We start from the raw sequence: 144,179 nt of genomic DNA, 5'->3' as shown, positions 1-144,179 counted from the left end.
GGAGAAGAGTGGAGAAATAGCTCCAGAAAGAATGAAGAGAAGGAGCCAAAGCAAAAACAACACCTAATTGTGGATGTGGCTGGTGATGAAAGTAAAGTCCGGTGCTGTAAAGAATAATATTGCATAGGAACTTGAAATGTTAGGTCCACGATTCAAGACAAATTGGAAGTGGTCAAACAAGAGATGACAAGTGTGAACACCAACATTTTAGGAATCAGTGAACCAAAACGGACCAGAATGGGTGAATTTGATCCAGATGACCATTATATCTACTACTGTGGGCAAGAATCCTCAGAAAAAATGGAGTAGCTCTCATAGTCAACAAAAGAGTCTGAAATGTAGTATTTGGGTGCAATCTCAGGAATGACAGAATGATCTCTGTTGTTTCCAAGGCAAACCATTCAATATCACAGTAATCCAATTTTATGCCCCAACCACTAATGCCAAAGAAGCTGAAGCTGAACGGTTCTATGATGACCTACAAGACCTTCTAGAACTAACACCAAAAAAAGATGTCCTTTTCATTATAGGCGCCTGGAATGCAAAAGTAGGAAGTCAAGAGATACCTGCAGTAACAGGCAAATTTGGCCTTGGAGTACAGAATGAAGCAGGGCAAAGGCTGACAGAGTTTTGTCAAGAGAACCCACTGGTCATAGCAAACACCCTCTTCCAACAACACAAGAGATGACTCTATACATGGACATCACCAGATGGTCAATACCAAAATCAAATGGATTATATACTTTGCAGCTGAAGATGGAGAAGTTCTATACAGTCAGCAAAAACAAGACTGGGAGTTGACTGTGGATCAGAACATGAGCTCCTTATTGCCAAATTCAGACTTAAATGGAAGAAATTAGGGAAAACCACTAGATCATTCAAGTATGACCTAAATCAAATCCCTTATGATTATATAGTGGAAGTGACAAATAGATTCAAGGGATTCGATCTGTAAGATAGAGTGCCCGAAGAAGTATGGATGGAGGCTCATAACACTGAACAGGAGGTGGTCATCAAAACCATCCTCAAGAAGAAGAAATGCAAAAAGGCAAAATGGTTGTCTGAGGAGGCCTTACAAATAGCTGTGAAGAGAAGAGATGTGAAAGGAAAGGTATATCCATCTGAATGCACAGTTCCAAATAATAGCAAAGAGAAATAAGAAAGTCTTCCTCAGTGATTCATGCAAAGAAATAGAGGAAAACAATAGAATGGGAAAGACTAGAAATCTTTTCAAGAGAATTAGAGATACCATGGGAAAATTTCATGCAAAGACAGGCACAATAAAGGACAGAAACAGCATAGACTTAACAGAAGCAGAAGATATTAAGAAGAGATGGCAAGAATACACAGAAGAACTATATAATAAAGCTCTTAATGACCCAGATAACTACAATGTTGTGATCATTCACCTAGAGCTAGACATCCTGGAGTGCAAAGTCAAGTGGGCCTTAGGAAACATCACTATGAACAAAGCTAGTGGAGGTGATGGAATTCCAGCTGACCTCTTTCAAATCCTAAAAGATGATGCTGTGAAAGTGCTGCACTCAATATGCCAGCAAATTTGGAAAACTCAGCAGTGGCCACAGGACTGGAAAAGGTCAGTTTCCGTTCCAATCTCAAAGAAAGGCAATGCCAAAGAATGTTCTAACTACCTCACCATTGCACTCATCTCACGTGCTAGAAAAGTAATGCTCAAAATTCTCCAAGACAGGTTTCAATAGTATGTGAACCATGAACTTCCAGATGTACAAGCTATGTTTAGAAAAGGTAGAGGAACCAGAGATCAAATTGGCAACATCCATTGGATCATTGGATGAAATGATCCAAAAAAGAAAAAGCAAGAGAGTTCCAGAAAAACATCTACTTCTGCTTCATTGACTACACTAAAGCCTTTGACTGTGTGGATCACAACAAACAGTAGAAAATTCTTAAAGAGAAGGGAACACCAGACCACCTGACCTGCCTCCTGAGAAATCTGTATGCAGGTTAAGAAGCAAAAGTTAGAACCGGACATGGAACAGTGGACAGGTTCTAAATTCGGAAAGGAGTATATCAAGGCTGTATATTGTCACCTTGCTTTTTTAACTTATATGTAGAGTACATCATGTGAAATGCTGGACTGGATGAAGCAAGGTGGAATCAAGATTGCAAGGAGAAATATCAATAACTTCAGATATGCAGATGATACCATCCTTATGGCAGAAAGTGAAGAGGAACTAAAGAGCCTCTTGATGTAAGTTAAAGAGGAGAGTGAAAAAGCTGGTTTACAACTCAACATTCAAAAAACTAAGATCATGGAATCCATTCCCATCACTTCATGGCAAACAGATGGGAAAACAATGGAAACAGTGACAGATTTTATTTTCTTGGGCTCTAAAACCACTGCCGATGGTGACTACAGCCTTGAAATGAAAAGACACTTACTCCTGGGAAGAAAAGCTAGACAGCATACTAAAAAGCAGAGACATTGCTTTACTGACAAAGGTCTGTCTATTCAAAGATATGGTTTTTCCAGTAGTCATGTATGAACGTGAGATTTGGACTATTAGGAAAGCTGAGCACCAAAAAATTGATGCTTTTGAACCATGGTGTTGGAGATGACTCTTGAGAGTCCTTTGGACTGCAAGGATATCAAACCAGTCAATCCTACAAGAAATCAGTCCTGAATATTCATTGGAAGGACTGATGCTGAAGCTGAAGCTCCAATACTTTGGCCACCTGATGTGAAGAACTGACTCATTGGGAAAGACAGGAAGAGAAGGGGACAACAGAGGATGAGAGATGGTTGGATGGCATCACTAACTCAATGAACATGAGTTTGAGCAAGCTCTGGGAGTTGGTGATGGACAGGGAAGCCTGGCATGCTGCAGTCCATGGGGTCACAAAGATTTGGATATGACTGAGCACCTGATCTGAACTGAATGAGAAACAGGGCTCCCCTCATAGCTCAGTTGGTAAAGAATTCGCCTGCAATGCAGTAGTATGCCTGAAATGCAGCAGACCTGGGTTCAATTCCTGCGTTTGGAAGATAACCTGGATAAGAAAATGGCAACCCACTCCAGTATTCTTGCCTGGGAAATCCCATGGACAGAGGAGCCTGGTGGACTACAGTCCATGGGGTCGCAAGTGTTGGACACAACTTAGCAACTAAGCCAACGAGAACCTACTGTACAGCACAGGCAACTTTACTCAGTGCTCTGTGGTGACCTAAATGGGAAGGAAATAGAAACAAAAGAGGAGGTATTTAATGTATTCGTATCGTTGATTCACTTTGCTGTCCAGCAGAAACTAACACAAAGCTGTGAAGCAACTATACTCCAATAAAAATTAAATAAAAAAAGAGTCTGCCAACTAAGGTTGTTTGAACCATGAACTAGCCATCATTTGAGAAATGAGAGACTGAACCAACTAATTCCTTCATGTTTCCAATTTGTGTGAAGTAGTGTCTTTCTAGAGTCGACAACATCTCTGGGAATATATGGACACATGCTGCACACATTAACCTTTGTATTGGAGTCTCCTACAAGAGAACTGGGCCATTGGTAAGAAGAACGTGTTAATGGCTTAACTTTGGAAATCTATACTGCATCTTTGAATATGAAGATCAGACTTGGAGATCTGGAGGGCCCTAGGGTTACAGGCCTCCCAAAGTCAAGTCTGGGATTTGATTTTTACCTTCTTTCCAAGCAAAGAAGTAAGTCTGTCTCTGTTTCATAGAATCTGGCTGAAGATACAAGTCTCCTGAGTCTGAGACAAAGGACTTTATTACTCTGGTCCCATCGTCGTGTTGGGCTTCATGCTTAGTCACATCTGATTCTTTGTGACCTCATGGATTGTAGCTTGCCAGGCTCCTCTGTCCATGGGATTCTCCCAGGAAGAATACTGGAGTGGGCTGCCATTTCCTCCTTCAGAGGATCTTCCCAACCCAGGAATTGAACCGGCAGCTCCTGCATCTCCTGCATTGCAGGTGGATTCTTTACCAGGGAGCCATTGGGGAAGCCCCACTCTGGCCCCATACTTATACTAGAAAATTACTTGCTGTTGATCTGAAATTAAAATTTAACTGGGGAGATTTACGTGGTAGTTCAGTGGTTAAGTCTGTGCTTCCAGGTTTGATCCCTGGTCAAGGAACTAACATCCTGTCTACTTTGTGGCATGGTCAAATTAAATTAAAAAAAATAAAAACCTTGTCTCCAAAAAAATTAAAAATAAGCCTTCCTTTAAAAAAAAATAAAATTTGACTGGGCATCCTGTATTTTTATTTGCTATATCTGGCCCATCCAGGCACAACATATTGCATGGACATCAGCATATTTGTGTTGGTTGGTGCTCAAAGCCTTGCCTCCTTGGCACACCCAGCAAGGCACTCAGGAATGTGATAGCTCCCTGGGGACAGTGGTGGCAGCACTGGCAGGTGGCTACTGGGGACTCCCACCCAGAGGTGTCTTTAGCAGTGTCAGGGGGAGACTGACCCAAGCCCGCAGCATTTCCCCCTGCAGCAGTGGCCATACCTCCAGTGGCTCAGCCCTTAGCATGGGCTTGGGGTTTCCAGGCCAGCTCTCTTATGTTTGAGTGATGATTTTCTATTTCTCTAGTTCTCCTAGCCTCCTTTACACACCCTATTCCTTTTGCCATCCCAGCCTTTATAACATGTTTTAAATCCATTCCCTGCATTTCATTCCTCATTGAATTTTTTAGGGTGATGCTCATTTTTGTGGCTGGACAGTGACAGCTGGACAGATATAGCTCTGGTATTATTCAGTTCAGTTCAGTTGCTCAGTCGTGTCTGACCCTTTGCAACCCCATGAATCGCAGCATGCCAGGCCTCCCTGTCCATCACCAACTTCTGGAGTCCATCCAAACCCATGTCCAATGAGTTGGTGATGCCATCCAACCATCTCATCCTCTGTCATCCCCTTTTCCTCCTGCCCTCAATCTTTCCCAGCATCAGGGTCTTTACAAATGACTCAGCTTCGCATCAGGTGGCCAAAGGATTGGAATTTCAGCCTCGACATCAGTCCTTCCAATGAACACCCAAGACTGATCTCCTTTCAGATGGACTGGTTGGATCTCCTTGCAGTCTAAGGGACTCTCAAGAGTCTTCTCCAACACCACATTTCAAAAGCATCAATTCTTTGATGCTCAGCTTTCTTTATAGTCCAATTCTCACATCCATACATGAACACTGGAAAAACCATAGCCTTGACTAGATGGACCTTAGTTGATAAAGTAATGTCTCTGCTTTTTAATATGCTGTCTAGGTTGGTCATAAGTTTCCTTCCAAGGAATGAGCGTCTTTTAATTTCATGGCTGCAATCACCATCTGCAGTGATTTTGGAGCCCAGAAAAGTAAAGTCAGCCACTGTTTCCCCACCTATTTGCTGTGAAGTGATGGCACTGGATTCCATGATCTACTTTTCTAAATGTTGAGCTTTAATTCAACTTTTTCACTTTGCTCTTTCACTTTTATCAAGAGGCTCTTTAGTTCCTCTTCACTTTCTGCCATAAGGGTGGTGTCATCTGCATATCTGAGGTTTTGATATTTCTCCCAGCAATCTTGATTCCAGCTTCATCCAGTCCAGCATTTCTCATGATGTACTCTGAATATGAGTTAAATAAGCAGGGTGACAATATACAGCCTTGATGTACTCCTTTTCCTATTTGGAACCAGTCTGTTGTTCCATGTCCAGTTCTAACTGTTGCTTCCTGACCTGCATACAGATTTCTCAAAAGGCAAGTAAGGTGGTCTGGTATTCCCAACTCTTGAAGAATTTTCCACAGTTTACTGTGATCCACACAGTCAAAGGCTTTGGCATAGTCAATAAAGCAGAAATAGATGTTTTTCTGGAACTGTCTTGCTTTTTCAATGATCCAGTGTATGTTGGCAATTTGATCTCTGGTTCCTCTGCCTTTTCTAAAACCAGCTTGAACATCTGGAAGTTCACGGTTCACGTATTGCTGAAGCCTGGCTTGGAGAATTTTAAGCATCACTTTACTAGTGTGTGAGATGAGTGCAATTGTGCGGTAGTTTGAGCATTCTTTGGCATTGCCTTTCTCAGGGATTGGAATGGAAACTGACCTTTTCCAGTCCTGTGGCCATTGCTGAGTTTTCCAAATTTGCTGACATATTGAGTGCAGCACTTTCACAGCATCATCTTTTAGGATTTGAAATAGCTCACCTGGAATTCCATCACCTCTACTAGCTTTGTTCATAATGATGCTTCCTAAGGCTCTCTTGACTTCACATTCCAGGATGTCTGGCTCTAGGTGAGTGACCACACCATCGTGATTATCTGGGTGGTGAAGTTCTTTTTTGTGCAGTTCTTCTCTGTATTCTTGCCACCTCTTCTTAATATCTTCTGCTTCTGTTAGGTCCCTACCATTTCTGTCCTTTTTTGAGCCCATCTTTGCATGAAATGTTCCCTTGGTATCTCTAATTTTCTTGAAGAGATCTCTAGTCTTTCCCATTCTATTGTTTTCCTGTATTTCTTTGCATTGATCACTGAGGAAGGCTTTTTTATCTTTCCTTGCTCTTCTTTGGAACTCTGCATTCAAATGGGAATATCTTTCCTTTTCTCCTTTGCTTTCACTTCCCTTCTTTTCACAGCTATTTGTAAGGCCTCCTCAGACAGGCATTTTGCTATTCTGCATTTCTTTTTCTTGGGGATGGTCTTGATTCCTGTCTCCTGTACAATGTCACAAACTTCTGTCCATAGTTCATCAGGCACTCTGTCTATCAGATCTAGTCCCTTAAATCTATTTCTCACTTCCACTGTATAATCATAGGGGATTTGATTTAGGTCATACTTGAATGATCTAATGGTTTTCTCCATTTTCTTCAATTTCAGTCTGAATTTGGCAATAAGAAGTTCATGATCTGTCTGGTGGTATATTCTTGATTAATAAGCCTGTGAGTGTAGCCTAGTGCTCATCACATAATGCATGAGTAAGAAATGCTTATTAAAATGAATTAGATTATCTCTGGAGATTCATAGACACAGACACAAGATACTATTATTAAAATAAATGGAAATCAAAGACACTGCTCAGGGGGGACTTCCCTGGTAGCTCAGCGGTAAAGAATACACCTGCCAATCCAGGAGACATGGATTCGATTCCCGGTTCGTAAAGATCCCACATGCCACAAAGCACCTAAAGCCCATGCACCACAGTTTCTGAAGCCCGAGAGCCTAGAGCCTATGCTCCACAACAAGAGAGGCCACCTCAATGAGAAGCCTGCACAGCACAATGAAGAGTAGCCCCGACTCACTGTAACTAGATAGAGAAAGCCTGAACAGCAATGAAGACCCAGCACAGCCATAATTTTTTTTTAAATTTGCAATGTTAAAAAAAAATTGCTTAAAAAAAATAGTAGGGGATGTTGCAGGAAAATTTGTTCATACTAAGTATAAAAAGCAAATGTTAGGTAAGGCATTATGTCCTATAGCTCAGGAGTGGAGGCAGTGGAACACAGATTTTGAATGGCAACAATTTATTTTTCAGTACATTTTCATTCATAGTATTAATCATGGTATCAAAGTGTTATTTTCTTCTATAAATCTCCCCACATGATAAAATGAAATACAGTACCATATTCCTGGGCTTCCCTTGTGGCTCAGCTGGTAAAGAATCCACCTGAAATGAGGGAGATATGGGTTCGATCCCTGGGCTGGGAAGATCCCCTGGAGAAGGGAAAGACTATCCACTCCAGCATTCTGACCTGGAGAATTTCATGGACTGTATGGGAATTGTATGGACTGTATAGGAATCAAATTCATAGGGGAAAACTAGTTTAGCACTGTGAGCATAAATGTAAACATAAATATTTGGCAGTCATTGATTTAACAATATTTATTATATGTTAGGTTCCAAATAGACTAAAGTGACCTTTCAGATATAATGTTGAGTCACTTCAGTTGTGTCCTATGGACTACTGTAGCCCTCCAGGCTCCTCTGTCCATGGGATTCTCCAGGCAAGAATACTGGAGTGGGTTGCCGTGCTTTTCTCCAAGGGATCTTCCTGACCCAGGGATCTAACCCACATCTCCTGCACCTCCTGCATTGCAGGCTGTTTATCACTGAGCCACCAGGGAAGCCCTTCAGATATAATACATCAACATAAATGTAATGATTCTCAAGGAAATCTTATAATACTCCTCTTGGAACCCATGCACTCCATTTCTTTCTGTCTCAAGCATTAATCGTCAGAACTAATTGCATGGGGAGTAGGCGTTGGGAGGATAAGAGGCCAACTGATATTTACTTTATGTGGTTTGTTAATAAACATCGCTCTATTTCATTAGTCCTGTTTCAGGAGCCACTAGAGGAAGGGCAACTCTCTCTAATTACAGGGAGGAGGTTCTGGAAAAACATCTCACTCCAACTGGAGTGAACCTGTAGGAAGATGTAGTGGTTCCAAGTTGCTGAGTCTGATTTCAGAGATCTGTGGTGCATCGTTTTATGTGTTCTACTTTATCAAGGACCTTGCAGCGTCCCTGTGTTGATTTCTCATAAACTCTGTCTGTACATGTGCTAAGTCACTTTAGTCGTGCAACCCCATGGACTTCAGCCTGCCAGGCTCCTCTGTCCATGGGATTCTCCAGGCATGAATATTGGAGTGGGTTGCCGTGCCCTCCTCCAGGGGATCTTCCTGACCCAGGGATTGAACCTGCATCTCCTACATCTGCTGCATTGGCAGGTGGTTTCTTTACCACTAGCACAGCCTGGGAAGCCCCTCAGGATGGTGATGAGACTGGTGACATCTTAAAACAAATAACTTTTTGAGGACTAGGAACTGTTCTAAACATTTGCAGACAGTATTTCATTTTACTTCTCCAATGATCTTGTGAGGCATATTACTCACCCAAACCCCAAGGCTTGAGAGATAAAGAAACTGGTCAGGCTCTCACAGCTACTAAATGCCTGTCAGAATGAAAATCTAAGTTTGCCCAACTCCAAAAGTTTATAAATCTCAACCTATTCCCCACTGAGTGACCATGTGATCATGGACTTGCAAAGCACTAGTGTTGGAAGTGTGATAGTGATCATCTAGTCTAGTGGTGAGATTTGCTTACATAATCAGACCTTAGAGTGTTTTTTTTTTTTTCTTCCTGATTGGAGACCAGGATTCAGGGCTTATCAGTGAAGACATTGCAGCACTTTAGTTTTATAAAGGTTAAGCTGGTGTGGCAGGGAGAGGCACTCACTTTTAAGAGATTTCTAGGACAAAATATCGGCACTTGAAAGGTCAAAGCTGGTGCCTGCTGGGAAGAACAGGACAGATTGATTTATGGGGGTTGGAATACAAAAGGTATATTAAGAATGACAATGAGGAATAAAATAATGTGACTTGCCTGACTGTATTCCACTGCTTCTTTGTGTGAGCCTGATGAGGGAGGACATAAGAGAATGTTCAAGTCACTTGGGGAGACTGTCATTTGCCAGAAGAAAAGAACATTTTAAAGCCAGAAAGGAAGTCGGGCATTCTTTGGTCAATATTCAAACTGGAGTCTCAGTTACTTTATTCATCTGGGCAACAGATATTTTTGAGCTGTTACTATGTGCTAGGAACTGACCTAAGCACAGAGATAGAACAGAAATTCCTTTAAAAAATTATTTATTTATTTGGCTGCACCAGGTCTTAATTGCAGCCTGTGGGATCTAGTTCCCTGACCAGGGATTGAATCCGGCCCCCCTGCATTGGGAGTGCAGAGTCTTAGCCACTGGACCACCAGGGCAGTCCCAGGAATTCTGACAGACATGGTCCCCACTGCATGGACCTCAGTCCAATCAGCGAGACAGATGTTGGTCAAATAATTACAAATTAGTCATACATTTATATAATTTAATAAGTGCTACCAAGAAGTGTGGGATGCTGTGAGAATGTACACAAAGAAGATCTGAGCTAGTCTCGGGGTCAGGGGAGGGGCTGGCGCTGTGGGTGCGTGTGGGCTCAGCCATGTCTGACTTTTGTGATCCTGTGGACTGTAGCCCTCCAGGTTCCTCTGTCCATGGGGTTTCCCAGCAAGAATGCTGGAATGGGTTGCCATTTCTTCCTCCAGGAGTTCTTCCCGACCCAGGGATTGAACCTGCATCTCCTTCATCTCCTTGCATTGGCAGACGGATCCTTTACCACTGAGCCACCTGGAAGGCCCAGTGCTGCCTGAGATGACCTCTGAAGGGTGGGCAGAAAGAGGCTGAGGGGAGGACGTTTCCTCACAGAGGCAGGAGAGAGCCGGCAAGTTCAAGGAGCTGTGAGGCAGAGAGTGTGGACAGCAGAGAGGAAGGGGAGGGGAGGCCTGTTAGCCAGGAGCTTGCTAAGGATTTTGACTTTATCCCAGAGGAATGAAAAGTCCTTGGAGGGTTTTAAGCAGGGAGTGACCTGGTTGATTTGGCATGAGACCAGAGAGGGATTTGGGCCAAATCCTTATTAGTAATGATTAGTTGTCACCTGCTGATTTTGCCACTCCCTCCCCCACTTTTTTTTTTTTTTTTCATATGTATATATATATCAAAGTGGCTTAGGAACTAGCAAGAATAGCTGTAAATAAAATAGCTGCTAGTTTTCTGGATCCTGACCGCCCTCTCATCGGAATCATCACCTCAACCCACACTGCTGGGTGACCAGAGCCTTTGCCTGGGGACCTCTAATGTGCTCAGTACTGTCCTTCTGGTGTGGGACTGGATGGAGGTGAGACCGGACACTCCTCTCTTTGGTGAATTCCTGTTGGTAGAGAGTTGTTTTCCCTGATGGTTCAGCAGTAAAGAATCTGAAGGAGACATAGGAGACATGGGTTTGGTCCCTGGGTCGGGAAGATCCTGTGGAAGAGGGCATGGCAACCCACTCCAGTATTCTTGCCTGGAGAATCCCATGGACAGAGGAGCCTGGTGGGCTGCAGTCCATGGGGTCACAAAGAGTCAGACATAACCAGGAACACAAGAACAGGAAGAGCAGGCACTTGTAGAGGAAGCTCTCGAAGAAGGCCTGGGTGATACTGGATACAAGGAAGCAATTTGAGGGCCAGAGCAGAGTCAGTCCGGGCCATAATTTCCTACAGGACATTTCCCTTATGCAGCAGGTGAGATCTTGCCCCAGGCAATATGGAGATGAGTTTAAAGTGGACATGACCTCGGAGGGTGTAGGCTTTTCAGATTGGAGATAGTTCGGCATTTATCATCTTTTTCTTAAGAATCAAGATAAAGTTTATTTTAAAACTATATTTACAAGATTACTAGAACGTTGCACATGAAGTGATTGTGGAGTGGGGATGAATACAAAAGTTTCTTCAATATGGAAATATCAAATTGATCAATTATAACTGTTTCTTGATACTCTTATTTTATTTTATTTATTTAAAAAAATTTTTTTATTGGAGTATAGTTGATTTACAGTATTGTGCTACTTTCTGCCATAGAGCAAAGTGAATCAGTTTTACATATACATATACCTATTTTGTTTTTTTCTTTTTTTAGGAATCCCAGGTGGCGCTAGTGGTAAAGAGTCCACCTGTCAATTCAGGAGACCCAGGAGACGCACAAGAGCACGTTCAACCCCTGCATTGGGAAGATCCCTGAAGTATGAAATGGCAACCCACTCCAGTATTCTTGCTTGGAAAACTCCATGGACAGAGGAGCCTCGTGGGCTACAGTCCACGGGATCACAAAGAGTCAGATACAACTGAACTTAAGCATACACACACACTCTTTTTTTAGATTCTTTCCCCATATAGCTCTTTACAGAGTATCGACTAGAGTTTCCTGTGCTATACAGTAAGTCATTATACAGTAAGTCATTACATAAGTTAGCTATTTCTTTTACAGTAGCATATATAAAATATATGTGTGTATATATCAATATATATACCAATCCTGATCTGGTATTTATCATGTTTGTCTCTTTATTAAAAAGTTATTTATTTTTTAACTTGATTTTTATTGGAGTGCAGTTGCTTAACAAAGTTGTGTCAGTTCTTCTGTGCAGCAAAGTAAATCAGTTATACATACATATATATGTCTCCATTCTTTCTTAGATTTCCTTCCCATTTAGATCACAGATCATGGAGTAGGGTTCCCTGTGCTATACAGTCAGTTCTCATTAGCTATCTATTTTATACACAATAGTTTATATATGTCCAATACATGGGAGATTGGAGCCCCAAATCTCCCAATTAGTCCCACTCCCTTCCCCCGCTTGGTAACGGTTAAGTTTGTTCTCTGCATCTGTGACTCTGTTTCTGCTTTGCCAGTGAGTTAATCTCTATGGTTTTTCTAGATTCCACATATAAGCGATACTATACAATGTTTGTTTTTCTCTTTCTGACTTGCTTCACTCTGTATGACACACTCTAGATCCATCTGCATCTCTGCAAATGGTCTTTATTCCTTCTTATCTCGTTCTTTAAACTGGCCGACGGTTCCTTAACGCGGCACCCCAGAAAGAAGAGATTTGCTGTTGTTCAGTCGCTCAGTTGTGTCTGACTCTTTGCGACCCCATGGACTGCAGCACGCCAAGGCTCCTCTGTCCTCCACTATCAGTTGGGTATTATTTAGTAAAGACATTTAAAGAAATAGATGTTTTTATTTCCAATAAGCTAATGATGTCTCTCCTAGGACTTGAACCCGGAGAGCAGCGTGGCTATCTACACAGGCATGAAATAGATGATAGACCCCGAGACCAGGCTTGGAGGCACTGCGGACAGAAACAGTGTATAGCTTAGACAATCTTAAGATGTGCTGTTTACTTAGGAATGTAACTGAAATGACAGCTAGCACTCACAGAGTGCCTCTTAATGTGTCAGGTTGCCTATGTGTCTAAGCCCTTTACATATATTAGCTCATTAATTCATTTAACCATCCTACTGTGTAGATGCATTTCTATTATATAGTTGAAGAAACTAAGGCACACAGTGGATACTTCACAGCTGGTAGGTAGCAGAGCTGGGATTTGAAATTTAATTAAAAAGGCAGGCACCACAGTGGAAAAGAGACAAAGGATATAAAAAGAAATGAAGATAAATGGATGGTTGATACATTTATGAAGTAAGATTGCACATTCCCAGGAATCAAATGTACTTACAAAGCAAGATGTCATTTTGGTCTATCAGATTGAAAAAGAATCAGATAGAAGGATAATACCAGAATGAGTGGTATGAGAGGATGAGGGCATCTGTGCTTTTGAACACTACTGGCAGATAGGTAAACTGACACATTTTTCTGGAGAGCAATCCAATTCAAAAGTGGGCAGAGGACCTGAGTAGACATTTTCCCAGGGATAACATGCAGTTGGTCAACAGATACATGAAAAGAGGCTCAACATTACTAATCATCAGGGAAACGCAAATCAAAACCACAGCTTTCAGAACGGCAATTATCAAAAGAGAAAGAAATAACAATGTTGGCAAGGATATGGAAACAGGAGATGATTATGCACTGTTAGTCTTAGTGTAAATTGATGCAGCCACTGTGGAGAACAGTGTGGAGTTTCCTGGAAAAAATTAAGAATAGAACTACCATATGATCCAGCAATCCCACTTCTTGGTATATGTCTGAAGGAAATGAAATCACTGTCACAAAGAGATATCTGCACACCCAGGTTTATCATAGCATTCTTCACAATGGTCAATATATGGAAACAATCTATATGTCTGCTGATAAATGAATAGATACATAGAATGTGATGTATAGAGACACTTATAAATCAATTGATATGTGAATTGATTTGTAATGGACTACTATTCAGCAATAAAAAGGGTTGCTGTTTAGTTGCTAGGTCATGTCTGACTCTGCAAACCCACAGACTGTTGCCCACCAGGCTCCTCTGTTCATGGAATTTCCCAGGCAAGAATACTGGAGTGGGTTACATTCCCTTCTCCAGGAGGTCTTCCTGACCCAGGAATTGAATCTGAGTTTCCTGCATTGCAAGTGAATTCTTTACCCCTGAGTTTCCTGCATTGCAAGTGAATTCTTTACCCCTGAGTCACCAAGGAAGCCCTTCATGCAGGGTAGTAGGCAGTGATTAAGACAGCAACTCTCCAATTACCAGCGAACTGGGGGCAAGGGTATTAACTCTGCTGCTGTTTTTGCAAGTAATTAAAAAGAGTGTTACTGAGTTGAATTCTAGGAGGAAAGTTTTCTGTGAGCAATATTTACTCTCTGGAGAATTTCAAGATCTGAGTCCTCAGGGAAGCTTCCTGCTGAAGAGCGGATGTGGCTGCAAGAGGGATAATCATTTTCAGGGCCTTGAAGCTGGTGTCCACATTTTATTGGTGCTGGGTCTCTCCTTGATTTCCTCATCAGAGAGTCAGGAAGTCAGATTGTATCAGCTCACTCATGGGATTATGAAATTAGTTTAAGGGCTGCCTAATATAGCTGTACATAGGAGAGTGTTAAACTGACGATGCTTGCTCAGGGAACTGGGAATCACTGTAGTTAAGCAACCCTATGTCCAGGGATGTGTGCGTGTGTGTGCTCAGTCATGTCCAACTCTCTGTGGCCCCATGGACTGTCCAGGATGCCCTGCCTCTAAATATTCTGCCTGAGTTTGAAAATTACATGTCCTAATGTTGGAATGGGAGAATCTTGTCAACCTTGGGTAGAGAATGTATTTTTGTAGCAAAGTCATGGTCATCATTTTGTCAAAAGCTTTACTATATGCAGTGGAGAATTTTAAAAGTAGTGTTCTAATTTAGGGAAGCATTTGAATATTTTGCATTACAGCAAGTTTCTCTTACTTCTTTGCCAAAAAGGTGGGGTTTTTTTTAGAGGCAGAGAAAACGCAGTTCTGGCACACAGCAACTGGGAAACTGTGAGCTGTGCTAGATCTTGCCCTGCCTTGGTTTCCTCATCTGTAAAGGGAGCTAAATATTTGCTCTAAGAGCTGGCTGTGGAGCAGGTTGGGCTGTGTTAAGGGTTACGTGTGTTAAGTACCTGTCACATAAGGATGTCTGAAGCCACATCATGACCCTCAGCGTTGTGGACCTTTTGCCCAGCCCAGGGCTCTAATCTTGGCACCATCTGTAGGGAGTCAGTCCTCTGCTTTGTTTCGGGTTTTCCTACTGCTCTGAATTGTCTTCTTTCTGGAGTTGAGGGTGCATTGCTTCCCTGACCTTTTCATGATTGGACAATTTGGAAAAAGCAAACAGGGCAGCCCCTCATAAAGCTCATTTGCCCAAAGGTGTAAGTTTTACCTTCCAGCTTGTAGCTTTTTTGAAAATTACTTTTTGTTGGAGTATAGTTGCTTTGCAATGTTGTGTTAGTTTCTGCTGTATCAACCACACATGTACACACATTCCCTCCTTTTCGGACTTCTTCCCATTTAGGTCACCACAAGCATTAGGTAGAGTATCCTGTGGTGTACAGCAGGTCCAGGTCCTCTGATTCCTTATCTATTTCATACAGTGTATCAGTACGCATGTGGGTCAACCCCAATCCCCTAATTCCTCTGACTCCTCCCCCTTTCCCCCTTGGTACAATGTTTTGTTTTCTAGTCTCAACAGAGGAATGGATAAAGAAGATGTGGTACATATTAATATATACAATGGAGTATCACTCAGTCACCTTGTAGCTTTTATTAGCAATAGAACTGACAATCCAGTTTCCAGAGGCATCGCGGCACATTGGTTAAGAGACTTGTCTCTGGAGTCAGAGTTGTTTCGTTGCTCAGTAGTGTCTGATTCTTTTGTGATCCATGGGCTGTAACCTGCAGAGTTCCTGGGTTCAAATTTCAGCTCTGCCACTTACTGGTATGTACCTTGTGCAAATCCTTAAAGCCTATTGCTGATGACCTTGAGGCTGGGAAAGATTGAGGGCAGGAAGAGAAGGGGATGACAGAGGATGAGATGGTTGGATGGCATCACCAACTCAACGGACATGAGTTTGAGCAAACTCCAGGAGATAGGGAAGGACGCAGGGAAGCCTGGTGTGCTGCAGTTCATGGGATACGACGTGGCGACTGAACAACAACAAACCCTGTTGGGTCTCAGTGTCTCTTCTATAAGAACGGAAAATAATAGAGCCTACTCCATAGGTTTATTGAGTACATCAGATGAGTTAGTATGTGAAAAACATTTGTAACAGTACCTGCCCCTAGTAAATAACAAACAAACGTTACCTAATGGCCAGTCCCCAGTCACAGTCAGCTGTTCAATCAGAATTTGCACAGGGAAGGCAGATAGTGGGCCCTGGGCCCCTCAGAGACCCCATTCCTGCTCTTCTACCAGTCCCCCACACCATCGCCATTGTCCTGGAGCCCTAGCCTCTCCTGGCCACCCACTTGCCCTGCCTGTGAGTCCTAGGAATCCTGCTTTAATACACATGTGTTACTTTTCTAGTTTTTAAATAGATTATTCTCTCTTCTGGAAAAGAAGGGCACAAACTGAAGTTTGAGTGTCTGTCTTCTCAATCATCAGTTACCACTACACCATCCTCCCAGGACGTGGATTCAAAGAAAGTCAGCACACCCGTCTCCTCCCCTCCCCATGCCCCGTCCCCGCCCCGAACCTGGCTGTCCTCATAAACTTCTGCTTGCTCTGGATTTCAACCTTCAGGAAACTGTTCTTGCACATATGAGCCCCTGCGTGGCAATTATCCTTGGTTAACTGGCCCTCTGTTGATCTTTAGTAGGCTTCTTTAAAAACTAAATTCTGGGGACTTCCCTGTCTAGTCCAGTGGTTAAGACTCTATGCTTCCAAGGCAGGGAGCACAGGTTTGAATTCCTGGTCAGGGAACTAAGATCCCACATGCCTGGAGGCATGCCCCCCCCCCCCCCCAAGAAAAACCAAACCACCCCCACTAAGTTCTTTACTGAGACACTTTGCTCCCCAAAGCTTTTTACTAGCTGATTCCCTCACTCCCTTGGGAAACCTTTATTGGTGGACTGCTATGTGCCAAGTCTATGAAAAGTTAAGATACCCACTGACCCAGAAGAATGTGTTGTTCAGTGGTGCTAAATTCTGCTCCTGGGGGCGTCTAAGGATCCTATAGGAGCTTCTCAGGGGCCATCAGGGAGAGATTGTGTGTATGCAGTGGGGTTGTCTAAGTGGTTGGGGTTTTACCCCACTCTCCAGGTGGCCCTTGTGGTAAGGACCTCCCTGCCATTGCAGGTGATGTAAGAGACATGGGTTCAATCCCTGGGTCGGGAAGATACCCTGGAGGAGGGCTTGGCAACCCACTCCAGTATTCTTGCCTGAGAAATCCCATGGACAGAGGTGGTCTACAGTCCACAGGGTCTCAAAGAGTCAGAGATAACTGAAGCAACTTAGGGCAGATGGACCATGTCACTCCAGAACCTCTCTGCTTTCCTTTATTCTTTCTGCATGTCAGCCTTCTGTGTAGGATTCTATCCACGGAGAGGACTGTGCTGTTTAAAAAAGAGTTTGAACACCATTGACCTAATTTTTTCCACTGAATTTATTCAGAATGGCTTTATATAGTGTCCGACCCTTCTTCTGGCTTGTGTTTGGCCAGTAAGTTGACAGAGTAATCTGGCCGAGGCATTGGCACTAGTTACACACAGGCATCAGACAAAGGGGACCTCAGCAGTTTTTCCCCAGCTGAAAAGCTCATCTCCCGAGTTCCAGGGAGACCTAGCAAGTCGAGACTAATTGTGGTCACAGGTGTATGACACAGAAAGGGGGATGAGAAGGAGGTACCACTTATAAATTGACTTCGAAGTCACTCTTCAAAAGGTTCCCAAAATATTTTAAACAGTGACAACATTGTTGAAATAAGTTTATGGCCCCTAAAAATGCTAGAGGCTCTAAAATAAGCTCTTGAAGTCTTTTTGTAGAACTCAAAATATCAAACTGGAACTTTCCAAAGGGCAGGCGGCTAGACTTTGCTTTCTTAACTTTGTGGGGTGTTTGTTAAGGCAGAACGTTACAGATCTAAGATAGCTGAGGATGACAACTGCTCAATTCCTAATGTGTAAAAATGCATCGAATGTAATCAATCAGAATATCCAGCTCATTCTGTTCTTATAAACATTTTTAAAGGATCCATATATTTGCATATGGCTTCCCAGGTGGCATGGTGGTAAACACTCTGCCTGCCAACGCAGGAGATGCAGGAGACTAGGTTTGATTCTTGGGTATGGAAGATCCCCCTAAGCAGGAAATAGCAACCCACTCCAGTATTCTTGCCTGAAAAATTCCATGGACGGAGGAGCCTGGGCGGGCTATCATCCATGGGGTTGCATAGAGTTGGGCATGACCGAGCGAGTGAGCACATGGGTAGAAGGTATACAGCTGCACGTAGGGCTCCCAGAAGATGCTTTAGAATGGAAATTTTATGGGGGCGCCTTTCCTCCCCCTGCTTTGTGTGTTAATGTATCACGAGATGATCCTGGCATACAACCAATGTTCAAGACATATGTGTTGAGTGGTAAAGGTGACTGCTTCTGGGGAGTAGGACCAGGAGTTGGTAGAACTATTACTTTTCAGCTTATACCCCAAATGGAGTTTACATGGGGATGATGGGAAGCATGTCTGCTCCTCTCCTTGTATTTTTGCCTACAGAAGAGGAAGAAACATCTGCCCTCATTCCACTGCTGTCCTTGGCCCTCATGACCACACGTCCCATACCGACCACACTGAGGAGGAATGTATAGTCTGGCTCATTACTCTCATATTCTTAGTGAGTAGGATTCCACTCTTTTTTCTCCACTTCCCATCCCCCATCTCATTATGATCTGGCCTCACTTCCACAAGTAAGCATGGTCATAATCATACTCTTCAGTTTCAGCTTTCCTATCAATGCCTCACTCACGAGGTTGGGTGGAAGTAGACATTGGAGTCTGATCCTTAAACCTGGACATTTTAGATTCAAGCTAGTCTGTGTAGGAAAACTTGAGTGGGAACAGAGTTCTCTTGGGGATTAACAAAAGTTGGACTTTGGAGACTTCCCAGGTGGTCCAGTGGTTAAGACTTCACCTTCCAATGTAAGGGATGCAGCTTCCATCCCTGGTGGGGGAGCTAAGATCCCAATGACTCGTGGTCAAAAATTCAAAGCTTGAAACAGAAGCAATATTGTAATAAAGTCAATAAAAGACTTTAAAAATGATCCATATAAAAAAATCTTAAAAAACAATGTACTTTTCCTCCCACTTTGGCTGTTATGTTTTTATGTACAGTTTCTGGACAGGAGACTGCCAGATGGTGTGTGGTGGCATTTAGGGATCTACTCTATGCATATATTGTCTTTGAGAAGAGTGTATGGATCAGAAGATAATAACAGAGTGAGAAAGAATAATGTTCTTTTGGTCAACCTACACAGCAGAATAATTATTTTTCAGAAATACTATTGAAAGCAACTTAAAAACAGAAGAGATCTAATAATTGATTGGCAGAATGATTCCGTATTAAGGGGCTCTTTTGTTAAGAAAACTAATTCATAGAGCCATTAAATACTTCAGTTAGGATAAAAAAGCAAAGAAGTAGAATTACCACTGAAAAACTGGTATCTGAAACAGACACTAACACTTTCAGTGTGGATGGGTGTGAGGGGTCAGTTGCTGTATTGTATCTAAAATTGGATTGCAATATTGTTGTGTATATTTCTGAAGAGTTGCTCTACCAGAAATTGGACAATGTTACTCTGAGATGGTTCCCGTTTTATGTCTACATGAAGCAGTATTAACAATTTCAAGGTGCTAAGTCGTTTCAGTTGTGTCTGACTCTGTGACCCTAAGGACTGTAGCCTGCCAGGCTCTTCTGTCCATGGAATTCTCCAGGCAAGAATACTGGAGTGGGTAACCATTCCCTCCTCGAGGGGATATTTCTAACCCAGGGATTGAACCTGTGTCTATTATGTCTCCTGCGCTAGCGCCACCTGGGAAGCCCACAATGACAATAGCAATAATAACTCACATCCACTGACTGTTTACTGTGAAATAAGCACAGAAATTATTTACATGTAATAAATCCTGTGAAAAAGATACTGTCTTTATCCCATTTTACACCTGAGGAAATGAACACTCAGGTAGGCTTAGGTCGTATGCTACTAAGGGGCAAAGTGGGGATCCTAGGTGTGCTAAACTTGGTTTCTATGGCCCCAGAGAGATGATAGTCAAAACCTCTCTCCCCAACATTATGTTCAATGACCTCATGTTGGGAACTTGATATTGGTCACTGTGGAAGAATTTACACCCCAAGAATTGGAAAGTGCTGTAAATTGTGTCTTTTCTTTGGTTTATTTTTTTACTCTGAGATGTGCTTGCTAAACACTTATGACACATCATTGTATAGGATTCTAACCAGGCAGTTTGATCCCAGAGCATTTTGGCAAAGATGAAAATTTTCATGCCAAATTATTGATAATAGTATTACACATATTCTTATTGTGTGAGCCACTTTTATTTGGGCATTCTGTTAATTCCAGCCAAATGAGTCCAAATCAATTCTTAGCACTTTCTTATAGCATTGTTATGAGAATTTTCTTGGGCTCCAAAATCACTGGGGACCATGACTGCAACTATGAAATTAAAAGACTTTTGCTCCTTAGAAGAAAAGCTATGACAAACCTAGACAGCATATTAAAAAGCAGACATCAATTTGCCAACAAAGGTCTGTATAGTCAAAGCTATGGTTTTTCCAGTAGTCAGGTACCAGTAGTAGATACGAGAACTGTATCATAAAGAAGGCTGAGAGCTGAAGAACTGATGCTTTTGAACTATGGTCCTGGCAAAGAATCTTGAGAGTCTCAGGGTCAGCAAGGAGATCAAACCAGTCAATCCTAAAGGAAATCAGTCCTGAATATTCACTGGAAGGACTGATGCTAAAACTGAAGCTCCAATACTTTGGCCACTTGATACGAAGAGCCAACTCATTGGAAAAGACCCTGATGCTGGGAAAGACTGAGGGCAACAGGAGAAGGCAGCAACAGGGGCTGAAATGGTTGGATAGCATCATCGACTCAATGGACATGAGTTTGAGCAAACTCCCGGAGACAGCGAAGGACAGGAAGCCTGCTGTGCTGCAGTCCATGGGGTCACAAAGAGTTGGACATGACTGAGCGACTGAATGACAAATGAGGATTAAATGAGGTGAAGCATTTGAACTCATTGGAACAATGCTTCCCATGGTAAATGTTAGCCATGGAAGAACGCCCAGCAGAAATATTGCACTGACATCATTGTGGTCATCAATTTAAAATTATTTCCCTACTTTCATAGGAACAAATGAATGGCAAAATTGACCATATCTCCTTTTTCTGTCTCTTCCAGAGTCTATGTCCTGGGACAAAAATGTAAGTGAATTAAGAAGAAAAGTCATCAGGATAATCCAGTGATGTGAAATTACAAACCAGTTTCACCACTTCCATGCTCCATGAAACAAAGCCTGAACAACTGCAAACTTTTGTGTCCTTTAGGACATCTTCTCACTCTGCCTCCGCCCTGCACCCCACACCCTCTGTGGGATTCCAGGAAGTGAAGCCTTGGTCATGCCAGTTGAAGCTGGATTGTGACCCGCAGAGCATCCCCAAAATGTGACCTCATTTGGCAAACCCCGAATCAGCATGTATAGGAGATATGGTACCATCATTTGACTTTGATGCTAAGGGCCTTGGGTAAAACTGATCTCTCATCACCAGGAAGACAATGCTCATCTCTGTGGGCAGCCAAATGCAACAGCCATGACAAAAACAGCCAGATGGGTAAATGAAAGAACAACTGATAATTGCTGAGTGCTAACTAAATGTCATGGCAACCCACTCCAGTGTTCTTGTCTGGAGAATCCCAGGGACGGAGGAGCCTGGTGGGCTGCCGTCTATGGGGTTGCACAGAGTCAGACACGACTGAAGTGATTTAGCAGCAGCAGCAGCAGCAGCAACTAAATGTCAGGTATTTTTCTAAGTATTTCTCCATGTATTGTTTTATTTTATTATCCTAGCGACCCTCTGTGTGATGTACAATAATTGTCCCCATTTTTCAGAAGAGGAAACTAAGATTTAGAGTTGTTGAGTGACTAACTTGAGATCGTACGGGTGGCAAGTGATTGAGGGAATTTGGAAACTCACCAGCCCATGAAAATGCTACTTAACATTTTAAGAGAAAATTGAAGTTTTTTTAAATCATTGGATTTGTTGATTCATAAACCTTTCACCAAAGAACAGTTAAAGTGTGCTCAGTCATGTCCGACTCTTTGCGACCACATGGAGCCCACCAGGCTCCTCTGTCCATGGAATTCTCCAGGCAAGAATACTGGAGTGGGTTGCCATTTCCTCCTCCAGGGGATCTCCCCAACCTGGGGATCAAACCCGAGTCTCTTTCTTGGCAGGTGGATTCTTTACCACTGAGCCACCTGGTGCCAAGCTGTAAGTGCTTATTCCCTGAAATACACCATTAGAATAAAAGATAACCTCTCCCTTACCTGGTCATTGTGATTGGCTGAAGGAGTAAGAATCTGTGTCTGACCCCCAGTAAAATGTTCACGATCCATTGAGATTTGACAGTTACCACTTGCCAATTGAAACTGGACATTGAAACATTTTTAGAGAAATGCACTTCATCTGAAATAATATTAAGAAAACACTAAATTAAAAAGTTCTTATCCCCAGTGATGACGTCATGTCACCAAGGTGTGCATGGAGGGAATGGAGCTAAAGGGTGGTCCTGGGGTTTCCCAGTTCTGTGTTCATGGTCAGACAAGAAGCACCATCAAAGGCCTCTCCTTGAACTGTGCTTCCCATGACCATCTCTGAGCACTAGCCCCTCATCCCTACAATCTATTGCCTTGGCTTTGGGTCATTTAACACACACGGTTCAAAAATGTTGGACACACTCCAACATTTTTGTGTGGCTGGCTTCAGTATCACCTTCCTCTTCCTCTAAACCTGATGATGCAGTTATAATTCAACTTTTACCTTGAATACTGACAACTCACATATCTTATATACGGTCTATCTTATATAGCTGACCAAAGGCATCAGCTCTCCTTCTTAAGAGTTAATACTGACTCCAACTGGGGTGAAATTCGCCTATTGTTTTCAATCTGCTGTCTTAACCAGAAACACTGTTAGATTATCTTGAAAGTTCTGTTTTGATTACAAAATTGAAGATTACTAATTACAATAAACTTCAAGTTTGTTATCCACTATAAATAAAGGGAAAAAGTCATACTGTCATGATTGTTTACTTTTCACAGCTGATCTGATTTTGCAAAATTTTATTTAACATGTTCCTGAGCATTGTTTCCCTATGATGAATAAAACTTTGGGGCTAATAAAAAAAAAGAATAACACACTCCAATTTTCAACAGATGTATTAACAATGACTTATGATTGAGGAAGTAGGGTACCACACATCTAAAGAAAGAGGTTTAAAATATTTTATTAGAGAATATACATTGATATTGAGCAACACAATTTAAATATTATGGCATCCATATTTAGCAGGACATTATAAATGCTTATAATTTGAAGTCACTTTATTCAACAAATAAATTCCTTTTGAACAGTGGGCTGCATGATTCATAAAGTCTATTTGTTTGATAATAATAATTTACTCATCTGCTTAGTAAATATATACATTTGTTTTCTTAAAAAAAAACATGATTGTTCACCACATCACATCATAAACAAATGGATCTATAAAAATGGCATGTAGAAAATTCAGAAACACTTAAACAGCACATTCCATGGACACTGAGTCCATTTAAAAAGAGTGAAAAGTTTTAGAAGCCATTGTAGCCAGCCTGGGGGTCATATATAGCATCCATACAAAATGCTGCAGTGAATTCAAGTATAACGATTCATACACACGAGCGTGTTTACCTGACAACAGAGAGAATTCTCCCTCCTATAGCACAGAGCAAAGATCGAACTCCCAGCATGATTCAAATGAACTTTGTTACAAGGAGGGAAAAGTTGGTAAGATCAACTCAATCGACAAAATACTAAGACATGGAGAAGATGGTTGTGTACATGAACAGTGCGTAGTGGGACTGTACTTTACAAGGATCTTATTTGCTGCAACAATAGTAAGGATTATAGGAAAACCACAGCAGCTAAAATCAGCCCATCAGCTCACATTTGCTTCCTTGGCAACGCGAAAATGCCGTCTTTATATTTTTAACAGATTGAATGAGGAGATAAGACATAAAAGCTGCAGTAAGCCAGGAATGTCCTGTGGTTCATGTTTAAATGGCATCAGCTTTATTTCCTAAAGTACAGTTTTATTTTCACAGACAGAATGAACCTCCAAATTTGTTTTCCTTAGTCCCAGAAAGTCAAGTCCCTCCTTATGGCTAGTTGATTGTAAAAAATGCAGCTCCAAGACCTTTTCTTTTTTGTCTCTCCCCCTGCCACCTCTGCTGCATTTGGTGCGTAATAAAATCCCAGGCACTCTTCAATTATAATATGCCCTGATATAACATACGATACTGACCCTTCAGTGATGGACCCTCCATGATGGACCTCCCACCCTCTGATAAGGACAATGGGAAGCCAGCTTCTGGGCACACAGCATTTTGGGAGGGGAGGGGATAGGAAAAATTCTTTCTTTGAAACTTATTGCACAACATTTTCTTGCTACAAACAATTCCTCAATTTTTAAACACATCAAAAACTTTTCAATTGTATCAACGAAGATTAGCTTGTTAAGACCTCCAAAGCATTTGGTTATTCTAATGGATTAGCTACTTCATGTTGGGGCAAATGTTTATTTGCATGATGAGACATAGAGTTTTTTTTTCTCTGTTTAGCCATCCCTTTGTAATGCTGTGCTAAGCCCTGAGACCAAAGATAACCAGAAGACTGAGAAACTAAGGCTTTCCAGCCAAGCCAAATACGGGAGGTCTGATAAGAAAACCCCTGGACTCATCAGTTACTGGCTCTTCCTCGGTTCTTCCTTGGCTGAAAAGAAAAGTGAGAAGAAAAGCCTGCAGAGGATGAGAGGATGAGAGGTGGTGAGGATTTGCAGAGCCAAGTGGCCACCATGATAAGCAAGGCTGACATCTACGTGCCCTGGTCCATTGGAGGAGGAGATAGCCTGGCCGGTGCATGAGGCTCACAGCCCCTGGGCCTTTGCGTCCCATCCTGGCTTGGAATAAGTCCTTCTGTTCCCAGTTCCATTTCATCCTCCAGGATCCCACTTAGACGTCACTATTTTTGAGAAGCTTAACTGTGAGGCTGAACTGGATGCCTTCAACCAAACTCCCACAGTACCATGTGAATGCGTGTGTACTAGTCCTTACCACGCTCTGCTCTCATTGACTTGCCTGGACTCTCTACAGACCACAGGTGCCTCAGTGAATGTGACAGAATGGATAGATGAGGGGCAGATCCATGTATGCAATGGGCAGCTTCCCTTGGTGGAAGGTGACTGTTTTACAGCATGGCTTCTACCTCTGTGGATATGCTTTCAATTGAAGGACACAAAAGGAACTTCAGTGTTTACTTTTTCAGAACACAATAGGGAGAGTTGTCTTAAGCTGATCCTTGAAACATTGAGCTATTTTTTTTTTTTTTTGGCTGCTCTGGGTCTTCATTGTAGCATGTGGGGGCTCCTCTCTTGGTGAGGTGCATGGCCTCAGGGGCCCAGTGGCTTGCAGGATCTTAGTTCCCCAACGAGGGATTGAAGCTGCATACCCTGCACTGAAAGGTGGATTCTTAACCACTGGACTACCAGGGAAGTCTCTGAGCTATTTTACCTCATACTAGTTTTCCTTTTTCTCTTTACATTATCATTTTCTAAATCACTGATGTCCCAGCATTAGCAACAGTGATATGCTAGATTTGTGCCTTAGTCAGACAAATGTTAAAGAAGGAGGTCCACATGGGCGGGAAGGCTTACAGGTTCCTGAGGTGCATTCAAAAGACAGTGGGTACCAGGAAAGGGGGTTGGGTTGGAGACCATCTCCCTTGCACCCCTGGCCTTCAATAGGTCGTGAGGATCACACTCATGAACCAGGAGCTGGCTTCATTTAATGGGTGTGTGTACATGCTCAGTTGCTAGGTCATGTTTGACTCTTTGTGATCCCATGGACTATCGCCCACGAAGCTCCTCTCTTCATGGGATTTCCCAGGCAAGAATACTGGAGAGGGTTGCCATTTCCTTCTCCAGGGGATCTTCATGACCCAGGGGATCCAACTCGAATTTCCTGTGGATTCTTTACCACTGAGCTCCGTAATGGGTGTGAAAAAAAAAGTGAAAGTGCTAGTTGCTTAGTTGTTTCTATTAGCACGCTAGGCTCCTCTGTCCATGGAATTTCCCAGACAAGAATAGTGGAGTGGGTTGCTACTCCCTTCTCCAGGTATCTTCCTAACACAGGGATCTCTGTGTTAGGTCTCTCACTTTGCAGGCAGATTCTTTACTGTTTGAGCCATGTCCCCTCAAAAAACAAGGCAGATCGATGTTTAATAAATTATATTAATAGTCTTAACATACTAGACATTCTGCGTCAACATGATCAAAATTTTATCCTTCTGCAGAGTACAGATTCTTACCCCTAACAAAGGTATTGATCTGTACTAGTTTGGGCTTTCGCAAACAGTTCTTTGTGAATGGATGTCCACACTTACTTCCCTTTGGGCAGCCCTGTCACATGCTGCTCCCTATGAGGTGGTGCTCTCAGTTTTCCATCCCCCAGCACTGAAAGGATGGAGAACTCTTCTTTTTGATTTGGGCCAACACCAATCCATTCACCCTTGCCACAACTCTACAGCTGCTTCAAAAACTCAGAATACCAAAATAGACACAGACTGTGTTTGTACAAAGCAGAGTTGGGCCAAGAACCTCATCCCTGAAAGTGACTTTTCCCCCTCCCTTTAAAACAACTTTGAGATTCTGAGTCACAAGAGACCATTTGGCAGGACGATGGTGGCGGGTCCTCCGCCAAGCACAGTCTTTTGATCGACTGATTGCTCTGGGCAAACTTAGCCGTGGTGAGGTGAGCTAGCGTGTGGACTTTCCTGTCACGCCTCTTGCCTGAAGGATCCCAGAGATCTTCAGGAGGGGTCCACAGAAATGGTGAGGCTCTCGCGAGCAGCACTTGAAATTAGATCTAAGACTATGACGTGGTGCTCCCATGCTGTGGGTTTTAATTCCGGCTGAAATCTAAACAGCTCATGGGTCATGACCGGAATTTGCTATTGCATCTTGTAAACACTGCTGACGGTTCCCCAGGCCAAGTGGTGTCCAGCCCTTTTTCCTGAGATGAATTTTAGCCCCAAGCTTTGCTTCAATCGCTCTGGTCAAAATTACTTCTCTTCCTCATAACGTTGATTGTATAAACACACACACATCTTATAGTGTCTGCATCCCGTACAGTGTCTTTCATAGCGCAATGATGCTAACAAAATACTTCCTATTTGCCAAATAAGTCATCAGTGTGAGAAAGGTTACAAACACCAGCCCTGATATTCTTGTTCTGGGCTGTCTATAATCTGAAAGTCGGCTGGAAAGCCTTAGAGTAGCCCAGTGAGTCTGACTTTTAAAAATTAAAACAAAATGTTCTGGTGGGTTTATTTCCAATCCAAGGAAAATAGCATCATGATGGGTTGGGGGAGGGGTGTGGAGAAATAACTGAAACTTGGAATTTGGTGCCGAGCACTCTAAATTTACAAGTGACAGCTTCCAGGCAATGGTAAAGCACCCATCTTGTGAATTCCTTTCTAGGGAAAGAATACTTGTGTCTTGAACTGGTGATGACCAACTTCTAGAAAGTATCAACTGAATTAGGATAAGGAGCAAAGGAAACAGGAAGACTTAGTCTGTCTTTTCCTGAACGTGGGGTTTTCAGTGCTTTAAGATACTCTGTGTGTGTGCGCATGCTCTGTTGTGTCCAGCTCTTTTGTGTGACCCCACGGACTGTAGCCTGCCAGGCTCTACCATCCATGGGATCTCCCAGGCAAGAATACTAGACTGAGTTGTCATTTCCTCCTCCAGTTAAGATACTGTAAAGGTGATCTAATTTATAATTATATCATTTATTTATAAAACATTTGGGAGGGAAATGAAGACAAGGACAGAGGGCTAGCAGTTATCAGGGGATATTGTGATTTCAAATGTTTTATCCTCATGTGAGATAATTTCACCTCCATCATTTCATTTGCTTATCCATTTCACAGGTGAGGAAGATGAGGCCAAGAGAGGTTGCATGATTTGTCCAAGATCCTCGTTAGGTATTAAGTTGAGGCTTGAAATGAAGCCCAGGTTTTGTGGCTCCCAGGCCCCTGCTTACTTAATCCACACGTTCCCCTCCTATGATGGGCCAAGGGCTCAGCAAACTGGGTGCCTACACAGGTGAGCTCCAGAGAAAGGTACAGAGGCGGCTCAGCTTTTTCCAGTCATTCTCTTTACCCTGAACTCCCTTATGACTACTGTTTTTATTCTTCTCATACTCATATCACTCTATTGGTTCTCTGTGAAAATGCTTTTTTGGTAATGTGACTGTAAAATTTTGTATTTTACCATATCAAAAATGGGCAGTGGGCTTAGCTCACTGCATCTCTCACATCAGAGATGCTCCAAAAATGTAATTTTTACTCTTTAAAGCTTTATCTCTACATACTCCATCACAGTGCCTTGTAGGCAGCAAACTCATTTCATTGTCTGCAACATCGGGTTAAGTAGGTGTGGTAACACTGGAAAATGGATTGCTTATGGCTTTATACCCCAGAGACAAAAATAGCTATTTTCCTCCTTCTACATCTGATGAAGAAAGCATGTGTTTTGACTCAGGCTTTACAAGCTGAAGCAAAATTTTTGTTGCAGAGTGGCAGCTCTTGTGTGCTGAAGTTTAGGGATCAAGGTTGCGTGTGATTGGAATAAGAAAGCAGAAGGTCAGGGGAGTTGCTGGAAGTAGAGACAAAAGCAAGAAGGGGACTCCACTTTTTTATTCAATGACTCCCTGATAGGTATTTAACTACATTAAGAAAGCGTGTAGAAAATTAGCAATAATTTGTTATTTAAATATTTACAATTCTTGTTTGTTTTGCTCAAGAATATTTTATACTTAAAAAAAAAGATCTATTTTTGGTTGCACTGGGTCTCGCTGTGTGGGCTTTTCTCTAGCTGCGGGGAGTGGGGGCCAGTCTCTAGTTGCGGTACTCGGGCTTCTCATTGCGGTGACTTCTCTTGTTGCAGAGTGTGGGCTCTATGTGCCCAGGCTTCAGTAGTTGTGGCACTTGAGCTCAGCAGTACTGACTTTCTGGCTCTAGAGCGCAGACTCATTAGTTGAGGTGCATGGGCTTAGTTGCTCTGCAGCATGTGGGATCTTCCTGGACCAGGAAGGGATCGAACCCATGGCCCCTGCATTGACTGGCAGATTCTCAGCCACTGGACCACCAGTGAAGCCCCTCAACAGCTTACTCTTTAATAGCCTTCCTACTTATCAGATTGAATTTGAATATCCTTATTTTTTATTAAATCTGCTCATTCATCTCCTCAAGTATCAATGCTTCCCATGTCCCAGCTCTTTTCAACAACTGTCACCTCTGCTATGACAGAGGGCCTGGGTGGGGAGGGCACTGGGGCTAAGATGCATTCATACTGATGCTCAGCTTTTGATTAATGTACCAAGGACCCTCCTACTCTTGAGATTTCCATTAACCAAGCTGCAGAGCTGAAATGTTTTCATTAGGAAGATAATGCTGGGTTTAGCAAAAGGCAAGAGGACCAGAGTGAGGAAGAAAGATAGCTTTTTCTTTCTATTGGATAAATCAATAAGCCATTGCCACACTCAATCAAAACTATTTTTGGATGGTTTTGGTTTAAATACACTTTAATGCTTTTGTAGGACCTGCCTTTTCATGGGATTTTATCCCTCCTATAATTTCTAGGTTGGCCTGAAGCTAGCAAACCACATTACTCTGGACAAAACGGTGTTCCCTTGTGCTAGATAGCATGGAACCAGAAACACTTCCAATATGAGGGTCTCTGGGGAGGAGGCAAGGGACCAGAAAACTGAAGTGGATGGTTCTTCACCCAGAAAGCGTGACAGCAGATGCTAAGCTGATTCTTCAAAATGAGAACAAAGGCTTGCACTTCTCAGCAAAATCCAGGCAGAAGAGAAGGCATCGCTCTTTGGCTGTCAGGAAAGCACCAGGCAGGTAATAAATTTGTCTACAATGACTTAAGTGGATTGATGAAACAGAAGTGGGATCAGATTTTCTGAAGAGAAGCAAGGGGACCAGACCAAGGTCCTCTAAGGCCACCGGTGCTCTAAGGGAACAGGCTGGGGGTTCCCAAGAGGCAGAAGCAGCAGCCTCTGAGATTGGACACTATATAGTCACTGAGGGTTTAGGCAGTGAGGGCGGGAGGTGGTCTTTGGGTTGGAATTAAAAGGCCTGTGAGGAGAGAATGACTGTATACATCCTCAGAGCCAATCAAATCAGTGTTTCTTGCTTTCCTCTACTCTTGTGAGACAAGAGAGGAAAGGCTATCTGAAGGCTGGTTGGCACCAGTTTTCCAAGCTAATCTTGATATAGGGCAGACGTCATTAAAATAGCATTAACTCAGCCACTGCTGGGAATGGGGGCCTATGGTAACCACAGTCTCCTACATGCGGCTTCTCAGTGACCCAACTCCCAGGACCAAAGCATTCTGCCTTTGGTTCATTTTCTATTTTTTGGCCACACTGCAGGGCTTGCAGGATCTTAGTTCCCTGACCAAGGATTGAACCTGAGCCCTTGGCAGTTAAAAGGCCAAGTCTTAACCACTGGACCACCAGGGAGTTCCCTGGCTTTGGTTCTTGATCCAATCCTGCTCTGTCTCACCCTTTCTCAGGGTCTAGAGTCTGTCCCATTCATTGATGGCTCTGAGGGTGATTCCGTGTTTGCATGTGGGTCTGGAAACAAACAGCCTGGGATTCCCCACTGCTGGGCTCTGCATTCTGATTACATTCCTGCTGCAAATTTTCAGAAGCCTTTTGTTATGAACTATTACCTGGACTTTCCTGGTGGATTATCTGGTGTTCCTCAGCACCTGTGGTCCTGGCCTCCCAGCTCCCAGCCCCTGCCTCTTACTAGTGCTTGGATTAGTGGTCCCTGGCTTCTCTATGCTTCCTTTCTCCTGGCCTGCTTAGGAGAGCCTGTCTTCAGAGATGACACCTAGGTGCTGAGGACTGCTGTACACACATGGAACTATATGACAGTTCCTGCTTTCCCAGAGTTTCCATCTAGCTGAGAACATGGAACCAATAAAGGTAGGGTGTAAAGCACATTTTACAGTGAAAAAGGAGTTATAGATTTTAAAAAGCAACGGAAAGATCACAATACCATGCACAAGTGTGTTTGTCACTCGGTCATGTCTGACTCTTTGGGACCCCATGGATTGTAGCCCATCAGGCTCCTCTGTCCATGGGATTCTCTGGGCAAGAATACTGGAGTGGGTTACCATTTCCTCCTCCAGGGGATCTTCCTGACCCAGGGATTGAACCTGGGTCTCCCACATTGTAGGCAGATTCTTTACCGTCTGAGCCACCAGGGAAGCCCCCGAAGTGCACAAGTAGTTGCCAAATACCTGTGATAGATAACTGCTGTAGGATCGTGGAGAGGGTCTTTGGGAAGGACTGCATTTGAACTTCTGATTTGGGAAAAGAATTATGGATACATTTTTATGTGAAGAAAGAAGACAGTGGGGAGGGAAGTGCTATGGGCTGGATTGTTTCCCCCCTAAATTTTGTATGCTGAAATCCTAATTCCTAGTACCCTAGAATGTGACTGTATTTGGAGGTATGGTCTTAAGAGATGTACCTTCAGTTAAATGAGGTCATTGGCATGGGCTCTGATCCAATAGGACTGGTGTCCTTCTAAGAGGAGGAAGCTAGGGCACAGACGTCCAGAGAGAAGGCTGTGTGCAGATACAAGGAGGAGCTGGCTACCTGTAAGTCAAGGAGAGAAGCTTCAGAAGAACCAACTCGGCCGACACTTTGATTTTGAACTTCCAGCCTCTAGACTTGGAGAGAGTAAATTTCTGCTGTTTAAGTCACTCAGTGTGTGGTCCTTTGTTATGACGGCCCTAGCAAATGGAGGGATTACAAATGCTAAGAGCTGCGTCAGCAAAAGCGGGCAGGAAGGAGAGGATCTTTTTCTTACAGTAAGAAGGCTCCTGGTGAATATGATGAAAGAAGAAAAAGAATCCGGGAACACAGTCCAGGAATGGGCGGGCTGGGGGGATAAAGATGGGGATAGGAGCATCAGGAATGAAGGAACACCTTGCATCCAGTTGAGTTCTACCTACAGTATCACTCCAGTATTCTTGCCTGGAGAATCCCTCGGACAGAGGAGCCTGGTGGGCTACCATCCAATGGGCTGCAAAGAGTCGGACACAACTGAAGTGACTTGGCACAGCATAGCATCCCTTCTGGGGGAATAACCACTGCCTCATGCTGACATGAAACCAAGTTTACTTTATGGCATTAATCAAGGCCCTGGAGACCCTAAGAGGGAAAGGAAAAGGGGAAGAAACAACAAAATCCAGAGACAAATGATGAAGAAGAGGAAGAGAAGGGGGCATTGTAGGGTCTGTAAAGACTTCTGAACATCAGAGAGGGGGATGCAGCAGCTGGTAAAAGAAGAGACACACGTCTGGGGAGGGGGGAGGGGCAGAGCAAATACCACTCCTGACTCTTTTCTGAGATGTGACTGCACATGGTGCTTGTAGCTTTCCTTTGGAACTAATAGTATAAGAAGACAAAGACAGCAATCCTGCCAGAGGGTAAGGGTCCTCCTTGGGGAGGCTTCCTCTGTGCTCTCAGACTGGGGGCCTCTCCTGCCCTGGACTCACGGGAAGGTGGTGGTCTGCCGTGGGAGAGATGCAGCAGCTGAGGGAAGCACCAGCTTGCCAGCACTGTACCCCATCGGAACTGGCACCCTCTGGAGTTAGGGCACCCACCCCAACATCATCATAGGTTTTACAAGAGGTGGAGGGTGGAATGATGCAGAGAGAGGAAGTGATGAGGAAGGACAGGGGAAGCAAAGAAGGGAGACGGTGAAGATAGACAGGGCTGGGAGGAGGGAGAGGAAGCTGCCAAGCGGGAGCAGTGTCTGCCCAGTCCTCCATTCTATGCCTGCCGCTGGCAGTGTTATTTACAACTGACAGGTCTCCAAGCTCCCAGGTCCTTCCCCATCGGGTCTGCCCCCCGCCGCATCCCATCCCTATCTCTGCTAAGTCTCATCTCTTAGTGCCATGCACACCCTGTCCTGGACCAAGGGAACTGCACACCTTGTTTCCAGCTGGGACTGTCTTTCTCCCCCCACTGCCTATCAGAGGGGATGGGGAGGAGACCCCTCCCACAAAGCCCCAGCTCAGAAAAATAGAGCTCTGTTATCCCAGGGGAGGGCTAAATATGTTTCCATAGTAACACCATTTTGAGTCCAGTTAGGTCATTTCAGACTTAAACAAAAAGGAAGAGAGGAAAAGGAGGAGGGGTAGGGGGGAGGGGAAGAGAAGGGGAGGTGGGGGGAGGAGAAGGAGGAGAGCTCCTGTTGGTAACTTGTTGTTCAGTCGTTCAGTCATGTCCCACTCTTTGAGACCCCATGGACTGCAGCATGCCAGGCTTCACTATCCATCACCAACTCCTGGAGCTTGCTCAAACTCATGTCCATTGAGTCAGTGATGCCATCCAGCCATCTCATCCTCTGTTGCCCCCTTCTGCTCTTGCCCTCAATCTTTCCCAGCATTAGGGTCTTTTCCAATGAGTCAGCTCTTCACATCAAGGGGCCAAAGTATTGGAGCTTCAGCTTCAGCATCAGTCCTTCCAATGAATATGCAGGGTCTATTTCCTTTAGGATTGACTGGTTTGACCTCCTTGCCTGTCCAGCACCTCCTCTGGACCCCAGGTCCTGGTGAGCTCCAGTAGTGGACCCCTAATTGCCTGGGTACTTGCGCTGTGGTCAGGAGGCCTCCCCATGGAGCCCGGTGAGGACCTCCCTACAGCAGCCTCCAGCAGTCCGGGAGGAACTTCACATTGGCCTTGGTCAAGTGGCTGTGGTTGGCTGTTGCTGCTCTCAGAGTCGGCCAGACTGTGCTGGGATATTTTTCCAATGAGGGGAAGAGCTAGAAAGACCCATGTGGATGGCTCTGGGCTTCTGCTGAACTGCTGGCTCTGCAGAATACAGCAGTAGGAGTGGAGATTGAAAATCACAATGACATACTGGAGTGTATCTTTTGGGTGGGCAGGTCATACTGGAGCAGGCTCCAGCCCTGAACATGAACGCTGTCACTTTACTTAACAATTCGTACAGTTTGGAGATGCTGATATAATCAAGTGTAGATGTGGTTATTGAACATTAAAAAAAAAAAAAAACCAACTTGCTGTTGAACAACCAAATCCAGTGCTTAGCATTGTTTGTACTACGCTGTAAACAAGTGATGGCAGAGATCAAGGATAGAAAACTATGGCCCATGTTATTTTGCTTTTCTTGGTACAGGCTGTGGACTAAGAATGGTTTGTACATGTTTAGAGAGTCTCCCTTCCCTACAAAAAATTTCAAACAAAAAAGAATGTGTGAGAGAGACAGTATGGCCCACAATGCCGAAATTATTTACTATCTAGCCATTTGCCGAAAATGTTGGCCAAACCCAGGTGTATATTAAATAGATTTTTATTTTTTGCTTTTGGTTCATCTGAGAACATCCTCCCCCACCCCCATTTATAACAATGCCTCTTGGAAAAATGCAACAGATGAGTTTGGAACACACCCAGATCACAAGCTGGGGACTGTCTGTGCCTTTCTGTATTTTTTTTTTTCTTCTTGTGCCAAATGCAGCGCCTGGTACAGGAGAAGAAGTGAACAACTTGCTCATGGTGATGATCAGGGTGTATACAACTCTCAGGCTCACAGGAAAATGAACATTCCCAAAACTCTCTCTGGGACTTTTGCGTTCCTGACGTCCTTAAGATGTCAGTCACTTCTGTCTTTGCCTGACAGGTGACCCCGTTGAGCAAGCCAAGAGCCCCTCCTGCCCAGCTTATTTCCTTAGCTCTGCTGCTGCCTATCTAGGGAGAATGAGCAGAATAACTTCTGCTTGTCTTTTAGCCGATTAGAGAAGCCTAGACAAATATGCACTCAGCCCCTAGAACAATCTCGATCGGCCCAGCCACCAGCAGAGATACAGCGGGAGAGAAGGTACAAACAGAGCTGAAAATACAGCTCAGAGGTGAGTAAGTGAAATGTGAATGTCAGGGTCTTGAGAAACGCAGTGGACCTTAGGGATATTGAAGGCATCTTGGAAAAAGAAGTCAGAGACTGGATTTGAAGATATTCAAAGAAATCCTTCAGCTTAACCTCATCCCTCCCTTTGGCTCTTCTTATGCTAATAAAGATTATTCCTTCTTTCTCTTCCTACCTCACGGGGTAGGACTTGAGATACGCAAATGTACTTCGGACTCGTATGAAATATATAAACAGAAGAAAATATTAAGTTTCTGTTGGGACGGTCTGTAGTTTCTTTTCTATCACATCAGAATGTGTGTGCATGCTGTGTCACTTCAATTGTATCCAAGTCTTTGTGACCCCATGGACCATAGCCCGCCAGATCCCTCTGTCCATGGAATTCTCCAGGCAAGAATACTGGAATGGGTTGCCATGCCCTTCTCCCTTCCGGACCCAGGGATCAAACCAGTGTCTCCTGCATTGCAGGCGGATTCTTTACTGCTGAGCCACTGCGGAAGTCCATCACATCAGAATGCAGTTACTGTTTTCAAGTTTTCTAATAGATCAGAGCCTTCATTTCTGCCCCCCCTCCACCAAATATAGTACAAATTTGTTCTCAGAATTTATACCTAATTAAATATGGACTCTTCATAGTTTCGCAATAATCATTTCTAGCTCATGACATGCCACGTTGACTATGCTATGAAGGGCAAGTAATGTAGTGACTCCTGAGCCACAGGTAGAGGAAAGACACTTGTTTTGTCTTTGGAAATGAATCAGCAACAGCTTTAGGGAAGTTTCTTGTTGAGCAGTTGCAGCAACGCATTACCGAACAGCTTTGAGCAATGTCCAAGGTAAGTCTTCCTCCTCCTCCAAAGCCCTCTTCCAATGCCATGACCTTCCTTCGAGGTAGAAGACTCAGTAGTTCATGCTGCAGTAGCCAAGACATGATCTTTTCCTGTACAGAGCAGACAAGATCCATCCACAGCCCCAGTGACACTGAGGTCTGGATAGGAGGGAAAGAGGTAATGCTGACAGGATTGCTGGCAAGATCCGGCATCCTCTGCTCAAATCTCAGCTTGCTCTTGACAGCCTGGCCCCATCACAGTCATCTGCACTCGCTCATCTTGCAGGGACTTGGAGGGCCAGAGGCCCCCACTGCTGCCCTTGCTTTTGGAAGATGATGGACCCCACAGCAGCCTGGGCTCAGCCCTGCTCCACAGCACAGTTTGCAGACAGGGAGCAGATGTCAACAGTGTTCCAACCGGAGCTCCACCAGAGCTGTGTGCAGCTAGCTTGATGGTTAAAAGTCCTAGTAGTGCAAAAAGAAATCAGAGTAACAAATGAGCACACCTTGGATGCCACCATATTTACCACTGCTGCCTTCTTTTTCAGTCTCCCTGGTTTTGCTTGCAGAGTTTACCTTCCATGCGCTTGGGCTTCCTTCTCCCTTCACTGACGAGCAGAGCTCTCTCCTTAATTAAGTGAACAAGTACTCATACACAGAGGCAGCGTCTCTTTTGGCAGGACAATCTGAGCAGAAACAGCCCCCAAAGCAAGTGAGAATGTTTGTCAAGCTGTGATTAAGTAGCCGTGATTAAAGAGTGAATAATTACCTGCCCAAGCAAAGGGTTCCTAACATGTTCTGACTCCCAGGCCATAATCATGAAACTTATGGGGCCAGAAGGTCTGTGTGATGATTCATTTTGCAGGGTGGGGGTAACCAAGATGCTCAGGACTTAAAAGTTTTCATTTGTGAAATCCAGAAGCAAGATGATGCCATCTAAGAAGTAGCTATAGTTACCAACTGAGTCTTCATTTTCAAAGATTGCCCAGGTCTCTGGATACTTGAAGACTAGCTTTCTGAACCATTTCCTCCTGGTGACAGACATGAAATTCACATGTTTGACATACTCTCTGGACTCTATAATTCCTGGTGAAGTATCTCTAATTCCTTCTCTCTCTCCAATTCAAAAAAATTATTTTTGGAGTACAGGTGAAAGAAAGTGATATTGTATTTATTTTTTATTTATTTTAAAAAAGGGCTATTCTTCCCTAAAGTGTGCTGATGAACTGTGGCTGGTCGTCAATAACTTCAACACACTGCACAATGAGTTTTGTATCCACAAATGTGTTTGCTGTTCTAAGCCAAGGAAGCCTCTTCTGCCTTCTCTTACATGTCCATCTTCACCCAGTTTGATATAATTTGTCCTTCAAGCAAAGCCTCAGTAACATTCCAGGTCACAATACCCTACAAAAGTGGTGCAGTTTGATAGTTAGAATTGTAGGTGCCAAATCCTTACAATTATGACCTGCTCTTGGGTTTGGCTAGGCTGGAAAATTGGCGGCATGTTTACTGAGATTAATTGGAAGCAAATCCCAAAGAAACAAAACATTCAAAAGTTTGAGTATAGTGGCTTCCCTGGTGGTTCAGTGGTAAAGAATCCATCTGCCAGTGCAGGAGACACAGATTCCATCTATGATCCAGGAAGATCTCCTGGAGGAGGAAATGGCAACTCACTCCAGTATTCTTGTCTGGGAAATCCCATGGACAAAGGAGCCTAGTAGGCTAGTCCATGGGGTCGCAAAGAGTCATATATGACGTAGCAACTGAACAATAACAATGACAAAAATGGTTTAGTGTCATCAGCATATCCAACTCCAGTTTGGGGGCTTTGACTTTTACTACTTAGGAGGCTGAGGTGTTGGTGGAAAACATGTAGACATTAGGGTTTGGAAGACCCAGGATCAAATCATGGTTCCTCCTTGGCCTTGGGTGAATCATTCATCACATTTAACTATCAAATTTCTTGGCTCTCAAGTAAGAACAGTAGAACTGCTATGACATTTAGAGACTATGGATGTGAAATGTTCTGCCAATGCTTGGCACATAGTAACACCTAAGAAGAAAACCTTAAGAAAATATTTATTTACCCAAATAACACTGTCCACTGTGGAGGGACCAATCCAAGCAGCTGGCAAGAGCATTAGAAGCCTTTTGGAGAGTGTTAGCAGACCCCAAGTGATTACAGGCAGAAGCAGTGTTGGCTGAGACCTCCCTTATGGGAGGTAAAATGAAGAAAGCGTAACAAGTAAACTTTTCTGAAATCCTTGCAAAGGTCTGGGGAAATTCCTGAATAAGGAGATTCAAGGTCTCTCTTAATGCATGCGATTTGAATTGCAGAAGAAACTCAAGTTTCACCTATCCCATAATGTCAAGTTGATTTTTTGCTGATGTTCAGACAATCCCAAAAGCAACTGCTTTTTATAACACATTAGAGAAGATATTTTGATCACTGTTACTCTGGGTACATTCTCCAAACTCCAAATAGAAGCAGTAAACATGTGAGTATAAATATGATGATCATTTGTTTAACTGTGACAATTTTAGAGAGTTTTTGGCATGCTCCAAGGTACAGAGATTTTTGTGGATGAGTAAAAAAATAACTCATGTATTGTTTATCCCGCTTTGACTAAGTCTTGGGTGACATTATCAATTTTTCATAAAACTGGTGTGTTTCTACCTAATGTCAAGGCATAGGAAAGGAAAAAAATGTTAAAGTTTGCCTCCCTGGAGGGCCTGGGGATGGAGAAGCTTGTAGCAGACAATTATTTATGGATAGTTTTACATGAATACAATTGTCATGGATTTTATCTGATGACTGGAAGGTTTTCAAATTGTTGTCTTTGATTAGAAGTGGCATTAAAGCGAGTTCTCTGGTGATCCTAAGCTTTTTAGTATTTAAAATTTAAATTTGTCTCTAGAGGTATTTAAAGACCAGCTCAAACATGGAGTCATATTCTGGTGAAGAAAAACTGTTACCCTTCTTTTCATGGGGTTGTTCTTCCTTTAAGGGTGAGCCTGGTATAAGTAGTTTTAAAAATTCAGATCCTAAAAGAAGTTATTCTCAACAATGAAACTGAAGCAAGGTTTATGTAGTCAAGTCTTTCTCGCGTGCCTCCATGCACAATATGACACCCACATCTGGAAGAGCCATCGCAAGATGTGCAAACAGACCAGAAGAGTCTAGAAATCCCCAAGCATCTACTGCCAGAGTCCAAGTTACAAGCAAAAGGCAGAGTGTCTAACTTCTAACTGGGCAACAATGAGGTACTTTCCAGAAAGGACTGAGAAAGCAGTAACATTCTATGTCAAAACACAACCAACAACCAAACTCCAACCAATGTGCAAACATAGCTTCCATGGTAGTATGCAAACAAATTAGCCTTTTAGAAGGATTTCAGGAAATTATCACTTTGCTGCAAGGAAAGAAGGAAAAGATGATGGTGCCACTACCTTTGCAGTGACGGTTAAATAATATCTGTAATAGGAAATTCCCTGGTGGTCCAGTGGTTAAGACTCTGCACACTCACTGCCAAGGATCTGAGTTCATCCCTGGTCAGGGAACTAAGATCTTGCAAGCCATGTGAGGTGGTGAAAATAAATAAATAAATAAATGAAAAATTAAAAATGGCAATAATCTGTTTTTAAATTCTTAGAGGGAATTATCCCAAATAGGGGAAATAGACCATAGAAATGGTTAGAAGTTATAGACCAGTGATTCTAGTCAAGCATTATTTCAAAAACATAAATCTTTTAAATTCCTATTGTGGAATGTGAAAATATTTTAGTTTTTACAGATAGTCACCATCTGTATCTTTGTAATATATTGAATTCTTGAGGTTTACCAAACTTTGATATACAGAAAGCAAAAAATCACTCCCCCCCCCCCCAAGTTCTTGTAAAAAGTGGGAATAGGTTCAATAAATGGGCGACTGGATCTTTTCTCAGCATAAATAGGCTTCTGTCAAAAACAATTTGCAAACTTCTGCTTTAGATGGGCTTAAAGTGACCAGAAAGCATCTTCCTACGTGTATCTTTCAGAGTTCAGGAAGGAGGTACTTGAATCATCAGGCTTATTCTGGCATGTCCCGTGTGCCCTGGGGACCATGGACCTCACTCATCATGTAGTAGTGAGGCAGCTGAGAAAGAACGGCAGTGGTGATATGCCATTCAAAATGTTATATGCCCTGGATTTTCATAATGGAATTCTGGAAAAAGTAAGTGATTTGCCAAGAAAAGCCTTTCTAGGCCTTGTTGAAAAGGCTGTAAGCCTCTGTCTTAGCTTGAAAGTAGCACCCAGCCCACCCCAAACTCTTGATCTTTAAATATGTTACACAAGAAGCCTTCCTCCACCTGATCTTGGAACCACTTAATGGAATTCTGTCCATAGAATTGTCAGTTGAAGAACTGACTCTCATCCTTACTGTCTTCCATTAGGAAAAGCCATCCTTTTCCCAACTGGTTCTTTCAACACCCTCTAGACCCAAGTGCAGACGACCATTAACATAATGAGTGTCCCTCACCCTCACCCTTAGGGAATTGGGAGCAGTATCCTGTCAAGCAGCAGCAAAAGGTAAATAAAATCTCACTGTCAAGTTTCACCCAAGCTGAGAAAGGGTGGACTGTAAAACTTGCTCTAAAAATAATGTGTCTGGATATTGGCCACCATCTTAAGGCTCTTCCTCTCCAGGCCTTCTCCCCATAAAAATCCAATGTGGCTTTCACAAGTTTAGCCTGGAAATAAAATCCCCTCACTCCATCAAGAAATAGCTCCAAACTTAGAGTGCATGCTCAAAATATTCATGATGAAATCATAATCCTATATTTATCATCTTTTGGATTGTGTATGAAATTCTGTTTCCCATGGTGTTTGTCGTTGAAAGGAGCAGGCATAGAAAGCAGGCTCAGAGAATGACCCAGAGAGCATTAGCCTCAAGGAAATGCTGTTTCCCATCATAGTGAGCTGGATGGCGGTATGACATCCTCCCTTTTCTCTAAGCCCTACCTCTGCCCCAGAGTCAGCTCTCCTCCCCAGCCCATTCCCAGATGGTCCCTGGTTTACTGGCTGTGTCTCAGCATCCACGGAACGTGAGCTGGCCTTCCAGAAGGAAGTGGAGAGCGGGTGCCTAGGATCACCCTCCCATCCTTCTGACCTTTCCTGTTCTTTAGACTTCCTCCCCATTTTCGCTGAGGGAGATGGTGTGGATCTTAATGGTCGGAATCTGATGATTCTCTCCACAACTGGGGGTTGAAGGCCCCAGACAACAGCACACTTGCAAAAAGCTTTTACTTCTCACCCGGGCAGTGGTGCAGGCTGATGGGTCTCTGGCCACCGCCATCCTGGCAGATCCGCGGGGTAGGGAAGAGAAAATTTTCCATTCACAGACCCCATCTGTCTTGGAGATCTTATAGAAGGTCTCTGAAGATCCCACTGGAATGCGAACCAGGTCCTTGTGCTGTCCCTCCAGGGCGTGGCTGGGTGCATGCAGCGTGTAGCCCAGGGTGTGTTTGGAGGACTGCTTTCGTCGCAGACACTGGAATCTCAAGACATTCTGAAAGGCCTTTTTAAACTCTTGACTGGAGCATGGGTATATAATGGGGTTGATGCAGCTGTTTAGGTAACCGAGCCAAAATGCTATTTTAAAAACGGTTTCTGAGGGCCTGAAATCAGGAAAGAAAGACCCTGGAAGAAAACACAAGAGATTTGTACACGTTATTTGCAAGTCAATGGACCTCTTGGCTAGGAAAATAAAGCAAATCCTCCAACAAACACCTTTATCGTATCTCGAAAAAGCTCCAAACGATTCCAAATGCATTTGAGTTTTCACATTTGACTGATCACATCCTTGATAATATCCTCAAAAGCCATTCACACTTGGTCCACATGAGCAATTCATTTACGGGCAAAGACCCAAAGGACAGGGCTGCACTGGTTCTTGTGATGCAATATCACTTGACGTCCACTAGGAAGCTTTAAATCGTGAAAACATGAGATGGAGGCTGAGTGTACATATGCAGATTGTTTTGCCTGAATTTAAAACTAAGTTGAAATTCATCCAAACATCCATATTTAAATAAGATCACCTGAAATGTCCTTTTGTTCTTTGATGTAGTATCATATGGGCTTCCCAGGTGGCGCTAGTGGTAAAGAACCTGTCTGCCAAAGCAGGAGACATAAGAGAGGAGGAAGGCACAGCAACCCAGTCCAATATTCTTTTTTTTTTCCATTTATTTTTATTATTTGGAGGCTAATTACTTTACAATATTGTAGTGGCAACCCAGTATTCTTGCATGTAGAATCCCGTGGACAGGGGAGCCTGGCGGACTACAGTCCATGGGGTCGCAAAGAGTCGGACATGAGTGAGCAATGGAGCACCCATGTAGAGCCCACATGTATACAAGTACAGCCTAAATATTAACAATACGAATCTTTTTCTCTCCTGAGTGTTGGAGTAGTATTTTCTAATGAGAATCTCAAATTTACAAACTACTGGCTTTGTCAATTTTGACCAGTGATTTATTTTTTCTCTGACGATGCCTTTTGACATTGCAGTATACTCACCTGCTCAAAATACTCCAGTAGCAGCCAAATGCTTCTTAAGAGTTTGACATGCAGGGTCTTGCCCAGTGCTAAACCTACTCTAGCTTTCTAACATTAATACTTCCGCTGTAAACAGACATACTAAAAAATTTTCTCCAAGTCATTGCCCATTTTTTTTGGCCCTCTCAAGTTGGGTCCAGAGGTCCAAAATGCCCTTTACTGTCCTCTTTACCTCCTCAAGTCATCCTTTAACTTATCCAGCAGGAATCAAGTTTCAGGTCTCTTTACGTCTTCCATAGTAACTATCTCATAGCTCCTGGAGGCAAAATAGCAAAATCAAATTATCTTAAAGTGGGAACAGTGTTAAAGTGTTAGTCGCTCAGTTGTATCCTACTGTTTGTGATCCCACAGATTGTAGCCCACCAGGCTCCTCTGTCCATGGAATTCTCCAGGCAGTAATACTGGAGTGGGCTGCCATTTCCTTCTCCAGGGTATCTTCCTGTTCCTGGGATTGAACCAGTGTCTCCTGCATTTCAGGCAGATTCTTTCCACCTGAGCCACCAGGGAAGCGCCATGCGAACAGTCTTAGAGGTTATTTTATTCAATTACTCAATTTCCAAATTAAAAAAAGAATGATTAAACTGGTCAACCACTTGTAAAAGAATGAAACTAGAACACTTTCTAACACCATACACCAAAATAAACTCAAAATGGATTAAAGATCTAAATGTAAGACCAGAAACTATAAAACTCCTAGAGGAGAACATAGGCAAAACACTCTCCGACATAAATCAAAGCAAGATCCTCTATGACCCACCTCCCAGAATATTGGAAATAAAAGCAAAACTAAACAAATGGGACCTAATGAAACTTAAAAGCTTTTGCACTACAAAGGAAACTATAAGTAAGGTGAAAAGACAACCCTCAGATTGGGAGAAAATAATAGCAAATGAAGCAACAGACAAAGGATTAATCTCAAAAATATACAAGCAACTCCTGAAGCTCAATTCCAGAAAAATAAATGACCCAATCAAAAAATGGGCCAAAGAACTAAACAGACATTTCTCCAAAGAAGACATACAGATGGCTAACAAACACATGAAAAGATGCTCAACATCACTCATTATTAGAGAAATGCAAATCAAAACCACAATGAGGTACCATTACACGCCAGTCAGGATGGCTGCTATCCAAAAGTCTACAAGCAATAAATGCTGGAGAGGGTGTGGAGAAAAGGGAACCCTCTTACACTGTTGGTGGGAATGCAAACTAGTACAGCCGCTATGGAAAACAGTGTGGAGATTTCTTAAAAAACTGGAAATAGAACTGCCATATGACCCAGCAATCCCACTTCTGGGCATACACACTGAGGAAACCAGATCTGAAAGAGACACATGCACCCCAATGTTCATCACAGCACTGTTTATAATAGCCAGGACATGGAAGCAACCTAGATGCCCATCAGCAGATGAATGGATAAGGAAGCTGTGGTACATATACACCATGGAATATTACTCAGCCATTAAAAAGAATTCATTTGAACCAGTCCTAATGAGATGGATGAAACTGGAGCCCATTATACAGAGTGAAGTAAGCCAGAAAGATAAAGAACATTACAGCATACTGACACATGTATATGGAATTTAGAAAGGTGATAATGATAACCCTATATGCAGAACAGAAAAAGAGACACAGAAATATAGAACAGACTTTTGAACTTTGTGGGAGAATGTGAGGGTGGGATATTTCAAAAGAACAGCATGTATGCTATCTATGGTGAAACAGATCACCAGCCCAGGTGGGATGCACGAGACAAGTGCTCCGGCCTGGTGCACTGGGAAGACCCAGAGGAATCGGGTGGAGAGGGAGGTGGGAGGGGGGATCGGGATTGGGAATACATGTAAATCCATGGCTGATTCATATCAATGTATGACAAAGCCCACTGGGAAAAAAAAATAACAATAATAAAAAATAATAATAATAATAAAAAAAAGAATGATTAAAGTCATTGTCACAAACTTAATAGCTATGCACTAATACAGTGATAGATAAAGAGATATAGAACTGCTAGCCCAGTGTTATTTATTTCCTGCACAATTTTTTTCTTTTGCCTCAGCCTTGTAAAGATCTTGATTTTATGTCTTTCTTTTTCTCTCTGCTCTAGAGACCCATCAGAGTCATGACAAATTGATGGATAGGCTTAAAAATCTATTCTGGCAAACAGTGCCCTGAAATTTAGCAGAGAATCTCATAAATATAAAGAAAGAGTAAAGTTAAATATTGCAGAACCAAAGAAGGCAAAATGGTACAATGATTGATGAGAGTATTTTTTGTCTCTGAAGCATATTCCCTGTCAGATTCAGTGTGTCTCAAAGAAATTAAAACACAAACAGGCACATACAGAGATGATGGTTGTTAAGTGGGAACGTATTATCTTTACCTCTAAAGCTTTTAACATTTTCCTATAGTTATAATACAATGTACTCACATTGAGTGTCTGGTTTGAGCCAGGCTCTGTACTAAACAGTCTACATAAATTTAATCATCATTAGTAACATCAAGAGTCATATGATTCCTACTGTATAGCCTAGGGAAGTCTACTTAATACTCTCTATGGGAAAACACCTATATGGGAAAAGAATTTACAGAAGAGTGGATCTACGTAAAACTGATTCACTTTGCTGTACATTTAAACTAACACACTATAAATCAACTATTAATGTATTCTAATAAAAAATAAGTTATATGATTCCTATCAACACCCCCATTTTACAAATTAAGAAAATGTGATTTAATGAGATTGAATAATTCAACTAAAGTCACACAGGCAGAAGGTCAGCTAGGATTTGAAATTGAGAAGTCTGACTTTGGGGTCTATGTTCCTTTATCACATCTGAAAATACATTAGAATAATGCATCTCTAGGGAATGAGGCTGATATATGGAGAATGATAAAGGGTACAGTTGGGGGAGTTAAACTAGAAAGATGGTTTCTCAAACTTAATCTGAGAGGTGAAAAAAGCAGCTAATATGAACATGAATGGTGATTCTTGTGAATATGGTCAGTTCCAGAAAAACCCATCTTAATTATGATGCCTATATGTTGGTCCATATTTCTTCCTAATAGCAACAATGACAAGATTAAGGGGACTCTCTTCTCAAGGCAGGCCTTGGGTTGAGCTTAATAAGGATATATGAGCAGGGCATGCCCCAAATTACCTTGCCTGGGAATTTCACTCTTCTGTAAATCAGCTAGAGAGGGGAGTGTGTGTCCCTTATTTGAAGAATTTAAATTAAGAGAAAAAGGAAAAAAAAAGTGAATTCTGAACGCTAATGCTAGTGAGATGATTTCAGATCCTTGGAGTTTCCCATAATTCCTTCAGGGACAGCTTTTGTATTCACAGAGTCCTGTTCTGCATTAAGACATCTCAACATTTCCTTTTAGTCCATTTCCTCCTATTCCTCTTCCCTCTTTTGAAGTTTCCTTACAGAGCCAAGCTACTCTGGCCTTCCTGTTGTGTCCACAGCTTCAGAGATAAATATCAGTCCTTTCCCTCAGGTGCCCTGCTCAAAATACCCATTTCCTGGTGGCAGCTGAGGCATAAGAGGAGAAAAGTGAAAGTGTAAACATGTTAGTTGCTTAGTCACGTCCAACTCTTTGCAACTCCATGGACCACAGTCTACCAGGCTCCTCTGTCCATGGAATTCTCCAGGCAAGGACACTAGAGTGGGTAGCCATTCCCTTCTCCAGCGCATCTTCCTGACCCAGGAACTGAACCTGGGTCTTCTGCATTGCAGGCTGATTCTTTACCATCTGAGCCACCAGGGAAACCCATAGGATGAGAAAGGAGATGATTAAAATGAATTTACACTTAGATTTTAAATACAGTCCTGTTTTAACCCTGCAGAAATACTGTCTTGCTAATTATAGCAAATCTCTTGATATTGGCTTTTAAGACAGTGAATGGGAGATTCTTCTGGATCAGAGGCTCTCCCATAAATGAACCACTTGGCTTATACCATCAGGTGTGTGACAGCACCTATATGTGTCTAAACCCTGCACGATGTGCCCATGCCCAATCTGACAATTCCACAAGGCAGCTCATGGGACCCATTTCTCCTCCCTGCAGTCTTTCATCCTCCCTTTCAGGTGATTCTGTTTTGGTAGCTTCCAACTGGGGTTTTAGAAAAGGCAGAGGAAGCAGATATCAAATTGCCAACATCTGCTGGATCATCAAAAAAGCAAGAGAGTTCCAGAAAAACATCTATTTCATTTATTGACTATGCCAAAGCCTTTGATTGTGTGGATCACAATAAACTGTGGAAAATTCTGAAAGAGATGCGAATACCAGACCACCTGACCTGCCTCTTGAGAAACCTGTATGCAGGTCAGGAAGCAACAGTTAGAACTGGACGTGGAACAACAGACTGGTTCCAAATAGGAAAAGGAGTATGTCAAGGCTGTATATTGTCACCCTGCTTATTTAACTTATATGCAGAAAACATCATGAGAAATGCTGGGCTGGAAGAAGCACAAGCTGGAATCAAGATCGCCGGGAGAAATATCAATAACCTCAGATATGCAGACGACATCACCCTTATGGCAGAAAGTGAAGAAAAACAAAAGAGCCTCTTGATAAAAGTGAAAGAGAAGAGTGAAAAAGTTGGCTTAAAGCTCAACATTCAGAAAACTAAGATCACGGCATCTGGTCCCATCACTTCAAGGCAAATAGGTGGGGAAACAGTGGAAACAGTGGCTGACTTTATTTTTTTGGGCTCCAAAATCACTGCAGATGGTGACTGCAGCCATGAAATTAAAAGACGCTTACTCCTTGGAAGGAAAGTTATGACCAACCTAGACAGCATACTAAAAAGCAGAGACATTACTTTGCCAAAAAAGGTCTGTCTAGTCAAGGCTATGGTTTCTCCAGTAGTCATGTATGGATGTGAGAGTTGGACTATAAAGAAAGCTGAGCACCGAAGAACTGATGCTTTTGAACTGTGGTGTTGGAGAAGACTCTTGAGAGTCCCTTGGACTTCAAGGAGATCCAACCAGTCCATCCTAAAGGAGATCAGTCCTGGGTGTTCATTGGAAGGACTGATGTTGAGGCTGAAATTCCAATACTTTGGTCACCTGATGTGAAGAGCTGACTCATTTGAAAAGACCCTGATGCTGGGAAAGGGTGAGGGTGGGAGAAGAAGGGGACGACAGAGGATGAGATGGTTGGATGGCATCACCGACTCAAGGGACATGAGCTTGGGTAGACTCCAGGAGTTGGTGGTGGATAGGGAGGCCTGGTGTGCTGCAGTTCATGGGGTCACAAAGAGTCAGACATGACTGAGCCACTGAACTGAACTGAACTGGGGTTTGGAGAAAGACTCCTAACTGTATTTCCTTCAAATGCTTCCCAAAAGTTAAAAGAAGAAAGTACAAGGCTTCTTTCCAAACTTCTTCATATTATTCACATCTTTTTAAAAAATTACACTTATTTATTTATTTGACTGTGTTGAGTCTTAGTTGTGGCACTCAGACTCTTCACTGCATCACGTGGGATCTTTTGTTGCACCCCATGGACTCTCTAGCTCTGGCACATGGGCTTAGTTGCTCCTAAGGCATGTGGGATCTTAGTTTCCCGACCAGGGATCCAACCTGAATCTCCTGTGTTGCTAGGCAGATTCTTAGCCATTGGACCACAAGGGAAGTCCCTTATTCACATCTTTAGATCTCTTTCTTCCCTTCATTTTTCCTCTCTAGGAAGAGAAGATTGAGCTGTCATCAGGCTTGGAAAACAGCCATTGCTTCGTGATCTCCTTCGGGGTGCTCTTATCTCAGGATCCCCTCCTCTGCTCAAAGCTTTCTGCTCAGGCATCATCTTTTCTGAATTCCTCACAATTTCTCTTCCCAACCTCACTTTCTTCTTGATGATGATGTTTTTTAGACCAGGAAGCTTGATCATGATTCTCTTTGTTGTCCACCCATCACGGCATGGAGCACCAGGGTTGAATCTGCCTGGTTTAAGTACAGATGTCTTTGGACCCAGTCACTAGGATGAAAACTCCCTTTAGTGGGAAGTGTCAGTTCTTCTTGCTCATAGAGCTCCAGGATTCAGCACACTGCTGGTGTTTCAAAGTTATGGTTTAGTTGTTAAACTGTGTCCAACTCTTTGCAACTCCATGAACTGTAGCCCACCAGGCTCCTCTGTCCATGGGATTCCCCAGGCAAGAACAATGGAGTGGGTTGCCATGGCTTTCTCCACTATCTGCTTTACCTTACTGCATTATCTGGTATCTAATACTCTAGTTTTTCTGACCATGCTCCACAGGAGGAGCCAGACATTTGAATTACCCATAAGGGCATGGGGTCTCCTATTTCTCTTGTCATCGTAGGTATGCTGGGCACTTCAACAATTTCTGTTCAGACTCTGCTGCAAGAAACACAAATAGCTTCCAGCTTAATTCCCAGAACTCCTCCCCCTGCAGGTCGGGTCATCCCTTGCATGTGAATTTGCTTCACTGAATTCCCGAAGTTTGGAAAATCCCCAAGCCTCTAGAGACTCTTCCATGCACTGAGTTTCCTCCATGATTAGGTCCTGCTGCAGAATTTCTGACTATTTTCGGGTCCCTCCAAACACTCTGATTGACTAAAACTTGGCCAGACTGAGACAGGAAGAGCCTGAGTTTATCCCCTCAGCACCATCTACATCTTCACCCTTGGAGATTCACTATCCTCCTTTCCATTGTCGAGGGCTCTAGATACCAAGGAGAAATTGAAACTGATGATTTCAAAAGATGCACTTAAGTCTCACTCGATGTATTCTCCATTGGAAGCATTTCACTTTTGGTTTCTGACCTGGGGCTCATCTGTAGGCTTATTGTGGAAGACACCAGGGCCCATCCCAGTGAAGGCTACACTATAGTCACATATTAGCTACAAAGTTACAGCAAAGTTTGCTCTCAATGGTCCGAATAGAAAGAAAACTATTTTCCTATCAATACTGGCCTCCTAAGTGTGTTTTATCCACCAGTGTTCCAGTTCTCTCTAAAATACAGGAGGATAAGAACGGAGTTCTCAGGAGAGGGTGGGATGAACTGAAAAAGTAGCACTGACATATATACACTATCAAGTGTAAGACGGATGGCTAGTGGGAAGCTGCTATATAGCACAGGGAACCCAGCCTGGTGCTCTGTGCTGACCTAGAAGGGGTGGGATGAGGGGGGCGGGGAGAGAGAGACAGGCTCAAGAAGGAGGTTTTTGTTCAGTTGCTCAGTCTCATCCCACTCTTTGTGACCCCATGGACTGCAGTACACCAGGCTTCCCTGTCCTTCACTATCTCCCGGAATTTGCTCAAACTCATGTCTGTTGAGTTGGTGATGCCATCCAACCATCTCACCCTCTGTAACCCCCTTTTCCTCTTGCCCTCAGTCTTTCCCAGCAACAGAGTCATTTCCAGTGAGTCGGCTCTTCACATCAGGTGGCCAAATGAAGCTTCAGTTTCAGCATCAGTCCTTCTAATGAATATTCATTGTTGACTTCCTTTAGCATTGACTGGTTTGAACTCTTTGCTGTCCAAGGAGGGAAGGTGTACATATATACATATGGCTAATTCACACTGTTGTACAGCAGGAACCAACACAACATTGTAAAGCAATTTCCCTCCAATTAAAAAAAAAAAACCCAGAAGTTCTCAAATTCCAACCCAGCACTGATAATTAGAAGGTGCCCCTTGAGTTCAGCTCCTGTAGAATCAGGGGGACTAAGTACAGAAACTGGAAGCCATGAGTCAGTCTTCTTGGTTCTAGCCTTCCAACTTCTACACTTAGTTTCACCTACCTGAAAACTTGACATCTTAATGACAACTTTGAGAGATATCAGGTTATAAAAAAACTTTAATTAGCTGGAGTCACAGAATGTTAGAATGTGAAGAGTGGCAGAAACTAGGAAACCTAGCAGGCACTGTCAACCCCTCCATAACAGAGGAAGAGTGTGCACACAAGAAGGGCAAGTGGTTTCCTTAAAACTATCTGCTCATCTGTGGTCCAGAGACCCAGACTCTGCTCAGTTTCCTGAATTTCTTCTCCTGATCTGCTGGGCCATTTGGCAACCCCATGATGGCACAGGAAGTGTTGATGGCAATATGTCCAGCTATGGTCATAGAATGACAACCGGTTTTGCAGAGATAATGAGAAAGAAGGGGAAGGAGAGCAGTGTCATCAATAACTACACTATTTACAAGTTGCAATGTTCAGACACTGCAAAGGAGAACAGTGGGTGATGGTCTTGGAAGGGCTCATGAAGGGTATCACACTATGAAAACTGGAGTTTAAATGACTTCAATTAAAAAACTGTGGACACCCAAGGAGATGCTAATGTTATGTGGTCATGGGAGAAAATAACCCTTAATTGTTTTTTTTTGTCCAACCAGCAGTCTCTCCATATGTGTGGTACCAGTCCAGTGTGGCTGGTATACATCCAAAGAATAGGGGAGAGACACAAGCTGATACACAAATAGGTGGCCAGTTCCCCAGGCCAAGGGGCTTGAGTGCCAAGCAGTATTCAAGCTCAAGTGCCACACAGGTTGGCATTTTCTGGCCAGGAAGACAGTTCTTGCCCCACTGAGCTAAGTCCGAGAGAAAAGCTGTTGGAACCAGAATATAAGCACAGATTCAAGCTCTTTGTCACCCTGGAGTCCACCAGATGCTCCACATTGGGTGGCTGATTTGGCTGTGTCACAGTGACTTGCCTGAGCCCTTCTGAGGTTCATCCAGGGGCCACCCTTGTGCAATTCTCAGCCAGACAAGAATCTTTAAGTTAGCTCCCTGGAATAGTGGACAGAAATCTCTAAGAATACTGACAGATTAACTGCAAACTAGAACCCTGGGCTCTCGACCCAAAGTGCATGAATAGACTTCCTATGAAATGAAATGCAGTCTTTGTATGAACAGAGATTCATTTTCTGGAGAAGAATTCAGCTTCTATTGGCTACTCACAGTGGTCTTGGAGACCCAAGGTATGGCCAAGCCTACCTCTCAGCTGCTGAGCAGAAGTGGTACCTCTGCCTGGTGCACCTCACTTAGCCTACATTCGTATGTGCTCAGTGTTGTTTGACTCTTTGCCACCCCATGGACGGCAGCCTGCCAGGCTCCTCTGTCCGTGGGATTTTTCCAGGCAAGAATACTGGAACAGATTGCTATTTCCTATTCTAGAGAATCTTCTCCATCCAGGGATTGAACCCCCGTCTCTTGCACCTCCTGCATTGGCAGGCAGATTCTTTACCACTGAGCCACTGGGGAAGCCCCCACTTAGCCTACACATCCTGATAAGAGCATCCCACTTATAATCATGGCAAAAAGATGTCAGTTCAACTCCTCTTTAGAAGGACTTTCTCTTTTCTTCTCCTAGTTAATTGGGACTTAAAATTGCCTCTACATAGTAGTCAGGGTGAGGAAGGATGGCAGTGTGGGAGGGTGCAGTGAGCAGGGGAAAAGATGCACATTGTGTGCAGGGTACAAATGGAACAGAACAAACCTGAAGCACTGTGGGGACCAACTGTGGATGGGAGAGTTGCCCTTTTTCTCATTTTCTGGGGACCAGGGTATATCAGCCATGGTTACTGTTGTCAAGGGCTTCCCAGGTGGCGCTAGTGGTAAAGAACCCGCCTGCCAATGCAGGAGACTAAGAGACGCGAGTTCAGTCCCTGAGTGGAGAAGATTCTCTGGAGGAGGAAATGGCAACCCACTCCAGAATTCTTGCCTAGAGAATCCCCATGGACAGAGGAGCCTGGCAGGCTACAGTCCATGGGGTCACAAACAGTGGGACAAGACGGACTTAGCATGCACACTGTTGTTAAGAACCACTGCTCCTCCCAACCCTGGCGAGTAAAGAGTCACCTGGGAAGAGGTTTTCTCATACTTCTGCAAGTGGGAGACAATCTTTATGGGATCCTTCTGGCTGTGTAGTGTGTAGCTCTGCAGAATCAGGGGTTTTATCCTGGATGAATCCAAGCTGCTTGAAGTAAAGCTCTTTAAAGGGTGTCTCTCACCAGTTATCAAAGCCCCAAACAGCATTTCTCCTTGTAGAAAAGAGCACCATGTCTCCCAGAACATGCATGCTTATCCCAAGATAACTCAGGAAAGAATGACCAGCTAGACCAGGGCTAAACTCATTAGGTACATTTCCCTCAAAAATCTCCTTGTTATTGTCTGTTTGAAATTAATACATAATCTAAGCACTTTCAACAGATAGCAAGACTTTTTCTTCTCCTTAACTTAGTGAAATATATTTTGATTCAGGAAAACAATAGCAATTAAGTCATCATTTTCTTGCTTTTAAATATTTATTTATTTATTTATTTTTGGCTGTGCTGGGTCTTCATTGCTGCATGGACTTTTCTCTGGTTGCGGTGAGCAGGGGCTATTCTCCAGTTGTGGTGCTCGGGCTTCTTATTGCGGTGGCTTCTCTTATAGAGTACGGGCTCTAGGGCACACAGGCTTCAGTAGTTGCGGCTCCTGGGCTCTCTGTTTTGCAAGTAAGATATTCTATACCATTTTTCTAGATTCTACACATATGTATTAAAATATATTTATTTTTCTCTTTCTGACTTATTTCACTCTGTATGACAGACATCCATGACCTACTGTATAGCTCAGGGAATTCTACTCAATGCTTTGCGGTGACCTAAATGGGAAGGAAATCCAAAAAGAGGGGTTATATGTGTACAGAGAGCTGATTCACTTTGCTGCGCAGTAGAAACTAATACCACATTGTAAAGCAACTACACGTCAATAAAAATTGATTAAAAAAAAATCTATCTTCAACATTGCATTCACCACATTTGAGTCAGTCCTAATGAGGTAGATGAAGCTAGAGCCTATTGTAGAGAGTGAAGTAAGTTAGAAAGAGAAAGATATATATTGCATATTAACACATATATATGGAATCTAGAAAGATGGTACTGATGGACTTACTTGCAGGGCAGCAATGGAGACACAGACATAGAGAATAGACTTGTGGACACAGAGGGAGAAGGAGATGATGGGATGAATTGAGAGAGTGGCATGGAAATGTATACATTACCATATGTAAAATAGGTAGCCAGTGGGAATTTGCTGTGTTACACAGGGAGCTCAACCTAGTCCTCTGTGACAACCTGGAGGGATGGGATGGGTGGGAGACGGGAGGGAGGTTCAAGAGGGAGGGGCCATATGTATGCCTGTGCCTGACTCATGTTGATGAATGGCAGAAACCAACACAATAGTGTAAAGCAAATATCAATAAAAAATTAAAGAAAAAAGGTTGTGTGCAAAATCCAGCTCATCCACAAGCCCCTCCTTCTTCATAGTCTAACCTGTCTTCTTACCGTCTCCCCTAAGGAGTCACCCTAATAGCACTCATCACCATCTTCTATACGTATTCTTTTTTTGGTCCCTTTCCTTGAATATGAACTCCTCAAAGGCATAGGTTTTTATCTTTTCACTTCACTGCTAAGTCCTCAATGCCAACAGTTTATAGGCTCACAACAAATATATGTTGAATAGATAAGACATTCGATCTTTATTTTCAGCATCTCTTTAAGGACACATACTTCTTATCCTTCATTTAATCTCCATCAGTATCGAACGCATCCTCAGTAAATGTGTATGGAATCAATGGATGACATTTGCCGATGGAAGAAAATGACATTTTGAATAAAACTTGGGCTTCAACTACTTACAGCTGGAAATATGCTTTTTAAATGGAGAAAGAGAGCCTGTCTTAACTCACATTCCAACACTTTATATCTTCCCGATCTTTAAGACACTCATATTTACATGAAAATAAAGCCATTCTACAAATAATTGGATACAGCTAAGTTGCAGGCACTTCGTAAAATGATTACTTCCAGTACTTATAAAGACATTTTATAGGGTCCTGTAGGAAAGGTCGGAGCCTGTAATTAAGATGTGATAGTCATCAGCAGCCTCTCATATTTGCGAGACGTGAATCCAAGGCCAAACTACAAATCCAAAGCAGTGACAGAAACAACCAAAATCGGTCACCCAGGGAGGAAGCACAGGAGCTTCTTGGGGTGGTGTCTCTTCACTCTCAGCTTATAGGCTACAACAGGCTCCATTCCATCAGGGACATGGGAGCAGGCTGGTGGTTATATGGTAAGACAGGTAGTTATATAGTGGACAGGGGAGCCGGTAAGGACTGGCAGTAAAGCTATAGAATCTGGGGACTTCCCTGGTAACCCGGTGGATAAAAATCTGCCTGCTAGTGCAGGAGACATGGGTTCGATACCTGGCCCAGGAAGATCCCACATGTCTCAGAGCAACTAAGCCTGCACGCCACAACTACTGAAGTCTGTGCACTTAGAGCACATGCTCCGCAACAAGAGAAGCCACTGCAATAAGAAGCCCATGCACAGCAATGAAGAGTAGCCCCAATGGCCACAACTAGAGAAAGTGTGTGCACAGCAATGAAGACCCAGCACACACACACACACACACACACACACACACACACACACACAGATATGGAATCTAAGTTTTTTAGACAAGTCCTTACTTGGAAATGACAACCCCAGGTCCTTTCACTGGCCACCGGGTCACTCAGAGGCATGTCCCCTAATACTGTAGCCATCCTCCAGGAGTATCATCTAACTCTGCTCAAGGTAGAATACGACTAGCACTTTGGTCTCCACCTGCAGATCCTCCACGTTCCCCTCCACTGCCTGGGCTATGACAGGGATGCAGGGGGTCTTTGAAGCCCCTGCTACTGCTTCAAGCCCTAGACTCAAGCTGGACCAAGTCAGCAGAGTTCTTGACCTCCATCCAAAGTGGATGGTAGTCAAACTGACATAACATATATGCATAGGCATTTTGATAGCTTATTTTCCAAAATAAAAGGTGATTTCAGGGAATCTGATATATGGCTTCTAAACACAGCTAGAAAAAGCAACTTTAAAATGCAGGAAAACTACTTTTTCCTGGGAAACTTTACTTTTTAATTTTAAAGGGCAACAGACTATGACACTGCTTTGATTAGAGATCTCCTTTAAAAAAAAAGAACCGACCATACCTCCATCTTTCATAATAAATGCAATATTGAGAAAGCTCAGTTTTGCTTGCAGGGGACATGTTCATTCTTTTCAAATGTAACCCAAGCCTTTTGCACTCTCAACTGAGAACTGTCTGATACTCTAAGGGGGAAGATAGAGGTCAGAGACATTCAATCATTTCCATGATTCAATTTCTTTTTTGCTTTGATGAATTCTCCAATCTCCATCCTGAGACCATATCTGGCTCCTGAGCTCAAGTTCTGCATACACAACTATTAAAAGACATCTTTCTTTTGTGTGTGTGTGATGTGGAACATTTTTATAGGCTTTATTGAATTTTTTTTACAATGTTGCTTCTGTTTTATGTTTTGGTATTTTTAGCCACATGTAGGCATGTGGGATCTTAGCTCCCCAACCAGGGATAAAAACTGAACCCCCTGCATTGGACGGTGAAGCCTTAACCACTGGAGACCTAAGGAACTCCTCAGGAATCTTTCTTGGTTTTCCCAAACCATCGCATCCTTAACATAAACAAACTGAACCCACTGTTTCTCACAAAACCTACTCTTTCTTCTCTGCTCCATCCTCAGAAGATGGCACCTCTCCTCCTGAGTTGTCCCAGTCAGATACCCACTGTCATCTTCAATTCTTCACTCTCTCAACTCTTCCACTCCATCCACTCACCCAGTGCAGACCATGGAAACTTCATTCTCCTTGTCACCATCCATCCTATTCAAGCCACCATCATTTCTAGCTATGACCCTATATCAGCCTACTAACTAAGCTTCTTGATTCTTGTCTCACTGCCTTACAACCTACCTTCAAAGTGTAGCCAGAGAGATTCTGAGAAAACAAACCTGATTTCATCTTCCTTGATTAAATCATCTCAGTGCCTCTTCAATGAATTCAAGGTCAAGCACAAATTTTTTCTAGGACTTACTATTTTCATGGGTCTGGGAGAATGAAAATCCACTTTCCTAGATAACTAGTTAGTAGAGCAAAATGATCCAAGTACCCATTCAAAGTCTCTAGTTAGTACTATGTCTTGCGTGCCTGCTCAGTCTTGTCTGACTCTTCACAACTCCATGGACTGTAGCCTACCAGGCTCCTCTGTCCATGGGATTTCCCAGGCAAGAATACTGGAGTGGGTTGCCATTTCCTCCTCCAAGGGATCTTTCTGACCCAGGGATCAAACCTGTGGCTCCAGAGACCCCTGAACTGGCAGGTGAGTCTGTACCACTGTGCCACCTAAAGTAGAAAATTATAAACAACAGGAATAATAGTGTGTAATTGTTAACTCAAGTGAGTGATAGGGTATTTTTGTTCCTGAGGATGTGGTTTGGAGTTATTGTGGTTGATATATCATGGCTTAATCCCAAGGAGCAAAGAGATGGTGTCCAGAAGGCAGCATGCCCACTAAAATGGCTTTTCAAGGTCAAGGAACAGAAACCACTCAAGAATTTCCAGTCATTCCTGTGGTATTGATGAAAATGGTTCAGATAGATTTGCAAAATCTGAAAGGCCTGAATTGAGAATAAGGATGCCCAGAGGAATGCTTAGGAATAAATCTACCTAAGGAAACAAAAGACCTATATATAGAAAACTATAAAATACTGATGAAAGAAATCAAAGATGTCACAAATAGATGGGGAAGTGTACCATGTTCATGGATCAGAAGAATCAATATAGTGAAAATGAGTATACTACCCAAAGCAATCTATAGATTCAATGCAATCCCTATCAAGCTACCAAAGGTATTTTTCAGAGAACTAGAACAAATAATTTCACAATTTGTATGGAAATACAAAAAACCTCGAATAGCCAAAGCAATCTTGAGAAAGAAGAATGGAACTGGACGAATCAACCTGCCTGACTTCAGTCTCTACTACAAAGCTACAGTCATCAAGACAGTATGGTACTGGCACAAAGACAGAAATATAGATCAGTGGAACAAAATAGAAAGCCCATAGATAAATCCACGTACCTATGGATACCTTATCTTTGACAAAGGAGGCAAGAATATACAATAGAAAAAAAGACAACCTCTTTAACAAGTGCTGCTGGGAAAACTGGTCAACCACTTGTAAAAGAATGAAACTAGAACACTTTCTAACACCATATATAAACTAACACCAAAACTAGAACACTTTCTAACACCAAAAATAAACTCAAAATGGGTTAAAGATCTGAATATAAGACCAGAAACTATAAAACTCCTAGAGGAAAATATAGGCAAAACACTCTCCGACATAAATCACAGCAGGATCCTCTATGACCCACCTCCCAGAGTAATGGAAATAAAAGCAAAAATAAACAAATGGGACCTAATTAAATGTAAAAGTTTTTTCACAACTAAGGAAACTATAAGCAAAAGACAGCCTTCAGAATGGGAGAAAATAATAGCAAATGAAACAACTGACAAAAAAATTAACCTCAAAAATATACAAGCAACTCCTGAAGCTCAATTCCAGAAAAATAAATGACCCAATCAAAAAATGGGCCAAAGATCTAAACAGACATTTCTCCAAAGAAGACATACAGATGGCTAACAAACACATGAAAAGATGCTCAACATCACTCATTATTAGAGAAATGCAAATCAAAACCACAATGAGGTACCATTACACGCCAGTCAGGATGGCTGCTATCCAAAAGTCTACAAGCAATAAATGCTGGAGAGGGTGTGGAGAAAAGGGAACCCTCTTACACTGTTGGTGGGAATGCAAACTAGTACAGCCACTATGGAGAACAGTGTGGAGATTTCTTAAAAAACTGGAAATAGAACTGCCATATGACCCAGCAATCCCACTTCTGGGCATACACACTGAGGAAACCAGATCTGAAAGAGACACGTGCACCCCAATGTTCATCGCAGCACTGTTTATAACAGCCAGGACATGGAAGCAACCTAGATGCCCATCAGCAGATGAATGGATAAGGAAGCTGTGGTACATATACACCATGTAATATTACTCAGCCATTAAAAAGAATTCATTTGAACCAGTCCTAATGAGATGGATGAAACTGGAGCCCCTTATACAGAGTGAAGTAAGCCAGAAAGATAAAGAACATTACAGCATACTAACACATATATATGGAATTTAGAAAGATGGTAACAATAACCCTATATGCAAAACAGAAAAAGAGACACAGAAATACAGAACAGACTTTTGAACTCTGTGGGAGAATGTGAGGGTGGGATATTTCAAAAGAACAGCATGTATACTATCTATGGTGAAACAGATCACCAGCCCAGGTGGGATGCATGAGACAAGTGCTCGGGCCTGGTGCACTGGGAATACCCAGAGGAATCGGGTGGAGAGGGAGGTGGGAGGGGGGATCGGGATGGGGAATACGTGTAAATCTATGGCTGATTCATATCAATGTATGACAAAACCCACTGAAATGTTGTGAAATAATTAGCCTCCAACTAATAAAAAAAAAAAAAAAAAAAAAAACCTTTGAGAAAACTCTATTAATAAGGTCAGCTTAAAAAACAATCAGGTTAGACTAGGTCAGAACTTATGACTTGTCACTTGTTAAAAAAATAAGAGTTCAGGCCTAAAAGGAGAACTGGAATCTGTAGCTCTTGAATACAGAGTTTCTTAGGAGAGGAAAATGAAAATATTGGCTTGGCCAAAAAGTTTGTTCAGGTTTTCCAAACTATGTTATGGAAAAACCTGAACTGTTTGGTCAACTTAATAGTTACCACATTTATTGTGCTGCATAAACATACTAGTGCCTGCTACCAACTTTTCAGAGCTATTCTTTGTTTCTAGGAAGGAAATCCTTCCACTGATAGTCCACTGGTGAGGGCAAGTTTCTCACCTTCTCTGTGCCTCAATTTCCTCTTACTGGTAAGCAGTGTCTGACTGTAAGCGCTGGCTGTGTGTTCGTACTAAGTCACTTCAGTCATGTCTGACTCTTTGCGACCCCATGGACTGTAGCTTACCAGGCTCCTCTGTCCATGGGATTCTCCAGGCAAGAATACCGGAGTGAATTGCCATTTTCTTCTCCAGGGCATCTTCCTGACTCAGAGATCAAACCAGGTGCTCCAGCTGGGATGGGATGGGAAGTGGGTGGGATGTTCAAGAGGGAGGGGACATACGTATAACTATCTCTGACTCATGTTATGCATGGCAGAAACCAACACAGTATTATAAAGCAATTATCCTCTAATTAAAAATAAATTAAACAAACAAAACAAAAACAAAAAAATACCAAAAAACCCAACCTGGAGCAGCAATATTAGTACTAAATAAAATAGAATCCAAGGCACAAGGCATTTCATGGGATAAAGATCTTACTTTGTGTTGATAAAAGGCATACTTCCCAATAGAGCTATATTTATTGTATTTTATACACCAAGAGATATCAAATATATATATATGTATACAAACATGTACATTATACACACAAACAAGGCTTCCCAGGTGGCACTAGGAGTAAAGAACTTGCCTGCCAATGTAGGAGACAGAACAGATGCGGGTTCGATCCCTGGGTTGGGAAGATCCCCTGGAGTAGGAAATGGCAACCCACTCCAGTATTCTTGCCTGGAGAATCCCATGGACGGAAAAGCCTGGTGGGCTACAGTCCATAGGGTAGAGCAGAGTCAAACAAAACTGAAATGTCTTAGTGTGTGCACGTGCACACACACACACACACACACACATATATATACATTAAAATGTTCTTAGAAAAAAATTGATAAAGCTATATTCATAGTAGAATGACTAAAATATAAACTCAGAAAATATCTACTGATAACTTTTCAGTTGAAGAGTAAATAAAAACTAGTGACAGACAATGTAGAAAATACTGAAATTGAATTTCGTATAATTTTTAGGTATTACAAAATAGTCTTCTTTTGATTCTTTTCAATCATTTAATAAATATAAAAATCATTCTTAACTCATAGTCATTAAAGAAAAGAAGCAGCTGTATTTGGTCCTTGGGCCACAGCTTGCTAATACCTAAAGAATTTTTCCCTCATTTTAAGGGGGATTTGTCTGATATCAGAAATATTTTTTTCTGTTCCTTCCTTGATTATAAAAAATGTTTTTAATGAATAAAGATGTCTAAAAGTATAATTAATGAACAATGTTCTAGAAGGCTTAGACAATGCAATGATGGAAGAAAAGAAACAGGGGATATTAATATAATGGAAAAGACAACTTATTTATTGCTTGGAAAACAAATAGTGTATTTTATCTTAAAAATCACATTCCCTAGCTTTGACTACTAAAAAGACCTAGAAACAGTGATCAGTGCAGCTAAAATAGGCCTCTAACTAGACTGTGGCCTCAAAACACTGTTTATCACTGAAAAGAATGAAGAATTCTTACAGAAATCACATCTGGCCAGGAAATGTGTTAGATACAAGAATGGTAGTCACAAGAGACCATGGGATTTTGTCAAGAGGAGTCAGAAACTAATCTGAAGAAACTGCCACTGGCCAAAGCTGGCATGGTTTGAAGCTTGATAAGGATATTATAAAGTATTAATCATCACAATAAGGATTAATAATGGGTTTCAATCTGTAAGTCTGAATCAAGAATTTATCCTGTCTCTCTTGTAAAATCTATACCTCAATTAATCAAATAGCTGATGAGTGAAAGTTGGTCCTTTCAGATGTTTTCCAGCTAATAATAAATGAAGATAGAATGATAGAGAATAGAATAGAATGTAACTATTTTGCAATCCTAATAAAAGCAAATTGATGATTCAAGACAGTGGTCATCATGATTTATAGAGTCCATAAACATTATGTACCTCCTGATGGAAGTACATCATCTAAACATTAATTTTAAAACAAACAAAAAACATCTGAGAAAACCTTTCAGTTCTAATGACCAATTTCCAGGAAACACAAGGAGAAAAGGAACATGACAACGCAGAGAACACAGCGAAATCTAATCTATAGAAAACTGCTCGTTCAAATAAAATAACAATAAAATTTTCAAAGAAAAGGAAAAAAAGAGAGATGAGGGGGGTAAAAAAATTTACAGACATAAAACCAACCATAATATATGACTCTTACTTGGATCTTGATTGAAGCAAAGAGATTCTAATAGTGTTACAAGAAAATTGGAGAAACGTGAACCCTGGGTGGATATTTGAAAATAATTATTGTTGACTTTCCTCTTAGAGATGATAATGATATTATGGTTACATGTGTGCAAAGTCGCTACAGTTGTGTTTGACTCTTACGTCAGACTGTAACCTGCCAGGCTCCTCTGTCCATGGGATTCTCCAGGCAAGAATACTGGAGTGTGTTGACATTTCGCCCTCCAGATATTATGGTTATGCATTTCAAAAATGAGTGCTATATAGAGGTACCCAGTGAACAATTTGCAGATAAAGCAATGCACTGTCCAGAATTTGCTTCAAAAGAATCCCCATGGAGTGGGGAATTTGAGTGAAACAGAAGTGTTTACATACCTATTTAAAATTATTAAAATTGGGTGATGGGTAGAGCAGCCTCATTACACAGTTCTCTCTACTTTTCTATTTACATTTGATAATTTCCCTGATAAAATTTTTAAAAATTAAAAAGGAATGAAAGCTCATAGCTATCAAAAATTCACTTATTCCTTTGTTTTTTTACTTTTATCTGCAGTTCTAAGTTTCTTAAAACTTCCTTAAGTGAGTTTTGCATTTCAAGTGAAGGGAACCATACAAAGGGAGGATTAGAATCGACCTGGGTAGAAACACCAAGTTAAAAAGAGTGGGCAGAGATGAGAAGTCCCCGGAAATCTGGTGAAAGAGTTAGTCACTCAATCGTGTTTGACTCTTTATGATCCTATGGACTGTAGCCCACCAGGCTCTTCTGTCCAGGGAATTCTCCAGACAAGAATACTGGAGTGGGTCACCTTCTCCAGGGTATCTTCTGGACTCAGGAATTGAACTGGATCTCCTGCATTGCAAGCAGATTCTTTACTGTCTGAGCCATCAGGGAAGCCCAGGAAATCCAGCAGTCATTTATATAATGATCATTGTATTTGATACAATGATAATTGCATCATTTAATAACTATATCATTATACCATTTGATAGATGATAATTCAGCAGCCTTTACAATGTATGATCACAGGAAGCCTGGATACAGCTTTGCTTTTAAGGTAGACATGATCAGGATACATTGGAGAGGCTTATTCATGCACTGAGCCAATATTTGTAGTGATGAGACTGGAATCTGGTGTGAAATGAAGAGTCATACTAGAGCATCAGTTCTCACAGCTCTCTTCCAAAGGGGCTGCAAGGTGGAAAACACACTCATAATAATACAAAGACATTCGCTTTTTCACTCTCATCTCACAAAACGTCTAGTGGAATGTTCCAGAGATGATGATGTGATGTGTATTATTGTGATAGATTGAATGCAGAAGCAGACATGAGGATTCAGCTGCTCTTTTTATAGCTAGATTTGCAAAGATGTAAAACAATATTCCTCTTTACACTATCTTTTCTTTTTTAATTTGGAAGATAAAGTTTCTTCTCACAAAAATAGGTTATGTCAACATGTGATAGGTTTATTATTGCTATTTCTAAAGAATTAATAAATATTAAAAAACTCAATTTTAATTTCCAATATAGTGGCATCAGCAGATATAATCCACATAAATAAAAACTCTTTGAGGGTCTCAAAATTTTTTAAAAGTGTAAAGGAGGCCTGAGACCAAAAAATCTAAGAACTGTTGTACACAAGTGTTTATTAAGGATATGGAGAAAAAAAAACAAAGAGTGTCAAGGGAAAAGTGGTCAACACATGGCAATTACTTCAGTAAATAATCATTAAACACTCACTATGTCCAAAGTGCTAAAAAGAAGCTGCTACTGCGGCTAAGTCGCTTCAGTCGTGTCCAACTCTGTGTGACCCCATAGACGGCAGCCCACCAGGCTCCACTGTCCCTGGGATTCTCCAGACAAGAACACTGGAGTGGGCTGCCATCTCCTTCTCCAATGTGTGAAAGTGAAAAGTGAAAGTGAAGTCGTTCAGTCATGTTCAACTCTTCGCGACCCCATGGACGGCAGCCTACCAGGCTCCTCTGTCCATGGGATTTTCCAGTCAAGAGTACTGCAGTGGGGTGCCATTGCCTAAATTATCTTCAGGCTGTCAAGCAGGCTGACTGACTGACTCAAATACAAATTATTACAAATTGTTATTTGCATTGACAAGTGAGTTAGTTTTCAATAACTCCTAGTGATGCTCCAAATTATTTTCTCTTCTAGCTGAGTGGATGGGAAAAATTTTGAACTTCACTAAGAAAAGCATAGCTTTATTAAACCATGGAGTAAAAGTATGTTCTAAAAAGAACTCCTCGTACATTCAGCAGATCCGAAACCACTTACCCAATTGCTTATACATCATAAACACTGTCAACGCTCACCTACCTTCTGCTTATTCTCATTTATTTTTGTTACAAGGACATTTTTCATTCCCCAATTATTTTTCAGACAGAGATAGTAGGTTATTTATCTTGACATATCATTTAATGCCTGAGTGTGGTGGTGGCTGAGTCACTAAGTCGTGTCTGACTCTTTGTGACCCCATGAACGGCAGCCCACCAGACTCCTCTGCCCATGGGATTTTCCAGGCAAGAATACTGGGGTGGGTTGCCATTTCCTTCTACAGGGGTTCTTATGGACCCAGGGATCAAACCAGCATCTCCTGCATTGGTAGGCAGATTCTCTACAACCATGTCACCCTGGAAGCCCATTGTATTCTCATTATAACAGACAAAAACCTGATAATAGCACATGCTGGTGAAAAGCAATTGGAAATTTCCTACATTGATGGTGGAAATGTAAAATAATCAAACCATTTTGCAAGAGATTTTGGGAGTTAAAAAGTTAAAACATACACCTAGCACATGACCCAGTCAGTTCTATTTACCCAGGAGAAATGAAAACATATATCCACACAAAGGCTTATATAAGAATATTCAAAGCAGCTTTGTTTGTAATAGCCCCAAACTTCAAAAATCCAAATGTTCAGCAAATGGTTGAAAGTATAAACATGTTATAATATACACAATACTCAGCAATGGGCTTCTCTGGTGACTCAACAGTAAGGAATCCTCCTGCCAAGGCAGGAGATGTAGGTTCAACCTCTGGCTTGGGAAGATCCTCTGGAGAAGGAAATGGCAACCCACTCCAGTATTCTTGCCTGGAAAATCCCATGGACAGAGGAGCCTGGCGGGCTACCATCCATGAAATCGCAAAGAGTCAGACATGACTGAAGGGACTGAGCACACACTCAGCAATAAAAAGGAACTAACTTGATACACAACATAGACACACTTCAAAAACATGCTGAATGAAAGAGGCAAAAAAAAAAAAAAGTAAAGACTACATAATGCCATTCATAAGATTCTAGAATTTCAAGCTAGTAGACAGTATCAGAAAACAGATAAGTGTTTACCTGGGGCACAAATTCACAACTTCAGAGTGGTGTTCTAAATTCTTCTAACATATGTCACTCTTTGTTTAATGAACAAATGGTCATAGAAAGTGGAGCATTTTGAAACTAAAAGTTTGGGGTCTAATTCCAGAGTCAAGTAACTTCTGTGTATCCCATCAGAGGAATATCTTCTGCCTTAGAAGTTGGTTGTATTAGAGATCAGATAGATGACTTGTGAACAATAATAACAATTATAAGATCTGATAGAAATTTAATTTATTCTTATTGTTTTGTTATTAACAGCTAGAGAGAAGCCATGAAATTGGGATTTCATAGCTCATCAGCCAGCATCAACGATGGATGTAAGTCAACTTTGGAGCCATAGACACACACGTATGTTTAAACACACACACATAAATACACACCACCCAGGTCCCATACATGTTGATTCTGGAGATCTAGAGCATTGCTTTGAAATTTTTTCTAATGCTATTGGTGATTTGGATGGTCATTTTAGGCTAGGAATCAAATTCTAAAATATCACTTAGATGAACTTCAGTGTGACCACTGAAAATGGGGGAAGTGAGGGAGTCAATATACCTATCTCTTTTACTCAAAGTCACCTTCCTGGTTTGCCCAGGGCAGAATCAATTTATGCCTATTGTCTTGCCATAATTATTTATAGCGCTGTCTTTCATTCTTTAAAAAAATATCTATTTATTTGCCTGAATGGGGTCCTAGTTGCAGCACACAGGGTTAGTTGCCCCAGGGCATGTGGACTCTTAGTTCCCTGACGAGGGATCAAACCCACATCCCCTGCATTGGAAGGTGGATTCTTAACTACTGGATGACAAGAGAAGCCCCTAAACCACTGGACTGCCAGATATCCCACGGGTTTCTGAATCTTTATTGTGTTCTTCAGCAATGGTTCCCCAACAGGGCCATTCAGAATCTCCTAGGGTTATGGCTTCTCCATGCATACCTTGTATATTGCTCAATTCTTGAACCAAGTCAATGTCTTAGCATTCAAAGGTAAACTTTGAAAAAAACAAGGAATTGCAGAGGTCATGATGCAAGGGGCTTGGGAACTGGTTCTGTGTCCAGAGGGGAGCAGGAGGTGATGGTGGAAAGATTTAGCCATCTTGTGAAGCTGTGAACTGGAAGGAGGGAACAGAATTTACAGTTAAGGAGCAAAAGCAGGTGGGTCAAGAATCCAAAATGCTCAGTTGGTAAAGAATCTTCCTGCAGTGCAGGAGACCCAGGTTTGATTCCTGAGTCGGGAAGATCCCCTGGAGAAGAAATGTCAACCAACTCCAGTATTCTTGCCTGGAGAATTCTATGGACAGAGGAGCCCTGTGGGCTACAGTCCATAAGGTTGCAAAGAGTTGAACATGACTGAGTGACTAAACCACCACCTGGTCTCTATGGCTGATCTAGTCCCCAGTACTCCCCAACCCTGTTCTCCAGCCAGGCTACCCTCCTCTGCATCTTCCTAAATATTCTAAATATGTTCCTGCTTTTGTTCACGCCACATTCCTGCCAAAGCGAACACCCTTCCCAATGTTTCTCACCAACGCAAATCTTCATTCATTCAGTTATTCACTAAATATCCAAACACCTCCATCCTCTAGACATGGTGGCAGACCCCAGACCTGAATGAGGCACATTCCCTCTCTTGAAGGGGTCCACTGCCTATTAAGATGGACAGACCCTGAGATTAATGATGTAGCATGGCATTGTAGAACAACTTCTCAGAGAGGTGACTCTGATTCTTAATAGTGAAAATTAGTAAGAATTAACTAGGGGAGAAATACCCTACAGTCAAATCAGAAAGAAAAAGTGGTTTTGTGGATGGGAGTTGTGTTTTATTTTGATCATTTATTAATGATACCAATCGTTTGTGTTACTTTCATTTCTCAAATTAATATTTATATATTAAGTTAAACCTTAAAAATGCATCGTAATAAACACTGTCATGTCATGCTAAGTCATGCTAAGTTGCTTCAGTCACGTCCAACTTTTTGCGGCCCTATGGACTGTAGCCTGCCAGATTCTGTACATGGGATTCCCCAGGCAAGAATACTGGAGGGGGTTGCCATGCCCTCCTCCAGGGGATCTTCCCAACCCAGGGATCAAACCTGGTCTCTTATGTCCCCTGCACTGGCAGGGGGTTCTTTATCACTAGCTCCACCTGGGAAGCCCCTAATATACATTAGGTGCAGACAAATACTGTTTGATTCCACTTATACGAGATATCTAGAACAGTCGAATTCATAGAATTAGCAAGTACTCTGGTAGATGCCAAGGACCAAGGGGTGAGGGGGTAGGGAGAGGGGATGGGAGTTAGTGTTTAATGGGGGCAGAGTTTCAGTTTAGGAAGGTGAAAAATTCAGGAAATGGATGATGGTGAGAGTTGTAAAACAACATGAATACCCTTAGTGCCACTGAACTGTACAGTTAAATATGGTTACAATAGTATGTTTTATTTTATATGACTTTTATAATAAAAAAACACTTTAAAAGTTAATATTTTAATAACCTATGTGCTAAATCACCCTCCCTAATTCTTGCACATACATGTTATTTCATTGTTAAACAATATCCTGTAAAAACAGCTCTGATTATACAGCTATACAGTCAAATATAGTCAAAGCTACTATAGTTTTTCCAGTAGTCATGTACAGATGTGAGAGTTGGAGCATAAAGGAGGCTGAGCACCAAAGAATTGATGCTTTTGAACTGTGGTGCTGGAGAAGACTCTTGAGAGTCCTTGGACTGCAAGGAGATCAAACCAGCCAATCCTAAAGGAAATCAACTCTGAAGATTCACTAGAAGAACTGATGGTGAAGCTGAAGCTCCAATACTTTGGTCATCTGATGTGAAGAGCTGACTCATTGGAAAAGACCCTGATACTGGGAAAGACTGAGAGCAGCAGGAAAAGGGGGCGACAGAGGATGAAATGGTTGGATGGCATCACCGACTCAATGGACAGGAGTTTGAGCAAACTCTGGGAGATAGTGATGGACAGGGAAGCATGGCATGCTGCAGCCCATGGGGTCACAAAGAACTGGATATGACTTAGGGACTAAACAACAGTAATACAGCTATTGTACGGATAAAGAAGGAAGGCTTGGAGAGGTAAGAAGCCCCCTCAAGGCTGGAAACTAATACCTCTGAGGAGGTATGCTTAATGGGAGGGGGGGGGGTAAGTTTGTCATCTTTAGGAAGGAAAATAATTATTGCTGTGAAAATTATTATAAGGCTCTCTCTTTTTATATTGATTGCATCTGGTTACAGGACCTGGTTGAGCCAAGGGTTTTTGGGATTTAAAACTCATTCATTGAACACATTTTCTTCTTAGCATTTTCCCCTGCAAGTTATATTAAGAACAAGGCCAAAGTCAAGCTCAGAAGGCCCTCAGTAAAGAAGCAGATGGTGACTCAGTAAAGAATCTTCCTGCCAAAGCAGGAGATGCAGGTTTGATCCTCGGTTGGGAAGATCTCCTGGAGTAGGAAATGGCAACCCACTTTAGTATTCTTGTGTGGAGAATCCCATGGACAGAGGAGCCTGTCGGGTTATTAGTCCATGGGGTTGCAAAGAGTGGACACAACTAAGCAACTAACACTTTTGAAGAAGAAGACAGTCCACACAAGCCTGAGCCTGGGGCCCTCCCCCAACTCATCCGTCCTCTCTTAGTGCTCACTAAGGTCTGCTCCCTCCCCGTCCACTCTCAGGGACCTGAGGGGATGGGCTTGGCCTTGTTCTCCCATCACTTCTCTTAAGTTGGGTCTAGAATGTCACTTTCCTTTCTGTGGCTACCTGGCAGGTTCTTCCTCCTTTTCCAGGACTATCCTGCAGGCCATTTCTAACCAGGGCCAACCACACTAGATCTTCCGGTTTCATCCTTCAAGGCGTGTGGCTGCTTTATATAGTGATTGAGCTCTCAGTTAATCCAGAGACTTGCCCCCAGAGAGCCTTATGGAGTAGCCCTGATTCTCTGGCAATAGCAGCAGCTCTACTCTATAAACTCTAAGCCATTTTCACTTACTGCCCTGTGTGAAGCTTGACATCTTCCTACTAATTAATAGCGACCCTCTCAGTGATGAGTTACTATCTGGATTCCCATGCACTGTCTGTAGAAGAGCCTGGACACCAGAGAGCTTCTATTTTTAACCAGGCTCTGGCATCACACATACATTCCATTAAAACTGAGTCAGAAGCCACAGAAAACTTGAGCTGTGCTTTTTTTTCCTACCTAGGGCCACTGTATTAACTGATAAAGAGCTTTTTACACCCTCGTAGCTATTATAGTACAAAAGAAGAGCAAAGCAGAAGCCTGGTTTCAATTTAAGAAATAAACTCATTTGTAAACACTCAGCTTCTGGGGCTGGTTTCACCATATCTGAAGGCAGGTCATGGTGGAAATTATTTTGATACAAACACAGGAGGCTGAATGAATTGCAGCCCAGTAAAAAATAGGATAGTAATAATTCCCCACACGGGGTTATGCCTGGGGAGGGGTGGATGCAGACAGCAGAGATGGGGCAGAAGCAGGGGCATGCTGGATTCTCTTTCTCCCTTCCAAGGAAGAAATCTATTAGATCAACATGCCAGCTCTTTCTTCAAACAAAAACGATATGACCACACGTGGGAAGGCCAAGGGGTGGATGCTGAGAGTATAGGTCCCAGAACGCTGGGTGGCGGGAATTTAAGTCCTCTTCCTCCATTTCCTTCTGGGATGGTGTCAGGCAGGTTACTTAGCCTCTCGGGCTTGTTTCCTCATCTGCAGGTACACTTTGTGAAAGTGAAAGTGTTAGTCCCTTGGTCATGTCTGATGCTTTGCAACACTAGGAACTGTATGGCCTGCCAGGGAGACAGTGAAGGACAGGGGGGCCTGGCATGCTGCAGTCTAAGGGGTTGCAAAGAGTTGGACAAGACTTAGAGACTGAACAAGAACAACAGGGAGAATCCCATTAAATAATAATTAGCAACTATTTGTAAAAAACACAAAATCTTGTCTACTTTAGTGATGCCCAAAGGACACTTAAATAAACAAACATATATTCAGCTTCTACCTCCACTGGGCACTGGGCTCTGTGTGGAATGCAGGGATGGTCTGTTCCCTCAAAGAGTTGAGAGACAGTCGTGGCCACTGAGTTAGCCTCATAAAACGCAAAATGATGTCACCTTCTCAAAGGAAGATGGAAGAGTGACAATCCTGAACTAGGCCTGCCTCTGTAAAAGGTTTGTTGTATAATTTTGACAGTCTCTCTAGCAATTTGATCCTCAGATTTCCTAGATGGTTAACAGAATTTCTTCCATAGATTATTAAACTCCTGTGTCTCAGCTTGCAAACTTTATCATAGTAGTGGAACTCAGGTTCTAAGAAGGAGATCTTCCCTTGAAAACTGGCTGCCCTTTTCTCAGCTAAGCTACACTGGCTTGTGGACATCTTTTGTTGTTGTCAATGATTAATCTTTTAAATTCAGAGATCAAGTCAATAAAAGCCAACATACTGACCAACTTGTAATATGGCTATCTCAAGTACCAAAGTAATATATATTTTTTAAACAAAAGAGTAGTTATGCAGATTCTAGTAATTCAGGCAGTTTCCACCGTGGCTTAATTTCACATTGGACTTCTGAATTCCCACTGCAATTTCTACTAGATGTAATCATAACTGTAGATTTTTTTTACTTGCTACATTCTAAGAGTTGGTGACAGGCAACAACCTTAAAATAGCTGCTCTGTTACGTTAAGGAGGGAGGCTGCACACGCACTCTGAATGAAACCATATGTTAGAATTTTCTAGCAGCATATTAAGGAAATTGTGGAGAATATTTCAAGAAGCTCAGTTAAAGGTAACTGAATATTTATAAGATGATCTGAAGCATTTTATTTATTTAATTGGAGTATAATTGCTTTACAATCCTGTGTTAGCTTCTACTGTACAACAGCATGAATCAGCTACACGTGCACATGTATCCCCTCCCTCCCAGCCCTCTTGGTCAATGCAGAGCACCAGGCTGAGCTCCCTGTGCTATACGGCAGGTTCCTACTAGCCCTCTGTGTTACACATGATAGTGCATATATGTCAAACCTAACCTCCCACTTTAAATAAGAAGGCACACCATTATTATCCCATTCCTGAGTCACATAGGCAAGGCAGACCTGGCATATTCCAGCTTAAAATAAACACAGTGATTTTTTTTTTCTTTGCAAAATCCAACTACTTCATTAGAGAGATGGAATGGAGGCTCTAGCAGAGACCAGGACGAGTATTTCATGTCTATCTTCCAAGTCTCACAAATCCACTCTTGGAGAATCATGCACAGACGACACATCTTTGTCAATTGAATGGCAGGTTTTGCACTTTTTTGGCCCCACCACATGGCTCTTGTAATCTTAGTTCCCAAACCAGGGATTGAACCTGCACCCTTGGCAGTGAAAGCGTGGAGTTCTAATCATTAGATCACCAGGGAATTCCCTGCAATTATTTTTAATTTGTATGCTTCTTCTTTGACCGACCCTAAAGAGTTTGAAAGTAAAAACAAACAAAAATATTGCCTAATTTAAGCTATGATTAATCAGTTATTTGAAAATTAAAAAAAATCAAGATTCACCCAGCATGGCATTTTACTCTTTCAGGATATCCTTCAAATGTGCTTCTGGGCAAGCTTTGGGAGTTAAATAATATGAATGGAAATGAAACACCTTGAATCCATGCAGGACATTCTATATCAATCATTGAATTCATTAACAAACAGAAATTCACTCTAGGTACATTTATTTGTTCATCATCATTGTGTGTGAGGCTTTTGTGAGAGAAACAGAGATAGAGGTTGGATCTTGCCTGAAAGAGAGTCACCATCTAGCTGTCTAAAGACAAATTGGTCTTTACATCAACCTCTCTTCAGTCATTGCCACTAAACTCCAGTTCACTCAGAGCCCACTCACAAAACTTTTCATCAACACATGAGAGTATGGAAGTGGGAATCTACTCTTAATTTCTTGCACTTAAAAACTTTGAGATTTAACTTAAGACTTATAAAGGGTCTAAATCTTCAGTATCCAGTTCAATGGTTTTATATGTATGTACACACACAGAAAACTGCTACCCAAATCCAGATCCAGAACATCTCCAGAACCTCAGAAGTTTCCCTCATGCCTGTTCCCAGTCAATACTCCCCACAAAATAATGACTATTCCAACCTCTAACCCTATAGCTTAGTTTTACCTGCTTTCGAACTTCATATAAACCGAATCACGCTGTCTGCTCTTTTTTATTTCTTGCTTTGTTCACTCTTGTCTGTGTGATTCATGCATACTGTTCTATGTATCAATAGTTTGGGTTTTAAAATTGCTATACAGTATTCCATATGTGGGCTTCCCAGATAGCGTTAGTGGTGGGGAACCCACCTGCAAGGCAGGAGACATAACAAGATGTGGGTTTGATCCCTGGGTTGGAAAGATCCCCTAGAAGAGGGCATGGCAACTCACTCCAGTCTTCTTGCCTGGAGAATCCCATGGCCAGAGGAGCCTGGCCGACTAGTCCATAGAGTCACAAAGAGTCGGACACAACTGAAGTGACTTAGCATGCATGCATGCACGCGTTCCATATGAACATAACAATTTACCTATTTAATAGGTAATGGGCATTTGTGTTGTTTCCTGTTGTTGGGATACTACCAATAAAGCAGCTACAAACATACTTTTAAATGTATTTTTAAAAAGAATTTAAGCAGTTTTACAAATTCCAGGTGGATCAAGGATCTTGTTTTATATCCACATACTATTAACTCAGGCAATAAAATGAATGACTCTCAAACATACCCTATTAAATTAAAGAAGCCAGACTCAAAAGGCTACATCCTATATCTTTCCTTTAATGTTGACATGACATTCTTGAAGTGGCAAAGCTACAGAGACAGAAAACGGACTAATGATTGCCTGGGGCTGAGGCTGGGGAGAGAGGCTGACTGAGAAGGGGTGTAAAGAAAGTTTTGGGGATGATGGAACCTTTCAAAACCTTAACTATGCTGATGGTTACACAACTGTATGTGTTTGTAAAAACTCATAGAACTGTGCAGCAAAAAGGAATAAATTATACTGTGTATAAATTATGTCTGAATCAAATACAAATAGGGAATTTCCTATTAAAAATGTTAACAACCATTATTAATCTCTTAGCATATTCCAGATACTGTGGTCCTTGTTTCTACATGCATCCTTTCATTTAATTGTTCACAATCATCTTATGAAATAGATGCTATAATTAAGTGAAAAAGATTAGTAGAGACAGATTCATTCACTGTTCTGTTCATTCTATAAAGATGACTAAATTCTTGTCAAAAAATTCTTTAAATCTCCTCTTGAGGAGCAATTTCGGGCTTCCCAGGTGGAATTAGTGGTTAAAAAAAAAGAAACTGCCTAACATTGCAGGAGATATAGAGAGACACAGGTTCGATCCCTGGATTGGGAAGATCTCCTGGAGGAGAGTATGACAACTCACTCCAGTATTCTAGCCTGGGAAATCCCATGGACAGAGGAGCCTGGTGGGCCATGGTCCACAGGGTTGCAAAGACTCGGACAGAACTCAATCGACTTAGCACACAAACATTCACCTAAACTTCATATCTGTTCAGCTGGAGAGTACAAGCATTCCTTTCTGTGTGAGACCTTTCACCACCTTCCCGAAGGCATGAACCACCTTCTCTGCTTCTCTGCTACTGCCTATCACCCAACCAAGCCACGCATTTGCAGACACAAATGCACACATATGCTCACACGCATATACCAGTATATAAACACTGCTAGAAACAGAATTGGCTTGATTACACTGAGATTTTGGAATGATGAAACTTCTCTAAGTAATAGGCGTATAGAAATAGGCACATTTTTAAAAAATTAAAATTTCTTTTGTGGTAATTGTAGATTCACATACTGCTGTAAGAAATATACAGAGAGGTCTCTTATTACCAGGTTTCCTCCAATGGTTGTTGCTGTTAAGTCACTTAAGCCATGTCCAACTCTTTGGGATCCCATGGACTGTAGCCCACCAGGCTCCTCTGTCCCTGGGATTTTCTAGGCAAGAATACTGGAGTGGGTTGCCATTTCCTTCTCCAGGGGATCTTCCCGACCCAGGGATTGAACCTGGGTTTCCTGTATTGGCGGGCATGTTCTTTATCACTGAGACACTTGGGAAGCCCTTCCTTCAGTGGTTAACATCTTGCAAAACTATAGGACCATATCACAACTGGGATATTGACACGGATACAGCCAAGATACAGACCATTTTCATCACTACTAGCATCACACATCTACTTAGTTTCCAACTCTACTTTCTCCTTCACCTCTGGCTACCATTAATCTGTTCTCTGTTTCTATAATTTTTCAATTAAAAGTGTTATATAAATGGAGTCAAACATTATGTAATCATTTGAGGGTTGTTTTTTTTTTCACTTAGCATAATTCTCTGGAAATTGATCCAAAGAATGTTGCATTTACTAATAGTTCTTTCCTTTTACATTGTTGAGTAGAAACGGATCATGGTTTGTTTAACCATTCACTCGCTAAAGAACATCTGCATTGTGTCTGGCTTGGGACTACTACAAATAAAGCTGCTATAAATATTTCTGTACAGGTTTTTGTGTGAGCACAAATTTTCACTTCTCTGGGATAAATGCCCAGGAATGCAATTACTGGGTTGTGTGATAGTTTTGTGTTTAGATTTTTTAAAAAGTGTCAAACTTTTCCTGAGTCTGAATCATTTTACATTGCCACCAGCAATTTATGAGTTATCCAGTTCATCTGATGTTGCCATTATTTTTTTATTTTGGCCACCCTTATAGTTGTGTAATGATATCTAACAATGGTTTTCATTTGCATTTCCTTAATAGGTAATGATGCTTTTCATTATCATTCAAAAGTACATCTTTTTATATACTTATTGAGATATTTGTTCCTGTCTTCTGCTCATTTCTACTTGGATTGTTTTTTTTTTTACTGTTGAGTTTTGAGAATTCCTCAAATATTTTTATTTTTTAAAAATTTTAATTAATTAATAAATTAATTTTTGGTTGCTCTAGGTCTTCATTGACGTCCATAGTTTAAACATTCTTTGGCATTGCCTTTCTTTGGGATTGGAATGAAAACTGATCTTTTCCAGTCCTGTGGCCACTGCTGAGTTTTCCAGATTCGCTGGCATACTGAGTGCAGCACTTTCACAGCATCATCTTTCAGGATTTGAAATAGCTCAACTGGAATTCCATCACCTCCACTATCTTTGTTCATAGTGATGCTGCCTAAGGCCCATTTGACTTCACATTTCAGAATGTCTGGCTCTAGGTGAGTGATCACACCATCGTGATTATCTGGGTCATGAAGATCTTTTTTGTACAGTTCTTCTGTGTATTCTTGCCACCTCTTCTTAATACCTTCTGCTTCTGTTAGGTCCATACCTTTTCTGTCCTTTATTGAACCCATCTTTGCGTGAAATGTTCCCTTTGTATCTCTAATTTTCTTGAAGAGATCTCTAGTCTTTCCCATTCTGTTGTTTTCCTCTATTTCTTTGCACTGATCACTGAGGAAGGCTTTCTTATCTCCCCTTGCAATTCTTTGGAACTCTGCATTCAAATGGGTATATCTTTTCTCTTCTCCTTTGCTTTTCATTTCTCTTCTTTTCACAGCTATTTGTAAGTCCTCATCAGACAGCCATTTTGCCTTTTTGCATTTCTTTTTCTTGGGGATTATCTTGATCACTGCCTCCTGTACAATGTCACAAACCCCCGTCCATAGTTCTTCAGGCACTCTGTCTATCAGATCTAATCCGTGGAATCTATTTGTCACTTCCACTGTATAGTTGTAAGGGATTTGATTTAGGTCATATCTGAATGGTCCAGTGGTTTTCCCTACTTTCATCAATTTAAGTCTGAATTTTGCAATAAGGAGTTCATGATCTGAGCCACAGTCAGCTCCTGCTCTTGTTTTTGCTGACTGTATAGTCAACAAGAGTCCGAAATGCAGTACTTGTGTGCAATCTCAAAAATGACAGAATGATCTCTATTCATTTCCAAAGCAAACCATTCAATATCACAATAATCCAAGTCTATGCCCCAACCAATAATGCTGAAGAAGCTGAAGTTGAACGGTTCTATGAAGACCTACAAGACGTTCTAGAACTGACACCGGAAAAAGATGTCCTCTTCATTATAGGGAATTGGAATGCAAAAGTAGGAAGTCAGAAGATACCTGGAGTAACAGGCAAATTTGACCTTGGAGTACAAAATGAAGTAGGGCAAATGAATAGTTTTGTCTAAACCCAGATGCCAATAATTTTCTCCTTTATTTTTCTAAAAATTATATAGTTTTGTGTTTTACATTTAAGTCCTTGATACATTTTGAGCTAATTTTTGTTTAATGTGTAAGGTTTAAGTTGAGGTTCAGTTTTTATCCCTGGATGTCCAATTGCTCTAGCATCAGCTGTTGAACAAGCTATCTCTCCTTCACTGAATTGTTTTTGCCTCTTCATCAGGAATCAGTTGAGCATATTTGTATGGGTCCATGTTTGGCTTTTCCATTTTGTTCCATTGATTTGTGTGTCTGTTTCTCTGCTTGGTTTCCATCACTATATAATAAATTTTGAAATCTGAAAAAGTGATTCCTCTTGCTTTAAACTTGTGTCCAGGTGGTTTTAGCTAGTTTAGTTCCTTTCTCTTTCATATAAATTGTAGAAGACTCTTATGCATAACCACAAAAAAATCAGGCTAGAATTTTGATAGTGATTGTGTTAAATCTCTATTTCAATTTGGGGAGAATTGATATCTTTGCCATATTAAGTCCATGAACACAATATATCTCTCCATTTATTTATATCTTCTTTGATTTCTTTCATCATCATTTTATTGGTTTCAGCTTATAGAAACTGTATAATACACTGTTAGATTTAAACCTAAGTCTTCCATTTTTATGAGCAATTGTAAATGGTATAGTATATTTAAAATTTGATGTCTATGTGCTCATTATGAGTATATAAGTATATAATTTTTTGTTTTATTTAACTTGTATTCTGAGACTTTGCTGAACTTATTAGTTCTAGAAGGTTTTTTTTTTTTTAGAAGGTTTTTTAAAAAATAGATTCCTTTGCATTTTCAACATATATATAACATCATCTACAAATAATGACAGCTTCATTTCTTCCTATCTAACTTGTCTGTCTTCTTTTTCCTTTTCTTGCCTTACTGCATGGACTAGAACTTCCAGCAAATATGTTGAGTAAGAGTAGTGAGAGTGAAGATCATTGTCTTGTTCCTGATTTTAGAGGGAAAGCATTTACTCTTTCACAGTTATGTTGAGTGTTATCTGTAGGTTTGTTCCAGATAATCTCTATCAAGGTGAGGAAGTTCCCCATCTACTCCCAGTTTTCTGAGAGTTTTCATATTATCTGCATATTAGCTTTTGTCAAATGCTTTTTCTATATCAATTGATATGATCATGTGATTTTTCTTTAGTGTGTTAATATGACAAATTACACTGATTGATTTTCAAATATTAAACTCACCTTGCATCTTTGGAATAAATCCCACTTGGCAATGATATCCAACTATTTTTGTATATTGCTGAAGTATTTTTTTTTTATCATTTTATTAAGGATTTCCCTATTATATTCATGAAAGGTATTAGGCTGTAGTTTTCTTTTTCTCCTTCCTTCTTCCCCTCCTTTCCTCTCTGTCTCTTTTCTTCCTTCCTTCCTTCTTTTCTTCTGCTCTTTCTTTCCCTTACTTCCTCTCTCTCCTACTTTATAGCATGGAAAACTATATTCAATATCCTGTGATAAACCATAGGAAGAGAATATGAAACAGTATACATATATATATATATGTGTGTATAAATGAGTTGCTGTCATACAGCAGAAATTAACACAACATTGTAAATCAACTATATTTTAATAAAATAAGAAAAAGAAATAACAACAAAAAATGGACAGTGTGAAGGAAGATGGCAATGGGAAGCAAAACGGGTGGCCAGTGTTTCTGCAAACTGTGTCCCTCTCTGTGATACACTCAGACAGCCACACAGCCTGGCATCTGCCGTCCACAATGTCACCTGCTGAGCTCCACCCTACGTGGTGGCTCTGTGCTGGGGTCTGGGTGTGGGTAGCAATTTCCTTTCTGCTTCCTCACAAGGCAATATCTTACAGAATTCATTATGGAGACAGGTCACTAGTAGGGATGTGCTCTGACATGAAAAACTGGTCCCTAGGATTTCCCTGGTGGTTCAGGGGCTAAGACTCTGCGCTCCCAACACAGGGGGCCTGGATTCGATCCCTCGTCGGGGAACTAGATCCCACATGCCTCGGTTAAAAGTTCCCGTGCCACAACTAAGACAGCCCACATGCCGCAACTAAGACCTGCCACAGCCAAATAAATAAATAGATTTTCTTAAAAACAAAACAAAACAAAAACTGGTCCCTGATGAACTTTACCTCTGCTTTTGCCTCTCAAAAAGTTGTATAGAGTTTGATATTGAAACTCCAACTAAAAATCTTAATTTATCTACTGAAAAAATTGGAATATATAGTGGAACAATATGTAACCTTGCTCTGTATTTTCCAAGTCTTCTATAAATGTGTTAGCATAGGTTCACAATTCAAAAAAAAAAAAAGTACAATGAAAGTAGATGATATTCATTGACAGACAGTTCATTATTCCCTCATGATAGGTATAAATCTTTCTTCCATTTTGGAAATGAGGACAAGTGGCCTGGCTCCAGAAGCACTGGGAATGCTAAGAGGCTGCCTGAATACTTGACGTATTTGTGCCACCAACTATGTATGTGGCACCAGGAAATTCTGCTCCCTTTTTCCTGTGTCAAAGGGAGGATCAGAACTCTATGTCTTAAGAACCCCACAAAGACCGTAACTCCATTATTTCCACCTGACATGTGTATATTTTTGTGATGATAAGGAAGCGTTACTCCCTCATGTATATTACAATTAAGCTGCAGAGAGAAGGAATCAGCATTACGATGAGATAGCGATTTGGTCAAAGCCTCACAATAAGATGGGGCTTCCCTGGTAGCTCAGATGATAAAGAATCTGCCTGCAATGCAGGAGACCCAGGTTCAATCCCTGGGTTGGGAAGACTCCCCCAGAGAAGGGCATGGCAACCCACTCTAGTATTCTTGCCTGGAGAATTCCATGGACAGAGGACCCTGGTGGGCTACAGTCCATGGGATCGCAAAGAGTCAGACTTAGTGACTTAGTGACTAACACTTTCACTTTTCACAATAAGATGGTGGCAAAACTGGAAACAAAATCCTCAAACTCTAAACCCTTGGGTCTTTTCCGTATATCATGGTGTTCTGAGCTCATTTAGAAGAAATTATTGTTCAGGGCTGGAAAACAGAATGCCTAGGGACTATACCTACTTCTCTCTCCATTCCCTTGCTCACTTCCACATCTGTTAACACCAGCCCTGGCTCAGATATGTAGCAAAGAGGATAAAAACAGAACCAAAGAAATAAACAAGGAACCAAAAACTGATAGGAAGCCCCATTGTTTACATCAGTTCAGAAACAAAGGCACTCAAGAGTTTCCCGTGAGAGCCAGCATCCTCATAGAATCATAAACAGTTAGAGAAAGTGAAGCAGGAGGGTAAAGTGACTTGTTCCAGGTAGCGGAGGTTCATTTAGTAAGCAGACACTAATAATGGACAGCAGAGCCTGGGAATTAAGGTCAGCTAGAGTTCCAATCTCAGCTCAGCCACATTCCAGCTGGGAAACCTCAGTGAGGGCAGCTTCTCTGAACTTTATTTTTCTCATCTCTTTAAGGGGGGGGGGGGGGTCGTGATACCAGCTTTACAGGATTACTGTGAGGATTAAACAAGATAATGTATGCAACACAGCTGTCCTAGATAAGAATGTAATAGGAGAGAACATTTATTAATTTGGACTAGAACCCAGATACTGTTTCAGTCACGTGATCTTCCTGTTATAATATGCTACCTCTCCCCTTCCGTCTCTCCTACCTCAATGCCAGCTCATTCCCTCAAGCCCTCTAATTAGCTAAATAAAGAGTGCAGACAGGGTCTATGTAAAAATGCTCTCTGAGCCAAGTGAAATCTCCAGGGATGTGAACAAACCCACATGGCCAATTACCATAGCATCATTTCATTTCCTGGGAGTGACTAATACCCAGAGACAGTCACTTAAACACTAATTGCAGGAGAACAGGTAGAAATCATGTTAAATGAGCCCAATTTTATTTCTGGGGAAAAGGACGGAAAGCCTCTTGGATCCATGAGTATGCCTGCTTCCTATTCTACAGGAAGAGGGAGGCTTCTGTTTCCAACTGGACATAAGATTTTGATTGCAATGGTAATTGTTCTTAAGCAAGTGGACAGATTTACAGCGCGGAACTAAATTACCCTCCTAATAATGTGCCAGCTCCATTCTGTGAGCGTTTGATTTTTCTGAATTCAAACAGTGCATGGAACAACGATGCCTGCATGCTGCCGAGAAGACATCCACACACCCACGTGTTTCACCTTGAGTTTGCTCAACCTTCCAGGGCTCAGTGCCCACTGGTGTGCTGAGACAGAGAAAGGAGACAGCCCCTTTTTAGGAGGGTTTAATGAGCTCTCATCACTGAGGGTTACTGTGAATCATCACTCCCTACCCCCTAGCTGGTTTTCCACCTTCCAACTGTGCCTTCACTTCCTCTCTTCTCTCTTCTCCTTCTTGCTTTTAACCATACATCCACCCAACATCAAGGCAAGAGAGTTGGGTTTCATTACAAGAGGTATAAGGCAAGCATTTCCTCAGTCTGCCCCACTTCTTCACCTGCAAGGAGACCGTGAGCACTTCTCACTGGTCAGCCTTGGTCTCTCATGCCCCAGAAGCAGTGTTAACCCCACCTGCAAAGCATCAACCATTTTTGTCAAAATGTCCTCATCCCTTCTACATAAGTCTTCCTTATTCCCTAAGTCCAGGTCAAGTGCCACCTCCTCAAAAAGTCTTCCTTAACTACTTCAGCCTTTATACAATTCCTCTTGCTTCTTTAGAAAAACACAAAGTATTCTTCATAATTATGTCCAAATTTGATTGTCATGTGATGTGGACTCCATGTCTTGATTTAATGGTCTTGAAGGAGGGAGACCAAATCTCCCATCACTCTTGTATCCTCCATGGGTGTCCTGGTTCAATGCTAGGCACAGACCTGGTTGCCTATATGACTCTTGCTTAAAAGAGAGAACTTACTTCCAACTTCCACATGCTGGTGTTTGCATGAGGGCACAAACTCAGCAAGCCACAGAAACAGCTTTCCATGGTGCTAGGGTTCAGTTCAATACATAACATTTTTTTTTTTAACATTCCTCCAGTGTTCCAGTCATAGAACTGGCAACTGGCTACATCAGAAATAGACTCTGTCCAGTGCTGTCTTCACCTCTTCTTTCTCAGGAGATGGCGAGCCTTCCTGCAAGCTGACCTTACTCTCATCACGGAGATGATGAAGACAGGGTGCCTGACAGTTGAGCCAGAATTCCATGCCTGTCAAGACTCAGCTCAAGCTGGATTTCCTTCTGTGACCTTCCTCAGATGGTTTAACCTTAAATCCTTTCAGTTTTCCCAAGGAAATGAAATGAGGAATGCTAGAGTCATTGACTCACTTTCATGCACTGGAGAAGGAAATGGCAACCCACTCCAGTGTTCTTGCCTGGAGAATCCCAGGGACGGGGGAGCCTGGTGGGCTGTCGTCTATGGGGTCGCACAGAGTCGGACACGACTGAAGCGACTTAGCAGCAGCAACAGCAGCAGAGTCATTGACTGGGGCTTCCCAGGTGGTTCAGGAGTAAAGAATCTGCCTGTCACTGCAGGAGATGCAGGTTCGATCCCTGGATTGGGAAGATCCCCCAGAGAAGGAAATGGCAACCCACACCAGTATTCCTGCCTGAGAAATGCCATGGACAGAGGAGCCTGGAGGGCTACAGTCCATGGGGTCACAAAGAGATGGACATGATTTATCGACTAAACAACAACAACAACAGAATCATGGACCAAGATGATTGCTTCATGGGGTGATCTTTTGAATCTGCTTCCTGTTGGTAGTGGGTGTTTTGACTGACAGGCAGCTCTTCAGTAGGCCCCTTCCACCTGTGCTCTGCTACTTCTGATGGCCTTGGGGTCACCTGCATTCTGCTCATAATAATAAAGGGCCACATTATGACTTTCATGGTTCTAGTGTCATTTGCCTTCATGGGCTTCCTTTTCATTACAAAATATTAAAAATTATATTTCATGACTGTGTTGGTATAAAGATAAATATATTTTGTAAGATTACATTTTCATTGACATAAAAGTTTAGTTTTTGATGCTTATTTTAAAGAAATAAAAACTTTCCATGAGCCCTTAAAATCATCATGGTTCCTAGGTACTCTTCTTATCCAGTCTATGATCATCTCTCCCTGGTCTCAACCTCCATGGTGCTGGTCCACCTGTTTCCTTGGCAACCAGTGCATGGGCTTTGCTTTGCCCACATGATGTGTACACATCAGACAGACAGCAGGGTCTTGGGCCTCTTGCTAGCTCCCTAGCACACGGGTCAGTGCTCTGCCCAGAGCTAGAGCTCTGTGGGTATCAATGACACAGTTGTACAAAACTGGACAATTTCTTAGACTCAGTAAACCTCAGTTTCCTCATCTGTAAAATGGAGTGCAAGATTTGAATCTTTCTCGTGGTAAGCACTGCATAAATGTTAACTTTTCATTCTTATGATTTAATATGACAATAACTCACAATTACAGAATGCTAGAGTTTTCAAAGAACTGCCACAGGATGATACCATGGCGATAGTTTTCACATCTCACTGCAGCCAAAGTTGGTTTAGGGAAAATGTTGAGATTTAATGGAAAGATTTTAGAATAGGACTGGTGTGGATTTGAATTCCATTCTGCCACTCCTCACCAGGATGACATGTGATACATATTTACATGTGAGACTTTGTTTTCTCATCTGTAAAATCAAATCATAATAGCAGTTGCTTCACAAGTACTAAAAAAACTGTCCAGGAGTTTGGAATGGATATGTACATACTGCCATATTAAAAACAGACAATCAACAAAGACCTACTGTATAGGGAACTCTGTGCAATGTTCTATGATAATCTCAATGGAAAAAGAATTTGAAAAAGAATAGATACATGTAAATGTATAACTGAATCCCTTTGCTGTATACCTGAAACTAACACAACATTGTTAATTAACAATACTTCAATATGAAATGAAAAGTTAAAAAAATAAACCCACTTAGTTCATCAGTTTAGTTCAGTCTCTCAGCTATGTTCGACTCTTTGCAATCCCATGGACTGCAGCATGACAGTCTTCCCTGTCCATCACCAACTCCCAGACTTTGCTCAAACTCATGTCCATTGAGTCGGTGATGCTATCTAACTATCTCATTCTCTGTTGTCCTCTTCTCCTCCTGTCTTCAATCTTTCCCAGCATCAGGGTCTTTTCCAATGAGTCAATTCTTTGCATCAGGTGGCCAAAGTATTGGAGTTTCAGCTTCAGCATTAGTCCTTCCTACGAATATTCAGGACTGATTTCCTTCAGATTGACTGGTTTGAGCTCCTTGCAGTTCAAGGGACTCTCAAGAGTCTTCAACACCACAGTTCAAGAGCATCAATTCTTTGGTGCTCAGCTTTCTTTATAGTCCAACTCTCACATCCATTCATGACTACTGGAAAAACCATAGCTTTGCCTAGACAGACCTTTGTCAGCAAAGTAGTGTCTCTGTTTTTTAATATGCTGTCTAGGTTGGCCATAGCTTTTCTTCCAAGGAACAAGTGTCTTTCATTTATTTTTAAATTTAAATTGGAGGCTAATTACTTTACAATATTGTAGTGGTTTTTGCATACATTGAGGCGAATCAGCCATGGGTGTACATGTGTTCCCCATCCTGAACCCCCCTCCCACCTCCCTCCCCATCCCATCCCTCTGGGTCATCCCAGTGCACCAGCCCTGAGCACTTGTCTCATGCATCCAACCTGGGCTGGCGATCTCTTTCACACATGATAATATACAAGTTACAATGCCATTTTCCCAAATCATCCCACCCTTGCTCTCTCCCAGAGTCCAAAAGACTGTTCGATACATCTGTGTCTCTTTTGCTGTCTCACATATAGGGTCATCGTTACCATCTTTCTAAATTCCATACATATGCGTTAGTATACTGTATTGGTGTTTTCTTTCTGGCTTACTTCATTCTGTATAATAGGCTCCAGTTTCATCCACCTCATTAGAACTGATTCAAATGTATTCTTCTTAATGGCTGAGTAATATTCCATTGTGTATATATGTACCACAGCTTTCTTATCCATTCGTCTGCTGATGGGCATCTAGGTTGCTTCCATGTCCTGGCTATTGTAAACAGTGCTGTGATGAACATTGCGGTACACGTGTCTCAATTCTGGTTTCCTCGGTGTGTATCCCCAGCAGTGGGATTGCTGGGTTGTATGGCAGTTCTCCTTCCAGTTTTTTAAGGAATCTCCACACTGTTCTCCAATAGTGGCTGTACTAGTTTGCATTCCCACCAACAGTGTAAGAGGGTTCCCTTTTCTCCACATCCTCTCCAGCATTAATTGTTTGTAGACTTTTGGATAGCAGCCATTCTGACCGGTGTGAGATGTTACCTCATTGTGGTTTGATTTGCATTTCTCTGATAATGAGTGATGTTGAGCATCTTTTCATGTGTTTGTTAGTCATCTGTATGTCTTCTTTGGAGAAATGTCTGTTTACTTCTTTAGCCCATTTTTTTGATTGGGTCGTTTATTTTTCTGGAATTGAGCTGCAGGAGTTGCTTGTATATTTTTGAGATTAATTCTTTGTCAGTTGCTTCATTTGTTATTGTTTTCTCCCATTCCGAAGGCTGTCTTTTCACTTTGCTTATAGTTTCCTTTGTTGTGCAAAAGCTTTTAAGTTTCATTAGGTCCCATTTGTTTATTTTTGCTTTTATTTCCATTACTCTGGGAGGTGGGTCATAGAGGATCCTGCTGTGATTTATGTCGGAGAGTGTTTTGCCTATGTTTTCCTCTAGGAGTTTTATAGTTTCTGGTCTTACATTTAGATCTTTAATCCATTTTGAGTTTATTTTTGTGTATGGTGTTAGAAAGTGTTCTAGTTTCATTCTTTTACAAGTGGTTGACCAGTTTTCCCAGCAGCACTTGTTAAAGAGATTGTCTTTCCTCCATTGTATATTCTTGCCTCCTTTGTCAAAGATAAGGTGTCCATAGGTGCATAGATTTATCTCTGAGCTTTCTATTTGGAACAAGTGTCTTTTAATTTCATGGTTGCAGTCACCAACTGCAGTGATTTTGGAGCCCAAGAAAATAAAGTCTGTCACTGTTTCCATTGTTTCCCCACCTATTTGCCATGAAGTGATGGGGCCAGATGCCATGATCTTAGTTTCCTGAATGCTGAGTTTTAAGCCAACTTTTTCACTTTCCTCTTTCACTTGCATCAAGAGGCTCTTTAGTTCTTCACTTTCTTCCATAAGGGTGGTGTCATCTGAGTATCTGAGGTTATTGATGTTTCTCCTGGCCATCTTGATTCCAGCTTGTGCTTCATCCAGCCCGGCATTTTGCATCATGTACTCTGCATATAAGTTAAATAAGCAGGGTGACAATATACAGCCTTGACATACTCCTTTCCCAATTTGGAATCAGTCACTTGTTCCATGTCTGGTTCTAACCACTGCTGTTTGACCTCCATACAGATTTCTCAGGAGGCAGGTCAAGTGGTCTGGTATTCCCATATTTTTGTGAATTTTCCACATTTTGTTGTGATCCACACAGTCAAAGGCTTTGGCATAGTCAATAAAGCAGAAGTAGATGTTTTCCTGCTTTCAACTTAGTTCATGCTGCTGTTCAATTAGAAAACAACCATACCGGTCACGTACACACTGCTATATTTAAAAGAGATAATCAACAAGGACCTACTGTATAGCACAGGGAACTCTGTTCAACATTATGTTGCAGCCTACATGGGAGGGGAGTTTGGGAGAGAATGGAAACATGTATATGTATGGCTGAGTCCCTTTGCTGTTCACTGGAAGCTATCACAACATTGATAATCAGCTATACCCCAATACAAAATGAAAAGTTAAAAAAGAAAAAAAAAAAATTCCAGGTCTCCTTGTCACAGGTTGCCTTTCCTTTTTGTTGAGGAAGAGCATCACTGTAAACAAATCCCTCCCACTTGCCTATGGTTATGAAAGCCTCCAAGTCCTTATGGGAGACCAGAAGATTTGGTACTAAGCTTAATAATGCTAGATTCTTTCCCCCATTCCATCCATGTTTAAATTAAAAACACTGTATGCCTGGAAGGGGTGATGTCCAAGTCCTTCATTAGTCATCAACACCTTAACATAAAGGTGCTTCTTGTCTCCAGAGAGCAATTTCAGCAGCTGCTGAAAGGAGGGAGGGTTTCAGAACACAGGGCTGGGGGCAAAGGCCTGGGATACTGAAAACTCACAGTGTTTCTTTCTTTATATATCTGTTGTTTCTGTGATACTGGCATGACCACAGTACGATGAAATCCTCTTAGTTTTAGGGTGACTATGCTCCCTGTATGCTCCCAGATGGTGACTGCTGCCATGAAATTAAAAGACCCTTGCTCCTTGGAAGAAATGCTATGACAAAACTAGACAGCATATTAAAAAGCAGAAACATTATTTTCCTGGTAAAGGTCCATCTAGTCAAATCTATGGTTTTTCCAGTAGTCATGTATAGATGTGATAGTTGGACCATAAAGATGAGCGTGGAAGAATCGATGCTTTTGAACTGTGGTGCTGGAGAAGACTCTTGAGAATCCCTTGGACTGCAAGGAGCTCAAACCAGTCAATCCTAAAGGAAATCAGTCCTGAAAATTCACTGGAAGGACTGATGCTGAGGCTGAAGCTCCAATACTTTGGCCATCTGATGAAAAGAACTGACTTATTGGAAAAGACCCTGATGCTGGGAAAAGACTCTCTTGACCCTGAAGGCAGGAGGAGAAGGGCATAACAGAAGGTGAGATGGTTGGATGGCATCACCGACTCAATGCACATGAGTGTGAGCAAACTCTAGGAGGTGGTGATAGACAGGGAAGCCTGGCGTGCTGTAGTCCATGGGGTCACAAGGAGCTGGACACAACTGAGCAACTGAACTGAACTGAACTGAATGTTCCCTGTAGGGTTTCCCTGGTGACTCAGCAGTAAGGAAACTGTCTGCAATGCAGGAGACACAGGAGACTGGGTCAGGAAGATCCCCTGGAGAAGGGCATGGCAACCCACTCCAATATTCTTGCCTGGAGAATCCCATGGGCAAAAGAGCCTGGTGGATTATAGTCCATAGAGTTGCAAAGAGTTGGACCCGACTGAAGTGACTGAGCACGCTCGCACACACGCTCCCTGTAGACTGATTCTCTAATAAATGAAGTTGTAGGGTGTGCATTTCAATTCTTTCATGTCTTCATGGTCAGTGACCAAGAGTCAGCTGTCTGACTGGAAACACTGGAAACAGCAGTCATGCCTGTGACTTAGGAAGCACTAATATTTGCCGGGGACACATCATAACCACACACAGGGCATCCTGAGTTAGAGCGCAGGGCAGGATGCCCATTCTGCATTTGCAACATATGAGCCATATCACTTAATCTCAGGATTCCTCCACTGCTTCTTCCTTTCAATTTGAATAATAGCAGTACCTACAGGGCTGTATGCATGAGGAAGTTCACATCAAGTTTAAGGTGGCTGGCACATAATTTTGCAAAAGCATCACATCTCAGTAGAGCAGAGTCACAGTACACAAATAGTTTCTGGAAGCTGAGAAACACACTAGGGACTGTGGTGTCTTCTTGCTCTCACCCGGCCCAGATATTGAACCATCACCTCCCCTGACCCATAGAGCCACCAGTAACCTGCCTGCCTCCCCCGCTGACAAAGCCAGGGTCTGCATAAACCCTGCTGGACTCAAGACCACATGACGGGAGGGTAAATACGGGGCTGACAAGAAACCGACCACAAAATAAGGCAAATTCTAATTAATGGCTACTAGTAGTACCCCTAAAACAGAATTGCCTGGGGAGCAAGCAACACAAAGGCAAGACAGTTCCAGAAAAATATTCTAAGAAAGGATAAAATGAAGGGATATGCATGTCTCTTAAAGCCAAGAGCAATATTGCAAGGATTCCAATTCACCCCATATTCTTAATAAATTTAAACAGAACTTTTAATGGCACTTAATATTATGTGCCAATGAAATTTTATGCACAAGAAAAAAAATGTTAAGGAAGAAATGACAATTCAGTAAGTGGAGAAAGAGAACAGGAACAAATGAGCACTAGGCAGCAGGACAAAAGGCTCAATCACAAGAAATGAGCTATGTAATCCTTGATTCCATGCTTCCCAAGTGGTGCTAGTGGTAAAGAACCTGCCTCCCAATGTAGGAGACATAAGAGACACAGGTTCGATCCCTGGGTCAGGAAGATCCCCTGGAGGAAGGCATGGCACCTCCATGCCTGGAGAATCCCATGGACAGAAGAGCCTGGCAGGCTACAGTCCATAGGTTTGCACAGAGCTGGACATGACTGAGTGACTTAGCACACACACACACACAATCCTGGACTCCACCTCTGAACACACAGAGCCTGAGTCTTGAGTTTTTCATGAATGTGGGCAAAGAGCTAGTACTGGAGTTCAGAAGACTACCCAACATAAAATAAAAACCTAGATAAGTACAGTAAGTTCCCGAAACATGAACGAGTTCTGTTCCGAAAGCACATTCATGAGTTCAGTTTGTTCGTTAGTCCAACAAAGTTAGCCAAGGTACCCAACTAACACAATCAGCTATATAGTGCTATACTGTAATAGCTTTATAATACTCTTCACACAAGTAATAATAATAAAAAAAACAAACACAAAAGATTAAGAAAACACTTAATCTTGTGGTACAGTACCTTGAAAAGTACAGTAGTACAGTACAACAGCTGGTATACAGAGGCTGGCATCAAGTGAACAGGAAAGAAGAGTTACTGACTGGAGGAGGGAGAGGGGGTGACAGATGGCAGAGCTGACGGATTGCCAGCAATAGGAGACGGAGGGGAAGCTGTAATTACACTCATGCCTGACACAGAAGGAACCTGACAGTCCTGGTTCCTTGCTGGATTCAATTCTATCTACCCTCTTGGAAAAAAAACAATCCAGGGATGTCTGGATAGTAGCTCTTTTTTTCTCATCACAGATGACCCAGTAGCACTAGGTTGCATTCTGAACGGCTGCTGCAACCTGCATGTACCATTCTCCATTCAAGTCCTGTGCTTCCCAAACTAACAGTGCCTCCTCACATAAAGAAAATCCTCTTGCCACTTACTGTGTCGTGAATCTGTTCTGTTCTTCAGTTACTTCTTCCTCTTGTCTCTCTTCATCCTTTCTCTGGGCCTCCAATTCCATCAGGTCTTCATTAGTAAGCTCCAGGTTTGCACCTTTGAAAATTTGCAACTTGAAGGTTCCTATGTGGAAGACTTACTGTAATTCCATAGTACATATTCCACTTGTGGATAACCCCACATGCTCCTGGTAAGTGTCTCTAGAGGAAATGCTGAAAACCCTAATCTAAGGTGCAGACAAGCTGAGTGGAAGCAGATTCACTAGGGAAATAGTGACTCTATGTTCTAAATGCAGAGGAGGCTGGACTGGGTACTGCAGGGAGAAGAAATGCCAAACGCTTGCAGAGAACGAGGTGTGTGTGAGCGAGTCTCTAATCGACTCAATTCAGCTGTTTGTGTCAGAACCACAAGGACCCACCTTAGCCTTCATGAGGCAGGATTTCTGGGAGTGGGGCTAGCAATCTACACATTCAATAAGTTTCTAGGTCATGCTCACCAATGAGAACCACACTTTGGGACTTCCCTGGTGGTCCAGGGGTTAAAGAATTCACTGCGCAATGCAGTGGATGTAAGTTTGATCCCTGGCTGGGGAACTAAGACCCCACAAGCTGTGGAGCAACTCGGTATGCCACAACTACTGAGCCTGTGCTCTGGAGCCTGCGAGCCACATCTGGAGAGTCCCAGAGCCACAGTGAAAGATCCCACATGACACTGTGGAGATCCCATGTGCCAAGACTAAGACCTCGTTTGCTGTTCAGCCACTCGGTCGTGTCCAACTCTTTGCGATCGCATGGACTGCAGCATGCCAGGCCTCTCTATCCTTCACCATCTCCTGGAGTTTGTTCAAACTCATGTCTATCCAGTCGGTGATGTCATCCAACCATCTCATTCTCTGCTGTTCTCTTCTCCTCCTGCCCTTAATTTTTCCCAGCATCAGAGTCTTTTCCAAAGAGTTGGCTCTTTGCATCAGGTAGCCACAGTATTGGAGCTTCCCCTTCAGCCCAACACAGTGAAAAAAAAAGAACCACCACTTTAGCACCTGGCTGCTTTTGGGCAGGGAACAGTGGTCCCCTGGGGTGTTGGGGTGGGAGCAGCAGACTGGATCAACACCCGAGACCATGGTTAGCAGAAGATGCTTCATGACCTCTTCCGCCTGCACCCACACTTGATCCTTGGAGGCAGCCATGGATACCCTGCTTGCAAAAAAAGGGGAGGACCTGGAGGAACATGGCTATGAAATGAAGATGCTCACTCACTCTTGTCAACCCAGTTCCAACCTCTGCTTTCTTCTTCTATCTCCAGAACCAACTTAGTTATCAGGACCCACGTCTGGACCACAGGGAAATGGCCATGAAAGGATGAGACTCTGACACCTGACAGTATTCTTTCAACACAAAAAGTGGGAAAGTTAATAGAAAGTAGAAACAAAGATGGTGTGGCTGGAGGGACAACAGAGTCGGACCTTCCTCAGAGTGGAGCGGCAATGGCAATAGTTGGCAGAGATGATGGTTTACTTAAGGAATTAACTGAGAAATAAGCTGTTCCGCCCACAGTCATCTCAGCTGCCAAAACCTCAATTATTTTCCTACCCTGAAATGATCTGAGGAAAAGAAGCACTCAAACTCTGCCACAATGTTAACTACTCCCTTTGGACTCTGTATTAACCCTTGCAGAAGGTTAAAATATGAATCTGCATAATGAGACTAAAAGGACCTCGACTGCAAGGGCAAAAGCTCACAAATGCCTAAGACACTACATCCTGTGTGATTCCATTTATGTGAAGGTCAAAGCCTGGCAGAAGGAATCTATGGGTTAGAAGTTGACAGAGTGGTTACTTGGGCTGAGTGAAGGAGGGTATGAGGGGCCTCTGGGTCCAGGTGATGTTGGTTCTTAAACTGGGTGCTGGATACCCAGGTGGGTTCACTTTGTAAAGATTCATCAAGATGGATACCTAGGCGCACTTTTCTATGGGCATATTATACTTCAATAAAAAAAATTTTAAGTGAAAAAATATACATACACACATGTGCATGTATGCTCAGTCGCTAAGTTGTGCTGACTCTTTGTGACTCCATGAACTGTAGCCTGCCAGGCTCATCTGTCCATCGGGTTTTCCTGGCAAGTATACTGGAGTGGGTTGTTATTTCCTCCTCCAAGGGATCTTCCCAACCCCAGGATCAAACCAGCATCTCCTGCATTGGCAGGCAGATTCTCTACCACTGAGCCATCAGGGAAGCCACCATGGAAGTCCCATATATACATACACTTTTGATTCTGAAACTCTGAGGCTGCTTGTTGCATAGCCTCCCAGCTGGAGTTGGTTAAGGTCTTTCTTTCTCTCTCTCTCTCACACACCTTTTCCACTCTTTATTTACTTATTTTCACAAGATTAAATTATTTTTTGGAACCCCAAATACTGGTTTTCCTAACAGCTTTGTTCTCACTGATGCACCATGACTTCCCAGACTTCAGGAAACTGAGGTCTTTTAAAAGAAGTATGCTCTGGAGATGAATCCTTGACGAGGAGGGGGACGGGCAGGGAGGCTCTGAAGCACGGGTCACTGGAGCTGTAACCTAATCGTGTATCCCTGGCAGCTAAGGCAAGATCCCCTGCTGACTTGTCAAACTCTCACATGGACGCTAAGAAGATTAAGATAACAGCATGCCTCACATAGCTCATCAGAGAGACTTAAAACAATTGGCAAAAATAGATGGAGTTATGAAATGCTTATTAGGGATAATGAGTCTGTGTCACAATAGTAGCATAGACGGTCATCTCATTTCAACACACACCAAAAAGAGGAGAGGAGGCACCAGTGATGACCAACCAGTAAGATGCTTCCTGTGTGGTGCCTGACCACGTAGAGACATACCTGCCGAGCTCTCCCACTCCACCCCATCACTGACCATGGCCAGTTTGCAAAGGATGCAGAGGTCACGGAAGCGCCTGGTCACATCCAACATCTTAGACATAACAGGAGGTCCATCTGTGCTCAAATATTCTAAATAGATTTTTCCCAATTTAGGGACAGTCACCTCAATCTTGGGCTTCCCTGGTGGCTCAGTGGTAAAGAATTCACCTGCCAATGGAGGAGATGAGGGTTTGTCCCCTGAGTCAGGAAGATTCTCTGGAGAAGGAAATGGCAACCCACTCCAGTATTCTTGCCTGGAAAATCCCATGGATAGGGGAGTCTAGTGGACCACAGTCCATGGAGTCACAAAGAATTGGACACAACTTAGTGATTAAACAACAATAACGACACCTTAATCTTCCCTCATCCTCTTGGGTATATCAGCCACATGCCAGTTCACTTCCTGCTTGTCTTTAGGGACAAGAGGAGCATAAATCCACTCATGGGGGACTAGTTAAGCACCGTTTTTGGTCAGGGGTGGGGAGTATGCTGTTGGCAGTTCTTCCTGGGCCCATTCTGCCCACCTTTGCTCTGAGGTCCTCCTTTGTCAGCCCCGGGCCAGCAGCAGCCACCCCTGTGCTGGGCTCCAGAGCCCCCGGCGGGCTTCCCAGCCCCAAGCACTCCAGCCTGGAGGGCCAGAGCAGAAGAGGTCCTGAAGGTCTCTACTCTGTCTTTCATCCATTGAGAGGAAGGAGTCACCAGGAGACCTCAGGACTTCCTCAAGCCCATCAGTCTTGCCCTCCCCTCACCAAACTCTCCCTCATTTCCCACCGGGTCTGCAGTGGGAAATGACAAAGGTCTGAACAAAGCCTTAAGGTCTGAACTAGCCCTTTGGTCTTCAGGGGAGAGCATCAGTGGCCGAGAAGTCTCCTCCATTGTTGGTGGAATGATGTCCTTGAGTCTTAAAAAGGTTATCCGGCAACGTCTTTTAAAATTGAAAGCACACATACCCTTTAAACTAGCCATCCTTCTGTTAGGGGTCTGTGGCCAAGAAGAAAAATCACCTGTGTACGTAAGGACCTCTGTAAGGGAGGGGTTGGCACACACACACAAAAAGAATGACACTAAAAATTCCAGCAGATTGTATAGGTCAGGGAAGTGGGCTGAGGGACAGGCTCTGGGCAGTAGACTTTACTTGGGAAGCTGACTCTAAGATGGAGGCTTGTCTGTGGGAGATTTATGGGATGTACCCTTGGGATCACACCTGTTAGGGAGTGAAGTCAATCCCAATGGAGCTGGAGAGTGCTGAACAGTTGCCCTGAATTAGGACAAAGACTGTCATTGTACGCAGTCTGCTTCCAGAGAGGGGGCAGCTCCCACCAGCAGAGGTGAGACAGGTGTGAGCTGTGAGATCAGCACGCCCAGCATTGGGTGTCATCCACTGCTTTGGTCCTGGAGGGAAGGGACCCGACAGCACAGCGCAGCATTCACTGCCCTGGACACGATCACATTTATGTGTATTTAAGAAGCTACTACTCATGGGCTTCCCAGGTGGCTCAGCGGTAAAGAACCTGCCTGCCAAAGCAGGAGACACAGGTTTGATCTTTGAGTTGGGGAGATCCCCTGGAGAAGGAAATGACAACCCACTCCAGTATTCTTGCCTGGAGAATCCCATGGAGAGAGGAGCCTGGTGTACTACAGTCAATGGGGTCGCAAAGAGTTGGATGCGACTGAGTGACTGAGTATGCACACACATATATAGTGTCTGTGCCAATGTATAAAGTAAGGGAGTAAGCAGAAGTAAAGAACAGCTTGTTTGATCCTCAGATTTTTCATTTACTCTGAACACTGACAATTCTGAAGCCTAACCAGACTCTATGCCGGGGAGAAACAGAAGAGATGCCCAGCCCGGGCAATTCTGGTGATTTCCCCTGACCTTGTCACAGTGGAGACCAGATGCCCAGTCTCCCAGCTGAACCAACGTCCACTCCTGAGAACTTTGCCTGCCTTCTATTTTTGAATGGGTTGGAAATAGAAACAAGGGATAAATTTTGTCTTCCTTTTGCTTGTCAGGGGTGGGTACCTTGAATATGGGTTTGAATTGAAATTAAGCACAAAATGCAAAGTAAAGACCTCAGAAGTACCCTTACTATCTCCTTGAAAGGCAGAGCTATATAAGTTGAACAACTGTTCTGACTGGGTCCTCACTAGGGAGCCCAGCAGTGACTCAGGTAAGCACCCTCTTGAGGCTAATTATGATGCTACAAAATGTAGGCACCTCATAATTAGACTAGAATCAGTCCTTCAATCCCACCTTCCCCTTCTAGTCCCATATTATTAAGGCAAGGCCAAGAGAAAGCACTCAATTGCGTATTTCTCCCAAGACTGCTTTTCACAGTCATCTGAATGAGATTTTATTTTATCCGCAAGTGTTTGAGCACCAATGGAGAGGAAGAGGAGGCTGACAGAGAACTTTAAAGTTCCATGTTTCTACTGATAAGAAAGAAAGCTCTGGAAGCCTGTCATCTCAATAGGACATCTTTACTTATGTAACATTGTTCTAGAAATAATAGCCAACACAATTAGCCAAAGAAAAGGGTGAAGTCACTCAATCGTGTCTGACTCTTTGTGATTCCATGGACTATAGTCTACCAGGCTTCTCTGTCCATGGGATTTTCTAGGGATTTTCTCCTGCATTGCAGGCAGACACTTTACCCTCTGAGCCACCAAGGAAGCCCCAAAGAAAAGGGTAAGTTCTACATATTGAAAAGAGGACCAGAGTTGATGAACACAGATGATTTTTGTAAACCTGGAAAACTCCAAAGAATTAGCTAAAAAATCACTGGAACCATAATGAGACAGCAGGATGGTGGTTGGTTAAACCTAAAACTTTAAAGCTTTCTTATCTACCAGCAATCATTAGAGTTAGAATGTAATGGGGGTCAGGACTTCATTGACAGTAACAATAAAGTTGAGAGACTAGCATTGACATATATACACTAACACGTGTAAAATAGCTAGCTAGCTAGAAACTGCTGCAGAGGACAGGGAGCTCCGTCCAGTGCTCTGGGAGGACCTAGAAGAGGGCTATGGGAGGCGGGTGGCAGGGAGGCTTAGGAGGGAGGGCATATGTGCATATATACGGCTGATTCATGTTACTGTACAGCAGAAGCTAACGTAACATTGTAAAGCAATTATATTCCAACAAAAAATCTAAACTATCTAGGGATTCATTTAATAAGAAGTGTATAGAAGACACAAAAGGAAAGTTACAAAGCTTAACTGACTTAAATGAAGTGATACGTGCCTGGATGGGGCTTCTTTATCATGTAAAGATATCACTTCTATTCATTTTAATATACAAGTTAACAGACTTCCAAATGAGAGAACTAAACAATTCCACATTTCAGCTGGAAGAGTAAATATGTATGAAAAGCCAAAAGGAGATGAGGATTATCTTATTTGATATTAAGATTTATTTTAAAGTTACAGCTGACTGTCAAACAACATGAAGGTTAAGGGTATCAATGCCTTCATAGTGGAAAAATCCAAGAATAACTTCACAGTCAGTCCTCTGCATATGCAGCTGGCAATCCGCACATTCAATCAGCCTCTAATTGTGTAGTACTGTAGGAGGTATTCATTTAAAAAAAAAATCTGCCTATCAGTGGACCTATGCAGTTCAGACTCATGTTGTTCAAGGATCAACTGTACAACAGTTTATAGATATCAGTACCAAAACAGAAAGCAGGCTGTCTTCAGATCATTCAGCCACTTTGGATGGTCTGGACATGGAAATTAACATCCTCTCCTTGCTCAGCTGACCATGGCCGTCTGTGGATGGCCAGATTTCATCAGCAGCACCACCTTAGGAAAAGGGCTTGTAGTCCTACTCTTGGGGCCTTTATTCCTTTTGATGATACTGGGGCAGATTCCCAGGTTGGGACATCAGAGCATGTCCTCTGGTTGTGTTGACAAGATAACAGACATCTTCAAAGGAAGAGACCCATCCAGCTGGGGCAGTCTCTGATATTTTCCACTTCCTGTCAGCCTCTCAAGGGATAGGTAAAACATGCAACTCTCATTTTAATTTTTCACTTGTCTTCTGGATTTTTGATGCCCCACACATCCTGGTGGCTCAGTCGGTAAAGAATCTGCCTGAAATGCAGGAGACCTGGGTTCAACCTCTGGGTTGGAAAGATCTCCTGGAGAAAGAAATGGCAACCCACTCCAGTATTCTTGTCTGGAAAATTCCATGGACAGAGGAGCCTGGCGGGCTATAGTCCATGGGGTTGCAAAGAGTTGGACACAACTTAGCAACTAAACCACCACCATGCTACAGTTTCTCCAATCTCTGTGAGAGGCCAGTTTTTTCCAAATACAACATATATCAATACCAGTCCTTTTGTTAAATGTAAGAAAAATAAATTACATGAAAGAGAAAGAAACCGCAAAGGACAAGCAAATACAAGCCCTGATTTTTATTATCATATTTAACAGAATTTCTCGGTCATCTTGCTATAAACATCTCTGAACACTTACTCTATCCATAGACCAGTAACAAATCAGCCAAGCACCCATCCACTGACTGAAGGTTCTAAATCTCATCACCAACAAACTGCCACTTTAGACAAGGATTCTTCGTGTCCTGCAGTCAACATAACACGACAATCTTATATCTGTACAACACAACTATTTATGGCACTCGAATCTTATCTCTCACGCGACTCCCCAGTGATATTATTCTGAGGTAATTGGGGCAGCTTTTAAACAAACCCCACCTATCAGGCAACAAACCCAGATCCTGGCAGAGATAGCAATGTGGCCAAAGCAGTGAGTGCTGAAACTGCACTCACACTCCTGAAATGTTCTGATTTGTGACCCTGAGTTCTGCCCACTCCTTAAAGGAGCCACATATGTGGCAATGACCCGGATACTGGTCTGTGAAGAGTCTAATCTCACAGCCCTGGCCCACAAAGCATGTTAAATGCTCAGACTGCAAAAGTCCCTTTCCACCTTCCTTGACCCCATATCCTTGACCTCATATTCCTGAACAGAAAGCCCACCAAATTGTCCAGAGCCCTGGGGCCAATGACACGGTTCTCACACTACACTGGGGTGTTAGGAGACAAATTTCAAATGCCCTGTGTGTCTGTGTGCCCATAGTCAGTTATGTCTGACTTTTCGCAGCCCCATGGACCACAGTCTGCCAAGCTCCTCTGTCCATAGGATTCTCCAGGCAAAAATACTTAAGTGAGTTGCCATTTCCTCCTCCAGGGAATCTTCCGGACCCGGGGCTCAAACCCATTTCTCCCGAGTCTCCTGAATTGGCGGGCAGATTCTTTACCACTGAGCCACGTGAGAAGCCCGCCTACAGGATACCAATTATCAAAAGAAGTTTCTGTAAATGGCTTAGCAGATACATACTGGAAAATACCTGTCTTTGTAAATAGAAAAAAATAAAACTGACAGAGTTCACTTCCTCCACCAGGCATCTGCCTGAATCTTTCCCAAAAGTCCCTTATGAAAAGATGTTTTATTTATTCTGGACCCACACAGATTCTCTTGTATTAAAATAGCTTCAGGTGGAGTGTAGAATCTACAGGACATACACAGTTAAAAGGAGAAGTAGTAAGAGTTGCACTGAAGTCTTCAGTAGCCATTGGTACTCAAATAAATGGCCAGAGAGCTGACTGAAGTCCACAACGAGGATGCTTTGCTTGCAGTGGCTATTTTGACACTTGGGCTTTCCAAGTGGTAAGAATCCGCCTGCCAATGCAGGAGATGCAGGAGACGTGGGTTCGAATCCTGGGTTGCGAAGATCCCCTGGAGAAGGACCCACTCCAGTATTCTTGCCCAGAGAATGCCATGGACAGAGGAGCCTGGTGGACTACAGTCCATGGGGTCGCACAAGAGTCAGACACAACTAAGCACACACGTACACATTCTGACGCCCACCCCGGTGACCTAACACAAACTGAGAAGACGCATCTTCTACGACTCAGTGCTCCCAGCTTTCCTGGCTTTGATTCCTATCCTAAGACTTTATTCTCTAACAAGGCAATTCAGGACAGGGAAATAGAATCATCTTTAAGTTACTGGAAACATTGCAACATGTAATTAGGACAATTCAGATTTTTTCTTTTTGGCTTGAGTTTTTCCAGTTGGCCGTCTACACTGATCACAAGACTCCTGTTTCTCAAGGCTGTGTAGTTAAGCCAAGTAACTGAGTACAAACCAGGACAGGCTTTCAATCATACAGCTGTTTCACACTGAGTTTACTTTTCTGGCACCAAAAGGAATTTGGAGACTTTTTTAGTTTACAAGATCACATTTAAGTGTTTTGGATAATTGACATCTTTCCTTTTAAATCTAAATGTTTAATAGCATGAAACCTGGGCCAATCTTTGCCTGAATGTATATCTGAAGATTAAAGTTGGACTAACTTAAAGAGCCAAGTCACCTCCACACGGAGAAAATCCAAACTCTTAGTTCTGCTATTTATACACAGTATGCACAGCTGATCAGGATATCTGAACTCCACAGGAAGATTCATTTTGTTATCTCACAAGTAGAACTGGACCTTGAGTCTTTTTAATCTAATCAACAAATATTTATTCAGTGCTTTACTACTGTACATTGTAGCTGGGGATTCAAAGCTGATTAAGACTATTTGGATCTTCCCTGTAGCTCAGATGATAAAGAATCTGCCTGCAGTGCAGAAGACCTGGGTTCAGTTCCTGGGTTGGGAAGATTCTCTGTGGAAGGGAATGGTAATCCACTCCAGTATTCTTACCTGGAGAATCCCATGGACAGAGGAGCCTGGCGGGCTACAGTCTGTGGGGTCACAAAGAGTCAGACATGACTGAGTGACTACTACTGCTACTAAGACTGCTTTAGGTGAGGCCTATAGAATACAATGCAGAGCTTAAGAAACATCACCAAAACCAATTCTATCATTCTGGAGAAAAGGTGAGGTCTAAAGACATAGCAACAACGGGCTTCACAGATGGCTGAGTAGTAAAGAATCTACTTTCAGTGCAGGAGACTTGGGTTCGATCCCTGTGTCAGGAAGATCCCCTGGAGGAGGAAATGGCAACCCACTCCAGTATTCTTGCTAGGATGATCCCATGGACAGAGGATGGGTCACAGTCAGTGGGGGCACAAAGAGTCAGACATGACTGAGCATGTACACTTGACACATGGTTACCAAAGGAGAAAGTGGGGGAGGGATAAATTAGGAGTTTGGGATTAACAGATACACATTACTATCTATAAAATGCATAAGCAACAAGGACCCACTGTAGAGCACAAGGGAATATGCTCAGTATTTTGTAATTATCTATAAGGGAAAAAATATATGTATATGTGTAACTGAACCACTTTGCTATGCAACTGAAACTAACACATTATAAATCAACTATGCTTCAATACAGCTTAATTAATTAAAAGAAGAATTGAGGCCTGGAGAGAACGAACCTTCCCAGAGTCACATAGTAGCAAGTATGAATCTTTAAAAGTCATGCTTCTGAAACAGAGTTACAGACATAGAGAAAAAAACATATGGACTCCAAAGTGGGATAGGGAGGTGGGATGAACTGGGAAATGGGATTGACACATATCCACTACTATGAGCATATACTTGCTGAGAGGAAGGACTGGGGGAAGGGATAGTTAGGGAGTTTGAGATGGACATGTCCACATCGCTATATTTAAAGTGGATAACAAACAAGGACCTACTGTCTAGCACAGGGAACTCTGCTCAACATTATGTGACAGTCTGGATGGGAGGGACATTGGGGGGAGGATGTATACAGTGTATGGACAACTGAGTTCCTTTGTTGTTCACCTAAAACTATCACAACATTGTTTATTAATCAGCTACACCCCAGTACAATAAACAAATAAATAAAAGTTTAATAAATAAATAAAAATGGCCAAAGGGGAAAAGCCAGATAACTAATGAGAACCCACTGTTATAGCACAAGGGACTCTACTTGGTGCCCCATGGTGACCTAATTGGGAAGGAAATACAAAAAAGCGGGGATGTATGCATGCGTACAGTGGATTCACTTTGCTGTCTGTACAGGAGAAGCTAACACAACATTGTAATGCAAGTATACTCTAACTTAAAAGTTGTGCTTCTGAATCAAGGTAATCCAAAGCACGAAATTATGGTTAAAATGAAGGTGCCATTACTTTTAAAGAAATGTTAGAATATATATGCCACCATGTGTAAAACAGGTAGCTAGTGGGAAGCTGCTATTAATATAGGGAGCCCAGCCTGGTGTTCTGTGAGACATAAAGGGGCAGTTTGCAGGGGTGGGGTGGGGTGAGGGAGGCTCAAGACGGAGGGGATTTAAAAAAAAGAAATGGTAGAAAGTAAAAGAAGTGGTTGAAAATAATAAGAGCAGTGTAGTGTATGCACACATGCTAAGTAGCTTCTGTGGTGTCTGATTCTGTGTGACCCTATGGACTGTAGCCCACCAGGCTCCTCTGTCCATGGGACTCTCCAGGCAAGAAAATGAGTGGGTTGTCATGCCCTCCTCTGGGGCATCCTCCCCACCCAGTGATTGAATGTTGTTTCGATCTTATGACTCCTGCATTGGCAGGCAGGTTCTTTACCACTAGCGCCACTCTATAGCTTTGGGGCTTGGTTATCAATCCATTTCCCACTGGACACTGTATACTCAGCTGCACAGGCCACCCAATTCACGTAGACAGCCTGTAGATTCTCCAATCTGTTCCCTCAGTTTTGGAGGCAAAGTAAGGGCCATGATGACCCTCACTGATTTCTCAGCTCTATTCTAGGTAACTCAGATATTTTACCTGTAATAAGAAAGACCAGGTTTTCATACTGAAGATTTTTGTGATCTAAGGAAACACTGAGGGCAGAAGGAGAAGATGGCATCAGAGGATGAGATGGCTGGATGGAATCACCAATGCAGTGGACATGAACTTGGGCAAACCCCGGGAGATGGTGAGGACAAGGAAGCCTAGCATGCTGCCGTCCATGGGGTCACAAAGAGTTGGACACAACTGAGTGATTGAACAACAACAAGGAGATGTCAAGACAGACTTGCATGTTGATGTGTGTATTTAAACCTATGTCCTAATCATGAAATGTGAATGCTAATTACATGAAGATCACACCAATCAAGTCACTTCTTTTATGAAGACTTTTGACACCCTGCCCTGCCCCCCAAATTGGGCTTCCTTGGTGGCTCAGATGGTAAAGAATCTACCTGTAATGCAGAAGATCCTGGGTCAGGAAGATCCCCTGGAGAGGGGAATGGCTATACACTCAAGTATTCTTACCTGGAGAATTCCATGGACAGAGGAGCCTGCTGGGCTATAGCGGGTGGGGTTGCAAAGAGTTGGAAATGACTGAGCAACTAACACACACACACACACACACTCTCACACACATATCCGAAACTGGAAGAGCAACGTCTTCTAACAGTGCCTACATAATAAGCACAGCTCTTTCATATGCCCAGTTATATGTTGGTTTCCACCTTGAAGTCAGGGTCTGCTTGTATCTGCCACCTGGCAGGCTCTCAATAAGTTTCTCACATAAAGTAAATAAAAGATATTTTGAGATCCTAGTCCTGGGGTGGCTTCCCAAAGGAGGAAAACTAGGATTTATTTTAAGAAATGGAAATGATTCGGTGAAAGAAGGCACATTTCTTTCTCGGTCCCTTCACTCCGCCTAAAATATAGGAGAAAGGGCGTATGGCGGGGTGGTGAGAAGGGCGTGGGGAAGAGGAAAGTCATTCGCTGTTCCTATGATGCTCCCATGATTGGACGGAAGTTCTCAGATCTGCCAAGGTCAAGAGCAAGAACAGGAAAGACATTCCTGACCCTCAGTACAATTTCCCTTGCACTGTCATGCTGTATGTTCTCCACACAAGACACCTTTGAACTGGGTTTTGCAGTGACCTTGGGAAATCACTTCCATCTGGAGGCTGGAGTGAGTCACAGGAAGGCAAGACACAATTTTTCCAGCTGGCAATTGGCCTGGATTACCGAACCCATGTTCTGACCCTTATGAAACATGATTGCCCAAGATCACTGATGGACGCAATATTGGTAGATCAAAGTATGTGGCTCTAATTTCTGTCCAGTGCTCACCAGAGAAAGAGAAAAGTCACAGTTCAATATAGTTGATGGTTTGACTTTGAGAGGACGGCTGGCCCTGAGGAGCTCTGGGCACTTGGTCAGCACAGTAGCAAAGTACAAGGGTGTGGGAAGCTAGTGGCTGGGTGCGTGCAACATTTTCCTGTCTGGTGTTTGTCCCAGGAGATCCATCTGCTATTGACACCTGAACTTTGTGGCACAGCTGGGTCCTGCTCCACTGGCTTCTAGACAAAAAAACATGCAAGCCAGTTGGGGTAAAAGCAGTTACCATGGGAACCCTGGACTTCAGTTTGGAAAGGTATTTACAATGATCACAGATATAGTTTGTATCAGTGCACTTCCTGAGAAGTTTCTTTTTATCCTTAACTTTAACATTCCCCCTCCTTGCCCTGTGGAATTTGGCAAAAGAAAAATTTTAAATCAGATTGAAAATATTACCTTCCCAGTTACATAGCTAAAACAGGATGTCTTGATTTATTCAAACCGTATTCATTAAAGACAAATTTAATTCTAAATGGAGAAAATACAGAAAGGTCAAGTTTTGTCTTGGATACTTTGAAAGAGTTGCTAAGCATTCTGTCCTCTGTGGAGGCTGGGTTGACACCAGGAGGTGTTATTTTTGTTATTTCCCCATAACCATTTTTCTGCCTCTCAGTAACAAGAGGAGAATTATGGCTCTAGAGAACAAACACATCCTTATGTGGGCATGATCATGGCTGTGGCAAACACGGTCATGATAGCAGGAATAGACCCATCACTTTAGCGCATTGGCCTGAGAACACAGAGGATGTTAAGGGCACGAGACTGGGCACCAGGGAGAACCAGGTTCCAATTCCTACACTGCCTTTTGTACTTAATGACGTGACCCTGGGCAAGTTACAGAACCAGCCTCTGCCACAATTTCCTCATCTCTGAAATGAGACTCAGAGTACCTATCGCTCCACATGTATGCAAGGACTCAATCAAATAATGTCCACAAAGCATTCAGCATCACTGCACAATAAACTAAAATCCAAAATTAAATCAGTCTCTAACAACTCTTTACCCTAAAGGTAAGGAGGACAAATAATCTTTATCTGGTCAATAGAGTTGTCAACACATATGTATGCATGCATGCATACCCATTTAACTGTATATATCTATTTTTAAAAAGCAGCTCTTCAAATTTAAATGTAATTACTGACTTTATAATTAAATGGTATTGAATTAATTGCCTCTGTGTTCATAGTAGTGTGATGAACCCTGTATAACAAAAGTTAAATAGACCCTGTCCTTGTCCTTACAATCTAAAACAGGTGATACTAGGACTTCCGTTGTGGTCCAGTGGTTAAGACTCTGCCTTCCAATGTGAAGGTGTACAGTTTCGATTCCTGGTCGGGGAACTAAGATCTCCTATGCCACATGGGGTGGCTAAAAAGTAAATAAATAAATAAGACAGATGACACTGACACAGACAAATAATAAGTGTGCATGCAGCGTTGCAACAGTTTTAGAGAAATCTAGGGAGTCATACTATGCATAAGTGTTAAGGTGTAATGCATTAGAAAAAATCAGAATAAACTGATCTAAAGGAAGAATCCAGTGGAAGGGGAGTGGGGAAGACAGGAGAGCCAGCAGACCAAGCAGAGGCATTCCCTGGCTTCACGCAAGTCTTCTGATCTCAGAGGACAATGGCCGCAAGCCCACCTATAGCTCTCCTGATCCCCCATACCCTGGGCCTCCTGAAAGTCTAAAGCCTCTCCCAGCACCCCCTTTCTCATTCCATCCCAACCACAAAGGCGTCCACCTGGTTTTCACAGGTACCTTCTTCTTCTAATCCTCTCAACCCTTGAAGAGTCTCACATCATTTTGCTTCTTTTTCTTGGAAAAAGAAAGAATACTTGACTGGGTTCCCCTGGATGGTGACAACTCCCTCTCTTTCTTTTGCTTCTCCTACTGCCTGGCTCTGCTCCCCACCTCCATTTCCTCCCTCACCTCCATCCTCTGAACCAAGCCCTGGTCCCACCACTCTCCTGAAGCTGTTCATAGTACCAAACTCCTATCGCAGTCTCAGAGACCAGCATCACGTTTGGTAGGTCACCAATGACCTCAGATTACTAAACACAATTTCTATTCTGGTTCTCTTTCTCTTTGACATCAGCAATTGGCATTGGCCCCACTCCCTCCGAAATGACGTTTTCTTCCTGTTCTGTTGCAGGACTTACGCTATGCTGTGCCTCCCACTGTTTCAAAACTTCAGGGGAATGTTTGTTTGCTCTCCTTATGCCTCTTTCCCTAAACTTCATGCATGTCCTAAAATTCACCCCTACAGTGTCGTCCTTGAGAGAAGACCCTTGACTTACCATCACCAGTTCCCATTTCCATCCCAGGAGCTCCTTCATCACCAAAATGCTGATATTTGCTACTGATCTCTAGATCTAGAGCAAGTGAACATTCCAAGATGACGCAAATTTTTCTGTATGGTAGCCATTAGCCATATGTGAATATGGCTACTGATACTGGCACAAGGCTGTCCAATATGGTAGCAACTGTCCAATATGGTAGCCATCAGCCATATGTCACTAGTGAGTGCTTGAAATGTGGTGAACTTGAATGAGGAGCTAAGCTTTTATTTTATTTTTTAAATTTTTATTTTGATGGAATTGTTTTTGCAGCTGCAAGAATACTGGAGTGGATTGCCATTTCCTTCTCCAGAAGATCTTTCCAGATGAGGGATTGAACTCTTGTCTCCTGCACTGGCAGGCAGATTCTTTACCAGTGAGCCACCAGGGAAGCTCTTTTGTAGATGACATGGCATTTTTGACCAATATGGGGTATCTCCAGGGCATTGAGAAACCTGGGGGAGAGGGGATGAATGAAATGGGATTTACAGTGGAACCACGTGGGGAAAATGCTATATATGTTTCTATAGGAACTAAGTTTTTAATGTTATAGGGGATGAGAGAGGACAAGATGGTTGGGTTGTTGACTCCATGGACTCCATGGATGGTTGGTCCATTGACTCCATGGATATGAGTTTGAGTAAACTCTGGGAGATGCTGGAGGACAGGGGAGCCTGGCAAGCTACTGTCCATGGGGTCGCAAACAGTCAGACATGACTGAGTGACTGAACAACAATGTCAATGAATTTTAACTTTAATGCACCACGTATGGCTAGAGTTTACCATATTCACACTGAATAGCACAGTTCTTCACAGTTTCACTTATGCACATGATTTCAGGTGGAATATGGTCAAAACCGATGGCCTTCGAGAAGGTATTCCTCCTCCCAGCATCAGTCCTTGGCACCACCATTCCACTTCACACTCAAAGCAAAATGATATCTTTTGTTTATCCCACTCCATTTCTTCATAGGAGAAAAATGTCACCTATCCCACCATGTTACCTACCTTCTGTGTACCCACAGTAGCTCCCCAGGTTCTCTTACTGCAAGATCAAAATCCTTGACTGGTTTTCAAAAAGACATCCAGGAGAATGGTGTAACCAAACCTGGTCAATGTTGTCTTTGATGGCTGTCCCCTGCATGCACACACATGTGCTCATACCCACACACTCAATCACCCTGTCTAGGGGATGAGTTCACTAGCCCATAACCATGCAATGTTCACGTCTGCCTTGCAGCTTGACTTTTCATATCTTACCTTTCAAGATCCAACTGAAAACTCTCTCCCTCCACAGAAATTTCCATGAGCATCTAAGCCCTGCCTGACCTATCTTGCCTCTGAATCCTAGAGCTTTTCCTGATAACTACTGTTTTATGGATGTTATCCTTTTCTCCCCAATCAGACTTGGAGGCAGCGGGTCACCTTCTCCAGTCTGCTTCATTAGACTTAGAACTGAACACACGGCAGATGCTGGATGCTCTGTAAACACTTCTGACTAATAAGCAAGTTTAGGAGAAGGACTGGATGTGAAAACATCTGAGAACTCAGTGAACATTAGACTCACAATGTTAATAATTTACTCCCCGCACTCTCTCATTTCTGCTGATCCTGCTTATCCTTGGTTTCTCCAACTTCAGTTCCTCTTGTATAACTACTTCTTCTCTTCCAGGAAATTATAAGAGCTAACCTTGACAGAGTCAGGGTAGACAGTGTTGGGTCTTCTGATTTCTCCTGGAGATGGTGGCCAAAGCTAATATCTTGTTTGCCATATGACCGACATGGTTCTATTGAGGAAGTTAACACACTGTAGAGGAAAAAATCATAATGGCCCTTCTGTTACTACCTTGGTGGCACTGGTTACACTATTTAACACCTATGAGTTGCATCTCTTTTTTTAAAAATTAATTTATTTTTTATTGGAGGATAATTGCTTTATAGAATTTTGCTGTTTTCTGTCAAACCTCAATATGAATCAACTATAGGTATACATATGTCCCCTCCCTTTTGAAACTCCTTCCTATCTCCCTCCCCACTCCACCCCCTAGGTTGATATAGCACCCCTGTTTGAGTTTCCTGAGTTGCATTTCTTAGGCACATAAAACAAGGATAAAAATATCTCCTCACAACTACATAGGGAAATTACAGAGTTAGGTAAAATAACACTTGAATAATGAGCTATAGAATTGGAGGTACCAGAGGCCTTGTGACTGGCTGGGGCATTTTCATTTTAAAGAATGTTCTATAAGGGATTTCCCTCATAGTCCAGCGGTTGGGACATCACCTTCCAATACAGGGAGTGAGAGTTCAATCCCTGGTTGGGGATTCCCACATGTCTCATGGCCAAAAAATCAAAACATAAAACATGAAACATTGTAAAAAATTCAATAAAAACTTTAAAAAATAGTCCACATCAAAAAATCTTAGAAAAATAAATTACTTATATAAAAAAAGAATGTTCCAGAAGGGCAATGTTTAAGCTAAAAGAACTCATAAAGGTGCAAAATTCAGACTGTGTAAACTAATCTGAAGAAGGAGAATAATCTAGAAATCACCAACAGCCCATGATGAGAAGGGGAATCTGGGCAGGTCTGCTGCCTTTCAGGAGTGTGAGGCAGAACAGACTATAATCAGGAGAGGAACAGTCCCCACACAGGAGCCAGACCAGACATCAGGAGGACAACTTGCTTTAGGTTTCCCACCCATGGGAGCTACACAGGATCTCAAATCTGTGAAAGCGTTTTCCTTTTCAGTTTCTCTTGATATATTAAAAGAGGCTCAGAAAAACCACTTCCAACTTTTGACTAATAAGGGTCACTTTATTATGTTTCCCCACAGACAGAGAATGAGATGGTTGGATGGCATCACTGACTCAATGGACATGAGTTTGAGTAAGCTCTGGGAGTTGGTGATAGACAGGGAACCTGGCATGCTGCAGTCCATGGGGTCACAAAGAGTCAGACACGACTGAGTGACTGAACTAAAGTGAACTGTCAGAACCTGTATTTTGAAAGATTTAAAATGAGATAGCACACGTAAATATTGACTAACACAAACCATTTGTGCCATCAGTGTTAGTTACAGAAGACACATTGTGATTATTTGTTTCTCCTTGTGTTTTTCTACCCAAAGATAGAAAATCATCAGAGTTTTGAACATCATGAGATAAACAGTGTTGCCCGAATAGAATGGCATGGGTCCACCATTCTTTTCCCAAAACTTTTGGAGTTATATGTTTTGAAACCTAGGGTGTTTCAGATTTTGTAAAAGCAACACAGATCATATGTTATGCATTAAATAAGACCACCAGAGAGGCATGGGGCAGCACCCCATAATCAAACATATAAATCTTTTTGCAACTTGATATGTGAATATAAAATCTAGATAAAATATAAAGATTATATGAAATTTATTTAAAATATAGATTTTTGATTGGGTCTTTTATTTTTCTGGAATTGAGCTGCAGGAGTTGCTTGTATATTTTTGAGATTAATTCTTTGTCCATTACTTCATTTGCTATTATTTTCTCCCATTGTGAAGGCTGTCTTTTCACCTTGTTTATAGTTTCCTTTGTTGTGCAGAAGCTTTTAATTTTAATTAGGTCCCATTTGCTTATTTTTGCTTTTATTTCCAATATTCTGGGAGGTGGGTCATAGAGGATTCTGCTGTGGTTTATGTCGGAGAGTTTTTTGCCTATGTTTTCCTCTAGGAGTTTTATAGTTTTTGGTCTTATGTTTAGATCTTTAATCCATTTTGAGTTTATTTTTGTGTATGGCATTAGAAAGTGTTCTAGTAAAAAAAAAAAAAAAGAAAATGTTCTAGTTTCATTCTTTTACAAGTGGTTGACCAGTTTTCCCAGCACCACTTGTTAAAGAGATTGTCTTTTCTCCATTGTACATTCTTGCCTCCTTTGTCAAAGATAAGGTGTCCATAGGTGTGTGGATTCATCTCTGGGCTTTCTATTTTGTTCCATTGATCTATATTTCTGTCTTTGTGCCAGTACCATACTGTCTTGATGACTGTGGCTTTGTAGTAGAGCCTGAAGTCAGGCAGGTTGATTCGTCCAGTTCCATTCTTCTTTCTCAAGATTGCTTTGGCTATTCAAGGTTTTTTTGTATTTCCATACAAATTGTGAAATTATTTGTTCTAGTTCTGTGAAGAATACCATTGGAAGCTTGATAGGGATTGCATTGAATCTATAGATTGCTTTGGGTAGTATACTCATTTTCACTATATTGATTCTTCCAATCCATGAATATGGTATATTTCTTCACCTATTTGTGTCCTCTTTGATTTCTTTCATCAGTTTTTTTTTTTTTTACCTTTTTTTTTTCATTTATTTTTATTAGTTGGAGGCTAATTACTTTACAATATTGTAGTGGTTTTTGTCATACATTGACATGAATCATCAGTGTTTTATAGTTTTCTATATGTAGGTCTTTTGTTCCTTTGGGTAGATTTATTCTTAAGTATTTTATTCTTTTCATTGCAATGGTGAATGGAATTGTTTCCTTAATTTCTCTTTCTGTTTTCTCATTGTTAGTGTATAGGAATGCAAGGGATTTCTGTGTGTTAATTTTATATCTTGCAATTCTACTATATTCATTGATTAGCTCTAGTAATTTTCTGGTAGAGTCTTTAGGGTTTTCTACATAGAGGATCATGTCATCTGCAAACAGTGAGAGTTTTACTTCTTCTCTTCCAATCTGGATTCCTTTTATTTCTTTTTGTGCTCTGATTGCTGTGGCCAAAACTTCCAAAACTATATTGAATAGTAGTGGTGAGAGTGGGCACCTTTGTCTTGTTCCTGACTTAAGGGGAAACACTTTCAATTTTTCACCATTGAGGATAATGTTTGCTGAGGGTTTGCCATATATAGCTCTTATTATGTTGAGGTATGTTCCTTTCATTCCTGCTTTCTGGAGGGTTTTTTTTTTTTTTTTTTTTTTTAATCATAAATGGATGTTGAATTTTGTCAAAGGTTTTCTCTGCATCTATTGAGATAATCATATGGTTTTTATTTTTCAATTTGCTAATGTGGTGTATTACATTGATTGATTTGCAGATATTGAAGAATCCTTCATCCCTGGGGTAAAGCCCACTTGGTCATGATGTATGATCTTTTTAATGTGTTGTTGGATTCTGTTTGCTAGAATTTTGTTAAGGATTTTTGCATCTATGTTCATCAGTGATAGTGGCCTATAGTTTTCTTTTTTTGTGGCATCTTTTTCAGGTTTTGGTATCAAGGTGATGGTGGCCTCATAGAATGACTTTGGAAGTTTACCTTCCTCTGCAATTTTCTGGAAGAGTTTGAGTAGTATAGTTGTTAGTTCTTCTCTAAATTTTTGGTAGAATTCAGCTGTGAAGCCGTCTGGTCCTGGGCTTTTGTTTGTTGGAAGATTTTTTTTTATTACAGTTTCAATTTCCGTGCTTGTGATGGGTCTGTTGAGATTTTCTATTTCTTCCTGGTTCAATTTTGGAAAGTTGTACTTTTCTAGGAATTTGTCCATTTCTTCCAAGTTGTCCATTTTATTTTCATATAGTTGCTGATAATAGTCTCTTATGATCCTTTGTATTTCTGTGTTGTCTATTGTGATCTCCCCATTTTCATTTCTAATTTTGTTGATTTGATTTTTCTCCCTTTGTTTCTTGATGAGTCTGGCTAATGGTCTGTCAATTTTTCTCAAAGAACCAGCTTTTGGTTGATCTTTGCTATGGTTTCTTTTGCTTCTTTTGCATTTATTTCTGCCCTAATTTTTAAGATTTCTTTCCTTCTACTAACCCTGGGGTTCATAATTTCTTCCTTTTCAAATTACTTTAGGTATAGAGTTAGGTTATTTATTTGACTTTTTTCTTGTTTCTTGAGGTAAGCCTGTATTGCTATGAACCTTCCCCTTAGCACTGCTTTTATAGTGTCCCATAGGTTTTGGGTTGTTGTGTTTTCATTTTCATTCATTTCTATGCATATTTTTATTTCTTTTTTTATTTCTTCTGTGATTTGTTGGTTATTCAGCAGCATGTTGTGTTCATCCTCCATATGTTGGAATTTTAAAGTGGGCCAAAGAACTAAAGAGACATTTCTCCAAAGACATACAGATGGCTAACAAACACATGAAAAGATGCTCAACATCATCATTATCAGAGAAATGCAAATCAAAACCACAATGAGGTAACATCTCACACTGGTCAGAATGGCTGCTATCAAAAAGTCTACAAGCAATAAATGCTGGAGAGGGTGTGGAGAAAAGGGAACCCTCTTACACTGTTGGTGGGAATGCAAACTAGTACAGCCACTATGGAGAACAGTGTGGAGATTCCTTAAAAAACTGGAAATAGAACTGCCATCTGATCCAGCAATCCCACTTCTGGGCATACACACTGAGGAAACCAGAATTGAAAGAGACACGTGTACCCCAATGTTCATCACAGCACTGTTTATAATAGCCAGGACATGGAAGCAACCTAGATGCCCATCAGCAGATGAATGGATAAGAAAGCTGTGGTACATTTACACTATGGAATATTACTCAGCCATTAAAAAGAATGCATTTGAATCAGTTCTAATGAGATGGATGAAACTGGAGCCTATTATACAAGTGAAGTAAGCCAGAAAGAAAAACACCAATACAGTATACTAACCAATACAGTATACTAACTCATATATATGGAATTTAAAAAGATGGTAATGATGACCTTATATGCGAGACAGCAAAAGAGACACAGATGTATCGAACAGTCTTTTGGACTCTGTGGGAGAGGGCAAGGGCAGGATGCTATGGGAGAATGGCATTGAAACATGTAAATTATCATATGTGAAATGAATCGCCAGTCCAGGTTCGATGCACGATACAGGATGTTCGGGGCTGGTGCACTGGGATGACCCAGAGGGATGGGATGGAGAGGGAAGTGGGAGGGGGGTTCAGGATGGGGAACACATGTACATCCATGGTGGATTCAAGTCAATATATGGCAAAATCAACACAATGTTTTAAAGTAAAATAAATTAATTAAAAGAAAAGAAAAGGCTTTCTATTGGAGGCTGTATTTAAAAACAAAACAAATAACCAATAAAAAAATAAAATATAGATTTTTATATTCTATAAACTCTATATTCTGAAACCAATATTTTCATAGATCTCATAGAATCTATAGATCCATGTGAGTTCAGGTTGTGTTCACTGCCAAGTTATTTCTGATTAGGTCAGGTCTTAGCCTCAAATTAATAATCTAGAAGTATCCATCTTCAGAGTTTTTGAATTTAAGAACTCTAAAGGAATCATGTACTTTTGCTATTCTATGTAATATTAAAAAAAAAAGAAGTAGTATCTTTTAAATCTTCCATTAAGCTTTAGGAAATGTAAAAAACACTGGGTAGCAATCTCAATCTGGGTAGATTCAAGGGATGGAGGTTTGTGACATTGTACAGGAGGCAGTGATCAAGACAATCCCCAAGAAAAAGAAATGCAAAAAGGCAAAATGGTTGCCTGAGGAGGCCTTACAAATAGCTGTGAAAAGAAGAGAAGCTAAAGGTAAAGGAGAAAAGGAAAGATATACCCATTTGAATGCAGAGTTCCAAAGAAGAGCAAGGAGAGATAAGAAAGCCTTCCTCAGTGATTAGTGCAAAGAAATAGAGGAAAAACAATAGAAAGGGAAAGAATAGAGATCTCTTCCAGAAAATTAGAGATACCAAGGGAAATTTTCATGCAAAGATGGGCACAATAAAGGACACAAATGGTATGGACCTAACAGAGGCAGAAGATATTAAGAAGAGGTGGCAAGAATACACAGAAGAACTATACAAAGAAGATCTTCACAACCCAGATAATCACGATGGTGTGATCACTCATCTAGAGCCAGATATCCTGGAATGTGTAGTTAAGTGGACTTAGGAAGCATCTCTACAAACAAAGCTAGTGGAAGTGATGGAATTCCAGTTGAGCTATTTCAAATCCTGAAAGATGATGCTGTGAAAGTGCTGCACTCAATATGCCAGCAAATTTGGAAAACTCAGCAGTGGCCACAGGACTGGAAAAGGTCAGCTTTCATTCCAATCCCAAAGAAAGGCAATGCCAAAGAATGCTCAAACTACCGCACAATTGCACTCATCTCACACGCTAGCAAAGTAATGCTCAAAATTCTCCAAACCAGGCTTCAACAGTACATGGGCCATGAACTTCCAGATGCTCAAGCTGGATTTAGAAAAGGCAGAGGAACCAGAGATCAAATTGCCAATGTCCACTGGATCATCAAAAAAACAAGAGAGTTCCAGAAAAATATCTACTTCTGCTTTATTGACCATGCCAAAGCCTCTGACTATGTAGATCACAACAAAATGTGGAAAATTCCTTAAGAGAGATGGGAATACCAGACCACCTGACCTGCCTCGAGAAATCTGTATGCAGCTCAAGAAGCAATAGTTAGAACTGGACATGGAACAACAGACTGGTTCCAAATCAGGAGAGGAGTATGTCAAGGCTATATATTGTCACCCTGCTTATTTAACTTATATGCAGAGTACATCATGAGAAATGCTGGGCTGGATGAAACACAAGCTGGAATCAAGATTGCCAGGAGAAATATCAATAACCTCAGATATGCAGATGACACCCCCCTTATGGCAGAAAGTAAAGAAGAACTAAAGAGCCTCTTGATGAAAGTGAAACAGGAGAGTGAAAAAGTTGACTTAAAGCTCAACATTCAGAAAACTGAGATCATGGCATCTGGTCCTATCACTTCACGGCAAATAGATGGAGAAACAATGGAATCAGTGAGAGAGTTTATTTTTTAGGGCTCCAAAATCACTGCAGATGGTGACTGCAGGCATGAAATTAAAAGATGCTTGCTCCTTGGAAGAAAAGCTATGACCAACCTAGACAGCATATTAGAAAAGAGAGACATTATTTTGCTGACAAAGGTCCATCTAGTCAAAGCTATGGTTTTTCTAGTCACATATGGATGTTGGACAATAAAGAAAGCTGAGCACTGAAGAACTAATACTTTTGAACTGTGGTGCAGGAGAGGACTCTTGAGAGTCCCTTGGACAGCTTGGACAGCAAGGAGATCCAACCAGTTCACCCTAAAGGAAATCAGTCCTGAATATTCATTGGTAGGACTGATGCTGAAGATGAAACTCCAATACTTTGGTCACCTAATGTGAAGGACTGACTCACTGGAAAAAACCCTGATTCTGGGAATGATTGAAGGCAGGAGGAGAAGGGGATGACAGAGGATGAGATGGTTGGATCGCATCATTGACTCAATGGACATGAGTTTGAGTAAATTTCAGGAGTTGGTGATGGACAGGGAGGACCGGCATGCTACAGTCCATGTGTTCGCACATAGTCGGACAGGAATGAGTAACTGAACTGAACTGAACTGAGCAGTCTCAAAACTATTACAAAGATACAGTAATCAAAAGAGTTTGGTATTGGTATAAGATTAACAGACACATGAAATATGTAACAGAGAGTCCAGAAATGACCCATATTCTACAGCCAATTGAATTTCAACAAGGACATTAAGACCATTTCATTAGGAAAAGGATAGTCTCTTCAGCAAGTGGTGTTTGGACAACTGAATTTCCACATGCAAAAGAATGAAGTTGGAACCTTATCTCACACCATACATAAAAATTAACTCTAAACAGTTCAAAGGCTTACTTGAAAGTGCTAAAATGAGAAGCTCTTAGAAGGTTAGGAATAACTCTTTGTGACCTGGATCAATGATTTCTTAGATATGGCACTAAAAGCACAAGCAACAAAAGAAAAATCAGGCAAATTGGACTTCATAAAAATTAGACACTTGTGCATCAAAGGATACTATCAAGAAAGTGAAAGGAAAACCCACAAAATGAGAGAAACACTTGCCAGTCATATATCTCATAAGGTTCTAGTATCCTAAACACATAAAGAATTCCTGCAACTCAACTACAAAAGGACAAATTCTAATTTTAAAATGGGCCAGGGACTTGGATAGACTTTATGTCAAAGAAGATACACAATTGGCCAACAAGCACATGAAAAGATGTTCAACTTCTTTTGTCATCAGAGAAATGCAAATCAAAACCACAATGAGATACTACTTCATGTACACTAGGATGGTTATAATTAAAAGATTGAAAAAAGGAAAGAAGGATGTGAGGATGTGAGAAATCCTACCAATGTGAGGATGCAGAGAAATTGGAACTCTCATATATTGTTGGTAGGTACATGAAAACTTTTTTGCTTGCTTTTTTAAAAATCACTAGCCAAGATATTGGAAATACAACTAAAAGTCTGAATCATAATAAAAAAATTTTTTTGCCTTAAATGCGGTGTTTCTAAAGAGTTTGGTTGATTTTAGGAATTCTTTCAATATAAACTACTAATCAGTCTTGGCAACGTTGTCATTTGGGGCTGGATACCTTTTTGTTGTGGGGCTGTCCTGCACATTGTACCATGTTTAGTGGCATCCCTGGCCTCTATCCAGAAGATGCCAGTAGCATCTCTCACCCCAGCTGAGACATTGTGACAATTAAAAATGTTCCCTGAGGGTCAAAATCACCCCTGGTTGAGAACAACTGCTGTAACTGCATTGTCATTTAGCTGCTATGTCCCATCTGACTATTTTGCGACCCCATGGACTGTAGCCTGCCAAGTTCCTCTGTCCATGGGATTTCCCAGTCAAGGATACTAGAGTGGGTTGCCATTTCCTTCTCCAATAACTTCTTCAGGAGTAATCTGTTGCTCTGGGGTTTTGTCCCCTCTGAGAGTTTCCTTTGGGGGAAAAAATCCATTTCTGAGATTGTCCTATAGTTATGATGACAGTGAAATCGTTTTACAAAGTGAATGACTGCAGATGGCAGGTAACCTTCTAAAACATTTCTCATCACATGGGCTCAAACTACACAGCCAATTTGTAAACAGCAGGCTTCTCACTGGCAACTAAATGCCCCGGCCGATAAGCTAAATGCGGAGAGCATAAAAAAAAGAAACAAAGTTAGCGTGCAATGTTCTCTTCTCAAACCCTTTTTGGGCAAAGACGACGGTTTGCCAGCATTCCAGAATAATGACAACTGATGTGCCCTCTGTCAACTTTCCCTCCTGCTCGTTTGAAAATGCAGACTGAACTCCTTCCAGAACTTCTTCTGATATCATTTACTGAGCCTGGAATCAGATCCATTAGAACAGAGAGCAATCAGTGCTCCAGACGCCCCACCGACCACTCCTGGTGGGAAGGTGAGGGTTCAGCGTCCAGGACTTGGGGTCCCCTGACCACTTTCATGGGCTCAGTGCCACTTTTAACCATTTTATATCTTGGGTGTCTGAGAAGGATTTCACTGGAACCAGGAATTGTGAAGTCGAGAAGCTGGAGAACTACGGGTGCCACGCAAGCCCCGTTTTCTATAGATGAGGAGATGGAACCCAGGGCTTTTAAACTCATGGCCAGAGCATTTTCCTCTATTCCAGGAGGGAGACAGGCAACTCCAGCGAGAGGTCACTTCCTCCCTGCCATGCCTTGCTTTCCACTTCTCTGCATGAGCCCAGTGGCTTCTAGCTTACAGGCTTGTTCTAGAAATTAAACTAGAGGTAGGAAGTGGCCACAAGCACCACTAAGATGGATTGAATCCTTGTGTCCCTTCCATCCCCCCAACTTCATCTGTTGAAGCCTTAACCCTCACTGTGATGGCATTTGGAGGTGGGGCCTCTGCTTTGGGAGTAATTAGGTTTGGATGAGGTCATGAGGGCGGAGCTCCTGTGATGGGATCTGTGCTCTTAAAAGGAGATGAAGGGACCAGAGCTGGCTTGCCCTCTGTCCTGCAAGACAGAGCAAGAACCTGGCTGTCAGTGAACCAAGATGAGGGCCCTCAGGAGAACCTGACTGTGCTGCACCCTGACCTCGAACTTCCCAGTCTTCAAAACTGTAAGACGTAAATATCTGTTAAGACACCTGGTCTGTGGTGTTCTGTTTCAACAGCTTCAACTGCCTAGGGCAACCATTGTCCATATCCCTTACATAAACTCCTTCATTTCTTGCTTCCCAGGTGGCGCTAGTGTTAAAGAACCCACCTGACAATGTAGGAGACAGGTTTGATCCCTGGGTTGGGGGGAAATTTCTAAATTCTTAATAAACCCAAGAGCCTGTGTGGCACAATTAAGATTCAATGCAGTCAAATAAATAAATATTTTAAAAAATCTAAAAGAATACACAAATAGGTGAAAATTTGCATCACTACTGAAAACACTAAGAAAGGGTCATACACATAAGGCAGAACCTCTGAGAGATTTCTGGAAACTAGTTTGTTCGCCACCAGCTTGAATGAAGGATGGAGTCCTCAGTTTACCTCAAAAACAGGATGAAGGGAAGATGGCTCCCAGTTGCTGCTGGGTGACACCCCCAGAGGTTTGGAATAGCAGATCCTGGAGACCGAGGCAGAGTCAGGGTAGCTTTTCAAGGACAAATGCCAACTGCACTTGAGTGTCTAATTAGAGTACTGATGCCAAGGTCCACACTAGATGGGAAATCTCTGTTTTCCCATCAAGACCAGCCAACAACTAAAGGGAGGCTCTTGGGACATTGATCCCAGGGAGCCGGTCATGCCGCATGGAGGAGAGGCCATTGCACTCACTTTGTCAACCAAACAGGATGAGGACTCTTGTCCTCTGCTGGGCAAAAGTGAGCACTTGTCCTTCTGTCTCCTCTGCTCCCTACGGATAAACAGATCAAGATTTTGGCAAATGTGAACTGCAACAAATTCTCTTCCTTTGCCCCTCATGTGCGTGTGAAGTGGCTTCAGTCATGTCCGACTCTTTGTGACCCCATGGACTGTAGCCCACCAGTAGTAGTGGTAGTAGTAGCCCACCACTGTAGTCCATAGCATTCTCCGGCAAGAATACTGGAGTGGACTGCCATTTCCTTCAGGGGATCTTCCTGTCCCAGGGATTGAACTTGCATCTCTTACATCTCCTGTATTGGCAGGCGGGTTCTTTACCACTAGTGCCACCTGAAAGTCCCTTAATCTGGGTCTGAAAGGTTTGGACTGGGACCCAACCAATTCCAAACAGAGCCCATTTCAAATGTTATTATTAGGTCACCCTTGTGAGGCTGAACAAAAAGAGAATTACTGGTCATGTGAAAAGATTCAGCTGTTCAGTAGATGAGATTGATCTGAGGAATCAGAGATCCTCAGGTATAAAACTCCACTTTTAAAAGAGTGACAGGGAACAAAATGAAAAGACAGCCCTCAGAATGGGGGAAAATATTTGCAAATTAAGCAACCAACATGGGATTAATTGCCAAAATATACAAGGAGCTTGTGCAGCTCAATATCACAAAAAAAAACAAATCAATCAAGAAATGGGCAGAAGAACCAAAATAGACGTCTCTTCAAAGAAAACAAATGGTTAAAAGGCACAGGAAAAGATGCTCAACATCACTAATTATTAGAGAAATGCAAATCAAAACCACAATAAGGTATAACTTCACACTGGTCAGAATGGCCATCATCAAAAAATCTACAAATAATAAATGCTAGAGAGGATGTGGAGAAAAGAGTACCTTCCTACATTGTTGGTGGGAATGTAAAATAGTACAGTCACGATGAAGAACAGAATGGAGGTTCCTTAAAAGCCTGAAAATAGAGTTATCATATGATCCAGCAATCCCAGGGCATATACCCTGAGAAAACCATAACTCAAAAAGATACATGCACCTCAAAGTTCATTGCAGCACTATTTACAACATCCAGTTAGTAGCCGCTTAGTTGTGTGTGACTCTTTGAGATTCCGTGGACTGGAGCTCACCAGGCCCCTCTGCCCTTGGGATTTCCCAAGCAAGATTAGTGAAGTGAGTTGCCATTCTCTTCTCCAGGGGATCTTCTCAATCCAGGGATCGAATCTGGGTCTCCTGCACTGCAGGCAGATTCTTTACCATCTGCACCACCGGGGAAGCCCAGAAAGAAAGTGTTAGTTGCTCAGTCAGCATGGAAGCAACCCAAATGTCCATCAACAAAGGAATGGATAAAGAAGATGTGGTACATATATACAATGGAATATTACACAGCCATTAAAAGACCAAAATAATGCCATCTGCAGCAATGCCAACAGACCTAGAGATTGCTATACTAAGTCAGACAGAGAAAGACAAATATCATGTGATATCACTTATACGTGGAATCTAAAAAAAGGGTACCAATGAACTTATCTGCAAAACAAAAATAGAGTTACAGGTGCAGAAAATAACATGTGGTTACTAGGGAGTAAGTGGGAGAGGGATAAATTGGGAGATTGGGATTGATACATACACACTACTATATCTAAAATAGATAACTAATAAGGACCTACTATATAGCACAGGGAACTCTACTCATTACTCTGTAATGACCTATATGAGAAAAGAATTTTAAAAAGAGTGGATATATGTATAACTGTTTCACTTTGCTATACAGCAGAAAGTAGTACAACACTGTAAATCAACCATATTCCAATAAAAATTAAGGAAAAAAACAGTGATATGGAAGGAAATCTCTGTGCTGCACTGAAATGAGATTTAAGGAGCTATTGGGTTTACAAATTAAGTGTAGGCAATAATGAAATGTGCTAATAAACTGGATTCAATTGGAGGGAAGGAGGAAGAGGTAGCTTGTTATTAAGGCTAACTAGATATAATAGAACACAGACTTGAGAAACTTGGAAGTCAGAGGAAAATAGTGAAAATATGCCTAAGATGAGCAAAAAAACAAAAGAAAAGGGGGCAGACAGAGGAGATCCAAAACAGAGCTAATATGCAATCCAAGAGAAAGAATAAAGCAGTTGAAGTAATCACCAAAAGATTCTATCTTTAGCTTCAGGACTAAAAAAAAAAAAAAAAAAAAGAGCATGGGGTTTCAGGCAATAACAATGAGGAAGTTACCACCATACCAGAAATGTCCAGGAGACATTTATAAATTTGATTAGGGAAAAAAAATCTATAAATACCTTGGTTAGAAAATAAACACATAAATAAAAAGAAAACTTGAGGGAAAAAAAAAACAAATAATCAAGTTGGCCTCAAATTACTTATAAAGCACTGAATACCAAGAGACAGAGGAGTAAACAAAAGTATTTTGAAATTGAAAAAATATATAATTCAAGTTCTGTATTCAGAGAGGTTGTCTTTTATGTGTTTAAGCTCAGACATATATGGGCTTAAAAAATGTGTTTGGCTTACAACCTTATTATTCAGTCGCTAAGTTAGTCCGACTCTTTTGCGACCCCATGGACTGTAGCCCGCCAGGCTTCTTTGTCCCTGGGATTTTCCAGGCAAGAATACCGGAGTGTGTTACCATTTCCTTCTCCAGCGTCTTTATTGATCAAAATTTATTTGGCATTATACTCTTCTTTAATATAACAGCAAGTATTTTAAACCTTGTGGGCCAAGCAGTCTCTTGAGCAGCTATTCAACTCTGCCACTATAGCATGGAAGCAGCCATGGATGATTTGTAAACAAATGTACATGGCTGTGTTGCAATAAAGCTTTATTTACAAAAACAGGCCATAGTTTGCTGGTCCCTGTTCCACATGGTAGATAAAGCAAAATCTAGAGCTCTGCGTGAGTAAATCATAGTGTATAATAGGAGGACTATTTGTATTACTAAACTAAATTATAGAAAGATACGAAAGACAGGATAGGAAATGTAAACATTTAATAGTAATAAACTACATTTAAAACACAAAATTGTATGCAGGTTTCTGGAAGAAGGGAAAATAGGTGGGATAAGCTTCCTCCCTTATATGGGCAAATGTGGGTGGTGGAAATGGCTGTTTGAGAAATGAAGTCTTAAAAAATGTTTTTCAAAGGCTCAAAGATGATCTGGTAGTAGAATTAAAAATTCCAAAATACTGCAGAATTTAAAAAGGAAAGAATAAAATGGCCCTAGTTTTCAAGAGGCAGAAAACAAAGAAAAGGAAGGAAGCATAAAGCCAGAAAGCATAAAAACAGAAGACAAAATCAATCCAAATGTATCTGTTATAATCAATGGAAATTAGTTAAATTTTAACTAAGAGAATAACATTCAAATTAGACACACAGACTCTGAAAAATCCATTTGATACAAGATACACAATCTGATATATAAAAATATGGGCAAAGGTATGTTGACAATGCAAACAAAAATATGTTAGAGACTGCAATATTAATTTTTTAAAATGTACATTTCAAGGAAAAATAAACCGGACAAAAACCTCTCTTTAAATGAAGGTATTATTGACTTAATCTTTCTAGTATTAGGCATCTACATCAACATATTTAAAGCAAAACTTGTTAAAAATATAAGAAAGAATTGGGAGAATTATTTACAGTAGCAGTAGGAAGGTTTATCACACCTCTCCTGACTGACAAAGTAGAGATAAAGATAGTAAATAATGCATAAAGATCTCAAAAACACCACTATTAACATTAAAATATATCTTATCAACATTCAATCCATTAAATGTGCTAATTATTGATCATATATCAAGTAATCAAAAAAGCTAATACATTTCATAAGCTAGAAATTATTGGGTTTACATTCTTTGACCAGAATGCAGTAAATCTGTAGACTTTTAAAAACCAATTTCAGATTTACTGCATTCTGGTCAAAGAATGTAAACCCAATAATTTCTAGCTTATGAAATGTATTAGCTTTTTTGATTACTACATGTAAATCCATGGCTGATTCATGTCAATGTATGGCAAAAACCACTACAATATTGTAAAGTAATTAGCCTCCAACTAATAAAAATAATTGGGGAAAAAAATAAAATAAAATAAAAATAAAAAAAATAAAAAAAAAAGTAGGGGATTAAAAAACTACCATATGACCCATCAATCCCTCTACATTAGGGTACATGTATCATTATTAATTATAACTGACTGATAACAATACATGTACCCTAATGTTCACTGCAGAACTATTTACAATAGCTAGGACATGGAAGCAACCTGGATGTCCACCGAGAGATGAATGGATAAAGAAGTTGTGTGTGGTACATATACACAATGGAATATTACTCAGCCATAACAATGAGCACATTTGAGTCAGTTCTGATGAGATGGATAAAACTAAAGCCTATTATACACAGTGAGTATGTTTGAAAGAGAAAAACAAATGCACACTAACACATGGATACGGAATCTAGAAAGATGGTACTGATGAACCTATTTGCAGAGAAGCAATGGAGACACAGAGATAGAGAACAGATCTGTGGACACAGAGGGCAGGAGAGGTTGGGATAAATTGAGAGAGTAGCATTGAAATATATACATTACCATATGTAAAACAGGTAACTAGTGGGAATTTGTTCTATGAAACAAGGAGCTCAAAGCCGAGGCTCTGTGATGACCTAGAGGGGTGGGATGGGGTGGGAGGTGGGAAGGAGGTACAACAGGGTGGGGACATATGTATACTTATGGCTGATTCATGTTGATGTATGACAGAAACCAACATAATATTGTAAAGCAATTATTCTCCAATTAAAAATAAATAAACTTTAGAAAAAGAAAAAATAAACAATATCCTCCTTAGGTCTATTGTTCAAACAGCCTATAGACTTCTATATTTTTATCTTCTAAATAGTTTCTACTTTTTTGAAACAAAGAACTCTAGATAATGTTTGTTTTAATATTTTTTTTAAATAGTGACAAGAAATAATATAACAGTTTTGATAATCACAATCACATAAGTGAAATTTTGCAATAAAAGTGATACAACAACAACAACAAAAGTAGGGGATAAAAACAGAAATTACTGTTCAAATTAACAAGCAACAACAACAATACAAGAAATCTTCTTCAGCTCATATAGGATTAAGGAGCTACAAATAGGAAAAACAACTGGATGAGGGCACTGCCTGGCAAAACATAAGGCAAGAAACTCAAGTTGCAGGGAAGAAAATGAACAGCTTTGGTCATTTTTAATCTTAGACAAGAAAAATTAAAATACGTGAACCAAACATTCTGCTCGTTAACACAAAAGGACAAGATATAACCAGAAAAACAAAAGAAATGTCTAGAGCTTAAATTAGTGCCCTGGAAAACAGAGAAAAATGATCAATAAATTCAGGATGTGAGTTCTCTGAAAAAAGCTAATGAAATGAACAATCTTTCAAGACACCTCAGTGAACTGAGAAAACATAAGTAGATGGTGTACAAAATGAGAGAGATTGAAAAGAAATGAAAAAATAACAGAATTTCATGTAGAATTCTGTGCTAAAATGTAGGACCTCAATAAGAAGGAAAATAGAAAAGAAGAAAACATAGATTATCAAATCTGACAATCAGAATAGACCACTATCCATGGAAGAAATAGAAAACAGTCTCCAAGAGCTGCTTCCATAAAAGGTGCTATACCCAGATGTTTTATGGGCAAGTTCTTTCAGACCTTCAAGGAACACATAATTCTTATGCTATTTAAATTGTTACAGATAGTAGAAAAAAAAGAAAAGTGTCGCAATTCATTTTATAAAGATAACATAATCTTGAAACCAAAAAAGCAACAAAAACATAAAAAATATGTTCATCTCACATAGAAATATAGATGCAAACCAGAAGTAAAATATTTAGTAGAATGTAGCAACATAAAAAAGAATAATACTACTGATCAGCCAGAATTTAATCCAAGAATACATGATTGGTTATTATTAGGAAATAAAATTTATCAACTCAATGTCAATGAAAAATATATTGATGCATATTAAAAAGGCAACATTTGATAAAATTAAAAATTCATTTTTTATAAAATTGTTCTATAAACTGTAGAAAGATAATTCCTTGATATGATGAAGGATATTGATCTAAAAACCAACAGTGTCATATCTAATGATGAAATACCAAAGCAGCATTTCCCAACTTCTTTGTAACAATCATTTTCCAAGAACATGTCAGTAAGTGGGATTAAAAGTGTAAACAATAGTCAAAAATAATTTGGGAACTAAATGGAGAAATGTTATATTTTTTATGGAAGTACAGTTGACTTACAATGTCATATTTCTTAACAGGAGGTCTCAGTGTGATAAAGATGGGGCCTTTCAAATTGATCTATATATCCAAAAATTATGAATAACATGTGACAGGATTTGTGTATGTATGTGTGAGAGCATGTATGTGTACAGTGGTGTTGGTGGAGTAGAAGATGTAACTTGACAAAATGAGCTCAGACTTTTCCTGGAAGAATGAATGCGCAAAGATAGACAAAATAATGTTGAAAAATAATATTCATCCAGGTGCCTTCACCCCCAAAATATGACAGTGTATTATGAAACCACAGAAGCTAAAATAATGTAGCACTAATAGCAGAGAGACAGATAAATGTAACAGAAGTGGGAGTTCCAAAATAGATTCAAGATTCTTCCTAATGTAACAAAGGTAGTTTCCCAAAGAAGATGGGAAAGGATAGATTATTCAAAAAGTCTTTCATGAGTATCTAGTTAGGGACTTCCTTGGTGGTCCAGTGGCTAAGACTTTGCCTTTGAATGCAGGGGGTGTGGGTTCAATCTGGTAAGGGAGCAAGGACCCTACATACCTCAGGGCCAAGAAACCAGAACATAGACAGGAGCAATATTGTAATAAATTCAATAAAGACTTTTAAAATGGTCCATGTAAAAATCTTTTTTAAAAGAATATCTGGCTAGCCATTTCAACATAAATACAGTTAGACATCACCTACCAAAATACAACAGTAAATTCCAGGTAGATGATAAATGATGCTCTAAAAGAACTAGGAGAAAATAGAGGTTATCTGAGTTACATGGGGGGAGATCTCTCCAAGGGTCCCTTAGAAGGCACAATCCATGAAGAAACATTAAAATATGACACTACATAAAAATTTTAAAAGTCTATGTATTTGTAAGAGGGCAAAAAGGATAAATTGCAAAAAAAAAATCAACGAGAAGAATAGTTGCTAAATATGTATAAAGATTATAAAATTGTTAAATATCCCTCATTTTTATTCCCTTTTTAGTAAACCTGTACCTCTCTCTGCCTGCGTGGAGGAGGAGGAGTATGTGGTTCAAAGGAGGGTCTCTTTTAGCCAGAGAAAGGAAGGGAAAGCTTTCTGTATCTACCCTCCACAGGTGGACAGTGGGGGGAAGTGGGGAAGGAGGAAGTGAAAAGAGAAAGCCTGGTGTTCCCGAACTCCCCTCTTGACAAGCACTGCAGAGGCTGTTAAGAAGACAGAGGTGGAAATGAAGGTGCTTTTCCCACTCTCCATCCTGGCATCTGGGAGATGACGTAAGAGGGCTATTACATCTGCTAAAGTCATAGCCCGTGTGGCTGGGTGCAGAAGAGTAGGTGTGGGTTAGCACCAACGTTTGGTGTGGTGTGGAGTGGTGTGGTGTGGTGTGGTGAGGTATGGTGAGGTGTGGTGTGAGTGGTGTGAGTGGGTTCCTTGGAGGAACCCATAGGGCTCTCCATGTCTTCAGACAATGATGAAACATCATTGAGAATTTAGCTCAGGAGCCGGTCAACAGTGACCACATGGGCTGTTATGGACAGAGTGACTCCTTGGCCAATGGCAATAGAACAAGCATCACCCCAGCCAGGAACCAAATGGAGGCAAAACAGGTAAACCTATAGAGACTTAAGTGGGCTGGGTCATCAGGTGGGGCAACTGTCCGTGGGTGAGCACCCTCAGACCCATCAGGGACAGCTGTGTGATGACTAGGGACTGGCACCGGGGCCAGCCACTAGACAAAAACAACATCCCCAGTGCCGGAAACTAAAAATCACCATGAGAGATCAACCTAGGACCTGATAATTTCCTATCACCCACTATCCCAATAACCATAATGTGTGCCCCTGATTAACAATTTAGCAGGCAAACCTGCAATGCTGAGTTATCCAAGAGATACTGAGTGTATAAAAATGCTGCTTAAATGATTGGATTTGACTGAGCTTACTGGGTTTAACTAAAAGTGTGTGTGTGTGGTGTGTGTATGTGTGTGTGTGGGGTGTGTGTGTGTGGTATGTGTGTATGTGTGTGGTGTGTGTGGTGTGTGTGTGGTGTGTGTGTGGTGTGTGTGTGTGTGTGTGGGGTGTGTGTGTGTATGTATATGTGTGGTGTGTGTGTGTGTTGTGTTGTGTGTGTGTGTATGTGTGTGTGTGGGGTGTGTGTGTATGTGTATGTGTGGTGTGTGTGTGTGTGGTGTGTGGTGTGTGTGTGTATGTGTGTGTGTGTGTATGTATGTGTGTGGGGTGTGTGTGTGTGTGTATGTGTATGTGTGGTGTGTGTGTGTATGTGTGTGGGGTGTGTGTGTGTGTGTATGTGTATGTGTGGTGTGTGTGTGTATGTGTATGTGTGTGTGTGGGGTGTGTGTGTGTATGTGTGTATGTGTATGTGTGGTGTGTGTGTGTGTGTGGGGTGTGTGTGTGTATGTGTATGTGTGGTGTATGTGTGTGTGGTGTGTGTGTGTGGTGTGTGTGTGGTGTGTGTGTGTATGTGTATGTGTGGTGTATGTGTGTGTGGTGTGTGTGTGTGTGTGGTCTGTGTGTGTGTGGTCTGTGTGTGTGTGGTGTGTGTGTGTGTGGTCTGTGTGTGTGTGGTCTGTGTGTGTGTGTGGTGTGTGTGGTGTGTGTGTGTGGTGTGTGTGGTGTGTGTGTGGTGTGTGTGTGGGGGGTGTGTGGGGTGTATGTGGGGTGTGTGTGTGTTGTGTGGTGTGTGTGTGTGTGTGCGTGTGTGTGTGTGTGTGTGTGTGTGTGTGTGGACTCCCCTGGGAGTTCATGAAAAAGATCACATCAGTTTTTGAAAAATAAAGAAGCTATGTTTTCTCAGCATGTCTGAATACAGAATGAGAAAACTGGCAACCCAGCATATACAGTAAAAAGTGATTAATATGGTCAATGTATACAATAAACTTACAAACGGAAACAAAGTAAAACTCAGTGGCTTAACAAAAAAGTGGCCAAAGAGCACAGATGAGTGATCTCACAATACAAAATTGAAACAGATATGACTGATATGGGGGGAGTGGCTTTCAAATATAAAAATATGGGGGGCGGGATTTCAAACAGTAAAGAAAAACGCAGTTTCAAGATGAAAAGCCACTATACACATGTCCAGATGGAAAACCAAGTCAAAGGACTAAAAGACGGTGAACCTGTCCAATGAGGAAAATGCCTTAGGAAAAATCCTCCCGCCTGGACCTGAAACCACGAAATAAGAAAACACAGCAATACCTAGGTCACTAAGTGGTGTCTCTTTCAGAGTACTGACTGGCCTGTATGCAGCTGGTTTAAAAGAGTCAGCTATTGTTCAAAGCTTTGTTAGAACTCATTGTAGACGTCTTCTGAGCCTGAGGCACATTCTTTTGAATATGATGGTAAATCTCCAACGACAGATTCGTCTTGTGGAAAGAGCCACAATTAATTTAAAGCCAAGTCTGGTTAGACTGTTTGTGATCAGGGAAAGCTTTTCTCGTAAATTGGCTCTGGAGGCGGTGACAGAAGAGCCATTTGAAAACTCTGTGGCAGCTCGCGGAAATAAATATTTTCAACCTCGAGTGAGAAGGATCCTATTTGGCAAGGTATCTCTCACCTGTCCTGGGTCAACGTCTCCCAACTGGTCTAGCCAGTCTTCTTTTCGCTAAGCCTCTGATAATTTAAAATATAAACTTGATCATGTCATCCTTGTTCCTGGTCATCTTCAAATAAAAACACAAACTCATAAAAATGACCCTAAAGGCTTATTTGGTTAGCTCCCTTTTTCTCCAGCTTCAGTCCAGTCTTATCAGAGTCTTTATCTATCCCATTCCCTCCAGTCTCCTTCTAGCCAATGAACAGCTCCTTGGTCTACAGATCTCAGCCCCAAAGGTCAAGGTCAAGAAGGTCAAGCTCTCCTTCCTAGCAAGCCTATTCTACCCTCTTGCCCAGGGTCACTCTTATCCACGGTACATGTTTCCAAGGTACCACTCCATCCTCTTCCTTGTACACAGTTTTGGCATTTTTATGGGGTTATCTGATTCATGTCTATCTCCTCACGGAGATTAGAAGCCTGCAGGAAGGCAAACACCCAGGCTGTTTTTACATGGTTACATTTCATAAAGCCCAATACATGGGGCATTCTTGATAAGTAACTGGAAGATGAATGAGAAATGCTCCCTGATACAGTTGTGAGGAAGATGTACTGGAAGATGGTTCCAATAATCCTCTCATCCCTTTGCGAATCTGCTCTCCCATCAGGAGGTGAGTCTGTTTCCCTCCCCTTGAAGGTATACTGGCCTCGGTGATTTGGTTTTCCTACAGAATGAGGCAGCAGTGACCCTGGGCCAGGTCTGGGTCTTGTGCTTCAGAAGCCTGGCAGTTTCTGCCCCGATTCTCTAGGAGAGTAGGGCCACACCGCAGGAAAGCTGGCCTCAACTACTGGGGGAAGAGCAACCACCAATTCTAACATCCCGACAGCCCAATAAACTAGACCTTGACTCATAACTGCCCAACAGTCACAGGCCATAGCAGGATTGTTGCCTTAAGTTACTAAGTTTTGAGATGATTTGTGGTGTGGCAAGGGGCTTCCCCCATGGCTCAGTTGGTAAAGAACCTGCCTGCCAATGCAGGAGATGCAAGAAATGTGGGTTCAATCCCTGGGTCAAGAAGATCCCCTGGAGAAGGAAATGATAATCCTTGGAGAAGAAAATAGCAACTCACTCCAGTATTCTTGCCTGGGAAATCCCATGGACAGAGGAGCCTGGGGGCCATAGTCCATGAGGTCGCAAAGAGTTGGACACGACTTCACACACACACCTACCTACGTGATGCAGCTAGAGTAACTGAAAAACTGGTCTCTTATCTTAAAGTCAAAGTTAGATTCTCTCCACACCATTATCTCTCAGAAGTCAGCCTTTTCCATAAGAATCAGGGGGCTGTTCTTTTGTACCTGCAGCAAAGAAATGCAATTTCTAACTGGCCTGGGCATCCACAAGCATCACTCTACGTCATTATGTGCCCTCACCCCTTTTTCTTGCCACTTTTCACATATCACCCTCTGAAACTTGTCATGTATTGAACTGTGCAGATTTTCAGCTCCACTAGGCAAGGATTTGTCTTTTATCTCCAGGAATTCTCCAGCTACTTGGCACATAGGAAATGCTCAGTGAAATTTTGCTGAATGAATAAATGACTCTGCCTCACTGCTTCCACCTGGTAATCATCTTGCCTGCACTGCCTTCTCCTGGACATTCCATCTTAAAACATATTCTCCCTCCTTACCATGTGCTGTCTTTTTAAAAAAACATCTAAACTTTTTTTTTTTTTTTTTTTTTTTTTTTTTTTTTTTTTTTTTTCTTTTTTTTTTTTTTTATTTTATTTTATTTTTTTTTAATTTTTTTATTATTATTATTTTTTTTTTTTTTCCAGTGGGTTTTGTCATACATTGATATGAATCAGCCATGGATTTACATGTATTCCCCATCCCGATCCCCCCTCCCACCTCCCTCTCCACCCGATTCCTCTGGGTCTTCCCAGTGCACCAGGCCGGAGCACTTGTCTCGTGCATCCCTCCTGGGCTGGTGATCTGTTTCACCATAGATAGTATACATGCTGTTCTTTTGAAATATCCCACCCTCACATTCTCCCACAAAGTTCAAAAGTCTGTTCTGTATTTCTGTGTCTCTTTTTCTGTTCTGCATATAGGGTTATCGTTATCACCTTTCTAAATTCCATACACATGTGTCAGTATGCTGTAATGTTCTTTATCTTTCTGGCTTACTTCACTCTGTATAATGGGCTCCAGCTTCATCCATCTCATTAGGACTGGTTCAAATGAATTCTTTTTAATGGCTGAGTAATATTCCATGGTGTATATGTACCACAGCTTCCTTATCCATTCATCTGCTGATGGGCATCTAGGTTGCTTCCATGTCCTGGCTATTATAAACAGTGCTGCGATGAACATTGGGGTGCACGTGTCTCTTTCAGATCTGGTTTCCTCAGTGTGTATGCCCAGAAGTGGGATTGCTGGGTCATATGGCAGTTCTATGTCCAGTTTTTTAAGAAATCTCCACACTGTTCTCCATAGCGGCTGTACTAGTTTGCATTCCCACCAACAGTGTAAGAGGGTTCCCTTTTCTCCACACCCTCTCCAGCATTTATTGCTTGTAGACTTTTAGTGTTGGAAGTGCTGGCCACAGCAATCAGAGCAGAAAAAGAAGTAAAAGGAATCCAGATAGGAAAAGAAGAAGTAAAACTCTCACTGTTTGCAGATGACATGATCCTCTACATAGAAAACCCTAAAGATTCTACCAGAAAATTACTAGAGCTAATCAATGAATATAGTAAAGTTGCAGGATATAAAATTAACACACAGAAATCCCTTGCATTCCTATATACTAACAATGAAAAAACAGACAGAGAAATTAAGGAAACAATACCATTCACCATTGCAACAAAAAGAATAAAATACTTAGGAGTATATCTACCTAAAGAAACAAAGGACCTATACATAGAAAACTATAAAACACTGATGAAAGAAATCAAAGAGGACACAAACAGATGGAGAAACATACCGTGTTCATGGATTGGAAGAATCAATATTGTCAAAATGGCTATTCTACCCAAAGCAATCTATAGATTCAATGCAATCCCTATCAAGCTTCCAACGGTATTTTTCACAGAACTAGACCAAATAATTTCACAATTTGTATGGAAATACAAAAAACCTCGAATAGCCAAAGTAATCTTGAGAAAGAAGAATGGAACTGGAGGAATCAACCTGCCTGACTTCAGACTCTACTACAAAGCCACAGTCATCAAGACAGTATGGTACTGGCACAAGGACAGAAATATAGATCAATGGAACAGAATAGAAAGCCCAGAGATAAATCCACGAACCTATGGACACCTTATCTTTGACAAAGGAGGCAAGGATATACAATGGAAAAAAGACAACCTCTTTAACAAGTGGTGCTGGGAAAACTGGTCAACCACTTGTAAAAGAATGAAACTAGAACACTTTCTAACACCATACACAAAAATAAACTCAAAATGGATTAAAGATCTAAATGTAAGACCAGAAACTATAAAACTCCTAGAGGAGAACATAGGCAAAACACTCTCCGACATAATTCACAGCAAGATCCTCTATGACCCACCTCCCAGAATATTGGAAATAAAAGCAAAACTAAACAAATGGGACCTAATGAAACTTAAAAGCTTTTGCACTACAAAGGAAACTATAAGTAAGGTGAAAAGACAGCCCTCAGATTGGGAGAAAATAATAGCAAATGAAGAAACAGACAAAGGATTAATCTCAAAAATATACAAGCAACTCCTGCAGCTCAATTCCAGAAAAATAAATGACCCAATCAAAAAATGGGCCAAAGAACTAAACAGACACTTCTCCAAAGAAGACATACAGATGGCTAACAAACACATGAAAAGATGCTCAACATCACTCATTATTAGAGAAATGCAAATCAAAACCACAATGAGGTACCATTACACGCCAGCCAGGATGGCTGCTATCTAAACTTTTTTTTTTAACTATTTTTTAATTGGCCATACCGTGTGGCATGTGAGATCTTAGTTCCCCGACCAGGGATCAAACCCACTGACTCTACAGTGAAAGCATGGCATCTTAACCAGTGGACGGCCAGGGAAGAAGATGTGCTGTCTTTTCTTATTTTAAATTAATTCTTAAATAGTAATGTCCATCTGAACCACAGTTCAGCCCAGTGCTCTTTCCTTTCATTCAGAGATAATAGCAATGGCTCAGTGCAATAATAATACTTATTTTGAACTTAAATCAGATGTGTCCAGAGTTCTGATGCATATAACCAAGTGTTCAGTAAATGCTTCCCCCCCTCATCCCCTTCTTTCTGATGCTTCCTTTTGCCCACTCCAAAGGCATCCACTCTTCATGGCAACATCCCACATCAACATATGTCAGTAATGATCTGTGAAACGTATGAATTCAGATAAGATTAACATTTATTGCCATTTGCTCTGTGCTAGGTGCTATACTAGGCAGCTGACCCATATAACATCCCACATTTTATGAAAAAAGAAAGCCTAGGTTGAAATCTCAGGTCAATACTTTCTCCATCCGGCAAACTACCTTCGGTACCAGTTGGCTCTAGACAAAAGAATGTAATAGGCAAAGACGAAACACACACTCAGGTCCCAAGTTTCCTTGAGACACAGTATATACCCTTCTTTCTTCCATATGTTGAAGGCTAACAACTTCAAATTCTCTTTATTTAGCTTCATGATCAAAACTTGTTTTCTAAGAACATTCACTCTAGGACTTTCCTGGTGGTCCAGTGGTTAAGAATCCGCCTGCCAGTGCAGGGAACATGGGTTCAGATCCCACATGCCTTGGAGCAACTGAGCCCTTGCTCTAGACCCCACGGGCTGCAACTACTGAAGATCGTGTGCCCTAAAGCCCATGCTTCACAACAAGAGAAGACAATGCAAAGGGAAGCCCGCTCACTGGAACTAGAGAACACCCCTGCACAGCAGAAAAGACCAAAGCACAACCTAATATAATAAAATAAATAAGCAAAAATAAAATAAATTCACTCTAAGTTACACATGACTGATCATTACGTCAAGTGTGATCTCCCTCCCCTGAAGGGGTTCTCAGTTTCAGGCAAATATTTAGGATATGGGAAGAAGACAAGGCTAGCAAGACTTAGACTTGAAGGCAGAAAAGTCAGATTTCTACCTGTAATCAGGCTATTCAGCCCAGCAACCAAACCAGCGCTGGTGGGGAAGAACCAGGGAGAGGGTGAAGTGTGGAGTCCATGGGGAGACAGAGCCTTCTCACAAATCCAGAGGGGCCTTCAGCAATGAGATGGCAGGTCCCCCCTCACCTGATTATCCTGGTCTGGTTCCCGCACAGGTGGGTGCTTCAGCCCTCAGGTTTGCACAGTACACCCACCCCTGCTCTGGTTTTAGTTTCCAAGCCCTCTGTCCTCTGGCAGCTGAGGGCAAACCCATAAGCTCTTTTCCCAAGAGACTACTTGTCCTACTTAAGAGCTCATGTCCCTTGGGTATAATAACATAATGGCATATTTATTCTTCTCTACACATTTTGCATGAAAAATGTACTTAAGATAGTTACTAAAAACAAACAACATCTCACTGATGGCTCAAGAGATGTAGTGCAGTCTTCAAGTCCCTGCTTAGTCAACTGCGATACGTCTAGATGCTTCTGTAGTGATTTCCAGACATCGTTCACTGTTCTATTCCTTAGCATTTGTAATATCACTTTGAGGACCAATCTCATCAATTTGTGATCATTGTTTTCAATTTGTCTCCTTAACTAGACTGTGAGACTCTTGAGGGCAGAGTCTGTGCTTTGGTCAACTTTTTGTTCTAACACAGTGCCTGGCACTTATTATACAGTCAATCACTCTGGGAAGACACAATGTCTTACTTGTTTGGTGTCAAAAAGAAACTGTGGACCATAGATTTGGTAGGTTTGGTGATCTTGTGCCCATTTTCACTTCAAAGTTACCAGCTTCCCAAGACAGCAGATCCACAAGAGAAGCTCTGATAAGACCAGAGTCTCCTTTCCCCTAGATGGACTCAAGATCCAGTCTACCACACTCATCTTCTCGGATAGCTAAGCCACAACTGGAAGTCCCAAACTCCCAGTCACCCATCCTTATCTGAGCTGTTCCCACCATCTGGCTCTGTATGACTCCTAATCTGATCTAGGAGCCTCAGGAGATGTGGTTCGATCCCTGGGTCGAGAAGATCCCCTGAAAGAGGAAATGTCAGCTCACTCCAGTCTTCTTTCCTGGATAATCCCATTGACAGAGGAGCCTAATGGGCCACAGTCTATGGGGTCACAAAGAGTCAGACATGACTGAGTGAGCAAACAAACAACACAATCTGATTTAGCCTATGTTCCTTCACAGTCTCCCCTTCTTTACTTCGGCCCCTAGATACAATCAGTCAACAGCAACATTCCCTATCATTCCCAGCCTCTTAGCTGTGAGAGACCAGCATTCAGCCTTCTTGATTGGTCTTCCTTTAAATATATGACCTTAAGTCTCAAACACGTCCTCAGGACCTCCTGGTGACTCTAGAAAATTTCCATAATCTATTTACTCTCTCACCTCAAAGACTGATCTTTCACATTTTCTTCTACTCCTCAAACTACCATCACTTCCTATTCCTTCCTCACTCTTAGTTGATGATCTTAATTATTTTTTTCTTTCCAACTCAATTTATTGAAAATAGGGAATAGAGATGCCACAGGACATTTTCAAAAACACTTAGATATTTGGTTCATTTCTTTTTAATGATGAGCAGAATTATACAGAAGGGAACCCAAAGAAAGAGAAATTAAGCTGACGTGTACTTTTATTTGACTACAATTTGCTCCTGATGTATAAAGCCAGGCTGAAGCCATCAGCATTACTTACAACTAAAATTTAACTCTAACAATGATGCTTTTGGCTTGGTAAGAACATTTGCTTTTTAAAAATGAATGTTTTCTATTCCCTTAGTCATTCTGAAATTAAAACCAGCTTAGTTTTAAAAATACATAAATTTCATCAGATTTTGAGATGACCATGAGTCTTATTTCATGGAGAACATGCATGCATTTGGAAGTGATCTTGACCTTTCCCCTCCTTACCTACTGCCTCTGTGCTCATACACTCTGGCTTCTCCATCATTTTCAAACCCTCTTGTCTCCTCCCTTGGCTGTACCATCAGGATCTCTCTATGCCATCATTTTCATCAGAAAATAAACATGATATCCTATCTCCCACCTTTGAAATTTTTCTCTAGATCCTTATAGCGACACTGCCTTTTCCTGTCCCACAGTCTAGCAAAACCCTTCCACTTCACCTTTCAGTCTCTAAAAAAAGTACACAATCAGGCTTTTGTCTCCATCACTCCGCTGAAACTACAGTCCTCAAAGAAAGTGTTAGTTGCTCAGTTGTGTCCGACTCTTTGCGACCCAGTGTACTGTAGCCCGCCAGGCTCCTCTGTCCATGGGATTCTCCAGGCAAGAATACTGGAGTGGGTTGCCATTTCCTTCAGGACTTCCTCCTATCACCAAAGACCTCTACAAGGCCAAGTCGAGTGTAGATTCCCAGTCCTCCTCTGACTTGGTCTAGCAACTGCATGTGATAGCTGATGACTCCTGCCTTCATGAAACATCTCCATTCAGTTTCCGGGACATCACCTTCTTCTACCTCCCTGGCCACTCCTTCTCAGTTTCTTTTGCTGATCATTTCTCTTCCTTTTCCTGACCCTCAAATATCAGGATCCAAGGCTCAGTCTTCATCTCTCTTTTCTCTCCACACTTTCTCACTTGCATATCCTTCCATTTCTGTGGAAATATGTTGATGTGTCCCAAGTTTATATCATAAACTTGGATAGACATAAATAGCTTCCCCTCTTTAGCTCCAAATACATGCATGTAACTGCCTACTTGACATATCTACTTCCACATAGAATAGACACTTCTCAGCATGGACTGTATAAAATAAGCACTTGTGCTTCGCATTCCTGCCAGACCCTTACCATCCCATCATTGTTTAGTTTCAGGAAATACTACTATTTACCCAGTTGTTAGGGCCAAAACCCCAGAAGTTATCTCTACTCCTCTCTTTTTTTCATATGCTATGTCCAAACGTGTCAGTTCTACCTCTGAAATAAGTGCCTAATGGGAGTACATCAAGGCTGTATATTGTCACCCTGCTTATTTAACTTATATGCAGAGTACATCATGAGAAACGCTGGGCTGGAAGAAGCACAAGCTGGAATCAAGATTGCTGGGAGAAATATCAGTAACCTCAGATATGCAGATGACACTACCCTTATGGCAGAAAGTAAAGAAGAACTAAAGAGCCTCTTGATGAAAGAGGGGAATGAAAAAGTTGACTTAAAGCTCAACATTCAGAAAACTAAGATCATGGCATCCAGTCCCATCACTTCATGGGAAATAGGTGGGGAAACAGTGGAAACAGTGGCTGACTTTATTTTTGGGGGGCTCCAAAATCACTGCAGACTGTGATTGCAGTCATGAAATTAAAAGACGCTTACTCCTTGGAAGGAAAGTTATGACCAACCTAGACAACGTATTAAAAAGCAGAGACATTACTTTGTCAACAAAGGTCTGTCTAGTCAAGGCTATGGTTTTTCCAATAGTCATGTATGGATGTGAGAGTTGGACTATAAAGAAAGCTGAGCACCGAAGAATTAATGCTTTTGAACTGTGGTGTTGGAGAAGACTCTTGAGAGTCCCTTGGACTACAAGGAGACCCACCCAGTCCATCCTAAAGGAACTCAGTCCTGGGTGTTCATTGGAAGGACTGATGTTGAAGCTGAAACTCCAATACTTGGCCACCTGATGCGAAGAGCCGACTCATTTGAAAAGACCCTGATGCTGGGAAAGATTGAGGGCAGGAGGAAAAGGGGACGATAGAGGATGAGATGGTTGAATGGCATCACTGACTCAATGGACATGAGTTTGGGAGTTGGTGATGGACAGGGAGGCCTGGCGTGCTGCAGTTCATGGGATTGAAAAGAGTTGGACATGACTGAGTGACTAAACTGAACTGGGATCACTTTGAACCATGCCCACCTGTCTTACCTGAGTGCAGGGCTTCCCCACCTTTCCCCCCTTGATGTCTCCAACAGTCTCCTAAGTGGTCTCCCTGTTTCAGCTCTTATCTGGGAAACAGCCCTCACTCCTCCCAGCAACCAGAACCATCCTTTAAAAATATAAGACCAGCCACTCACCTGCTAAAGCCCCTCTGATTGGATGACTTCCCATCACAATTAGAATAATACGCAAATTCTACTTTGGCCTAAAAGATAGGTCAGGTTCCTTGCCAGCTCTGCACTGGCTACTCCCTCTGCACAGAAAATTCTTCCTCCCAGACTTTGCAAAGCTTGCTCCTCACTTCAGTCAGGTCTCTGCTCAAATATCACCTCTTCAGAGAGGACTTTCCATGCCACTCACCACATTGTCATCTCAGTCTCTATCTTATTGTCCTGTTTATTTTTAAAATAGTGCTTGTTAATCCTTGACTTTTAAAGGTATATTTGTTTGTTTTTGTCTAGTTCCCCCCAAAGATTGCAAACATCTCAGTGCAAGGACTTTTCTGCCTTGTTCACCCTAAGGGTCTAGAACAAGTGCTTAATAAATACAGTACTTGACAGGTGAACAGATGCACAGCTAAATGTTCAAACTTTAAGAGGAAGGAATGGGATGCAGACGATAGGTAAGGAAGCAGTGACTCAGGTAAAGAAGGTTGTATGCTGCTACTGCTAAGTCACTTCAGTCGTGTCCGACTCTGTGCGACCCCATAGATGGCAACTCACCAGGCTCTCCCGTCCCTGGGATTCTCCAGGCAAGAACACTGGAGTGGGTTGCCATTTCCTTCTCCAAAAGAAGGTTGTATAAATACAATCAAAGCTGTGATGTCATTCTAGAAGCAGAGAATGCAATAATGATGAAAGGCCAGGGAATGGACTTGAAAGGGTCTCTCAAGCAGCTGTGTTGGGTAGAAATTTCTGCAATGATGGAAATACTCTATATCTCTGCTGTTCAAAGCAGTAGCTGCTGGCCACACGTGGCTACCGAACACCTGAAATGGTCCAGTGGGACTAAGCAACTGAATACTAATTTTCTTTAATTTTAACTTACATTCAATAGATACATGGGGCTAGTGGTTATGATAGTAGACAGCAAAGCTTTAAAACCTGAAGAATTCCTTCCCCTGACTTGTGATTTTGGGATAATAACATATACCTCACTTAGTTATTGAGAGGACTAATGATATCAAATTGTCAATGTCTGAAACATAGTTAGCCCTCAAAAAATAACAGCTGCAAAGACCACACAATGTTGCCAATAAAAGGACTTTCAGTACATGCCATGTAAATTGACTCTAAAGTACAGAAAGGCTTTTATGACTTTTTACTGTAATTTTTTGTTTGCTTGAGCTAGTGGATAACCAATGTGTATGGGTCGACATTGGAGCTCACAAACTAAAAATAGTAAACAACCATTCTGGGTTGTCAGGAAGGCCTACCAGAGGTAAATGATGAATCCAAGTGCATCAGTTAGCTGACACTTATAATGAACTAATTAGTTTTGACAACAGCTCATTCAGCATTTGTGAAAATTGGATCTGTAACATAACTGTTTGCTTTAATACTTAGGATTAAAATAAAGGGGAATGTATTTACTTATTGGAAACAGTATATTGAATTCTTTAAAGGTTAAACTGTTTTGGAGATATATTTTTTTCTTGCCAGTAGCTCATTATGGGTTCTTCCACACAGAATCCAGAAAACAAAATGAACACAGATATAGAACATAAGCAGACCATTTTCACTAACCCTTAGGAATAATCTAATCTAATAATCAAATTGCACAAGTTTGTTCAGGATAAGCATCAGTCTTATTTTTAGGCCAAGAGAATTTGCAGTCCACAGCAGCAGAGGTGAAAGTGAAATTCCATTGCCCCTGCCTAATTGCCTGGTGGAGGAGACTCAGAGACTTGAAATCCAAGGATGGATGTTTTTAAGTTAAACACAGGCTTAAAAGCATTAACAGAAGCTGATGTTCTTATTAGGAAGACCAATTAATCTGCATCGATGGGAAACCACTTTGCAGGAGTCGAAAAAGTGCACTAGTACTGAATATAAGTGATCCTGGAGCAGAAAGGGAATGAAAACTTACTTTTCTACAGGGAAGTCTTTCCTAACTGCTCTCCTAGCTTTGCCGTTTGAAATGCAGATCTTTTCTCCTCCACCCATGACTGTGAGTCTAGGATAGCAGAAGGGGAAGAGCTGATGTAAAGACTTACCAATAGGCATCACTAAGAAAAAAGGCAGCCAGCAGAGGACGAAGCAGCCGACCACGATGCCCAGCGTTTTGGCCGCTTTCTTCTCGCGGGAAAATTTGAGCAGTCTCACGGAGAAGTGCGTCTTGTTCTTGGCGCTGGTCACCCCGCTGCCTCCTACCTGGGCGTTTTTGCGATGGATGCGGAGTGTCACCTGCTCCGAGTCTGACTTGTCGGTCTTGAGGCCCGACTTGAGGCCCCGGCTCTCCCTCTTGGCCACCACGTAGACCCGGCAGTACATGACCAGGATGATGGTCAGTGGCACGTAGAAGGAGCCCAGAGCCGAGAAGAGCACGTAGCCCGGCTCCTCGTTGATCTGGCAGATGGTCTCGTCCTCCGGGGCCGGCTGCCTCCAGCCGAAGAGGGGCCCGATGGAGATGACCAAAGAGAGCGCCCAGACGCAGAGCAGGGCCATGAGGCCCCTCTTCTGGGTGACGATGGTGGGGTAGCGCAGAGGATAGCTCACGCCGATGTAGCGGTCAATGGAGATGATGCAGAGTCCCATGATGGAAGCCGTGCAGCACAGGACGTCCACCGCCGCCCAGACATTGCAGAAGACCCTGCCGAAGGCCCAGTAGCCCAAGATCTCGAAGATAGCGGAGAAGGGCAGCACCGTGGAAGTGAGGAGAAGGTCGGCCACCGCCAGGTTGACGATGTAGTAGTGTGTGACCGAGTGCAGGTGCCGGTGGCAGGCCACGGAAAGGATCACGAGGATGTTCCCCAGCACCCCGAAAAGGATGAGGCCCCCCAAGATCACCCCGAGCAGAATGGCCTTGGAAATGTTCACCGGTGGCGGCGGGTGGGTGCAGTTGGAGCTGTCGGAGGCATTTCCGGAGAGAAACACCATGGTCCCAGCCCCCGGGGGCCGGGGCCGGCAAAGTCCAGCTCTTGAAGGCCACCCCTCGGCGGGAGCGGAAGACGGGAGCGAGGGAGCGGGGAGTCAAAAGCTCTCGGTTCCCAGGAGCTTCGTCTGCTGGGGTTGTCTGGGGGTAAGAGAGAACGTGCAGCGAGGAAGCAACCCCGGCCAGCCCGGGAAACCCTCAGTAGGCCACGCAAAGGGGTAGGGCTTTACAGGCGACATGGCCAGGGGCGCGCGGAGCTGCCAGCCGACGCTCTCCACCCGCAGCGCTGGCCCGGGGCCCCGGCTCCCTCCCTATCTGAGCCTTTGCACGGAACTTAGGAAGACGCGATGCAAAATGCAATCCCAGAATTATGGGAGTCCCCTTTCCTGCACTGTCCGCTCCGTCCGGGTGAGAAGCTTGAGCATTCTGCACATAATTGGAATTCAAAACTCCAGTCTCCCCCCACAAACCACAAGCAAGTACTGGTCTGCCGTCGACTCTCAAAGGCGGGGACCGTTGGCATCTGGGCGCTTCTCCCCACCCGCAGTTACACTCGGTGTGGCTGGATTCATGATAGATCGCGCAGGCCGAGGGGAAACGCGGATGTGAAATGTTCACCAAGAGCGAGATGGCTGCGGAGCGTAGTTTGCCAGCGTTGTCCTGAAAGAACGCAAAGAAATGCAGAGTGTAAGCCAGCCGTCCCGGGGAGCAAGGCCGTGCTAGACGCGGGGTCTGACCCGGCCGGGAGCCCCGCCGACTCTGAGATCCCGAAGCTACCCGTCCTGCCGCAACCCAGCGCGCGGGAGGGGACCGCGAGCCGTGCCCCGCCGCTGGGCACCTGCCCTGGCGCGCTCCTCCTCGCGGCCTCTGGCGGTGTTCAAGGACCGAGGCAAACACACCCCAAGCTCCAGCACGGCCGGCGTGAAATTAAAATCTGAAATTAAATTAATTTAAATCTAGCCTGAAATTAAAATCTAGCCCGAGTGGCGCGATTTGAGGCTGAAGGGTATGCCGCGCCGAGCCAAGCTGGTGGAAACCCGGAGAATCTACCCGGTGGCCACTTGCACAGGTTGCTTCTCAGTCACCTGGAGGGGGCGGCCTGGGAGAGGGAGCCGCCGAGACCCGGGGGCCGCAGAGGCAGTGCCACGGGCACGCTCACGCCAGAGGAATTCACACTTGAGTGTGCGGAGCGCGCCGGTCTGTCGACCAGCCAAGCCGGCCTGAAAGCCGGGTCCAGAGGAAAGCTCTGGGGACCCAACGAGGGCTGAACCCTACTCTCAGGTCCGAGAGTCCTTTCCGAGCCACAGGATCAGAGGTCCGGGAGGACTGGAGCCTCTAGCCACGCCCAGGGGGGCCCTGGGGGTTCCGGGGAGGAGTGGGAGCAGGGAGCATCGCTCAACCTAAGGGGCTTTGCTGGCGGCAGTCACTGCGGATTTTGTAGGCGTAAAAATCAAGCCCGCGAGCCGGCGGCCAGGGGACGCCTCGTATTTATTTTCCGAGCCGGGGGCCACCGTCTGCGTAAAAAAGCTAGATTTCCATAGCTGCGAGCCGACCACAGGGACTCCGGTGGGAATGCGGGGGAGTGGGGACCCACCTTGCGGATGGGCCCGGAGGCGGGATTCCCTCAGCAAAGGCTTCTGTGAAAATCCCAAGTTCTAGAGCTCACAGGTGATAACAGAACGCAAGCAGCTGCAGAAATCCGTTTCCCCTTACCGCGGAGCGATAAATACGCTGTTAAAAACACACTTGTTAACTAGGAGATAAGTTCCCAGAATACAAGAGGGAAACGCGGTGGGGTGGGGAAGGCGGGTGAAAGGCGGAGCAGGAGCTTGGGGAAAGTGGGAGTAGGGTCTCGCCAGGAGGCCCCGGGAGGATTGCCCTCACCCGCCCGGCCCCGCAGCGCACTCACCTGGAGCGCGGATGCAGAGCCACCGGCGCGCGCGCGGCGAGAAGTGGGGCGGCCCGCGGTCCCCGGAGCAACTCCGCCGCCTCCTGCCTGCGGGGAGAGGGGACCGTCTCTCCCACCAAACAGTTCCCGGTCGTTTTGCACCCGCTGACTCACCCCTCTACCAGAGACGTCTTTAAGGTCCTGGCTCACAGACGCTTTACCTGGAGATTTTAACAATAAAGAAAACAGAAAAAGGGGAGGGGGGAAATACAGGCAAGCAGTAACTCCATCTTCACCCTTTTAATATTCAGCTCCCCTACATCAGCAAAGACTGGCAAGGAACTTTGCGGCTCTCGCTGACGTAACACAGTCAGTAGCCCCGGCTAGTACCGTAATCTCCTGCTGTTACCGTATTACTCGGCGGTAATAGGCCCTTTGCGCCCACTAGATTTTGTTCTGTTTTGTTTTTTAATTTTTGGCTTTTGCCTTTTGCCTTGAGTGAATTAGGTTCTCACTTTCCTTTAAGAAAGTGTGAGGGGGGAGGAGGAAGCGGGGAGAAGGGATTTTTTTTAAATTTGTAGTAAATAACTTCTTTTCATGATCTGATTTTAAAAATAAAGAAAAACAGACATTTGCCAGACAAGTATTACGGTGCGTATGATGTGTTCAAAGAAATGCCCAGTAGATTTACTTTTGAACAGCTTGATTCAATTAACGCTTGGACTAGGTTCTGTTAAAATCGAAAAGAAGTGTATTGTTATGCCAAATATGCAGGTGAATTTTATTATTTGCAGATATTTTAAGAAGAAGAATGTAAAATCAGATAAATTTCAATAAATCTGATTGTAATAAAATTATAATTCCAGAAGAATAAAGTGAGCATATCTAAACCTTTTGAAACATGATTCACTTCTCATTTCTGCAGACTAATGGATTAAGAAAGCATGTTGGTTCCACTGCAGTTTCTTACACAGCTTAGTGTTTTTAAAGTGCTGTTTATTATTTTCCAGTTTCCATAAGAAAATATATCCTTTAAAAGAGTACTGTTGTTTAGTCACTAAGTCGTGTCTGACTCTTTTGTGACTCCATGGACTGTAGCCTGCCAGGCTACTCTGTCCATAGGATTTCCCAGGCAAGAGTGCTGAAGTGGGTTGCTATTTCCTCCTCCAGGGGATCTTCTTGACTCAGGAATCAAATCCGTGTCTCTTGTGTCTCCTGTATTGGCAGGCGGATTCTTTACCACTGGTGTAACCTGGGAAGTGTGTCCCCGCTCCCCCCACTGCCCCCGCCCCCGCCCCACACAAAAGAGTATTACTTCTCTTTAATTTTCTTATTGAATGAATAATTAGAGTTGGAATAGCTGACATTGCCAGTCTTACTTACTTTTTTTTTTTTTTCCTGATAAATCCCATGTGCTTTTTACCTTACAGTTGAATAAAGTCATCTGTGTTTTGGAATATTGGGAAAATGCCAGAATTTTCTCCATTCTTGATTCCCATCTCCTAAGTCCCCTCCTTTCATTTTTATTGATTCAGACAAAACACTCTGTTTGTAAATATAGTAGTTTCTGTTAAATCTAGTAACAGAGAAGTAAGGACTTGAATTCCCTCCCCTTAACAGAAGTTTATTATTACCTTTTTCAAGGGAAATGTTTGGAAGACTTTTATCATACCTCAGAACCTCTCCTAGAAATGCCCTCAGGAAGATCAGGGGAGGAGGAAGCAGGGAGAAGGGATTTTTTTGCTTCATCCAAGACCTAATGTATAGATGACCTCTTTCTTAAAAAGAATGCCATTCTACCCCCACATCTATAGGGGTGGTACCGACACTTATCTGGAGAAGGAAATGGCAACCCACTCCAGTATTCTTGCCTGGAGAATCCCATGGACAGAGGAGCCTGGCAGGCTAAAAGTCCATGAGGTTGCAGAGTTTGACACAACTTGGAGACTCAACAACAACAATAACAAACAACAACTGACACTGTGTTTGATTAGACTTTAATACTATTTGATTAATTTTTGACTTGACTTTACTATTATTTTAAAAATAAACACACAAATGGCTCTTTCATTCATAAACTGAATTCTGTGTTGGAGAAGCAGACATGAGAGGAGACAGGAAATCTGGGTTTGCTCTCATCCTTAAGTCACTTGCTCTCTGAGATGTAGTCCCCTGGGTTGGAAAGGCTGTATCAGTTCCCTGAGACTCCTACATCTTATCATCCAATATGTATACAATGTCTGTTCTTCAGAAATCCCACCCACCAGAGGACTATATTACTGTCTAGTTTCGTATCCATTAACCTTTCAGCATGAATGCAAGCTTTCTGGTAAGATCTGTTCCATGGTAGATAAGGAAATAGTGTAATCAAGAAGAGCAAGTAAAAATTGCTCAACTCTGCAGGGTCAAAATGTACAAAGACTTTGGAACTCTCGATCTCCCATCCCTAACTAACAAGCATACTCACAATCCCAGCCCCCTCAACCAGGTAACCCATGCCAGCTCTTTATTTCTAGCTTGGCCCCCGGATGGTGCCAGGTAAGTCTTTCAAATCTGCTTCTAAACCTGTGAATATCAACATTTGCTAAACTAACTTTCAGAACCAATCTTTCCGTGGCTAATCACAGATTGGCTAATAGGAAACTATTCATCTCCTTAAAGAATGGTTGACATGGATGCCCCAGAAGATGTTCAGTGAGATCCATGAGAAGGTGGAGTAAGGTCAGAACAGGCTGTGAAGTGGTAAAGGTCTGTTCCTGCCCTCCTGTGAGACCAGGATGAAACTCACTTTCACTTTTTTACTCTGGAGACAGTTAAGAAAGATTGGAAAACAGATCAGGGAAAACTGCTATTTGCTTACAGGAAATCTGTAAGTACAGGAATATCAGGACATCACAATAGTGCATTCAGCTGCCTCAAGCCTCAATAATGTG

At 42.1% G+C, this 144,179-nt stretch overlaps 1 protein-coding gene across 4 annotated transcripts; it reads right to left on the bottom strand.

Annotated features, from left to right (window-relative positions):
- Positions 1–23,307: 23,307 nt before the first annotated feature.
- Positions 23,308–141,584, bottom strand: ADRA1A (adrenoceptor alpha 1A). Of its 4 annotated transcripts, none has more exons than XM_061163852.1 (5): positions 141,268–141,583; positions 140,953–141,089; positions 138,481–140,018; positions 41,236–41,621; positions 23,308–36,406 (listed from the first exon to the last, which is right to left on the bottom strand). In XM_061163852.1, the coding sequence occupies exons 3-5, from the start codon at positions 139,361–139,363 to the stop codon at positions 36,398–36,400; spliced, it is 1,278 nt and encodes a 425-aa protein (XP_061019835.1). In that variant the 5' UTR covers positions 139,364–140,018; positions 140,953–141,089; positions 141,268–141,583; the 3' UTR covers positions 23,308–36,397. The 4 variants fall into 4 exon arrangements, with proteins under 4 accessions (XP_061019835.1, XP_061019832.1, XP_061019831.1 ...); XM_061163849.1 differs by lacking the exon at positions 23,308–36,406 and having other exon boundaries at positions 39,864–41,621; positions 141,268–141,354; positions 141,543–141,574; XM_061163848.1 differs by lacking the exons at positions 23,308–36,406; positions 140,953–141,089 and having other exon boundaries at positions 39,864–41,621; positions 141,268–141,584.
- Between the last annotated feature and the right edge of the window lie 2,595 nt (positions 141,585–144,179).

The sequence above is a fragment of the Dama dama genome, chromosome 16, assembly GCF_033118175.1.
Source record: "Dama dama isolate Ldn47 chromosome 16, ASM3311817v1, whole genome shotgun sequence".
Classification (NCBI taxonomy): domain Eukaryota; kingdom Metazoa; phylum Chordata; class Mammalia; order Artiodactyla; family Cervidae; genus Dama; species Dama dama.
The sequence above is the reverse complement of the archived record's forward strand: the minus strand, read 5'-3'. Positions and strand labels throughout refer to the sequence as shown.

Coding starts and splice junctions, on each gene's coding strand:
- ADRA1A (XM_061163848.1), bottom strand. CDS start 139,363: ATGGTGTTTCTCTCCGGAAATGCCTCCGACAGCTCCAACTGCACCCAC. Junction 41,622..138,480: donor TTTCTTAGTGATGCCTATTG/GTAAGTCTTTAC, acceptor GTTTTCTTCCAG/GGTCTTTCTTTCCTGATTTC.